Source organism: Ochotona curzoniae, unplaced genomic scaffold, assembly GCF_017591425.1.
Source record: "Ochotona curzoniae isolate NIBS_2020 unplaced genomic scaffold, NIBS_Ocur_1.0 contig_883, whole genome shotgun sequence".
In the NCBI taxonomy this organism is placed as follows: Eukaryota; Metazoa; Chordata; class Mammalia; order Lagomorpha; family Ochotonidae; genus Ochotona; species Ochotona curzoniae.
In genome coordinates this window covers 51,541,881-51,663,776 of record NW_024466599.1, presented here as the reverse complement: position 1 = coordinate 51,663,776, position 121,896 = coordinate 51,541,881, and the positions used below count along the sequence as shown (strand labels likewise).

Below are 121,896 nucleotides of genomic sequence, written 5' to 3'. Positions count from 1 at the left end.
AACAATTTTAAGATGTACAGAACCCAGTTGTATATAAACTAAAATAGAAATGTCAATGAAGTAGTCACAGGATGTGGTTAAGAACTTGCATTTTTTTTTAAACATATTGGTTACTCAATACTATGTCAATTAATTCCATAACATTATAAAATGTTGCTGATGCTATGTTGGGGCTTTTAATTGATCGAGATGATATTCTGGTTTTACCTTCAGACCAGAGAAGGTCTCCTCAAAAAGCCATTGAACTTATCTGGACAATAAGAGGCTGGACTCTATGCTTGGTATATGCTTGCAATGAAAGAATCTCAACTGAACTTGAACTGCTGTTATGTAACATGTTGTGCCGGTTTTTTGAAACCCCCAGATAAACATCAAGTCTGAAGTCGGTGCTAAGGCAAAAAGGTGGTTTATTCAGGTTAGCCTAGGTAACCCAGCGACCTCCCCCAGCCCAACATGGCTGGGCGGGGGAGGGGAGGGGCAGCCGCAGCCGAGGCTGCAAGGATCCACAAGGAGGACAAAAGAAACGCGAGCCAGAAGAGCCAAGGAAGGGCCAAGCCCCCCAGTTCTTATACATTTCAGGCTATTAATTATACAGTCATGACTTAGCAGGCTTCTATTGGTGGGTTTAAAACAAGCAACTTTCAAAAAGTACAAATCGATGAGCTATTGGGCTGTGAATCTTATCAAATACCAGGTACTTCCTTCCTGAGGAGTGGTCTACCTACGTGACCTGCCAGGTGTCCTGCCGGGTGTCACGTAGACTATCAGGCCTGGAGTTCACACAGTCCCCAGCCAAGCCATTAAGGCAGAATCACAAAAGGCAGGAAACGCCTAGGTTCTCCAACAAGGTGGAGGAATCCACCATGGGGAAAGAGTTAGGGAAGGGGTGGGGGGAATCCCAGTACCTATAAAACGGTGTCACATAAAAATGTAATAAATAAAGAAGTGTTGTTCAGTGGTCACAAGCTGGACCGCTTATGACAGGGAGCCAGGGAAGGGTCTAGCTGGATGTTCGTAACCCGAGTCTTTTAACTGAGTCAAGTCTGTGACCCTTGGGAACTGCACGCTTGTTCCGTGAGCGCCTCGCCATACCCTTCATCCACGTTGCAAAGGGCCCAGACTCCACAGGGTTTGAAGTGGAGCTGAAAGAAAATGCAGCAACTTCGTTCGCCCTCCGAGCCACTAGCGCGGAGGAATGAAGTTCCACCTACCATGCAGGAGGCGGAAGAGAAACCAGCTCGAAATTGCCAAACTCAAGTGTCAGGAAGAGCTGAGGCACCTTGGGACACTGGAGACAGGATGCGCCACGCGGCAAGAACGGGGTTCGCCGCGTCCCGCGCCCTCTTTCCGCGACTGCGCAGGCGCCGGCCCCGCCAGGCCCCGCCCCGGCGCTGAGCAGGGCGGGAGAGCAAGATGGACGCGTGCGTTTGAACGCCGCGCACGCCTACCTGCCCCCTGCGGCCGCGTATTCCTCCGGAGGGCGGGGACAACCGGGCATGAGAAACCGTGGCAGCCGAGGAGTCACCGTGCCTGACCCCGCCGCTGCCCTCGGGCCTCCTCGGCCCCTGAGCCCCCGGGCAGCAGCCGGGGCTCGCCGCGCCTGACGCGTCCGGAGTTAACGCAGGTGCGGCCCGCAGCCCGCAGGGTGTGCCCCGGGACCGTGGGAACCGCCCGGCCACAGAGGGCTCCGAGAGCCCGGGGATGCCGAGGGACCGGGGATCCGGAGGGCCGGGGGATGCCGAGGGTCGGGGAATGCAGAGAGCCTGGGGATCCGGAGGGCCGGGGGATGCCGAGGGCCCGGGAGTGCGGAGGGCCCGGGGGTACCGAAGAAGGCTCGGGGATGCCGAGTGCTGGGGACGTCGAGGGCCGGGGATGCGTGTTACCAGGACCTGGATGGTCTCATGCGGATGGCCCGGGGATGGGGAGGGCCTGGCCTGGGTGTCCCGGGTTGCACCACCCGGTGCACAGTTGGTGCGGCCTGCGCCCTTGCTTGGGCCCCCCTGAGTAAATTTTCTGACCTTCATCATTCTTAACCTGTTAATGTCATCGTCCCCTAAAGATGCTGAGGACTTTGGTGTGCAGCATCCAGTAGACATTTGGGTCTCTTTTTTGACAGAATAATGTCTGGGCCCGGTCCTCAATGCTGTTATTTTGATGTATAGCTTTCGCTTTAATGCAGTACTTGGCAGGTATAGCTTTTTATACTGTCCCTGCCAAGGATGCCACATTTATAGAAGTTTGGGGTGCGTTAAAAGTGCAAAATGATGTTGTCTTAAGCGGGAACAGCAATTCGATAGTAATTTTATTGTTTCTTGTTTGAAGTTACAGAGAATAGCATGGGGGATGGCCCTGCTAAAGTAGGATAGAGTGGCAGGTTCTTTTAGGTTGGTTACCTTGTTGATTCAGTGTGGGAACCTTGGCTGGATCTTTCTGTTTCTCTTTTTAAGCTTTGGAAGGCATGTCTTTAGTTCCTAATTTCAAATGTTCTCAGCACTGATTTATGTTTGGCAGGAAGGGAGAACAAACCCATGATATATTTTCTCAGGGGTGGTGCGTAATTCACAATGATATAACTTTGGGGCTTCAGAGGAGATAAGTGGAAATGGCAGAGGTCTTGAGGGTGTTGTGTGCAGCAAGGTGATGCAAGAAAGAGATGAGAAATTAGGATCAAATTTCATGAAAGCCTGTTCACCTTGAATCTTGTTTCACACGCCTTACAGCTTGCCTGTGGCGCTGATGTTCACCATGTGTTTTAATTTCTGTCGTTGGAGGATTGCCTCTGTAAATGGGATGCCATTCATGCAACTCTAGGTGAGAAGAAGGTGTGCTTGTCACAGCTGTCAGGATGTCACCAGCTGTCGATGGACAGAGAAGCGCTTTGCACGTGCCATGTATCCACCACTGCCAATTGACATCTCTGTAGTCCTAAACGCTAGAAGCTGATCCCAGTGTGTTTTGAATTCAAACAGAAATAATGTGGATACTGGGAACCCATGTCGAACTTCTATGAAGAAAAGGCAACGATGATTGCAGCCGGGGATTTGCAGGAATTTGTCCCTTTCGGTCGCGACCACTGCAAGCAGCACCCTAACGCATTGACCCTTCAGCTTCGCCAACTGCAGCCAGCCTCGGAATTATGGTCGTCTGATGGTGCTGCTGGCTTGGTGGGATCCCTTCAGGAGGTCACAATACACGAGAAGCAAAAGGTGCTATTCAGTTTCCCAGCATGTTTTTTGAAATTGAGGGGGATAGGATCACTGTGGTGTAAGGCTCTCCACATGCAACTGAGAGAGCAGTACGGTGCTCTGTCTGGAGTAAAGGTTGAGGTTCGGCAGTTTCCATCAGTGCTAAGATAAAGACCCTGGTAGTGCCATAACCATTCATTTATATATCCTGTATAACTGATGATTTTATAATCAATTGCTTGCCATTATGATTATGCTCATTTCAAATCCTGGGTTACCTATGTGGGGGCCAGATGTGTTGTTGGATGATTAAATGGTAGAGAAATGCTGCAGAAGACTTGGATGTCTCTAAAGGGAAGAAATGCCACATTAAGAAGATAGCATAGGCTACTGCGCAGGGCCCAGCAGTTTTTAAAATAGGGGGATGAGTGGTGTGTATGTTGGAAAAATCAGTCCTTCCTATTTCATTTAATTTTCCTATGCCATTAAGCTACAAATTTTCAGGGATGGAAAGTCTGTGTGCTTAGAAATCGGCACTTCTCTGTTTTCCATTCAATTTACTGGGTGGGGAAAGGAAGGAAAGTGAATGTATATGCAGCTAAGAGGCAGGACATCTACGCTGTATGCGAATATCCCCAGTGACCAGCACGCCTCGTGCTGTAACCCCACACAGGTACAGCAGTGCTTCCAGTCTCTTTTAGTGTGTGCTTTCAGGGTTTGATCTATAGATAAGGTGTACTTTTTGCTTGTTTATGTTTTTGGCAAAGTAATAATAAAGGAGTAGCATAAGACGTGTACTATAGGGAATTCTTATTTAAATTCTTATTCATGAAATCCTGTATGATATATCAAATGTACCTAAAGACTCTGTTAGTGCGCTCAGCCTTCTAGGAATTGGACTTGCCCTGAGTTTACTCCAGGCAAATCTTGTTCCAGAACATTGAAAAAAGAAAAGACAGTGCATGACTCTGGTCTTGGTGTATTGATTTTTAAGGAAAACTGGCAGTTAAGGAAAGGTGTCAGTGACATTGGAGATGAAGTGGACTACGATGAGGAGCTCTACGTGGCTGGAAATATGGTGATCTGGAGCAAAGGCAGTAAGAGCCAGGCTCTGGCAGTTTATAAAGCATTTACAGTTGACAGTCCTGTTCAGCAGGTGAGTTGATTGCAATTTTAGTGTTTGTTTACTATTAAAGAAATTTTGTTATGAGATATGACAGAAATTATAAAAACAGCACAGTGATCCCAGCAGTTGATGCAGTACTTTCTAATGTGTTGTGAAGAAGACAATGTCAGGAAAATAAAAATTCAATTTTATTTTCTGCATCATCACTTGTTTATTCTAGTCCTTTGTTATTGAAAATCTTTAAACACTTTGTTCTCAGGTATTCTGTTTATTGTCGTCAGTATTTTAACATGTGACTATTCTATTTTGTTGCAAAATATTGAATAAATAAAAATTGGGTGCATAGTAATACTCAGGAAGGAATGGGAAATTGGTTACCAGTGTAGTTGGTTCTCACACTTAACACTATTCTGAAAATTGGTAATTAGAACAGTCAAGCCCTTACTGTGGTTCTGTAAGGAAAACAGTTTAACTCCACTAGATGGAAGAAAAGATGTGGAAGATTGCCTGCTAATGTGTGTAGGAGAAGTGGTGGAATTAGAAAGTTACCATTTTGTAACCTCCTGTGTAATTCATTCCGGCCAGAATTGTAAATGAATGCTAGTATTGTAGGGTGAAAGAATAGTACCATGGCACCATAGTACTGTAGGATAAAAGGGTAAGGTGTCATCCTTTGGATTGCTTGCTAAGTATGAAAGGATATATGGGGTTGACTGGAGAATGGGCAGGTTAGTCTGGGACACAAGCTTATGTTAGTTTAAGCCAGAGAGATTGGTGCCTTGGACAAAGTATAGATAGATGCAGGTGTGAAAAAGTACTGAGGAAGAAATGCAAAGGTTAGTGCCCTCTTAGCTATCAGTGGTAAAAGAAGTGTTAATTTATTTAGAGGAAAAGATTTCATTAAAAGGAAGTTGAGACATAGTAGGTGCAGAACAGATTTTAGAGACTTCGGGTGAGAGCACAACTCTGATGGATGTTCCTCTTCCTGAATTTTCATATGCTAAAGTACTGTCAACACTGCGACTCCTCAGAAAAGCAGACAACCAATTAAAAAATGAACAAAAGAATTTAAACATTTTCTAAGGAATATACATAAATGATCAATAAGCACGTGAAAAGGTACTCAACATTACTAGACAAATGCAAATTATAGCCATAATGATATGCCACTATAGGTTGACTTTTATAAAAAAAAAACCCAAGAAATACCAAGCATGTTGAGAAATTGGAACCCTGTGCATTTCTGGTGAGAATGTAAACTTGTGCTGTGGAATGTTTTCTTTAGGATTACCTCATGATCTAGCAATTGCATTTCTAGGTATATACACTAAAGAAATGAAACCAGGTACTCAGGCAGGTATTTGGACACCAATGTTCATAAAAGCCAAAAAGTGGAAACGAGCCAAGCAGCATGTAATACTGCATTTGCAAGAAGTGTGCAGCATAGCACATTCACAGGGAAAGTAAAACACAGGTTCCCAGGGCTGGGTTGGTAGTTACGGTGTATGGGTGCAGAGAATGTTCTGGAAATGGGTAGTGGTGAGGTTGTGCAATATTTTCAATGTAATTAATCTCTTGAAATATACGTTACAAAGTGGTTGAAATAGTAGATTTTTTGTATTTTACCCAAATACATTAAATCCCATTGAATAATTACAGGTGATTGTGATATATTCCAGTGAAAGCTTATTGGCTTTTCCTGGTTTGTATCTTCTAAAATGGACTTCGAAGACGAGAAGATGTGAGTTTTTAGGAATAGGTTTTCTAGAGTCAGTGTGCAGACTGTTAAGATCAGTTGGTGATGCTGGAGCTTCTAAGTAACAAGTGTGAACTGCTGGTCTTTAGCTTGTTATGTAGGATGTGGTGTTAAAACAGGTTGTGCCACAGGCTTTTGTCCAGTTGGTTTTTGACTGTCTTTTCTTCTTCTAAAACTTAATTGCACACATAGTTGCTTACAGTGTTTGTCATCAGTTAGTGTAGATTTCTTTGTATTATTGTTCCCATGATATGCATGTTGAGCTGAGAAGGAAGCACAATTTTTACGTATGTGCCATTAGTTCATAGATTATTATCTAGTTTTTTTTTTTTAGTTAAGTGTTTTGTTTTCTTTTTAGGCATTGTGGTGTGACTTCATCATATCACAGGATAAGTCTGAAAAGACCTACAGTAAGTTTCTTTTTAAAAATTTATTTCTCACGATGATTCTGTTTTCATCTTTAGTGTTTAATGTCTCATCTTTAATTTTTTTTCCCCCAAAATACGTAGTCATTCACAACAGTGGTTTAATTAAGCATTTTTATGTTGTGTGTTCATTGTGCTGTTAGGCTTGAACTCTTTAGGAAAAAAAAATCCACACATACACTTTATCTTTTCAGATCGCTTTGAAATTGAAAAATGCATATGTATATTGCAAAGTTCCTGCATTAACATGCACAGCATAGAAGGAAAGGATTACATAGCTTCCTTACCATTCCAGGTAAACTTGAGTGTTTCAGAATTTTTTTGTTTTTGTTTGTTTTGTTAGAGAACATTCCTGAATTGTTTGGTGTCAGAAGTAGGTCTTACATCTCATGTCTTATGATAATTAAGAATATTTTTGGCCAACTGTGATAACTAAACTTTGGCTGCTTTTGCAGCTAACATTTTTCTGTCGTTTGCATAAAAAATTACATTGTTTAATGAAGAATTATGAAGTTTTCTCAGATCTTTAAGTTTATATATAAAAATTGTGTTAAATGGTGAATGAGTTATGCAGGTATTTCTGTTGTCCATCTTTAAAGTCCAGTGCTGGTGTTTAAATTGTATTATGATGTTATTCTGTTAGTGATACAAGATGCTGACAGGAATTCACACTGGACTTCTCTTTCTTAGATTTGTTTTTCTTTTATAATTGCTTCTAAATATTGTTATTAAAAATTCTTACAGTTAATGATCTTGCTGTTTTATAAAGCTGTTAATAAATTGGGGGGAAATGTAATGCTTTGGAATCTTGCCTAAAAACATTTTATAAGGATAGGTTCTCTTTCTGTCTGCCTTTTTTACGTGATAGGTTGCAAATGTTTGGCCCACTAAGTATGGTTTGTTGTTTGAACGAAGCAGTTCACACGAGACACCTCCTGGCCCACCAAGGTATTGACTTGATTCTGTTAGGAGTATTTTACATATACATATATATGTAAAAGAGATATATATATATATATATAAAGATGTGCTTATTTGAAATTCAGAGTTGAACCAGGGATGGGGGAAAACAGAAAGCTGTTTCTTCCCTCTGTTGGTTGATGGTCACAATCTCCAAGGCTGGGCTGGATCAAAGCTAGAAAAGCCAGGAGCCCAGAATTCCATCCGGGTCTCCATATGGGTAGCAGAGCCCCAGACACTTGGGTTCTCCTCTGATGCTTTCCTAGACACATCAAGCTGGATTGAAAGTGGAGCAGATGTGACTTGAACTGGTGTTTGAGATGCCAGTGTCACGGGTGGTTAGCTTAACTCCCTGTGCCACAGTATCTACCCTAGTTCAGAGTGTTGCTTGGGCCTTTTTGCTGTTGGTTCTGGGATAAAACTATTTGGTGATTATTCCAGTGATGATGGCATAGATAGGTGCTGATTTTTGTTATTATTGTACACTCTTAGCTTATCACTTAATTATCCATAGCTCCCTCATCCATCATGATTTAAAAATTTAAAATGAAACAGGGAAATAGCTTAATGATAACATGAATAATTTCTTTTGTTCAAAAAAGACTTACTTATTTTTACTAAAAGTCAATTTTACAAAGAGAAGGAGAGACAGAAAGATCTTTTATCTTTATCTTTTATCTGTTGGTTAATTCCCCGAATTACCACAGTGGCTGTACATGAGGCAGTTTGAAGCTAGGAACCAGGAATTTCTTCCGGGTCTCCCACGTGGGTGCAGGGTTCCAAGGTTATGGGCCATCCTTAACTGCTTTCCCAGGCCATAAGCAGGGAGCTGGATCGGAAGTGGAGCAGTTGGGACATGAAAGGGTGTCAATATGGGATCCTAGCATTTGCAAGGAGGGGGTTATCCAGTTGACCCATCATGCTGGGCCCAGCAGGAGTCTTTTTTTTTTTTTAAAAGATTTATTTTATTGCAAAGTCAGATATATAGAGAGGAGGAGAGGCAGAGAGGAAGATCTTCTCTCTGATGATTTACTTCCCAAGTGACTGCAACGACCGGAGCTGCACTGATCTGAACCAGCAGCCAGGAACAACTTCTGGGCTCCTGTGCAGGTGCAGGGTCCCAAGGCTTTGGATCATCTTTAACTGCTTTCCCAGGCCATAAGCAGGGAGCCGGACGGGAAATAGGGCTTCTGGGATTAGAACCGCCGCACATATGGGATCCTGGCGCACTCAAGGCGAGGCTTAGCTGCTAGGCTATTGTGCCAGGCCCACGAGTCATATCTTAACTCTGCCATTTTATGATTTGGGCTCTTTAGAGGTTTCTTTTCTGTCACAAGATACATATAATCGTTTATCACTTACCTGTTCAGATTTATGCAGAACTTAAGCTAAGTGTATATAAGCTTTGATATCATGCCTGGTATGTGCTAGGTGCACAGCAAATGGTAGAAGCTTATTAACAGTGTGCTTAGCCTGTGTCGCTATTAATCCTGAACTCATTGGAAGACAGAAATATGTAGCACCTGTCATAATGTGCTAAATTTTTAGGATACTTCCTACATTTTAAAAAATTGGCATGAATTTTTTAAATCTTTCTGTTTTGATAGAAAGCTTTTACCTTTTTTTTAAAAAGTCACTTCTTAAAAATTCAGACTCATTTATTTGAAGTAGTCTTTTCTTTTTGCTGAGTGCACTTCTGTATGAGGATGTGTAAGAAGCTAGATGGCTCAGCTGTTGTAGACACACCGACTGAAGTCTGTAAACACTGCCCAACGCCCATCGCTCTGGCGGTGCTGTCATGTCCCTCCGTGTGAGGACAGAATTGCCTTAAGCAAGAGGAGAGATTTCTAGGAATAAAATACTCAAAACAGTATAGCAAAAGGTTAGAAGGTTGCCTTTCGAGATGAGAGGTTTCTCGTTGAGTGCATAATCTGAGGAAGCTCTTCCTGTGCAAGGAAGGTGTGCAGTTCATGCAAGCACACAGTCTGTGCTGGTGAGCACTTACGCATTTGTTTGTTTATTGCTAGGGAACCTTTACCTACTATGTTCAGCATGCTGCACCCACTGGATGAAATAACCCCACTTGTCTGTAAATCTGGAGGTAAGTGCATTTTTTAAATATATGCTTTAAAAATTTTTTTAATAATAAATTTATTTTTGATGCTGTTTATATAGTTAAAAAGGTTGAATGCCCATGTGGACCACTGATTAGGGTGGGAAGGATCGAGGAATGGTGGAAAGTAGATGAGACAACTGTTTCCAGTCTCCTGTTTTCTTCTCAGATCTGGGAATAGTGGGGAGACAAGGGAAGAAGGCTGCTCCTAGCAGTCCAACCGCATCAGTACCCAGGGATGGAGAAAGGCCACCTGATGTCATCCCAGGGTCCCTGATGTGGAGCATGTTCTGAGCGTAAATACTTAAGTGGTTTTGATAGTTCTGAGATGCTGTTCATTTTGTTACTCTAAACTTGAGGAAACCCTTGCAAAGTCCATTGACTTACATAATCTGTAAACACCCAGTTACTCACTGTCAAAGCTTAGCTATGAGAACTCTCTAGTTTGTTTTGTTCTTTCTGATGCAGTCATCCTCTGCAGGGCTTAGTGAACTGGTTGTCGTGTCCCCCCTGTGTATCTGGGCATGCTGTCCACTGCACAGAATTCAACAACCAAGGAGACCCAGTTCTGACACATACATGCCATGGTCAAACACATATCCTGTGATTTTTCCCTGTGGTTGAGTTCTGAGTTTGGTGGTCCTGTTGAGAGTCCCCAGAGAAACCTCACCCGAGCTGACTCTAGATTTGACTCCTGTGTGTGCCAGCCAGTGTGGGGTCTGGATTCGTCCATTAGACAAATTAGCCTACACACACACTGGTGTTTGCAGTTGCCCTATCTCATAAGCAAACAAATGGATGCTATAGCCCAGCTTGTTCCTGCCCACCACATAGTCAACCCTTGCACACACCAGCTGGAGCTGCAGCCTAGTCAGAGGAACCCCTGGTACCCCCAGTAGGCCCGTCCCCAGTCCTGGTTCCTGAGCATGCCAGTGTATTCAATAGACTGGTCTGGTCTGTTCTGCATCCTGCTCGGTTCTCATATACATAGAGCCTAGTTCAACCTGACCAACTCCATTACCTAGCTAACACTCATGCTGGGGGTGCCACTGCCTGTCCAGCCATGCCCTCCCCGAGCCCTGTATCCCATGCTTATTTGTGGGAGATGCAGCCCATCAGCGATGCCCAAATTTCCCCACTAGACCCACTCCCAGCCCCAGATCTTGCACTTTCCAGGAGGTTCTATGGTCTAGCCTGACAGGACTTGCCCCTATTCTCTGCTCCTAGCCCAGCTTGGAGTACCCTGGCCCTAATGTGAACTGGCTGGTGTTGTGGCTCAACTTGGCCTGTCCTGCGCCCTGTCCTGGTTCTCAGATTTGCCAGTGGGTGTTATGAACACGCTTAGCCTGGCCTGTCCCCACACATATGCTTTCATATACTGTAACCTAGCCTGGTCTGGGCTGTCCCCAGCCTTGATTGTTTTTTTTTTAAAGATTTATTTATTGGAAAGTCAGATATACAGAGAAGAGGAGAGACAGAGAGGAAGATCTTCTGTCCGATGATTCACTCCCCAAGTGAGTGCAATGGCCGATGCTATGCCGATCCAAAGCCAGGAGCCTCTTCCGGGTCTCCCTCACGGGTGCAGGGTCCCAAAGCTTTGGGCTGTCCTCGACTGCTTTCCCAGGCCACAAGCAGGGAGCTGGATGGGAAGTGGAGCTGCCGGGACTAGAACCGGTGCCCATATGGGATCTTGGCGCATTCAAGGTGAGGACTTTAGCCGCTAGGCCATGCCCCTGGGCCTGCCAGCCTTGATTCTTGTGTTCACTTGTAGGGACTGTGTCATGACAGAGAGTTCCCCAAGCTCCTCTATCAGGTTACTTTCCAAGCACAGATCCCATGCACACTGGTTGTTTCTTGGCCCAGCCTGACTTGACCCACCTCTTGTCCTGGCAGGTACAGTGGCCTTGCCTGACCATCCCATGCCCATTTTGGCTCTTAACGTTGAGTGCTACAGCCCAGCCCTGCCTGGTCCACTCTCAGATCTAGTAATTGCGTGGTTCAGCTGGCGCCGAGATCTAGCCCAGCCCATTCTGCGCCTAACTTGGCTCCTGGGAGAACCAGCAGGTGCTAGGGCCTAGTCCCATCTGGTACACCCCAGACCCAGGTCACACCTTAGCCAAGGAATGCTGCAGTCATGTCCATCCCAGTTCACCGCACCCATTTCAGCTCTCCACTCCCACTAGTGTGGGAACTGCAGCCCAGCCAGGACATCTGCTTCGCTCCTCAATCAGACTGCTTGCAGCCATAGATCTTGTGAATGCCAGTGATTGCTTTCACCCAGACTGGCATAAGCTATCACCCTGCTTGGCTTTTGCCATTGGATCCTGCAGCCTGACCTCGCTAGGCCTGCCCCCCGGTCCCAACTTTTTGCTGGTGGGTGCTGCAGCCTAGCCCTGCTTGGCCTACCCCATGACTGGCTTTCATGCAAATGGGTAGGTGTGATAGTCTGGCCTAGCCCAGCTTGGCCTATACCCCATCCTGGCTCCTGTACATGTCATTGTGCTACGGTGTGGCCTAGTTGTGTCTGGTCTGCCCTCCCCAGAGCTAAACTACAGTTTCCAGCAAGTGAAGCAGCAACCCTGCCGAGCTGACTCAAATGTTTACCATCAGGCGCTACAGCTCACCTGCGAGGTCCTCAAGTTCCATGTCTAGGCCCACTCCCAGACTCAGATCTCACATGCCAGTGGGTGTTAGGCCCTTATCTGGAAGTCTGTCCCCAATGTCAGCCTTTGTATGTGCTGGTGGATGTTGTGGCCCAGCCCGTCTCACGCTTATTCTTGGGTATGTGTACTGGTGTTGGCTAGACCAGCCTGGCCTGTTCCCAGCCCCAGTTACCATGAGTATTGGTGAGTTCCATGATCATGCCTGGCTCAGTCTGTCACCATCCCCAGCCCTAAGGAAAACCAGCTGGTATTGCAGACCCACAGGGGTGAGCCCACACATCCCCCACAGAATCTGCTCCCACACCTGGTTCTTTCCCATGCTAGTTAGTGTCATGGCCAAGCCTAATGTCCAACCCGTGCCCCTGCATTCACTGGCAGGTACTGTGGTTCAGCCCTGCCAGACAGGCCCCCCCAGCCATGGCTTTCATGTGTGCCAATAGGTGGTGGTTGATACCAATGAGCCCAGCTGAGGTCTCCCACATGGGTAGGTATATTGGTTTGGTCCCAAAAGGTCCTCCAGTTTCCCTCCTCCAAACCACATGATGTCAGCCCCCTCATTTACCTGCATATGCAGCAGCCTGGTTGGGTGGAAGTCCAGCAGAAGTCACTCCTTGTTTGTCACATTCTGTCTGAGCAGTGCTCCTTTCCACACATCTCTAGACCTACTTTCCTGAGTAGTCCACAGCTTCCCATGCCTGCGAGCATGCAGATCCGGAAGCCCAGTCCTCTGGTGGTGTGCCATGCCATCCTGGGGTCTAAGGATGCTCGGCATGGGTCCCTAGACCCCGTCTGCTGGTGTCTTGGCATCTGTCCCTTACATATTTATGAAGAAAACAAAAACAAAAAAATAAGCAGCTATAAGCATACTGGTATAGTTAACACAAACTTGGCATTAACCAGGGCCAGGATGCCTGCCAGCTATTAGCTATTTTTCTCCTAGCAGTGAAACGCTTAGGTACAGTGCAGCCTAGACTGTTGCCTACAGCTGGGGGCATTTTGATTTAAAGGTGGGAGGGATCATAAAAAAGCCTATGTCAAAACTGACCTATCTTACAAAACAATAATGTAATTTAAGTAATATGAAAGTAATTCATATTAAGGCAAGAACTTCTTATTTACTGTGGTATTAACTTCAGCAGTTACTTTAGTAAAATGAGGCATGCAAATCAATTAGAGATTGCCATTTATTCACCTGATCCTAGTTGATAAGTAAATAAATGATAGTTGTAAGAAGTGATTTTTTTTAGTAAGGTAGGAGTCTATACTGTGAATTTTCATGTCTTACTATCCTTGCTTGAAATAACATAACATACTCTGCTTTATGGGATACGAAGTCCAGACAATTTACTCTGGCCTTTTATGAGAAAGTTTATTCACAATTTTAAATAAAATTGTTAGCGAATACGGTCATTCGAAGTCAGCATGTTAGGGCCAGTGATGAAATGGCATACAGCTGATATTGGTCATATGTTGGAGTAATACACAGTGACCTCAGCAATTGCTCATTCATAATGTCAAATTGGGCACAAAACTGTAAACTGTAAACAGTTCTGTCTTTGTGACAGCCTACAAAGTACGTGTTTGTGACTGCAAAAGACAGAATGATAAAAACAGGGAAACATCAGTCATTGGTATTTTGAGATGGTGGCAGGATGAATATATTATATGTTACTTTATATAATAATAAAGCTTTTGGTAAGGTAGCTGTTTGAAAAGAGTTTTAAGTATTTCAACTGAGAGGGAACCAGCTAGGAAGCTGTGACATCAGGCTGTGGGAGCTACTCCCTGGCTTGTTGGAGTGCAAGCTGCCCCAATAGGATGTCACTGTGCAACTGCTGACAGCAGAGCAGAAACAGCCCTGCACTGTGTGGAACTGTTTGAACAGTTATTAGGGCAGATTTCCTACAGAGGAACAGGATCTGTAAGGAAGTTAAACTTGGCAGGCAGTTGGCTGCAGTTTATAAAGAAGCTGATTGTTGAAGGAGTCTGTGGCCTTCTTAGCTGTGGCTGATGAATTTGGTGATGAGTCAGAAGAAGTCTTCAGAATTTACTTCATGTATTTGAAAGTGAAACTTGTAACGCTCTTATCAGTAATATCTTTTATGGAAGAAATGGAAAGTAAACGTTTTAAAATTCAGAGTTAATTACACAAGGTAATAGTGGCCATTGTTCTTTGGTTTGGTTTCCTTTTCCCTTTTGGAATTTTAAGAACTCGGTTCATAGAGATCAGTCTTGTGAAGTTCGTCATTCTGATGCTCATTGTTTCTGTTTTGTTTTTAAGGTCTTTTTGGTTCATCAAGGGTCCATTATGTTGTAGACCCAGCAATGAAGATTGTTTTCCTCAACATTGAGCCCTCCATTGTAATGACATATGACTCTGTTCAAAATGTGCATTCTGTGTGGACTTTGCGAAGAGTCAGACCAGAGGTAAGGAGAAAGGCAGGTGCACGAGTGGGAAATCCTGAACACCTTCCACGGTCTTGGGAAGAATCATTTGTGAGATTGTGGGACATCTACTGTATATCCTCCAATATGAAAGTTGCCCTTTTGTTCTAATTATTGTCTTGTTTTGTTGTCTCCCTTTTGACTTAAGGAAGAGAATGCTGTTTTAAAGTTTTCTGAGCAAGGGGGAACCCCGCAGAATGCGGCCACTAGCAGCTCCCTCACGGCACATCTCAGAAGCCTCTCCAAAGGCGAGTCGCCCGTGGCCTCCCCGTTCCAGAACTACTCCTCCATTCACAGCCAGAGCCGCTCCACCTCGTCGCCCAGTCTGCACTCTCGCTCTCCTTCTATCTCCAACATGGCAGCTCTCAGGTGCACATGCTCCCCTGCTCTAAAGGAGATAGCCCCAGAGAAGGATACCTTTGCCTCACATGTTGAAGGATTTAAAGTTTCTGTTGACTGTTTCTGGGAAAACAGCTGTTATCTCAGTTGTGTTGCTTTAGCTAAGACTTTCAAATTGGCTGTCTCTTCTGTGTGTATATACACACACATATTTAAAGATTTGTTTATTTTACCTGAAAGTCAGAGTTAAAGAGAGAGATCTTCCAACTGCTGGTTTATTCCTTAATTGATCATAGCAGCCAGAGCTGAAGTGGTCCAAAGCTGGCATCAAGGAGCCTCTTCTGGGTCTCCTGCATGAGCCCAGGAACCCATGTACTTGGGCCATCCTATACTGCTTTTCCAGGCCTGTAGCAGGGAGCTGGATGGGAGGTGGAGTAGCCAGAACTCACACTGTCGCCCGTGTGGAGTGCCAGTGCCACAGGTAGAGGATTAGTTGCTACGCCACCATGTTGGCCCCTACTGAGATGTGTTTAGAAGCTGATTTTGCTTGTCGTAAGATTGATTGCTTCATTTCTGTTGCTCTGTGGTCACAGTTTGATGAATATTAATTCTAGAAATATTTTGGTACCATTTTATTTTTCTTTATGCTTTTCTTTAATTCTTGTTAACTATGTCTTTCTAAGGTGAAATATATGTATTTATGCATTGGAATATTTGTGTGACAAAGACAATTTTGTTGGTGAATGTGTGATATACAGAAATGCAATTTAAACCCTTTTAAATAAACATTTTCTGAGGAAGGAAATGAGCTAACTTTGTTTTAATAGAATAGATTCTTTTGATGAGATATAAGTGTATGGACTACTGTAACATGTGCTGACGTGAACTACTTGAAGTGACTCCTTTAAGTGGTTTCTGAGTGTTGGTTTTGGGAAGCTGTGTCACGGAGCAGGCATTGCTAACTGCCGTGTACTCTCTTTCTTCCACAGTCGTGCTCACTCTCCTGCCTTAGGAGTGCATTCTTTCTCAGGAGTGCAAAGGTTCAACATTTCAAGCCATAATCAGTCTCCAAAGAGACACAGCATTTCCCATTCTCCAAGCAGCAACTCTAATGGTTCCTTCCTGGCCCCGGAAACAGAGCCGATCGTTCCTGAGCTGTGTATTGATCATCTGTGGACAGAACCGATGACTAACATAAGGTTTGGAGTGTGTCTTTTTATATGGCTGGAAGTCTTAGGATCTATTTGAGAGTGTTTTAGCCTAAGGCTTGCTTTTTTTTTAATAAGTATAATACACACAAGAATATATAGAGGTATATATTAATGCCACCTCAGGTTTAGTAGGTAATATTAATGATATTACAGTGATCATAAAAATACTGTTTTGATACTTCTTAATTTAGTAATAATTTTCAGATGTGACGTATTTGATGTTTGAAGAAGAAGCAACTAATTTTTGGTATGTTAGGACCAGATTAGGACATTTGGGATTTTATAATATTTAAAAAATTGGGGCTTGATTTAAAAAAACCAAAAAGAAATAACTGGCAAAAAACCATGAGATGTCAGACGGTTGTAGAGCAAAAAAGATAGCATTCCGGGATGAGGTGCCTGGATTGTCAGAAAAGGACGGATCTGAATGGCAGTGAGTTTATAGGATGGCTGAGTCCATGCTTATGTCTCTATGCAGGAAGAAATTTAAGGACAAACAGAGTTGGAGAGGGAGAGACAAAGCAAGACCATCCATCATCTGATTCATTCCCCCAAGTGACTATAACGGCTTGAGTTGGGACAGGCCAAAGCCAGGAGCATCATCTGTGGCTCCCATGCTGGGGAAAGTTGCCCAAACACGTGGGCCATATTCTCCTGCTATCCCAGGCACATTAGCAGGGAGCTGGAGGGAAGTGGAGCAGCCAGGACTCCCAGTGCCCATACAGGATGTTGACATCTTAGGTTTCAACTTAACTCATTATACTGTAGTGCTGGCCCCAATTATTGTTTCAGTGCCTCATTGGTAGACCGAATATGTTGCACATCTATATCTCACAGATTTGTCATCTTCTGTACCACTTTAATAAAACAAAATTGTTAGAGCTGTGGCTTAGAGAAAAGGAGTTAAGTGGGGACCGAGCAGGGTACAGAAAGAAGGTGCGCTATAATCTGACCCTTTAGGTTCTTAGTGGATAGAAATTCATCTCTGTGTACTTTATAGGTAGTCAGCTTGTAGAGTATGGAATTTGAAAGTCTGCTAGTGAGGATTACATCCCCAAACCCAGCGTGAAGGGCGCAAAGCAAAGTTAAAAGGAAGTTAGGGATCATGAAGATTAATTTTTACGTGTTTCCGTGTCTTGGCTGCCATTGTTTAACGCAGGTAGTTTTGAGATTTCTCACTGAGTGTATCAAAGAGATTAGTTATCATGGAAGAATTTTGCACCAACACTGACAATTGCTTTACTAATATGTGTATTACAGGGAGAAAAACTCACAAGCTTCAAAAGTGTTTATTACGTCTGACCTGTGTGGACAGAAGTTCTTGTGTTTTTTAGTAGAGCCTCTGCTCCAACTTCGGTGCGTACCTGTTCCTGCTGTTTCTGGTAGAAATCATTTAGGTTTTTTGTTGCTGTTGTTTGGTTTTTGTTTGTTTGTTTTTTGCTAAAGAGCTTTGTTAACTAGTAATGTATATTTCCTGACATTGACATGTCCTGGATAAATGATTTTTAGTAAATTATGGAGTTATTCAGCTGTCGAGTCCAGTTTTAAAACATTTCTGTCAGCATGAGAAGATGCTCTTGTGCCCACTGGCCATTTCCAGCCTCAGGCAGGCATTCTAGAAACCATCTGCCTCTGTACGTGAATCTTTGCTGGACACCGATACATAACAGAATTTGACCTACATTTGTCAGTTTCCGTCAATTTTGCATATGCTCATTTGTGTGTCTAGTATTATGGTTTTTTTTTTCCACGTGTGATATTTGTATAAACACACAGGATAAAAACTAACATTTTAAAAGGTCTCCTTGGGCCTGGTGTGATGGCTCAGTGGTTAAATTCACACCTACAAGCACCAGAATTAGAACCAGTGCCCATATGGGATCCTGGAGCATGCAAGGTGAGGACTTTAGCTTCTAGGCTACTGTGCTGGGCCCCAAAATAAATAAATCTTAAGGAAAAATCTGCCCCTTTGCAGACACATGCCATAATCTCCTTGCACCTTCTTCCACCCCTTACTTTAGCAGCATTCATCTGTTCCCTGTAAATTTTCCATTTGAGAATGTATGGAACAAAACAAATAAGTATCTGCCTTTTAAGATTGTCTTTATTAAACATAATCCTCCTAAGGTTCATATGGTTGTTGCATGTAGCAGGGGTTTATTATTATTACTTGTTTTTATTTCACTCTTCAGGTGTGTAAAGTTCCAAGAGAGTAATGATAAAACCCAGCTCATCTTTGGCTCTGTCACCAGCATCCATGCGAAAGACGCAGCACCTGTGGAGGTAGACGCAGGCCGCTCTCTTGAAAAGGAAAAATTTTGTGCTGGTCTTCTCAGGTCAGAAAATAATTTTTTTTCCTTTTTTCAGAAGATAGACACCATGCTGGTCCTGGAAGGCAGTGGAAACTTGGTGCTATATACTGGAGTGGTGCGGGTAAGAAATAAATAGCCCTGCCTTTAGTAGAAGTGCTTCCATTTTTTATTTGAAGATTTTGAAAATGGAACTCTATAGAGAGGAGAGGAAGATCTTCCATTGGCTGATTTACTTCCCAAGTGGCTACAACAGCCAGAGCTGAGCCAGTCCAAAGCCAGGAGCGTCCATCGTGTCTGCCACATGAGTGCAGGGTCCCAGGGGCTTGAGCCATCCTCTGCTGCCTTTCCAGACCATAAGTACAGGGCCAGATTTGAAGCTGGGCAGTCGGAACATAAACAATCCTGAGCCGTATGGGATGCTGGTGCATGCAAGTAGAGGATTAGCCTGTTGAGCCACTGTGCTGATCCTGACATTTCATTACATTAAATGTAGTATTAATTGGCTGCATTTTTGTTTAACATTTGTGAAATTTAGATACAGACTCATTGAAGTATGAAACTTGGTTACAAACACAAGGAATTGAAGAATTAGGAGGTAAATGTTTATACAGCCACTGCTGAGGTTAAGGAGTAGAATGTCAGTGCTAGCATTATGGCATAGAGGGTAAAGCCACAGCCTGAGATGCAAGAATCCCGAGTGAGCACTGGCTCCTGTCCCAGATGCTGCACTCCTGATCCAGCGCCCTGCTCGCCCTAACGGCCTGGGAGAAGTGCTGAAGGTGGCACAGCTAGCTTGATGGGCCTCTGCTGCCCGTGCGTGAGACCCGGGTGTAGTACCTGGCTTTAGCCTGGCCCAGCACTGGCTTACTCTCCTTTTCTCTTAACTTTGAACAGCCTGCCTCTTTTTCCTGCCATTCCCACAGACATTATCCTAACTTTTGCTTGTTTTCATCAGTTTTTGCAGTTGTGTGTCACTAAAGAATGAGTTGTTTTATTTTCTTTGCGTATGAATCTTTAAAAGTTTTACCTAGTGCTGTTTCCCAGCTTACTCACTCAATATTATGCTTGTTTTATTTTTTTGATTCGTCTGTTTATCATTGTTGTTTACTGATTTACTGTCTACAGTGTTGTTTTGTTCCATCAAGCTTTATTTTTATCATCATCAGCTTTATTCATGATTCCTCTGTTAAATAATCCTTGAAACAAAATCTTATATGTGCTTCCTGGTTTTTAGGGAATATGCGTGTGGTACTTAGCATGTGGTACGAGATTGCTTTTCAGAGGGTAGGCTGTGTTGGCTTGGAGCTTCTCCTGCTTTGTGCCTGTAGCAGTGCATGAGGATTTTGAGTGTTTTACATTCTTGCACAACTGTAGTGCTGTTTGTCCCTCACACCATCCTCAAAGTGACGCTCCCTGAGGGTGAGCAGTTAGGTCCCCCCCTTGGCCTTTACTGAGGGGATGCATCCCGGGCTGCAGTTTTTGTCATGGTGTTTGTCTACAGTCAGCTGCTTGCTGTGTTTAAGTGTCATCCTGTTGGGTTATTCTTTTCCTTGTTCTTTGGGAAGCAGGATTTCATGGGTCTTCTTTCTTTTTTTTCCTTTTTGTGTGCTGCCATGATGTCTCTGGGTTGTCAGTTTCCCTAGCACCTAGGTCAGAAAAACCCAGGGCATTCATTATCATGTCACTTTCTGGGTCCTGAGTTCTCCCTTTGCCTTTCTGAATCGTGTGATTTTATATAGAATAGCTAGGACTGTAACTTAGAAAAAGTGTGATATCTGTCTATTCCATCTTGTTTTGGCTGTTGGAATTTTGGTAGGGATTAGGATAAATCTAGATAAATTGAAAGAATAATTTACATCTTTGTAATGTTTACTTTTTTGATCTATAAACAGGATAAATCCACAAGTATTATGTCAGATGTGTCTTTTGTCAAATCTATACCTAAATATTTCATAGTTTTTAATGCTATTTTAAGTGTTACTGTTTTTAAATTTTTATTTTCTAAGTGTTCTTGCGATATATAGGAAATTTAATTGATTTCTTTTGTATTCATTTTTAATCCTCCAATTTGGGTAAACTATCTTTTGAACTCTGGTGGCCTCAGTCACTTTATGGTTCTGTTGTTTGCTACTTACACATTGAAGACTTATAGGATTTCTTTTTTTTTTTTCTTTGAGGATTTGTTTATTTTTGTTGGAAAGGGAAATTTACAGAGAAGGAGATACAGAGAGAAAAATCTTCCATCTACTGATTCACTCCCCGAGTGGCCGCAACAGCTAGAGCTGAGCCCATCTGAAGCCAGGAGCCAGGAGCTTCTTTCAGGTCTCCTATGAGGGTGCGGAGTCCCAAGGCTTTGGTCTGTCCTTGAATGGTTTCCCAGGCCACAAGCAGGGAGCTGGATGGGAAGTGGAACAGCCGAGACTTGACTGGCCCTTGTCTGGGATCCTGGCACTTGTAAGGCGAGGGTTTAGCCACTGAACCATTGTGCTAGGCCTGATTTTTTGACAGTCTGGTTCTGCACGTTCAGCTGAAGTCTCTAGCTTTAGGGCATTGTCTTCTGAAGTCTGCTTAGTGGCCATTCCAGCTTTCTTTTGACTAGTGTTCACATGATGCATCTTTTTTTCTGTCCTTTTACTTTTAGCCTGTGTTTTTATATTTGACATGAATTTCTTATAGTCAACATATAATTGAGTTGTATTTTTAATCCTTTCTGCCAATCTCTCTTTTTTTTTTTTAATTTATTTTTATTATTTTTTTATTGGAAAGGCGGATATACAGAGAGGAGAGACAGAGAGGAAGATCTTCCGTCCCATGATTCACTCCCCAAGTGAGCGCAACGGGCCGATACTATGCCGATCCAAAGCCAGGAGCCTCTTCCGGGTCTCCCACGCGGGTGCAGGTTCCCAAAGCTTTGGGCCGTCCTTGACTGCCTTCCCGGGCCACAGACAGGGAGCTGGAAGGGAAGCGGGGCTGCCGGGATTAGAACCGGCGCCCATATGGGATCCCGGGCGTGCAAGGCGAGGACCTTTAACCACTTGCGCCACCGCGCCGGGCCCTTCTGCCAATCTCTTATTTAATTATTGTACTCAGCCATTTACATTTAATACGGTTAGTGTCGTGCTAGATAAAATCTGCCACTTGCTACCTGTTTTGTTTTCACTAATCTTTCATTTTCTGGTTTCCTTTTCCTATGGAATACTTAAACATTTTGTTGTATGAGAGTTTACAATATGTATGTATGTAACTTGTCAGAATCTACTCTTATCGATATGACACTGTATAGATTGCTTTACTCTGATATACTTATTTATGTTTTAGTGGAATTTTTATTTAATAGGGAAAGAGAGAGATTGTTGTTTCATTTGCTGTTTTGTTCCCCAAATGGCCTCATTGGACGGCTGTGCTACACTCCGTCTGTGTCTCCCCTGTGGGTAGTGGAGGCCCACCCACCTGGAACTTCCCAGGAGGATTAGCAGAGAGCTGGATCAGTACAGAAGCAGCCTGGACTTGAACCCACGCTCACATGGAATGCTAGTGTAGATGCTGCAGGTTTAACCTTCTGAGCCAAACACTGGGTTATCCTATGATTAAGCTGTCTTAAGTAGTATTTGCCGCTTCATAAAAAACCACAGTTGACAATATTACAGTTTTTGTTTTCAAATATAAAACATTAAATATTCTAAAAATATGTGAAAATGATTCTGTGTTCTAGCTTTGCCTTTTCATTTTGAATCATATTGTGTTGTTATTTTATTGCAAATATGCTGACCATAATTTCTTGCAGGTTCCTTTTATCTGAGGATGGTTTTGTTTTACTTTCATTTCCTGAAGGAAAATTTACTGGAATGTAAAATTTTGGATTTTGAGAAATGTGCTATTTCTGGCCTCCATTGGATCTGATGAAAGATATTTTTTTTTTTTTTTGAGCTTGCTATCCTTAGTGATAATACTTTTTTTTTCTCTGCTTTCTTTCAAAAGTCTTTTCTTTGTTCTCAGAAATTTGACTTTCATGTGTCTGGTGTGGCATGGGTGTCTTTGGATTTAATACCGCTAATGGTTTGTACAACAACTTGCAACTATAGGTCTCTCAGTGTGGGAAATTATCTAGACATTTTTTGACAAATATTTTGCAGCTTCGTGCTTTTATCCTCTCCTGGTTTCTCTAATGGTAATAAATATTATTTTGTTCTTGTGCCACACACAGGCCCTCAGGCTCTGTTTATGTATTTTTCCATCTTTGTTCTTCCTTGTGTGCTTCCTTGTTGTTGTAGAGCTAGGTTGAAAGCCGAGGCTCCTCCCTTGTTTCCGGCTGCGGATGAGAAACGGATGGGAAACAGGGGAGCTGCTTCCCCCTGGCAATGAGAGAGCTTTCCAGCTAGGTGGGGCTCTGCCCAAGGTGCCACTGAACGCTGCAACGTGGTGTGCCCCGTCGTGGGGCGTGAGTGTCATGCAGTCTCCAGGTTATAGCTCCTGGGGCAGAGGAAGAGGTGGCTCGGGTTTTGGTTCTTAGTTCTTGCCTGGAGTAGTGCAAGTGTCATGTCCTGCTTGGTCAGTCTTTTCCCAACACTTGGGCTAGAAAAAGCAAGATTTCCTTGAGATCTCTTTTGTCTGTCTGTGGACATATCTGGGTGTGAACCCCCTGAGAATCTAAGGCCAGAAATGTAAGGAAATGAAAAGGCAGAACAAAACCTAGAGAATTCATCATTGGATCCCTCTTGGGGTCTAGGTTCCTAGCCAGTCTATATTCCATGCCTTTTATAATTAATTACATTATAAATTTACGTAGTGTTTTTGTTCCCCTTTGGTAATTTGTGGGAAGAATAGCATCGGATGTGCTTGCTGTTGTCTTTTTATGGACTGGAAGCTTTTATTTTTTTTTAAGGTTAGTTTAAAGACATAGTGAGAGAAAGAAAGAAGGAGAGGCAGAGAATGACAGAGATTGATTGTCCATTTGCTGGTTTATTCCTGAGATGACCACAATGGCCAGGTGTGGGCCAGGTTGAGTCCATGAGCCAGGAACACTATCTGGGTTTTCCACATCAATGGTAACACTTATGCCATCTTCCAGTGTCATCTCAGACTCATTAATAGGACACCTTCGACTTGAACCACAGCACCAGCCTTGAACTGTGCAGGGGGGGGTATGCGTTTCTGATAGGTTTTTAAAAACTTTATACTAGCTTTCACTACCTTTTTTTTTCCCCTCACTGTTTTTAAGAGAGAGAGAGAGGCATTCACTTGTTCATTCTCCAAATGTCTGGAACAGCTGGGACTGGGCTAACCTGAATCCAGGAGCCCAGACCTCAGTCGAGTCTCTCATTTGAGTGGCAAGGACCCACATGCTTGAGCCGTGACCTGCTGCCTTCCAGGTGCACATGGTCAGGAATCCTGGACTCAAATCCAGCACTGTGACGTGGGATGCAGATGTCCCGGCTAGGGTTTCAATGGCTGTGCCAAATGCCTACATTTCTTTCATCCTTTCTTTTATTTTTTTCTTTTGAAAGCTTTCTTTATTTTTATTAGAAAGGCAGATTTACAGAGAGAAGCAGAGTCAGTGATACTCTGCTGGTTCATTCTCCAAATGACCACAACAGCCAGAACTGAGCTTATCTGAAGCCAGAAGTCAGGAGCTTCTGGGTCTCTCACACAGGTGTAGGGTCCCAAGGCTTTGGGCCATCCTTGACTGCTTTCTTGGACCACAAGCAGGAAGCTGGATGGAAAGTGGAGCAGCTAAGATACAAAACTGATGCTAGTATGGGATCCTGGTACACACAAGGCAAGGATTTAGCCACTCTGGATCCTCATTTTTATTTTTTAAGCTTAAGGATTTTATTTGGGCAACTTTCATTAATATATTAATAGAAATGTATACTATTAAATTTTCACTTAGTTTTGTACATCTGTTAGTCTTGCCAAGTTTTCAGACTGAATATGAATTTGTTTTGTCTTTCCTGAGAACCTTATGGATAAGCTAATAAATAATACCAGCTAGCTTGAATTGTTACCTCCTTCTTTTAACGCCAATGAAGAATTTATTCCATTTTGTGTAAAGTTATTTCGAGAAAGACAATTTTAGAGTCCAGGTTGAAGACAGTTTGTGAGGTGGAGAGTTTAAATTAGGTCGAGTTTGACTATTGTGACACAACAGGTTAAGCCACAGCTTGTGATGGTCATCAATCCACATAAGTGCCAGTTCAGGTCCCAGCTCCAGTGCTTCTGATGCAGCTCCTGCATCCTGGCAGATAACAGACAGTGATCTCTGGGACACCTAGGTGGAGCACTGGGTTCCTGGCTTTGGCCTGGCTCAGGCCTCCTCTTGGTGGATATTTGAGAAATAGATGGAAGCGCTCTCTCATTTTGTGTTGCTCTGCCTTTCTGTAGATAAAAATACACATTTTTTTAAAAATTGGGTTTGATTGGACGTATTGTGGTACAGCAAGGTAAACCAGCAGTGCTGACACTGACATCTCGTGTTAATGCTGGTTTGAGAACTGGCCGTGCCACTTGTACCCTGGGAAAGCAGCAGAAGACACTGTTCCCCACATGGGAAACCTGAATGGAGTTCCAGGCACCTGGTTGCAGCCAGGCCCAGCTTTGACTGTGGCCATTTGGGGAGTATACCAGTGAATGGAAGATCTCTCTCTTTCTTTTCTCCCTCTCTTTGTAATCCTGCCTTTCAAATAGATAAATAGGTCTTTCTAAAAAAAATTAGGCTGAATTTGATTTATTCAGATATCACGAAGGCTTATTTTTCAGCTCCTGGGGTGTAGTTAGGGTTGTGTCTCTTTGCCTGGAGAGTTAGTTAACAAGGTTCCTACATATATCCTCTGACAGCATGGAGTCCTGATGTCTTTACCACCAAAAAGGTAGAAAATGTAATATGAAGACTTCAGTATAGTATCTCAAGCATATTAGTACTCCCCACTGAGCAAAGGAAATCCCCAGTAATGAAGACAAAGTTGAGCCAACAAAAACCATAGAAAGGTATTTGCAGTAAGATGCTGGAATTTGATTATTTAGTGAACTTTTAATTGTTTTTAATTGTGTTTGGCGACCATAAACTGTGATGTCCCAAAAGATAATATGTGTTTGTTTGCCTTAGTATTTTACAGAAGGATAAGATACATTAAAACCATTGTCTTTTTCAATATCTTTTTATTACCCAAAGGTGGGAAAGGTTTTTATTCCTGGACTGCCAGCTCCTTCCCTGACAATGTCCAACACAATGCCTCGGCCCAGCACTCCCCTGGATGGTGTCAGTACTCCTAAACCTCTTAGTAAACTGCTTGGATCGATGGATGAGGTAAGAGGTGGAGTAGGTGTTGCCAAAAGTTATTGCTGCTTTAAAAAAGTTAATCAAATATTAGTTCTTCCCTTGCTTCACTTAATTGTGGCAAATACTTAAAGAGTAAATGTTTTTATACATCAATAGTCTAGTTAACATAAATTGACCTTTCATGTAGTAGTGTACTTTATGAAGATGTTAGTGAGAGGAAAATAATACATTCTTCTATTGAGGAACCTCACACTTTATTTGGGTGGAATAAATGCACTATTTTTATAATAACTTATGACCTTATTTCCTATACTTTTGTAAGTGAAGACTTATGAATGGGAACAGGAAGTGCCGTAGTAGACTGTTTGATAGTCAGAAACATCTTGATGAAATGATGGGGCCCAACCAAAGCTTCAGCTCTGAGAGGCAAATCTAGCTCAGTGTCTGTAGGTAGAAAGGGCCCTGGAGGGCAGAGCGAGTTCACATGGGACTGGATGAATGGAGGAGGTAAAGAGTGTTTCTTTTGTCAGTGTTACTTATGACTCCATCTGCAAGCAAACAAGTCCTCAGTACATCTGTGGATTTTCTGTGGGATCTGCAGGGCTGGGGAAGGATGATAATCATGACCCTTGTATGAGCATTTTTTTGTGTTCTAGGCACTGTTGGCTAATGCTTCATTGTGATCAGTTGATTTGATTTAATCCCTGAAATAGTTTTTTTTTTTTTTTGAAGATGGAGGTATCTTGATCTTTGTTTTACAGATGAGCCCAATAGGACACTTGCCTGTTACTTGTCAGCTTCTGAGTTCTACTGTGGTAGAATTGGTTTCATATCATTTGTAAGGTGCTGTTAAAGGGAGGAAGGATGAGAAGATCATTTTATTCCAAATGCAGCTGTCAGGGCATTACTGGTTTTGGGGAACGATGAGTGTCAGAATCTGTTTTTGATCGGTGTATCTCAGACTTAAAGATCAGGAGACCAGTTAGACTCTACAGGAGGTTGTCTGTGTCAATAGAAGAGCTGTGAAGAGAATCTGCTAGAGGAGTATGTGAGGCAAGGAGAGATGTGACAGAAGATCCCAAAGAGGTGGAAATAGCAGTATATCAGCAGTTGGTTTTATGCTGTTGGGTTGGGATGGGGTGCTGAGGAACAAGGCCTGGAGTTTTTTTTAGCAACAGGGACAGGTGGTTCTGCTGCCCGAGTTTGGAAGCCCAGAGAAAATAGGTCATATATCAAGGACATCTGTTTGTAGGAGTTGAACAGCAGTTCAGAATGAAGAGCAGCACTGCCAAGTTGGGATAATATCTAGGTCTTCATTTTATTTTTTATGCACATGTTATGTTGAGATGATTCCCTTCAAGCCAGTACATTAACAGAACTCTTAGAAGGGTAATAGGAAAAGCTCTAGAGCATGATTTAAGATTTTATTTTATAATGAAAAATGTTTTCTAGCCTTTTCAGTATTCTCTAAATCCGGGAACAGTGGTTTCTGCTAGCAGGGAAAGCACCGGGATACCATGGCCCATCATGTTGGTGGATAACTTTTCCACTTTTTTGGCAAGACTGTAAGATTCAGAACCAGACCACTGGAGCTGAATTGTTCTTGGTAACTGTTGAGGTAGAAGCAGGATCATACCAGGTACATCTTAGGCCTCATTGACTCTAGGTATTGATGATAGCTCCTGGAAATCTATACATGGAATTACAGTGGACATGATGGGAGATATGAAATTGGAAGGCTCTGCCTGTATGTAGTAACTAAGATCATTTAAGGTTTTTATTACACATTCGTAGTTATTCTTATATTTTCAAATGTTTGCCTATAAGGGAAATATCACAAAATGTTGGTATTGTCTCTTTGCTCTGCTTTCCTTGGGGTTTTATTCCCTGAATTTTGTCTGTCTTGGCTGCCTCCAGTCACAGTGAAAGATGACCAAGAGGCCTGCTGCCTTCTCCAAATTTAGTGGTAGCTTTCCTGTCAGCCTAGCACATGCATCCCTTCCCACCAGAAATTGCATGACGTCGAGCAGGAGAAGCTGTAGAAGTGTGTCTGCCCACCCCCACAGTTTCCTTCTCTCTTGGGCCTTGTTTCTGTAATCCATGCCGCCTCCACAGCCTGGCTGTGCCAGCAGTCAGCTGCTTTGCTGTGCGTGCACCTTTTCTGGCTGTTTCCGTGAGGATCCTTGTCTGCTGCAGAGAACAGCGTTGTAGCTAGCGCACAATAATTTTGTTCTGTAGCTTTGATTTCTCCAAAAATGCCTCATCTGATTTGTTGGTAACTTTTTACAGGTTGTTCTGTTGTCCCCGGTTCCAGAACTCAGGGATTCTTCCAAACTCCATGATTCTCTCTATACTGAGGACTGCACTTTCCAGCAGCTTGGCACTTACATCCATTCTGTCAGGGATCCTGTCCATAACAGAGTTACTCTAGTAAGTAAACCGTTAAAAGATGAGTGTGCTGTCCAAGAGATGTGAGGGATTTGTTAGAATGCAGCATCTTGTCTGAAAAATGCAAGCAAACATTTCTCATGATTTTAAAAATCTGTGTGATGTGTCATTTTTTTCCACTGTTTTAGCTCTAATTTTTAAATTTTTCTAAAGTTATGTTTAAAACTTATTGACAAAACTTGTTCAATAAATTGAATTGTCTTTCATTAATGATCAGTGAATTTTTTTTTTTTTTTTTTGGTGATGCTGATTCTTGGTGTCCTTATAAAAATCAGACATTTTTTATTAAGAATTTTTAATTAAGATATTCAAAGACTTAGAATGTTTGGATTCTACTTATTTTGTCTTCGGTGTTCTACTCTTTTTACTAGGAACTAAGTAACGGCTCCATGGTCAGGATCACTATTCCTGAGATTGCCACCTCTGAATTAGGTATGATGGGGAGTCAGATCTCACTTCTGTGCATTCTTAGCTTGGTTTATAAGGTGTGGAGTAATCGCTGATATCCTTAGTAATTGGAATTTTAACATTTATTTATTATTTTTGCGGTACTAAGAAGTCATAATGCAGAGTAGTCATATTGAGCTTGAAGTCCTTTTCCCTTTGTATCTACTTATGCTATAAGGCTGGACTATAGTTGAAGGAGAGGCTGGTGCTCCTTGTCTGTGCTCTCGTGTTGAAGACACCACATGGCGAGATTATAATATATAGAGACATGCCTCTTGCAAGAGCTTAAGCAGCTAAAATATCTCGTGGCATATTTAATGACAGTTTTAATCCTAAAATAAGTTCCTCAACTTTCAGTGAAGTATGGTATTAGCATAATTGCCTAATTGAATAGAACTTAGTCTTATAGTCAAAATATGGTCATAATAGAGTCCACCATAGTATTTTAATAAATACTAGAGTCTGCTTGAATTACTACTGAAATGCAATTTGGAAGACTCTAGGGAAGAAGAGTTCTGCACAGTGTTGTGGTTTTTACTTATTTAGGATTCGGTTGTAGTGTACTTGTGTATTCCGCTTTCTCACACTGGTTGCCCTTTGCTTCTCACCTTTGCCGTGTGTGTGAATATACAGCAATGAATGACGCCCCAGTGAAGCATGCTGAAATTAATCTTTGCTTCCAACAGTACAAACATGTCTGGGAGCAATTAAGTTTATCCTGCCGAAAGAGGTGGCGGTCCAGATGCTTGTGAAGTGGTACAACGTGCACAGTGCCCCTGGAGGGCCTGGCTATCACTCAGAGTGGAATTTGTTTGTAACTTGTCTCATGAACATGATGGGTTATAACACAGACCGCTTGACATGGACCCGAAATGTAAGTAACTAGCATTGTTATGTTCAAGAATTATTCTGTTACCAATGTAATGCCTTAACTGGTAATTAGTATAGCATTCAGAGTAGTAATCGGTATACCTTATTCAAGCTAATGCAGTAATACTAAGATTTATTGTATCTGTATGAAGTGTCTTTAAAAATCATAGAAAATACATAGTTTTAAAAATGTGGATTTTAAAATCATTTTGCACCAAACCAAGCGTCTTATTTTTTAAAAAGGCCACTAAATGATTTATTTGGCTTTTTAAAAAAATATATTTATTTATTTATTTTCATTGTATTTGAAAGGTAGAGAGATGCAGAGAGAGATCTTGTGTCTGCTGGGACTGGTCCAGGCTAAAGCTAGAAGCCTAGGTCTTAATTTGGGTCTCCCACATGGATGAGAGAAAACTAAGTGCTTGTATTGGCAGAAAGCCGGAGTTAGAAGCAGAGCTGCCGTAACCCAGGCACTCATATGGGCTACCAGGTATCCCAAGGAACATCTTAACTGCTAAGCCAAATGCTCACCCCAGCTTGACTTACAAAAGAAAAAATTACTGATTTATTTGAAAAGCAGAGTGACAGAGAAAAGGCAATGAGAGAGACACAGAGAGATCTTCCATTCATTCGTTCACTTTCCAAATGGCTTCAGCAGCCAGGTCTGGGTCAAACTAAAGCCAGGAGCCAGGAACTCCATCATATTCTCCCACCTGGGTCTTAGGGGTCCAAGTAGTTGGACCATGTTCTGCTGCCTTTCCAGATGCGTGAGCAGGAAGGCGGAACCAGAGGACAGCCAGGACTCAAACTGCTGCTCCAGTGTGGGCTGGCTGTAAGAAGCAGCCTCCACTGCCCTATGCCATCCCAGAAACATGTGTTTTAATTCTCTTTTTCACAGACTATTTGAAGTATTTTTTAAATGATATATTTATTTTTAGTTGAAAGACAGATTTTTACAGAGAGAGGAGAGTTAGAAAAGGTCTTCCATCCACTAGCTCACTCCCCAGATGGCTGCAGTGGCTGGAGCTGAACCAATCCAAAGTCTCCCTTGTTGCAGTACCCAAGTGGCTGGACCCTCCTCTGCTGCTTTCCTAGGCCATAGCAGAGAGCTGGATCAGAAATGGAGTCACTGGGACAAGAACAGGTGCCCATATAGGATGCTGACACCATAGGGTGGCGGAATATCCTGCTGTGCCACCACATTAGCCCCTGAAATATCCTTGAATTTGTAAATCTGGAATAATTTAAGATTTAGTAGTATTTTAGTCTTTTTAGCTTATTAAGGTTTATTTGACTCTTTTCATCTAATGTTTTGTAAATGACTGAAGTTTTGCTAGGATTATTAAAAGTCTTTTTTAAGAAATTATTTATTTACATATTGTTTTATTTTAAAGGCAGAGTTAAAACAGAGAATGGGAGAGAATGAGAGAGATCTTCCATGTACTAGTTAATTTCCCAAAAGGCTGCAACAGCAGGGACTGTACCAGCCCAAAGCTGGGAGGCCATAGCTTCTTCCTGGTCTTCCATGTGGGTTCAGGGGCCTAAAAACTTGGGCCATCTTCTGCTACTTTTTTAGGTGCATTAGCAGGGAGATGAATTGGAAATGGAGCAGCCAAGTCTTGAGCCAGCACCCTTATAAAATGCCATCAGTGTAGGTGACAGCTTAACCAACTGTGCTACAATGCTGACCTCGCTAATAATCTGGGTTTTATTATACAGAAGTTGAATTACAGAGATTCAGTCCTAATTTGCTCAAAACTGGGAGTAGAATGTATCTTTGGTATCATGGCTTAACTTTTTTTTTAAACATTTCTTTATTTGAAAGGCAGAGTGATAGTTACAGATCTTCTATTTGCTAACATACTGCTTTGAAATGGCCACAGTTGCTGGGCTGTGCCAGACTGAAGCCAGAAGCTTGGAATTCCATCCAGGTCTCCCACTTGTGTGGTAGGGGCCTCATACGTTAAAATTGCACTTGGACCAGCTTCTGCTGCTTTCCCAGGCAATTTAGCAGGAACTTGGATCAGACAAACCAGGACTTGAATCAGTGTTTATATGGGAATGCTGCAGGTGCCAGCTTAACCGCCTGTGCTGTAATGCTGACCCCTAGGCTTCTTAGCTAGGACCAGGCTGTCCTTTTACCCACATATTGTTTGGTATGTTGAGTGTTCCATCCCACATGCCTGCCTTGTTAACTAACGGTACAGCTATAACCCTCTCCATTTTCCTCAGACACTTCCCCACAGATGTTGGTGGGTGATTTATAGTAACATCAGGTTTGTGTTTTGAGTGTTGCTGATTTCTGAATTCATTCAGTTGATAAGTTGACAGTAATACAGTTATGATTTTGTCTGCTTTTGTGGGGTTATTTTTCAGTTTGATTTTGAAGGATCGCTTTCTCCAGTCATTGCGCCCAAAAAAGCAAGGCCTTCAGATACTGGATCTGATGATGTAAGCGTTATTACCATGTCACTCTGAGTTAGTTTATGGTTGTTTGTAACTGTGTCTGTATTTCCAACATCTGCTGCTCTATTTATGTAGATATGAAATAGCAATTAATTGGAAGAGTAGATTTGTTGTGTTTCCTATGATCATTTTTTATTTTTGTTGTTAATCACCTGAAAGTTATTGTGCACATGTGTATTACCTCCTGATTTTAGTTGGGTTTATGGATATTTTATTGTTGAATGACAGCATTTACCTTTCTATGCAGTGTTTCTCTAGTTTGAGTTCTCAGATGTATCAGATTATAAGATAGTTCCTTTTTTTTTTAAAGGGTTTATTTATCTTTATTTGCAAGGCAGAGTTACAAAGAGAAGAAGACATGGAAAGATCCTCCACTGGTTCACTCTCCTAATGGCTGCAAAAGCCACATCTGAGCCAGTCCAAAGCCAGGAGCCTCTTCTAGGTCTCCCACATGAGTACAGGATTCCAAGACTTGAGCCATGCTCCATTGCTTTCTCAGGCTGCAAGCAGAGAGCTGAATGGGAAATGCAGCAGCCAGGATGTGACCTGGGCCCATGTGGGATGCTGTCACAACAGAGTGAAAGATTAACTTGCTGTGCCACCGTGCTGGTCCCCAGATGGTTCAATTCTTAAGGAGCCCCCAACATTCTTTTTTTTCTCCCCTTAAAAAGAAATTTGTTTTATTTGGAAAAGTTACAGAGGGAGAGAGAGAACATTCTTTCATATGCTGGTTCTCCATCTGCTATATAACAAAGCCAGCATCCTAGCATCTCTTTATTTGAGGTATAAATTATTTAACTAAATCCTTCTATTATATATGTGTATATATAAAGTATACGCACACATATAGATACCTATGTATTTAATTTAAAAAAAAAATCTGTTGAGAGACAAGTGGAGAGAGAGTGTGCTTCCATCGACTGGTCCCTAAGCACCTGCAGTGGTCGGGAAGAGCTGGACCAGCGCCTAACCCTGAAAACTCAGGCCAGGTCTCTGTGGGGACCGCAGGGCCCACCTACTTGAACTGTCACCAGATGCCCCTCAGGATCTCATTGACAGGCAGCTGGAATTGGGAGCTGGGACCAGGAATCGAACTGAGACACTGATGTAGGATGCAGGCATCTTTACTGCAATATGTTTTGCACATGAGTTTTCTGCTGCAAGTTTGTGTTGAGAATGTTTTATCTTAGCGTGTGCCTTAATAATGTCTTTGGATAGGCAAAATTTTCAATTTTGAATGTCCAGTTTATCGGGGTTTTTTTTCTGTTTAATTCTTTCTATATCTGGAACAAGAGTTTGAGTTATCTTCACACCATATTAAGCTTTATAAAAACACCAGTAAATTCCAAGTTATGTAAATAGCACAAACCATATTCCGTGAACATAATGCAGTAAATCACAAATGGAAACCAAAGTAGACCAAGTGCTTGAAAAATGAGAAGTCAGTCTAAAAATAAATTTCAGTTGATTGTTAGATTATATTATCTTATAAACATAGAAAAATACACTGAGTACTAGTAGACTTTACTGTTGCCAGAACATAAACCACTAAATCTGCCTGTCTGTACCTCCCACCTGTCATTCTTTGCTCCTGGATTCAAAAGCATAGCTCAAGATAATCTTAGAGTGTCTTTCTTAATTCCTTTGTTATTAGTTTGACTCTTTCCCCAAAGTCCTTTCCTTAAAATGCATGACTAGATTTTTAAATACAGTTCTAATGGTGGCTTGTCTTAAATGCTTTGTTTGGCATCTGGAGATTGCTTGCTTATTTTTTTTTTTTTTTTTTTTTTTTTTTAACGGACTTAATGTGAACATGGAACTTGAATTGTGTGCAGTGAATTTTGTTATGTTTTTAAATGGTGACATAAAAAGGCATTGTTAAAAGAGTTAACTTGTTCCTTTTCACCCTCTCAGGACTGGGAATACCTGGTAAATTCTGAGTATCACCATAATGCTGAGAGTCACCTGCTGAGCCAGTCTCTGTGTTTGGGTCCTCTGAGAGGCTCTCAGACGCAGGATGAGGACTCGTCACAAAGTCTCTGTCTGGATTCTTCTACACTTCTCTTCAGTCATATACCTGCAATTTTTTTTGTTCTTCACCTTGTGTATGAGGAGCTTAAATTGAACACTCTGATGGGAGAAGGAATGTGCTCCCTGGTTGACCTTCTTGTTCAGTTGGCCAGGTAAATATTGTCCTTGGATCAGGAACTGCCAACAAGTCCTTAGGTAACCTTCTTTTTCAAGTCTTCAAATAGAAATCTTGATGAGTGTCTGAAATCTGCCTTCTCAAGAAGCCAGGGTATTTTCTGTAAACCACAGAACAGTTTGCCAATCCTGGTTATGTAAGGGCCGGTAGCTATCTGTAATGTTTGGTTTTTCTCCTAAGATTAGCAAAAAGTCATGAGAAAATGTGGATGGCCTGCTCAGCTTTTCATTTTGAAAAAATAACTGGCTAGACTGTGGTGCAAGCTCCATCATCAATCTTCTATTTCATGATAACCTGTGTATTCAGATGATGCTTTATGGTTAACAGAGTTGTAGTTCATACACAATGTAGGTTTTATGATCCCTGTTTTGGTGTTGAGGGAACGTTGCCCAGATTTCCTGAGTTTATGCTAGATGTGGGCTGTATTTTACTCTGCTTTTCTTGTTGTATTCTGTGGTTGTCTCCATCTTTCAGGCAGTTATCTTTTTGGATAATTCTAGTAACATGTTTCAACAGCATTTTTAGCACCCTGTACTTGGCACCAAATTCTTCTTGTTTTTTTTTTTTTTTTAAGACTTATTTATTTGAAATGCAGAGTTGGAGAGTAGAAGACAGAGAAAAAGAGACCTTTAATGTGTGGGTTCATTCTCCAAATGATCACAGCCTCTAGTCTTGGGCCAAGTCAAAGTCATGAGCTGGGAACAGTCCAGGTTTCCCACAAGGTGGCAGGGCTGCACGTAATCGGGCCATCTTCTCGAGCACATGAACAAGGACGTGTATCCAGCGTGCACAAGCTGGGGCTTGAACTATAACTCTGGTCTGGGATCACTGCAGACAGTGGCTTAACCTGATGTGCCACAACAATGGCCTGTGCCCCTAAATTTTAGTGTCATACATAGATATTATGTCTCCATGACCCTTTGTAGTAACGAAGTTGAATTCTAAATATTAACATCTGGGTCTGGTGCAATGACTCAGTGGCTAAATCCTCATCTTGCATGCACTGGGATTTCATGTGGGTGCTGGTTCATGTTTCAAATGCCCTACTTCCCATCCAGCTCCCTGCTTATGACCAGAGAAAGCAATGGAGGACGGCCCAAATCCTTGGGACCCTGCACACAGGTGGGAGACTGGGAGGAAGCTCCAGGCTCCTGGCTTCAGGTCTGCTCAGTTCTGGCTATTGCAGCCACTTAGGCAGTGAACCAGAGGACAGAAGATCTTTATCTCTGAATCCCCTTCTCTGTGTAAAATTTTCCTTCCCAATAAAAAAATCTTTCTAAAAAGTGTTAACTTCTGGGCCTGATGGCATTGCCTAGCAGCTAAAGTCCTCTCCTAGAACGCACGGGGATCCCATATGGGGGCCGGTTCTAATCCTGGCAGCTCTACTTCCCATCCAGCTCCCTGCTTGTGGCCTGGGAAAGCAGTCAAGGACGGCCCAAGCCTAGAGACCCTGCACCCGTGTGGGAGACCTGGAGGAAGTTCCTGGCTCCTGGCTTTGGATTGGCATAGCACCGGCCATTGCGCTCACTTGGGGGACTGAATCATCTGACGGAAGATCTTCTTCTCTATCTCATCTCTCCTCTCTGTATATCTGAATTTGTAATAAAAATAAATTAATCTTTAAAAAAAAGTGTTAACTTCTGAGTTATGGTTGAATCTCTGTGATCTCCCCTGGGATCCTGAAATGCTTTTGGGAAACCTGGCAGTTTATTTAAAAAAAATTTTTTTTAAAGATTTATTTGCATATTGGAAAGTCAGATATACAGAGAGGAAGAGAGGGGGGGGGGAAGATCTTCCATCCGATGATTCACTAACCAAGTGAGCGCAACAGCCGATGCTATGCTGACCAGAAGCCAGGATCCAGGAACTTCTTCTGGGCATCCCACACGGGTCCAGGATTCCAAAGCTTTGGGCCGTCCTCGACTGCTTTCCCAGGCCACAAGCAGGGAGCTGGATGGGAAGTGGAGCTGCCCGGACCAGAACCGGCGCCCATATGAGATCCCGGAGTGTTCAAGGCGAGGACTTTAGCCACTAGGCCATGCCGCCGGGCCCTTAAAAATTTTTATTAAAGGTTTTTTTCCTTTCTTTTCCAAAGGCGTAGTTGAAAAGAGAGGAGAAGCAGAGAGAGAGAGCGAGAGGGAGGGAGAGAAATCTAACTACTGGTTCATTTCCCAGATGGCCACAAAGCGGCGGGATGGGGGGGGTGTCAGAATGAAGCCAGGAGCTTTTTCCAGGGTTCCCATGTGGGTGCAGGGACCCCAGCACTGAGCCATTGTTTGCTGCTTTCCCCAGCTGGATCTTAAGTGGAGCAGCTAGGACTCCAACCGACATCTACATGGGATGCTAGTAGCATAGGCAGCAGCTTCAGCCAATAGCCCATAGCATGGGCTTCTGTTTATTTAAAAAACAGAGTTGGGGACCAAGAGACGTCCTTCCAATCCCCACACATAAAGATCTTTCTCTTATTGCTTTACTTCCCAAATACCCACAATAGCCCTGGCTGGACAAAGCCTAAGCTAGACGCCAGACCCCGCCTGTGGGTCTCCAATATTGGGTGCAGGCTGTCTGTTGCTGTCCTAGATGCACCAGAAGGAAACTGGATGACATGTAAAGCTTCTAGTACTCTAGCCGACAATGGATTTGGGCTTAACTTACAGTCCTACATCCATAGCCTCTGATCGTGGTTTTAACTGATGGTCATTTCAATTATGACAGGTGGTCACCATCGAAAATTCTACTGTGATTAAATTATTTCCAGATTCTAATCGGTTTTATAAGGTGTTTTTCGCATTTATTATCTTACTTAATCTTCAAGACCAGCTTGAGTTGCCTAGAAGTAAATACTGAAATTCTTAGAGAGGGCTTGCTGAAGGTCCCATAGTTAGCTAATAAGCAGCAGAAGGTGGTACCAAGCTACAGGTTTCATGCTTTAATTTTTTCTACACAAAGTTTATCAAAACAAGATTGAACTGCATTTGTCACCTCAGGCATAGAAGAATGGGACTGTTCATTTGATTATCTTGTCTCTGATTTTGTAAATAAGACTTTTAAAACTGAAAATTCAACTGACAAACTCTTGAATTCTGGCAGGGAGGTGGGAAAATTGTTGTAACTTCTTTTTTATATGCCCTTTTGCTTTAGAGACCTAAAATTGGAACCTTATGTAGATCATTACTACAGAGACTACCCTACGCTCGTCAGAATGACTGGGCCGGTGTTCACCATTGATCCAGGCAAGTGTTTTTGCCATTAAAGATTTTCTGAACAGTGTAGTGACATTTGTTTGCATCTTTTCCAGTGAGTAGCAGAGGATATATTTTCTTACCCTTAGTTTCTAAGTCAAGGCAGTGTATGTTTTCCATCAGACAGATTAGTTTGTTCTGCTTGATTTCTGACTTGCAGTAAACTGCACTCCTCATTGTGTATGAAAAATTTACCTATCTTTAAGGTTGTGACTTGGAGAAGCCTAGAGAGAGCTTCCAGTGCCCACCATGCTTTAATGTGTACTTGCGCTGTCCATTTCACAGCCATTAGTCATCTCTTACTTCAGCTCAAATAAAAATGAAAACTTTAGTTCCTCAGTGTGTTTGCTGCATTTCAGGTGCTCCATAGCCGCCTGCAGTCAGTGCGTGCCACCTGGAGCAGCACTGAGAGGGAAAATTCCCATTGCTGTTGCACTGTCCTTAACTCTGAGCCTGAGGAGCTCAAAGTCGGGACCTGCTTGTTAGAACTCAGCATATCCCCTGTTTTCTCACCGTCAGGGTTAAGCCAGAGATTTTGCTTAGCTTCTGCATTTGCTTTGGGCATAGAATTTGCTAAATTCTATTTGGGATGAACTAAAGTAGAAATCATTTAAATTGTACACATTATATAAAGTATATTAATTAGTTATGTGCTGTGACAGAAAATCTGTAGCATTTTGGGGAATATAGAACCATGTTCTTTCTGTTTCAAAATTACATGTGTTGTTGCTCAACTTTCCTTTAGAATAAAATAGTGTTTTCTTAACATTTCTTTTGTAAACTTTAAAAAAAATTTTATATAAAGTAAACAAATTACTCATATTTCACGATGCAGATTTAGGAGCATACTGTTACTTCCGTCTTCCTGCTTATAGTTTATGTATTCTTAAGTCTTGGTTCACATGAATTTCATTTTCAAGGTCAAGCAGGATTTATGCATCAGCCACCGTTTTTCACCTCCGAGCCACCTAGTATTTATCAGTGGATGAGTTCCTGTCTGAAGGGTGAAGGAATGCTGCCCTATCCTTACCTTCCTGGAATTTGTGAAAGAAGCAAGCTCGTGGTCTTGGTGAGTGTTTGGAGTGTTTGTTTTTTTCTTTTAAAATTTAAAAAAGTATGTAGTAAATGAATCTTTCTTTCCTCTGGGTATAGCTCTGTGAGTTTTCATTAGTAGAAGGGTAGATTCATGTGATCACCAACCTAATTAGGATATGGCACACTTGCATTGTTTTCCCCCAAATTTCCCTCTTACATTGTCTTTATCAACTGTTCATTACATTCTCTTGACAACTAGTAGACCATCTAAGGGATGTATCACGCCAAGTTCATGTATTCACAGTAGTTGAGTTCTAGTTTTTAGCATTGTCTTTCTTGGGACTGTAGTGTTTTCATTTTCTTTTTTTTTTTTTTTTTTTTTTTTTTTTAAAGATTTATTTTTATTATTTTTTATTGGAAAGGCGGATATACAGAGAGGAGAGACAGAGAGGAAGATCTTCCATCCGATGATTCACTCCCCAAGTGAGCCGCAACGGGCCGATACTATGCCGATCCGAAGCCAGGAGCCTCTTCCGGGTCTCCCACGCGGGTGCAGGTTCCCAAAGCTTTGGGCCGTCCTCGACTGCTTTCCCAGGCCACAGGCAGGGAGCTGGAAGGGAAGTGGGGCTGCCGGGATTAGAACCGGCGCCCATATGGGATCCCGGGCGTGCAAGGCGAGGACTTAACCACTTGCGCCACCGCGCCGGGCCCTGTTTTCATTTTCTATAAGAGTGAAATTGATGGGTCATGCAGAAGGATATTTGTATGCCTAGTTATCCTTTTTTAGATTATTTTTATTTGAAAGGCAGAGTTACAGAGAGAAGGAAGGACAGAGAAAAAGAGATCTTCCATCCCCTGGTTTACTCCCCTAATGACTGCAGTGGCTGGAGCTGGGCCAGTCTGAGGCTAGGAGCTTCCTCTGGTTCCCCACATGGGTGCAGAAGGCCAAGAACTAGAACTTTCCTCAAATGCCTTCCCAGGCCACAAACAAGGAGCTGGATCGGAAGTAGAGTAGCTGGGATTTGAACTGGCGCCAGTATGGGATGCTGAAGCTTCAGATGGAGACCTAGCCTACTATACAAAGTCATGGTCTCCTATCCAGTTGTTCAAAAAAGAATGAACTGTTTTCCAAAGTGTTCCATTTTATATTCTCACCAGAAATACTGCTGTGGTATTTTCCTGCGCTCTTGTCAGTATTTGACCCTGTTAAGGTTTTTTTTGTTGTTTTGATTCTGATTGATGTGTTGTTACGTCTGCTGACATATTGAGTTTACATTTCCCTACTGGTGGCTGGTATTAGGGCAGTTCTAGATAGGAGGCTTGGTTAATTAAAAAGGCAGAGTAACAAAGAGACCAAGATTTTGTGTCCACTGGTGCACTCTCCAAAATGACTTGATGACCTTTACTTGTCCGTGCCAGAATCTGCAGCCAGGACTTCATCCTGCTGCGTGGATGGCAGGTGCTCAGGGACTTGGGTCATCGTTTGCTGCTTTCCTGGGCACCTTGGCAGGAAGCTGCTGTGGAAGCCAAGGAGTCAGGGCTCTGATTGGTGCTCGTGTGCGATGCTGGAAAGCAGGCAGTAGCTGCTGTGTTACAGTGCCTTTTTTTTTTAAAATGTGTTTTTTAGCTGATGAGGCCTTTGCCGTAACCTGTACCATATCCTCTTTACGTGGCTTTTTACTGTTGAGTCACTTGTGTAAGTGGAGATGTTATCTATTTACTGTTTGCTGAAATGAAGGAAAGGACAGTTGTGGAGCTAGTGTCTTCAAGGAACTTTGTGTGCACTTTCTCACTGAGTAGAAAGAGACCTGATTTGTCACTGGTTATTGCTATGAGATTTTTGAATAGTGTAATTTACATCTAAATGGCAGGTTGAAAATGGCCTTTTGTGTTTCTATTATGCACTGAATATTTTGAAATGTTTAAAGTTAAATTAACATACTATTGTAAAATTAAAGGCACAAGGAGATATTCCTAGATACCTGTTGGATACTAGGATGCTCTTTTATACACTAGGGAGGATGATTGAAACGATTTGTGAGGAAATGGATCAACTAAAGCTCCTATATAGCTGGTGTAGGAAATTGCAAAAATGGCATAGCATGTTAGAACACTGGCAGTTTCCTTTAAAGATAGTCAGCTACAACAGTCCTTTTCCTGAATATTTACCCAAGAGAAATGAAAGCAACAACTTTGTGTAGTTACTACAAACTGGAAATGACTGTCCATCAGTTTTTGAGATGAGATTTGGTGTAACTGTGATGGAATATTACACAGCTGTAGGTAGCAGCAAACCGCTGATGCATGCAAGGATGAATCTCCAATGTGCTTTTAAAGAATTGGGCCACAGAAATGCATAGTGTGGTTCTGTTTATGTGTCATCATGGAAGTGGATAAACTGTTCAGTGCTGGGTATGGGATTATAGGACTGATTACAAACATTCCCAACTTTCAGTGTTGGGAATGTTCTGTATGGTGAGTATGGTAGTACTTACATGATTGTATAATAGTGTATTGGACTGATAGAGTTGTACTCCAGTATAGATGGGTTTCTACATTATGATTATTTCTTATTTGTTAATTTCTTGTCAATTTTTTTTTATATTCAGAGTATTGCACTCTACATACTTGGTGACGAAAGCTCAGTTTTGAATGACGCCTCACAATATTTATCCAGAATAACTATAGGTAAGTTGATGTAATGTTTGTCCTCTCAGAACAAATGTTTATAAATGTCAGTATCAGAATTGAATTACTAAAATGTTTGTGACTGGTTTAGAGGCCATGAATTTTTTTCTGTAAATGTCTCACTAATTTTACTCAAAAGTCAGAATTAGAGAAATAGGAAGAGACAGAGAGAGAGATATCTTCCATATGCTGGCTCACTCCCCAAATGGCCACTATGGCCCAGAACTAGGCGCCTCTGAAGCTGGGTTCCAGTGGCTGCAAGGGCCCGAGGTCTTAGGCCACCTCCTGCTGCTTTTGCAGTCTGTAAGCAGGGAGCTGGATTGGAAACGGAGCAGTTGGGAGTGCACATGCGCTGCCCGTGTGGGGTGTCGGTGCCACAGGTGGAGGATTAGCCTGCTACGTCCATGCTGGCAGCTGATGTTTGCATACCATAATTGCTTGAAAATCTAAGAAATCTTTTACATTTTCAGTGTGTCTAAAATAATTATTTTAGCTTCAAGAAACTTGTACTTTCCAGCACGGTGCAGTTTTGCTTATTTTGTAAATTTTTTACCAGTGATTTGTTAATGAATCCACATTTCCAGTTGTCTGACACATAACCACCATATGTTGATGACTGTGAATATAACATTTTATTTTGTTGTATTTTAGCCCCCCAGAAACCACAAGCAGAACAAGAGGAAAACAGGTAACTTGATTAGTTTGTACTTTTCAAGCAGAAAATTTAAGGCAATGTTGTAACATTACCTTTTGCCTGATAACTTTGTGTTTTACTTTCTCATAGATTCGATTTCAAGCCTTCCACATCAGTTTCTAGTCTAGCAGAAAAATTAGTTGTCTGGATGACTAATGTAGGTGAGAGCTGCTTTGTTGGTCTCTAACTAGACATGTTTTCTTCCGTGCTGGCTAGAGCTGCGAAGCCCGAGGTGGGCGTGGTCTGCCGTTTGTGTTGAAGTCTGTCAAGATTGAGAGTGTGAGAGTGTGATTGACTAAGCCATGCTTTCTTTATCCTGAGATGCTGTCTTTTTGTCTTTGTGTGCATGGGTTATGTTTGCCTGTCTTGGGACCAGTTGGAGACTGTGGTTACAGAAACCAGTGTCAGGACAGAAAGCTCTGATCACTGCATACTCACCTGTGATGCCATTGGGATGCCTAGCTATCAGAGATGGTATCTTGGGCAACACCTGGCCTGTGAGGCTTAAAGTCAGACATCTTTGCCACTAAGGTGGAGATTCGGCTGGCAGAAAAAAGGGGGAAAAAGATTTTTTTATATTCTCCATTCTTAAAATCTGTACTCTTGCATTTAAGTAAAATGCTAAGGAAACTTTTTTTTGCCAAAAATAACAAACTGAAAAGAAACAAAGCAACTGATACAAATATATAATTAAAAAAAAAAAAAAGAGGTTGTCATATAGAATAATATGTTAGAAAGCTATACTTTGGGGGCCAGTATTGCGGTGTTGCACATAAAGCCACTTCCTGCAATGGCCTCATCCTCATGGGGCCGTTTGATTTGCAACCTAGCTCCCTGCTAATAGCCTAGAAAAGCAGCAAAAGGTGGTCCAAGTGATTTGACCCCTGGTTCCCACACAGGAGAGCCCTGGAAGAAGATCTGATTTGGCCAGGTCCAGTCCTGGCCCTAGTGACCATCTAGGTAGTGAACCAATGGGTGGAAGACCTCACTGTCTTTCCCTCTCTAACTTTCTTCCTTTTTTTTTTTCCTTAAGATTTATCTTATATTTTATTTGAAAGGTAGAGTCGGAGAAGGAGAGAGACATCTTCCATTAACTGGTCTAGTCTGCTAATAGCTGCAGTGGCCTGCACTGGGCCGATCTGAAGCTGGGAACCTAGCACCTTCCACAAAATCTCCCACATGGGCCATCTTCCACTGCTTTCCCAAAGCTATGAGCAGGGAGCTAGATTGGAAGCAACAGCTGGAATATGAACCAGGACCCATATGGGATACTGACAGCTCAGCCAGTGGCTTACTAGCTACACCACAGCCAGTCTTTTGTGGTCCTTGCCAGCAGTCTGATAATAAGATGAATAAATGAATTTCATATGTATAATATTAAAATATATAAGTGTATGTATATTTTAATTTATCTGAAGGACATAGAGAGGTCCTCCATTCACTGGTTTACTCCCTGTATAGCCACAACTGCTCTGGCTGACTCCCCCCAAAAGCCCAGCTGTCCTGGCTGATCCTGCCCCCAAAGGCCAGGAGCTTCTTCCAAGTCTCCTGCCTGGTTGACAGTCTCCTGTACCTGGGCCGTTTCAACGAGCTGGTTTTGAAGGAGAACAGCCAAAAGACAAACCAGCAACTGTGAAGGATGTCAGGGTTGCAGGCAGTACCCACTGTGCCCCGGTGCCCAGCCAAATGAATTCATTTCTTATTTGTTTACTAACTTGAGTTAGGACAATTGGTATAATGGTAAATGTAAACAATTTTCTCCCTTCCTTTCACCATAAGGATTCACTTTAAGAGATTTGGAAACACTTCCATTTGGAGTTGCTCTTCCTATCAGAGATGCAATTTATCACTGTCGCGAGCAGCCCGCTTCAGATTGGCCAGAACCTGTCTGTCTCTTAATTGGACGTCAGGATCTTTCCAAGCAAGCTGTTGAAGGAAACTTACCCAGAGGGAAATCTGTGAGTATCAACAGTGCTTGTCTGTAGTAATTCAGAATAGTAATGTTCTTCATTTGTTTTTTAAGGATTTTTGCAACTGTATGTACCAGTTTGCCTTTTATTGTGTGCCAGATGGGATTTGTAATTGGCATCTTGTTCAACTTGCAGTTGAACCTGGGGTAGTAGATTGTGTGAGCGCTGCCTCTGCCCTGCCTCGGGACGTGCACTGTGTCAGCTTGCAGCTGTGCCTCTCTCCCTACTGGAGCCATGTTAGAAGTTAGCTGCTTTGTAGTTATTGCATGGAGAGGAGAGGGCTTTTCTATCCTGGAATTAGATAGTTCATATGTAGACTTTTCTTTTTGTATCTTTTGATTTGATAAATTTATTGAATTTAATCTTTTCAATATGTATGTTTGTTTTTAAAATTAAAGCCAGGAACAAGATCTTCACATCACAGTTTACAAGATACCAAATTATCCCCTCTGAAGTACTGTCTTTAATTCTGTTTCCTTAATTCTGCAAAACCTGCAAGTAATGAAGGATTTCATTATCTTTCATTATCTTTGTTATTTGTTTTAAAATTACCCTCTCTTAAAACTTTAAGATGAAACATTTTTTTAAGGTCTATTTATTTTTATTACAAAGTCAGATATACAGAGAGGAGGAGAGACAGAGAGACAGAGAGAAATATCCTCCTTCTGATGATTCACTTCCCAAGTGACCACAACAGTCAGTGCTGAGCCGATCCGAAACCAGAAGCCAGGAGCCAGGAACTTCCTCCAGGTCTCCCACTTGGGTGCAGGGTCCCAAGGCTTTGGGCCATTCTTGACTGCTTTCCCAGGCCACCAACAGGGAGCTGGATGGGAAGTGGAGCTGCCAGAATTAGAACCGGCATCCATATGGGACCCCGATGCATCTAAGCCGAGGACTTCAGTGGCTAGGCCACCGCACCGGACCCTAAAGATGAAACTTTTAAAGCTTGTTCTAAACTAGTTAATTTTTAGAAATAAATAGTAGTGTACCTGACTGTGTAGTCAACAGTGACTAAAGTTCTCAGCTTGCACATGCTGGGATCCCAAATAGGTGCCAGTTTGTATCCCGGCTGCTTTACTTCCATCCAGTTCCCTGCTTGTGGCCTGGGGAAGCAGTAAAGGATGGCTCAAATTCTTGGGACTCTGCACCTGCTTGAGAGATCAGGAAGAAGCTGCTAGCTTTGGATTGGCTCAGCTCCAGCTGTTGTGGCCATTTGGGGAGTGAACAGCAGATGAAAGATCTTTTCTTCTGTCCTTTTCTCTGTAAGTCTGACTTTCCAGTAAAATAAACAAATCTTAAAAAAAGAAAGAAATATTAGCATTGAATAAAGCGGGACTAAGGAATGGTTATCCCAGTCTTTCTGACTGTTCTGTTTAGTTCATGTCCCCGAGAAAGTGGGACTTGACTCCCTTAACTGGCCGTTACATCACTAGCTGGTAACTGTTAATATGCGATAGTTTGTCCTAGGCCACCAGAACTTTCTCAGAGTCTGTATTAAAATTTACTTACAACCTCAGAGTTGCCTGTATGGCTGAATAGCAGATCTTGGGTGAATTGAGGTCTGTCTTGTTTTAAACAGAAAGCCAATAGTTTTGCTAATATAGTTATCCTTTCCTTGATCCAGAAAATTCTGTAGCACTTATTTCTTTTGTACTAGTTCAACCATTAACACCAAAAAACTCTTTTTAAAATAATTTTAAATTTAGTTTGTCCAGTCATTTGAGGCTACATTTATTTCTAACACTATAAAAATTTGTCAGTATTTTAATGTGTTTTGTAGCCAATTCAGCCATTGTAATTTCTTTAAAAGTGCTATTCCATAGGAAACAAAGTCAGTTGTTATGAACTAAGAATGAGTATTTCGTCATATCTGCTGCTAGTGTTTTTGTTTGACTAACGTTTCTATATTAAATGTTGCATAACATTTTAAAATTTAATTACATAAAACTTGATCACGGAGCCTTGGGTGACTTGAGAGTAAGGAGAAGATTCCATGTGATTGACATCTGTGTTGCACACAGGTTAAATTGTGTGGCTCAAGAGCCCCGTTATGAAAGCACGTGACAAGTTTGAGAGGGTACGATGACACAGATGTAGTTTCTTACTTGTTCTGCCACAGTTCAATCCCTTTCATTCTAAGACATTTTTGTTTGATATATTTTGTTAGAAGTAAAAATTAAACATAATTCAGTCTATTGAAAGTATTAAAGTCGGTTTTGCCTCAGTTCTTGCAGCCCTTTGTATATCCTTCCTAATGTCTTGTGTCTGTGTTCATCCACAGACAGTATCTAACTTCACTGTATGAACGATGAAACCCATGGCTCTACAGTACCAGAATGAGGTTTATATTCTACTTTGATTGGCTTAGTTATTTTGTAAAGCAGTTAAGAAATGGCAATATTTTAGTTTATTTGCAATGTTTCCATCCGTAGTTTGGTCTCCTGATGCCTCCAATTTAAATTGTCTCCTGTCATTCAATAAATGACAGTGATTGTTTTCAGGGAGGCACCATGCTGGTTTTTTAAAAAGATTTTTAAACATTGTATGCAAATAGAGTATACATTGATGACCCAACTCATAATCTTTTCAATGTGCATATTTGGCTTAATTACATAAAATTATTATAACAAAGTCTGTCACTCAGGTGCTCTCATCAGATGTGTCTTCAGGAACTGAGGCTGAGGAGGAAGACGATGGCATGAATGACTTGAATCACGAGGTCATGTCGCTAATCTGGAGTGAAGATCTGAGGGTGCAGGATGTGCGGAGGCTTCTGCAGAGTGCGCATCCTGTCCGTGTCAACGTAGTGCAGTACCCAGAGCTCAGTGACCACGAGTTCATTGAAGAAAAAGAGAACAGGTACAGGGAAACACTAGTCCTTATTGTAGTTCAACCTGAGGCATGTTTTTCCTTTGAGCTTTTAGCATCTCAAACCTGAGAACAGTTTAAAGGTTACTTTGAAGTTGAAATGTATTCATCCAAGTTCACTAAACCATGTATGTTTCCAAAATTCGGCTTTTGAGGACATAATTAGCATGTTCAGTACAACAGTGTCTTTTCTAAAACCATTTTGCTGTTACAAGAATTTAGAAACAAAGCGAAACACGGAACTGCTTATTGTCGTGATCAGGAAGAGTTTTTGAGTTTTGCTTTTAATTTCCACTTACAACAGTGGTTTTTGTTTGTTTGATGGTCAGGGTAATGCTCTGTCATCCTTTTTCCTGCCAATAACGTGATAGATCATCCTTGTATTAATTCCTAGACTCAGTAGGAACTAGTGTCACATGCATGTGATGTGTTAGAGCTATTGTCTTGGGACACTACAGCTTTTTAAATTCTCTCCTGTTCTCATCAGCCGTGACTTGAGCGTTTGTCCTCTGCTTGCCATTGTTTTCTGAGCTCCTTACTTCTTCCTGTAGTACTGCTTCAAGAGGAAGGGCCACCCATACTTAACCACAGGCCAGAGAAGATATTACTCGTAGTTGGCCTGTCACTGTTCCCTTTCCCAGATACCCAGCAGTAGTCATCTGTAAATGAGGAGATGGAGTGACAGAGAGGTTGATATAGAGCCTGCTCTTATGTATTGGTGTTGGCAGATTGGCTTAACCTCATCTGTCTCCTTGCTTCAAGTTTAAGAATAAGCATGTTTGTAGTATTTGTGCTTAATAGAGTATATTAAGTGTATATATCAAGTGTATATATCAAGTGATATTTCACTCCATTAAGCTAGGAAAGCAGTTCTGTGTGGAACAGTCAGGGAGAGCAAGCCTGTGATAGCTTTGTCTGCAGAGAGAATGTTAATCCGTGAAGGGATAATTCTCTGCTTCCAGATAAAACTTTTATATGCATCTGCAAATAATGCTCCTGTATATAAATACTTACACATGTCTCTACTTTGAACATTTTTGTTAGTTTTTGTCTTTTTAAGGGACTATCTGAAATGTAATTTCACAGAAACAAGTTAGGGAGTGCTGTGTTAATTTTGCATTGTAGCCCAAAGATCCCATTTTAAATTTGCATGCCTGGTACATAGTGAATTTAGTTCTGTGAGTGAATCTAGCCACGATGTAAGCCAAACTGATTCTGTCTCCTGGAAAGGCCATGAAATCCAGATGGCGTTTCTGAGGTTGTATTGGCAAAAGGAACAAGAGTTGGCTTCCACATGTACTGAAGGAAACTAGGCTGGGAGAAAACACAGTGATGAAACATCAAAGTGCCATGTTTTCCTTTGAGAAGGTTAGCATCAGTGAGAGTAAAATTTTACATTTGTTTTTAAACATGCAAGGAGAATTAGCTTGCTGTATGGAACAGCTGGTAGAGAATGAAAAAAGCAAATAGACAACAAAAAGAAATGCATCTTGTGATTGGAATCTCTACTGGGAGCAAGAGTATTAAAACGAGAAAAATTCTGTTTGGGTGGCTCCCCTGTGTTTTGTACAGATTTACTTTGAAGTGACTTTACCTCTATGCCTTTATTTGACAAATTCTAAATCCTGTTGCATTGCGCTTTTTTTTTTCTAACATTTCACATTTTTATTTTAACTATAGGTTGCTCCAGTTGTGTCAGCGAACCATGGCCCTTCCAGTAGGACGTGGGATGTTTACCTTGTTTTCATACCATCCTGTTCCAACGGAACCACTGCCTATTCCTAAATTGAATCTCACCGGTATGTTAAGGTGTGGGCTCTGTGAGGAAGTTCAAATGATCCAATACCAGCAGAAGTGGAATTCTTCTAAATTATTTTGGGTGAACATCTAGGACACACTCCCTCCCTCTCTAGTGATTTAAGATATAAATAGTTGCATGACAGAGGTTATCAAAGCTCATGAAAGCAGATAAGACCAGCTAAGCACTGAAGGAAGTAGATTATAACCCATCACAGCTAATAACGAGATTACTCAGGATATCAAAGTCACTTGGAAAAGTTCAGAAAGATATTACTGATAATGGTGAGATTACTGAATTGTAAAGAGTTCCAAATGTAATACTTAGTCTTAAAATGCCTTCTGTTATTGTACGTAACAAGAGAATAACCCAAAAGAAAAAGATGATCTGTCTATATTAATCAAACTTCCCAGTGTCACCTGGTTGACATTTCAGTATGCAAGCTTCATACTTTTATTTCTAAGTATTTCTAAGTTTATATTTGTCAGATTATCAAAAAGTTTAAATCTATTTTAGAAATTGCCTTTAGAGTTAATACTTTTTTTCCATATCTAGCATACGTATATACACAGTTATGCTTTTAAATATGTGTGTTATACACACTTTTTTTCACCATTTCCTTCATTTTTATTTGCTGTAGGGTATTTCATTCATGGAATATGCCATAGTTATACTTGATATTTGTGGACGTCATAGTTTATGTCATTAGACTAACAGCTTGGAAGCAGAACTCCTAGGAGAGCAGGATGAACGGCTTTTATTTTCTGGAGTAGCATATTGTCAGTTCTCCTTTCTGGTTAGTTACACGAGTTTTTACGTCTGTCAGATGAAATTGTGCCCACTTTCCAATATGCTTACAAGCAGTGTATTTTAAACATGTTCCCTTAATCTTAATCATATTTGAATTCATTATAAGGATGACAGCCACATGCAGTTGAAACTCACTGAAAATTCCTTAAAATATGTGTGGTTTTGTGAAACCTGTATGCAATGAATGCATAAAACTTATGATTAAAACTGAATAATTTAAAAAGAAAACCTGAGTTGCACTCAGATTTGTAAAGAGCCTATGCACTGATCAGCCTACAGGAAACAAAATCCCCTGAGTGAAGAACACATTCCGTCTTCCGTTTCTTGCCTCTTCTGAATCCAGTTCTCATTGGGTGGCGTGTGGATAGGATTGCTTTCAATGTTTACATTGTTCTTTGAGAGAGAAGTGACTATGGCTGAATCTGAACAATAATTCCGTCTTGAAGACAGGCCTGATATTTGAGGATTTGTTTTGGTAGTTGTTACAATTACTGTTAATGTGAAAATGTCCATATAAAAACTGCGTTAGGAGGATGGGTATTTAGCCTGGTGGTTATGATGCCTGCCTGCCACGTGGGAGTACCTAGGTTTGAATCTCATCTCTGAGTCCTAACTCAAGCTTTGACCCTGAGAGGCAAAACTGATGGTTCTAAGTAATTGGGTTACTGTCACCCACATGGGACACCTACTTGATGGTCCTGCTTCCCAGCTTCAGCCTAAACCGAGCTTGAGTCTTTGCAGGTATTTGGGGAGTGAACCAATAGATTAAAGGCAAAAAAACAAAAAAAAAAAAAACAGGGAGTTTAAAAGAGTAGAATCTAGGTTCCAGGACCCATCCGTCTCCATGCTTGGAGCTCTGATTCCAGCATCTGACATAGAATTGGCAAATGTTAAAACATATTAAATCCATCTGACCTAATACCTAAGTAATACATGAGTTGGCATTAAAAAAATAATCACTTGATTTATTTTTAAATGAATTCAGTTGCATTTGCATAATTTAAAATGTGTTCATTACAGTGGTTAATTTTTCAGTCATCTGGTAGGCGTAAGAAAAAAAGTGGGAGAAAGGATCACCTTGTTATAAATGAATGGCACATTAGTTTATGGGAAATATAATTCCTTAAGATAGTTCCTTACCCACCCTGATGTGACTTGTGCTTCTGTGTGTTGTTGACTCTTACCGAGATATTCTGCTTTAGCATTTATTTACCTTTCGTTTTCTCCTGTGTGTGATTATCATGTTATATGGATGATGAAGCGATGTTTCAGAAATGTTACTTGCTTTTTCAATATTGATTTCTGCCTTTTTTGAGAAAATCCAGGTGTAGCTCATGAACTTGTTACTTGTTGTAGTACTAACACTAGCAGTTGAGTTTGCTTTTAGTTTCAAAAAGCAAATGATGAAGATGCTTTGCCTTGTGCTTATGCTTTGTGTTTGTGTTATTGTGCACCTCAGATGAGATGCTTTGTGTCTGTCTGAAATCCATCTTCTTAGAACTTGAAAACTATAGTTTTTGATTCCAGTGAACTGGATAACTCTAAGGAACATTAGAATATATTTTAAATATTTGGCTGTGACTTGAACTGATGTAGAATATTGATAATTTAGTAAGAATTAATTATTTGCCTAATTACAATGTAGATCAAATCCAAAGGAATCAAGAAAAAAACGAATGGAAGGAGCGCATGTAGTGCCATATTTTATGAACGTTGCTCTGAAATCTGTTGATCATGAGGCCAAGTGTTCTCTCTTCTGTAGTTTTTTGGGTAATGAGTCTATAATAAGATGCTTTTTTATAGCTGTCTCTAAATGCAGTTTGGCCTTTTTAACGATAGTGTGTAACTAAATGCCTCTAAACAGAGAGACATGTATAGATAGGAGACGTAGCAGATGTATGAAGGCCCTTGTCTCTTTTTAAAATACCATTTTGTGTTACTGTCCAGAGCAAAAGAAGGGATGTAGTATTTGAAATTAACACTATTATCATCAATCACTTATTGGAATAAGTATTTATATAACTGAACAATAATGTTAATTTTCATTTTGGTTTCTAATTAAGCTTTCAGCTGTTTTAAAAAATTTCAAAGTAGCATCCTAATCAGATGTTTATAAAGTTACATTTGTTTCAGTTGTCTGGTGGCCCTATACATTTTAGCAATAAGACAGTGAACTATTTTAAGAAATTATGATTTTGTTTTCAGCTTGCAATAAGTGTAACTGACATGTTAAAATTTAAATGCTCTTAAAGCTTTAATATCATTTTAGGTATTATGGGTTAAAGGTTTTGAATGTAGAGAAGGTGATAATTGTTCTCCAAGATCTAAATTTGACAGTTTTGATTTTGTCAATTTTTTCTCTCATTGTGACACTTCACTTGGCTGGATAGGGCGTGCCCCTCCTCGGAATACGACAGTGGACCTTAATAGTGGAAACATTGATGTGCCTCCCAACATGACAAGCTGGGCCAGCTTCCATAATGGTGTGGCTGCTGGCCTGAAGATTGCCCCTGCCTCCCAGATCGACTCAGCTTGGATTGTTTACAATAAGCCCAAGCATGCCGAGCTAGCCAATGAATATGCAGGCTTTCTCATGGCCCTGGGTCTGAACGGGCACCTTACCAAGCTGGCTACTCTCAATATCCATGACTACTTGACCAAGGTGAGAACTTGTGTTCCCGGAACCTGGCGCGGGGTCTCATCTGCCTACTGCATTAGTGCCAAATTTCTCTATTTGTTCTTCGTTCTTCACTCTCGTGTGTCTTCAGGCAGAGTCATGTTTCTGGAGTGTCGCTCACATCGGCCTGGGTCCTTCTCCTGCCCCGTGGCAGTGCTCTTGCGTTGCTCTTCCTGGACATCCTTGCCACATAGGGCCTTGGCTCACTCCTCCAGCCTTGCTTTGCACCACTCTTTTCTTGCTCTCCACATTCCAACCATGTTTTGGCTGTTTTAGCTTCCTGACAGAGGTTTTTTTTTTTTCCTGAATCACTTGAGAGCTGTGTTCATGCTGTTCCATCTCCCCTATAAACATTTTTCCTCACCTTCATTTTTCTGCCTTAGAGCCTTACTTACATTGTTTTAAAGCTGTATTTATACCAGGTGTGCCATGGAATTGACTTGTTCAGTAGGTTTTAGTATATTAGCACTTGTGTTCATTTTAAAACATCTCTGCCCCAGAAGGGGCTTGTATTAGAGTGGTTCTCTCTACATTTCCACCCAGGCCTGGGTAGCCACTCATCTACTTTCTGTCTTTCTAGATTTACTTATTCTGTGCCTGTCATGTAGATGAAGCTATACAGTATTTGATCTCTTGTGACTAGGTTTTTTCATGTAGCATGTTTTCATATTTGTACCTTATGTCAGCACTTCTTTTTTATTATTGAGTAAACATTCTGTATGAATATACCATACTTCACTTATCAATGTATCTAATGATGGATGTTTGGGCTTTTTCTATTTGTTGGCTATTATGAACAAAGCTATGAACATTTATAAAGGTGTTTCTGTGTGATTGGTTTTCAGTTTTTCATTTTTTGTTGGGTACATACTAAGGAGTACAATTACTATATCATATGAGAACTCTGGCTCACTTTTTGTGAAACTACCAAACTTTTTTCCAGTATACTTTTTTCAACAGTGTACAAGGGTTTATTGATTTCTTAATATTCTTGCTAACAGTTATTATACTGTTTTTTTTAATTTATTTTATTTTTATTGCAAAGTCAGATATATAGAGAGGAGGAGAGACAGATAGGAAAGATCTTCCATCTGATGATTCACTCCCCAAGTGACCACAACAGTCAGTGCTGAGCTGATCTGAAGCCAGGAGCCAGGAGCCAGGAACTTCCTCCAGGTCTACTGTGCAGGTGCAGGGTCCCAAGGCTTTGGGCCGTCCTCAGCTGCTTTCTCAGGCCACCAGCAGGGAGCTGGATGGGAAGCAGGGCTGCCGGGATTAGAATCAGCACCCATATGGGATCCCTGGCCTGCAAGGCAGGGACTTTAACCACTATGCTATTGTGCTGGACCCTATACTGTGTTTCTAACTGGTTGACATAAAATACTGTCTCACTGTGGTTTTCATTGTGTTTTCTTAGTTACTAATAATGTACAAGAATCTTCTTTTTTATGTGCTTTTGGGTCACTTGTCTATCTTTTTTGGAGAAATGTGTGTTTAAATTCTTTATTTTTCTAATTGTTTGTAACAGTTATTTAAATACTTTGGAAACTAGTCCCTTAACAGATAAGTGATTTGCAAAATTTTCTCTCATTTTCTTGGTTGTCCATTCACTTTCTCATATCCTTCAAAGCCCAGAAGTTTTTAATGTTGATGAAGTCCAAGTGATCTGTTTTTTTTTCCACTGGCTGCTTGCTGTGCTTTTGTTATTCTATCTAACAAGTTGTTTCCTGACCCAGAGTCACTAAGGTTTATGCTGATGTTTCTTTTTGACGTTACGTTTAGGAATATGATCCATTTAGGGTTACTTTTTGTAAGTGATATGGGATAGATTCTACTTGTTCCTTTCGCATGTGGCTCTGGCTGTATCGCATCATTCTGATGAGCTGGTTTTTGGTCTGGGCCCCTCGTGCTCACCTGGCCTGTCACTGTGATGGTTTCTTCTCGGGGGCCACAGGACCGTTCCCATGCTGTGCTGTCACCTCTGCAAACATTCCTCCTCACCTTCTAAACTTAAGTCTTTCCCTGCTGCTACTTTTCCCTTGCTAGCTTATACTCATCCTTCAGGTCCAATTATAAATTTACTTACGGATAATGTTCTCTTTCCTAATAATCCTTCACCTCTCCCTATTTTAAATTAGTTCCTTTAAAATGTTCTCTTAGTGTCTGGTTTAAAGGTAGCTGGGATGCCCCTAATGCAGCATGCGTTTGGCTGACTCCAGTTTCCTGCTAAGGCAGGTTACAGGAGACAGTGATGATGACTTAAGTAGTTGGGCTCCTGCCACCTATGGGAGACACAAGTTGAGTCCCCGGCTCGGCTTTGACTGCCTTACGGCTGTGAGCATTTGGGGAATGAATTAGTGAGTGGTAGCTTGCTTTCTCTCTTCCTTTCTGCCTCTCAAATTTTTGAAATTTAATTTGAGATGAGCATTTGAAGGTTAATAAAATATTCCTTCATAATACTTGTTATGATTTAATTTTTATCATGCTACTTTTTAACGTGTTTACTTAATTTATACATATATTTATTTTTCCTTTTAGGACACTAACTCTGAGCGCCAAGACCATGTCTGTTTAGTTTTGTCACTGTATTCCCATTATGTTTTAGTGTGCCTATCACATAAAAGTACTTACTGAAAGTGGCAGACAATATTTAATTTAAAGCTACATGCTTGTTTTGGTAGTGAATCTTAAGTTTCACTCTGTTTTCTGTCTTAGGGCCATGAGATGACAAGCATTGGACTGCTGCTTGGTGTGTCTGCTGCGAAACTAGGCACCATGGACATGTCCATTACTCGGCTTCTTAGCATTCACATTCCTGCTCTCTTACCCCCAACGTCCACAGAACTTGATGTTCCTCACAATGTCCAGGTGGCTGCAGTAGTTGGCATTGGCCTTGTGTACCAAGGGACGGCTCACAGACATACAGCAGAAGTCTTACTGGCTGAAATAGGTAGGAAATTAACAGTGCTGAATTCTCATAGAGATACTTTTCCCATTTTACATGAACTTAAGTAAAAATGATGGGAAAATCATAAAAATTCCTGAAAAGAAGCTGACTTGAACTGTGCTGCTCTGTTTTCTCTAGGACGGCCCCCTGGCCCCGAGATGGAGTACTGCACTGACAGGGAGTCCTACTCCTTAGCTGCTGGCCTGGCCCTGGGCATGGTGTGCTTGGGGGTAAGGAGAAGCTGTGCCTTCCTGTATTGTAGTTACCACCTGATGTGCTGAGGCCAATGATCTTCACACTTATTTCAGAATACCAATGTCTAAATTGTGACTTAATTTCCAAGCTCTTTCCTCTTTATGGACTTTTTTTGTCAAAATTCCAGATTCGTGCACTGTAGAGGAATTACACTGGAAAAGTTGGGGTTGTAAATTTCTTTCCCTCTAGTATGCCTGAATGAACTAAGGGAATGAAGTTTCTTGGAAAGAGTTTAAGATGCAAGATAAGATAGTGACAGCCCAGTTTGATAGAAGTCAGAAAATCATGGAAAAATGTGTAAGATGGGAAGCAATAAGCGCCTGTAGTTGTTGGTAGAAATAAACTAACTCCAGAATGCTCTTTATAACAACATTTAATATCAAGCCAGCCCGTCTAATTCCCATCAAGAAATTTCCACAGCATTTAATTTAATTTAATTAAGTTAGGGTTACCAATGTAATGCTATGATCAAGCTAAATGATTCAGGCCAAGTTACAGTGTAATGAGTTTTTCTTAGATATATTTTTACAAATTTACCCTGTAGTTGTCCGTATGTTGGGGTTTGGACTACACATTTGACACATGAGCTAAAGAGCCCGTTTGTGCAGCACGGAAGGACACTGTGCTGGGAGTTGGGACATAGATTCTGGCCCTGATCGCAGAGTCAGAATGACTGCATTCTTGTGGATTGGTCAGGCAGCCCCTCTCACCTTGTCATTTACTAGCTATGATTTATCCCTCTCTGTCTCACTTTCCTCATGTAACTATTTGGTATGTATATAAAGCTAGCTTTTCATTATTTTAACTAAAATACCTGAGAGAAACTGACTTATAAGGGACAAAGTTTTGGTTCACAGTTTTTAAGATCTGTGTGATGAAGGCAGTAGATGCAGAACGCGTGTGGAGGAAGAGTCCTGGGGCAAGCCAGAGAGCAGAGAGAAAGCATGTAGGCCCAAGTCAGCCTTGTCGCCATCTTCTCAGGGGCACACTGAGTAACCTGAAGGAGTCCCAGGGCCCATCTCCTGTGGAGGCTGCAATTATGTAACCGACTAGCCATTAGCTGCACTTTGGGGATCAGGCCTCCAATACCTGGGCTTTTGGGAATAGCCAAATTGTTGTCTAGACTATAACAGAGTTGGGTTGTTGAATTAATAAATAATTCATGTTCAACTCACAGAATAACTCCTGGCATAGAGCAAACATTCAGTAAGTTATTATTGTAGTTATTATTGCTGGAAAAGTTAATACAAAACAATCATGAAACTTAAGTGTACATAGTTCAGATTTCACTTATTTTGCTAGTACAGTTTTCTTTACTATTAAGAGTAATTAGTTCTATTTTGAAGTCTTTGTCTTTCCTAAAATGAAGAGTACTTAAACTTGAACATTTGTATTACAGTTTGTTTGAGAATTATGAATACTTTGAGTTATTTCAATAGGAAAATAACAAATCTAAAGCGCAGAGGCCTGTTTTGAAGTCAGTTGTTTGTTTTCGTGTCTCTTCCCTAAGATTCCATCTCGCGTGTGTGTGGTTTTGTTTTGCAGCACGGAAGTAACCTGATAGGCATGTCTGACCTCAATGTGCCTGAGCAGCTTTACCAGTACATGGTCGGAGGGCACAGGCGCTTTCAGACAGGGATGCACAGGGAGAAACATAAATCTCCAAGTTACCAGATCAAAGTAAGTCTGGGTCAAAGCTGCAGATAAAAATCCTGAAGTTGGAGTAGTTTTTTATACCAGCATTGTCAGTACAAGTTCATTAGAAATTTTATGGGAAAAAAATGCAAATGAGGTATGGGGTTCAAAATAATTTTTTTGCAACGAAACAGTTATCATTCAATTCTTTTTTCCATGAACTTCCGTAAGTACTCTTATACATTAGTTTTAAACCCAATCTAGTGCTCAAAAGAGTTTTATAATAATTTAGAATCCTTTTACATGAATATTTTTCTCTTTCCATAGGAAGGAGACACCATAAATGTGGATGTGACTTGCCCAGGCGCTACTCTAGCTTTGGCTATGATCTATTTAAAAACCAACAACAGGTATTTAGATCTCTGCTCTGTTTTCCACATGACATTGTGACTTGTATCTGACCTGAATAGTGAGTTTATATTATGTGTTAAGGTTCCCTGTGATGGGTCAGCTCCTTTTCCTTCTTTCCAAAAATGTAACTTACACAGATTGTGCGTAGAAATAATAGATTTTGCTTTTTAAGTGCTATTTGACAATATATAGTCATCCTGCCATACCTGTGGGGGGATTGGTCCCGGAGCGCCCAGGGATGTCAGGATGTGCAGATGCTCAGGGCCCTTCCATAAAATGTATGTGTGATATGCAAACTGAATATCCGGTGCACTTTACATCTTCACTAGATGGCTTATAGTACCATATGTATGCTGTGTAATCAGCACCTGTACTGGATAGCTCGGGTACTCAGGCCGGGGGGAGCCCACCTGTGTCTGGTACAAGTGCAAGCTTGCTGTCTGAATATCTTCAGTTGGTGCTAGAACACACTGATGGGAAGCCACTGAGGTCTGCTGGTGGCTGTTCATGCCAGTTGTAGTTGTTGGTGCTGACTTCCAAACTGCCCACATTCCTTTTCATTAATTTTATATATCCTTGTGAACACTGGTTAAGCCAGAAAGTGTTGATGTGCTGTTGCTTACCATTAGTAAGTTGTTTCTGTTAATTTCAAAGGTTTTCTGTAACTAAATGTTTCACTGTCCTAGTCCTCCATAGTTATTACTGTAGCTTGAAGATAGACTTTTGGTATTTACTTTAGGTTTGTCTGGATGTTTGAGTTGGGTTGGAGAGCTTATACCATATGATGAGTCTGTTAGTTTGAAAAATATTTTAAGATTCAAGGAACTTTTTTGTGAGCTAATTTTCTTCCCATAGTTAAAAAATATACTTTTTCAACTACTGTTTGAATGAACATGTTTGTCAGTGCTTTCTTGGCCTGGTGACATTCCGTGAACAAGACTAAAAACATCTACCCTCCAGGATCTTATATTACCATAAGACATATATAGTAAATACCGTGTTAGAATGTGAAGTATCCCAGAAAGAAAAAGTGGAGCCGTGTTGGGGTGGGGAGAAATGTTTTGAATTATGTCTCCAGGTTCCTGTACTGCTTGCTTCGCACTCACCCTCCCTCATGTCTTCCACCCACAGGTCCATTGCAGATTGGCTCCGGGCTCCTGATACCATGTATTTGCTGGACTTTGTGAAACCAGAGTTCCTGTTGCTTAGAGTATGGTGTTTTGCCGTTTTCATTTCTGTTAGCACAAGGAATCTGTTTGTGCTTCGGAAAATTATCTTGCAAATGTACCTATCTTTAGAGTAGAGTCTTTTTACTTCTAATCCTTCCTGGGTGTGTGATTGACAGTTTTCTGTTCAAATTTTGTGAAAATAACTTCAGGAGACTCACGAATGATAACATTATTGATATATAATACTTGAGATGGTATTTTAATTACTTACTTCATTATTAAAAATGTTCCTTGGGGCCAGCTTTGTGGCAATAGCCAGTTATACTGTCTTGGGTCTGCATCCCACATGAGTGCTGCTCCACTTCACTTCTGGTCCAGCTCTCTGCTAATGCACCTTGAAAAGCAGCAGCAGATGACCCAGGTGCCTGGGCTCCCACACCAGTGTGCCGTCCTTGAAGAAGCTCCTGGCTCCTGGCTCCTGGCTTTGGCCTGAACAAAGCTGGACATTGCGGCCATTTGGGGAGAGAACTAGCATGTGGAAGATAACTCTCCCCCTCTATCTCTCCTTTCAAATAAAATAAATCTTTTAAAAAAGAAACGTAAAAAGCAACAAATGGCTAGCACTTTGTTGATTGCTTTGTATTATACTTTTTATTACTATTAAGGATGTAGTAAAATTATTAAGGTTGTGTTTAATAACAGTAATAGTTTAACCTAATTGCCTAAGATGTTCTTTTTTGTGTCTAACTTTGTCATATGGAGCCCTTTTATTCTGAGATAGACATAGTTATGTTTCCCTTAGTTATTTTTCCTTTATAGAGGAAATGATCAGAGTCTTCCCAACCCCTCCAAGTGATGGTCAAATTAATTTTAGTGTTTCTTTGTTGCAGTTGAGATCTTCGATTTAATGAGTAGCTTAGATTGATACTGTTTACTTAATTCATTAATTGTCATTCCTTAGAAACTGATTGTTAAATTGTTCTGTTTAATGTTAGTATTGTTACAGAATCTGTTAATTGTGCTCGAGTTAATTTTTTTGTTTTATTTTTTTCAGACACTTGCTCGATGCCTGATTTTGTGGGATGATATTTTACCAAATTCCAAGTGGGTTGACAGCAACGTTCCTCAGGTAAGTACATAGAATCAAAATTACATGTCTAATAGCAAGCAATAAAGATTTCTAGCAGGAGTCCACAAAATCCTATAAATGTTTTCCCCATGAAGGCAATATTTTCATGAAAATATCTCAAAGATAAAGAACTTTGATTTGAAGAGCATGTAGTAGCTAAAGCCCTTCTTTTCATGCCTAGAAATTGAAGTGTCTTGTTTTTACTTTGTAAATGTATTTCTTTATTTATTTGGAAAGTAGTGTTAGAAAGAGAGGAATAGAGATAGATCTCGTCCATTGGCTGATTCCTTCTCCAAATGGCTGCAGAGTCAGGCGGGGTAGATACATGGGAACAAAATCAGAATCTTCAAACTCCATCTGGATCTCCTTTGTGGGTAGCGAGGGCCCAGGCATTTGAGGCATTTTCTACTGTTTTCCGAGGTTCATTAGCAGGGAAGCTGGGCAAGAAGTGGAACATCTAGGAAGCAATCTGAGGCTCATAGGATGTCGTCATCTCAGGCAGCGCTGCTGCCTCCAATGCCAGTCCTCTAGATTGTGGTTTTTGAAAATTAAGTACTGGGCCCGGCACAATGGCTCAATTCCTAAATCCTCACCTTGCAAGCACTAGAATTGTAAGCTGCTCCACTTCGCATCATGCTCCCTGCTTGTGGCTTGAGAAAGCAGCAGAGGACAGCCCAAACCTGGGCTGTCTGCACCTGTGTGGGAGACCTGGAACAGTTCCCTGGCTCCTGGCTTTGGATCAGCTCAGCTCCAGCTGCTGTAGCCATCTGGAGTATCTTTCTCTCTGTCTCTCCGGTCTGTAAATCAGATCTGCCATTCCAATTAAAATAAATAACATCTTAAAAAAAAGGGAGGGCAGGGGGAAATACCAACGTCCCCTAACATTTTATTTTTAACGTAAGTATACTTTTATCTAAACTCAACTTCGTAAAAATTTTAGGTCTTCTGTGCAATAGCCTATTTTAATTACTTATAGCAGATTTATTCAATAAACCAAATACACTGTAAGAACTTGAATTCGGGGCCTAGCGCAGTAACATAGTGGCTAGCTGCCTTGCCTTACTTAGATGCACCAGGATCGCATATGAGTGCTGGTTCATGTCCTGGCAGCTCCACTTCTCATGGAACTCCCTGCTTGTGGCCTGGGAAAGCAGTCAAGGACGGCCCAAAGCCTTGGGACCCTGCACCCACGTGGGAGACCCAGAAGAGGCTCCTGGCTCCTGGCTTCAGACTGGCTCAGCTCTGGCTATTTCGGCCACTTGGGGAGTGAACCAGCAAATGAAAATTCTTTCTGTAAACAGGATTTACCTTTCCAATAAAAATGAATAAATTTTTCAAAAGAAACCTCGAAATCAAATTTGTAACTGTCCACTGCCTTTATTCATCTGTGTGTGTTTCATATTCTTGGTTTCTTTTTATTTGGAAAATCAGTTTATCTTTCAGGTTATTGGATAGCTTATTTTTTCCAATACCATCATTAAAAAGAAATCCCAAAATAAAGCAAAATTAAAAGAACCTTATATGAACACCCATATGGCCAGGAGATTGTGCAGTTAATATTTTGCTATATGAACTTGGCTTAATCACATAGCTATCCTTTTAGCAGTTCTTATATCTGACATTTTTCATGAATTTCAAAAATTGCACAGTGATAGATTGTTTAGATTATGTATCGTTAGTTAGAATGTATTATTTAATTACATTTTTTTGAAATAAAATTTATGTCTCATAAAAAGCATAGCCCTTAAATAAAATTTTCTGTTTGAGATTTTACTAATGCATGCCCTGTGGAAAACAGTCCTGTATCCTTCCTGACCCTTTTTATACTCTGTACTCTCCATCCCCACTGCAACCAAATTGGTTTTTCCCTAAAAATATTTATTTTAGACTTATTGATAGTAATGACATCACATACAGTGTATGTACTCTTTCTATAGAACTTTCTTCACTCAAAGTGATTTTGAGGTATCGTGTGTATTAGTAATTCATCTTTGCTATTTTCAGAGTGCATTTCATTGTGTAAATATACCCTAGTTTTTATTTTCTTTTCTTGGACACCTGGGGAGGTTACTCTTTTAATTATTGAATACTTGTAACAAATATTGATGTCAAATATTCTTGCTTTCTGTCTTGACAGATTATAAGAGAAAATAGCATCTCTCTCAGTGAAATTGAGTTGCCCTGCTCAGAGGACTTGAATTTGGAAACTTTGTCGTAAGTAATGTAATATTTAATACAACTTTTACCAGATAGATACCTTAATGTGAGCTATGTGGAACTCATGTTGTATATTTGAATAATTCTGAGTCCTCCATTAGATGTTTACAAGATTATCTTTTTTTTTAAGCTTTTTGAGGTGTGAAGTTGCTGCCCACAAAAGGCAGTATAAGAGATTTGGCTTATATATGCTCATTTTTTTATCCATTCCATGAAAAGGCTAGGCAGCCTTTGAGCAGTGTGCAGAGACGGGCTTCATCCGGAAGGACGGGGAGGGAAGGGTGCTTCCACCCGAAGCCAGGCACCATGGAGCTCAGCTGCCTGGGTAGAGGCAGTCCGGAGCCTTCCCAGGAGAACATGAGCAAGGGGAGAGAACAGGAATGTTTGCTGTCTTTATCCCCAAGACAATCAAGAGTGAGTTTTAATGGAAAGCAGTGCCAGATGCACTCTCTGTCTCTGTCCCCAGGCAGGCACACGTCTACATCATTGCAGGGGCCTGCCTGGCTCTGGGCTTCCGGTTTGCCGGCTCAGAAAACCTGTCAGCATTTAACTGCTTGGTAAGAACAGTCTCAGTTTGTTCTGTTCTGATTTTTTTTTCTAACAAGGGATTATGATGCTTCATTTAACTTTAAATTTTTATTTTGTTTTTCCAGCATAAATTTGCAAAAGATTTCATGACCTACTTGTCCGCACCCAATGCTTCTGTAGTAAGTCTTTCTACAGTTCTAGTTGTGAATAAAATTAAACTTATGTGTTATTAAGTATCTCAATGTGTACAGTGGGAGATTTGAATTGGTCCGTGTTTGTTTTTTTGTTCTGGGTTAGGTGAGATTGTGATTACTCTTTTCTTGTTACATAGTTTTAATTTATTTGAAAGACTGAGTTAAACAGAAAGAGGGAGAGACGGAGAAGTCTTCCACCTGGTGGTTCACTGCCCAAATGGCTGCAACAGCTGGACCATCTTCTGCAGCTTTCCTAAGCACACTAGCAGAGAGAGCTAGATTACAAGTGAGACTGCTGGGGACTCGACCTGGTGCTGCAGACAGCAGCTCTACTCACTGCGCCGCAGTGCCGGCCCCAAAGCTGACCGCTGGTGATTATGCTCAGGCGCCTAGTTCTCGTGACAACAGGAGATTAAATAAGAAGAATATAATAGGTGTAGATTCTTATATGTTACTCTGTCTCGGTACTGAATATTAGGAATTCCTCTTTAAAAGCAGTTAGTACTTTGATCATCATGTGTCCATGATAATACGGTGGCATTATCAAAAATTGTGTAAGAATTATTTTTTGAACAAAACTATTGCTTATAATACATCACTAGATGTATTAAAGATTTAAAATTGGAAAGATTTTCAATACCGATGCAGCTTGAAAAATAACTAGTTACAAGGCAAGATTTAAAGAAAGCCAAGCTACCAAGTAAATGTTTTTCTTCTTGATACTTTATTTTTTGAAAAATGTGTAAGTTACAGGACGTTTGCAGCCTTGCATTGCTGGCTGATTTAGCTCTGATGATAAAGCAGTGTAACACAGGTGCGGCAGTGCCATCTAGTTTTGCCTTTTCAGACAGGTCCTTACAACCTGGAAACGTGCCTGAGTGTGGTGCTGCTGTCTCTTGCCATGGTGATGGCTGGCTCTGGGAACCTGAAGGTGTTACAGCTCTGTCGCTTTCTGCACATGAAAACAGGCGGTGAGATGAACTATGGCTTTCACCTCGCCCACCACATGGCCCTGGGCCTTCTGTTTTTGGGAGGAGGAAGGTAAATGAGTGTGGTGTTTTTGTTTTGGTTTGGTTTTCATCTCAGTGAAAAGTTCTCATGATCAGAACTGTACAAGTGACTTATTTTGATTTTGAAGGTACATGGCAATGTTAAACTCAGTTGTGACTAGCTGTTTGCTTGGGTAGGTTTATTGTTACACATTAAGGGCTTCCTTGTAGGTTAGCCAGCAGCTGGGGTCCACTCAGAATTACGAGTCTTCCTCTGAATTATCAGCATCGCTGCATTTCTCAGGAGAATTCTAACCAGTACTTCTAGGCAATGCCTCTGTTCCCAGCTAGGTAAAGGCTTCCTGCTTCTGTTGCATTGCTTTCTCAGAAGGGGCATGAGCAGTGTTGGTCACTAAAATACTGTTTAATTCTTCTTAGTTTTCAGCCTTACTGCTTTCTTTTGCAGCATTTGTCATTCTTCACATCTTCATTCTTTTAAAGACTACCCTAGGTTTTAATTATCTGTATTGTATAAGAGTAGTCACATCATAGGAGTACAGGGCAGTGAACTGTTTACTGTAAAAGCCTCTGTTACCCCGCAGGTCTACATTTGGAACAGCACTGGCAGTTCAGAGCACCTAGCTCTGTCTCTACCGATCACTGTCACCTTCTCCCTAAAGATAACCCCTGTGTGGTCTTCTTCCTTAGATTGATGCTGCCCGTTTTGTATTTGTAAAGATTAGTTTATTTGTTTTTAAGGCAGAGTGATAGAGAGGGAGAGGGTGAGGCAGAGAGATCTTCCATCTGTAGGTTTATTCTTCAAATGCTTACAAAGGCTTGGGCTAAGCTAGGCTAGGCTAAGCTGAAGCCAGGAGCCAGGAGCTCCTTCCAATCTGCCACATGCGTGGCAAGGACCAAGTACTTGGACCATCATCTGTTGTCTTTTCAGCTGCATTAGCAAGAAATTGGGTTGGAATGAAAGCAACTGGGGCTTAACGCTGTGCTCTGACCTAGAATGGAATTGTTCCACAAAGCCTGTTCCAACCTGGTCTTGAAATTTAAATGAAATCATACTGTTTATAGTCTTTTGTGCCTAACTCTTGCTCAACATCATGTCTGTGAAATTCATTCATGCTGCCTGTGTCAGAATCTTACTCAAGTTTCAGTATTTTGTGGTGTAACTCTACTGTAGAATATTGATTTACTCTCTGGTGATGGTTATAGTCTTTTTTAATGTTAGCCATCTGGTGAGTATATAGCCATGACCCATTGTGGTTTAATTTTCAGTTCCCTGAATAATATTGGACACCACTTTATATTTTTAGTAGCATATGGGAAATCTCCTTTTGTGATGGCCAAGTCTTTTCCTACCCATTTTTCATATTTGTCTATTTAAAATTCAGTTGTAGTAAAATACAGATACCAAAATATATAATCGTACTGTAAGTATACAGCTCAGTAGTGTTCATTTTTTTTTGGAGTCATACAGCCAGTCTGTTTGATTTTTTTGTCTTGTGAAATAGATACTCTATTCCCCTTACTCAGTTCTCTGTTTTACCATCCCTCCACCCTGCGCATTCACTGTGTACCCTTTGGTTCTATGAATTTGGCTGTTTTCATTATTTGTTTAAATATTGTTTTCATCCATTTGAAAGGCTGAGCAAGAGAGAGAAATTGAGAGCAGCAGATTTCATTTGCTGGTTCACTTCCCAAGCATTCTCCACAGCCAGGTCCCAGCCAGGAGCCTGTAGCTCCATCAAAGGTCTGCCGTGTAGATGACAAGGACCAAAGCCCTTGGAACTGCACCTGCTGCGTTCTGGACGTGTTACCAGGATGCTGGATGAGAAGCACAGTAGTCAGGACTTGAATCAGCACTCAGTCTTGAGTGATGGCTTGACCTGCTGGGCAACAATGCCCACCCCTTAGGACTTCCTGAAGTTAGGGCCTAGCCTGTGGTCAGTTTTGTATGTCATAGCTGTCTTCTACTCTTTGGCTTACCTTTTTCTTCTCTCAGGGTAGTGTTTTGATTTTCTTTTTTAAGACTTACTTATTTGAAAGGCAGATGATAGGGAGGGACAGAGAAAGAATTTTCTACCCCCTGGTTCACTTCTAAATGGTCATGGTGTTTGGGGATGGGCTAGACTGAAACCAGGAGCGAGGAACCCCATGCTAGCCTCCCACAGGAGTGGCAGGGATCCAGGTACTGAGGCTGCCTGCCACTGCCTTCCCAGGTGCTGGAGCAGGGAAATGTGTCAGCAGCAAGACAGCTGGGACTCCAACTGTTAGACTGGATTTCACCAGTGGCAGTCTTAGTCACCACTGCAGTGTCACAGTGGCCACCTGATGCAGTTATTGATAGCTGTCCTTTATCAGTTGTCCCAAGATATTTCTTTTATCTCTAGTAGCTTCTCTGTTTACATTTGGATCTAAAATCTACTTGAGGTTCCAGTGCAGTAGCCTGGTGACTAAATCCTTGCTTTGCATATGCCAGGATCCCATATGGGCACTGGTTCAAATCGTGGTGGCCCCACTTCCCATCCAGCTCCCTGTTTGTGACCTGGGGAAGCAGTGGCAAAACCTTGGAAGCCTGTACCTGCATGGGAGACCCAGCAGGGGCTCCTGACTCCTGATTCGGATTGGCTCCACTCTGACTGTTGTGGCTACTTGGGGAGTGAACCAGTGAAAGGAATATGTTTTACTCTGTAAATCTGCCTTTCTAAGAAAAATAGCTAAAAGTAATATAAAATAATGTAAAAGTCACTAAGCTGCGAATTCTACTGCAGCAGTATCTTTATATAAAAAAACTATTAAACGGGAACCTGGTACGGTAGCCTAGTGGCTGAATTCTTGCCTTCCATGCACTGGGATCCCATATGGGTCCTGGTTCGTACCCTGGCTGATCCACTTCCCATCCAGCTTCCTGTTTGTGTCCAGGAAAGTAATTGAGGATGGCCCAAGTCCTTGAGATCCTGCACCCGCATGGGAAACCGCATGGAGAAAGTTTCTGGCTCCTGGCTTTGGAGTGACTCAGCTCTGGCTGTTGCAGCCACTTTGAGAGTGAACCAGTGGGCAGAAGATCTTCCTCTCATCTCTCCTTCTCTCTATAAAAATCTGACTTCCCAATGAAAAAAATAAATACATTTTTAAAAATAAGAAAAGAAATTACCTGAAACTGTTTTTTTTTCTGTATGTTTTTATTTTTCTGTATGATTTTTTTTCCCACTGCTACTGAAATTTTCCTTTCTCCAATATGAAGCATATGTGTGTGCTTACTTCTGGGCTGCTAGATTCTCTCGGTATGTTTTCTTATAGTTGCATTAGTACCACCTTGTACATATTTTATTTGAGAGGCACAAATGCCAGAGAAAGAGAAATAGATCTTCCACTTCCTGCTTACTTCCCAAGTGACTGCAGTGGCCACCAATGTGCCTGACAGAAACTAGGACCCCAGAACTCTGGATTCCCATGTAGGTGGCAGGGGTCCCTGCATTTGAACCACCTTTTGCTGTTTTGCCAAATGCATTAATTAGCAGGGAGCTGGAGAGGAGTTGGAGCAGCCGGGGCTTGAACTGGTGTTTCAGTATGTGATGTGCTGGCATCTCGGGTTCCATCTTAGCTTGCACCACATCGCCGGCCCCCAATTATTGTTTCTAAAGTCTTGATATCCAGTAAAGTACATTCTTCATCCTGGGTTTTTTTCTTCAAATGTATGTTTTTTTTTTCTTGCTTTTTTGCTGTTTTCATATTAATACCAGAATTTGTCATTTCCCACATTATGTAGGCTGATAAAACACTGATTACAATTGCATAGATTCTATACATTTGTTAGAAGGGAATTTTCCAGGTTGTGCATATATGGTATGTGGCTTCATTTATTTAGCTCTCATGTATCGTCTGACTTTGGCCAGCTGCTAAAATTTCTTGGCCTGAGATCAAGCTTACTGTTGGAACTTTCAAGAACTATGTAAAGTAAAGATCTTTGGAGAAGTGTGTTTATGTGCCTAATGGAATTGTTGAGAATTAGAATAGTTAAAGAAGTATTGCTATAAATATTCTGGATCATTTATGATTTCTTCTTTTATTATTTTTTAATTGCTTCTTTCCTTTCAAAATAAGCCCCTGCATTTATGTTGGGTGCTGCTTCATTTGGCCCTTGCATTGTGACTCCGTCTGCTCTTTCGTGCTAAACAGATGTTTTCTAGCTCAGCTTTTCAAGGGATTTTGGTATTTTAAGCGGTTATAATATGTCTTTTATATCTGCATTTAAGTAAACTTTGCGTAGCTACATCGACACATTGAGTTCCCGAATTTATGTCATTGTTTCTTAATATTTATCTTTGACTTTTCTTTTATCAAAATTTGTAGAAAAAAAAATGGCCTGTTACATGCACATGCCAAAAAATGGTATCTTTTTTAATTTAAATTTTGGTCTGTCTTCTTCCCAGTTACTTAACTGTTTGATATGTATGATTAATGCCAAGTTTTTTGACACTGTAATTATGAACACAGAGACATGGATGGAGATTTGGTTGTATGTGTGTGTTTGTATGTAAAATGGTATATACTTAGAGACTGACACTGTGGTATAGCAGGAAAAGCCTGTGTTGCTGTATTATACACACACACACACACACACACACACAAACACTGATTGGAGTCTGGCTGTTCCACTTCTAGTCCAGCTCCCTGCTGACGTGCCTGAAAAGGCAGCGAAGGATGATCCAGATCATTGAGCCCCATCACCCATGTGAGAGACCAGAAACGAGCTCTGTTGTTTTTCCAAGTCGTAGCAGGGTGCTGAATCAAAAGTGCAATAGTTGGGAAATGAACCGGTGCCCATGTGGGATGCCAGCACCATAGGCAGAAGTCTAGCCTACTTCACCATGGTACTGCAGCGTTATTTTATATGATGTCTTATACTGTTATGTTTTTCAAAATATTTGTTAGAAACACTCTAGAATTTTAATGTAATTTACCTGCTTGCTATATTAAATTGGAGCAACAGTAAAATGTTTAAACTTAGGAAAATTCCAGAAGATCCTTTGCTGAGAAAATTTATCCTTTTTTTTAAAAAAAAGTCATATTACATTAAGAACAAGCAGTTTATATAAAGTCAGATTGCTATTTATATACTCATTGCACTTTTTAAAGATTTATTTATTTATTGGAAAGTCAGATATACAGAGAGGAGGAGAGACAGAAAGGAAGATCTTCTGTCCGATGATTCACTCCCTAAGTAAGTGCAATGGCCAATGCTATGCCGATCCGAAGCCAGGAGCCAGGAACTTCTTCCGGGTATCCCACACGGGTGCGGGGTCCCAAAGCTTTGGGCTATCCTCGAATGCTTTCCCAGGCCACAAGCAGGGAGCTGGATAGAAAGTGGAGCTGCCAGGATTAGAACCTGCAACCATATGGGATCCTGGTGCGTTCAAGGTGAGGACTTTAGCCACTAGGCCACACCGCCAGGCCCTACTCATTGCACTTTTAATGTTAACTTTTTCCCCTTTTTGCTCATCATTGTAAAGGAGTACTCATTTTACAGAAGTAGAAAAATGTTTAATGTGTCTGGTGAAAGAATTCAAAAGTCAAGTTCACAGTTCTGTAAATAGGCATAAATGAAACAAATACAGGTCATAAACTTTATGCATGACTTTTTTTTTTAAAGATTTATTTTTATTATTATTTTTTTTTATTGGAAAGGCGGATATACAGAGAGGAGAGACAGAGAGGAAGATCTTCCGTCCCATGATTCACTCCCCAAGTGAGCGCAACGGGCCGATACTATGCCGATCCCAGGCCAGGAGCCTCTTCCGGGTTTCCCTCGCGGGTGCAGGTTCCCAAAGCCTTGGGCCGTCCTCGACTGCTTTCCCAGGCCACAGGCAGGGAGCTGGAAGGAAAGTGGGGCTGCCGGGATTAGAACCGGCGCCCATATGGGATCCCGGGCGTGCAAGGCGAGGACCTTTAACCACTTGCGCCACCGCGCCAGGCCCTATGCATGACTTTTTAAAAATGTGTATGTATATATTTTTTGAAAGGCAGAGTTACAGAGAGAGATCTTCCATGCACTGCTCACTCCCCAGATGACTGCAGCAGCCAGGGCTGGGCCAGGCTGAAGCCAGGAGCTTCGTATGGGTCTCCCTTGTGGGTGTCAGTCACACGAGCACTTGGGTCATCGTCTGCTGTTTGAAGGGAGTTGGATCAGAAGTGGAACAGCCAGGGCATTAAGCTGACATCCGTGTGGGCTGCCAGTGTTGCAGATGGTGGCTTTACTTGTTATGCCACAATGCCTGCTGTGTGTGACTCTTAATATTTACGATTGAATTCATGGTCCCACCACTAGGGTTTAGCCTTAATTTTGTTTATTATATTCAAGGACTGAATTTACCAATTATGAGATGTTGCTTCTGTTTTCAGTATATTGTGGATGATGAATAGTAACTGAAAACATTCACACCATTGACACAATTTATTGAGTGAGTGGCTCAGCGTCCGGTTGTGCAGAGGGCTGTTGGTGACATGTGCCCTGTCCGCCCACAGGTATTCTCTGAGCACCTCCAACTCCTCCATTGCCGCTCTTCTCTGTGCTCTTTACCCGCACTTCCCGGCTCACAGCACCGACAACCGGTGAGTCCAGAGTCTGCCTTCACTTGGTACCTTCAATCTAAGTTCCCCCAGAGGATAACTTGGTTGTGTTTTGGTCTCTTGAGTCTATTTCCAAATTAGCATTGTTCTGTCCCTGAACTTGTGCTTCTGGTTAAATCCCTTAAAAAGTGTCTTTCACAAAATATTAGGGCAGAAGAGAACTTTGGCCATCTAGTGACTGATTGTTGTTCCCTCATTCTCAAGTCTGTGGAATTGCTGTGAACCCCAAAGTGGCCAAGACCAAGTCATCATCTGGGCAAAAGTCACCGAGCAGAGGATAGTAACCAGAGGGGGTTTCAGGACAGTGTTTGCAACTATTTCCAAGTAAAACATGCCTCTGATTGAGGGACAGTGTTTCTGAGTCCTTTCTTACTTCCCTCTTTTATATTAATGTAGAGTTGATTTGTGTAAATGACACTGAAGGAACCAGGAAAAAAATAGCAAAATACAGCATAAAATTAACACGATTGAGAAGTAGTGAGAGCAGTGAAACCCCAGTACATGTGTAAGTGGTCCAGAAGCTTCATATTTTTTATAAGACTTATTTATTTTTTATTACAAACTCAGATATACAGAGAGGAGGAGAGACAGAGAGGAAGATCTTCTGTCTGATGGCTCACTCCCCAAGTGAGCGCAACGGCTGGTGCTGCACCAATCCGAAGCTGGAAGCCAGGAATCTCCTCAGGGTCTCCCACACAGGTGCAAAGCTTTGTGCCGTTCTCAGCTGCTTTCCCAGGCCACAAGCAGGGAGCTGGATGGAAAGTGGAGCTACTGGAATTAGAACTAGCGCCCATATGGGATCCCAGTGCGCTCAAGGCGAGGACCATAGCCGTTAGGCCACACTGCCAGGCCCAAAGCTTCATATTTTTAAGCACAGAACAAGCGCACTTCAGCTTCCCTAGAAGTTTCTGAGATAGCTGATTCCTCTTGCTTATGAGGAAAGAGAGAAAAACAGCTCCTTGAATCACAGCTGGGGTGACCCCTGTGTTCAGGAGGGTCAGAGCGCTCGCAGAGTACTACCTAAGCCATCTTTGCTGAGCACAGTGTGGTAATTACAGCCAGTGTCAGAAGAAAGAAAGCTGTTTTACAAGTAACCTGATCTGAAATCCAGACTTTGATGATGGGATGGTGGGGTGAGAGTCTTGTTAAGTCAGTGCGTCTCTGCCTCAGGATCTACTCTTGTCATGTAAGAAAGATTTTTGAGTTGTTAAAGCAAATTTTTGGCTCATGTACAGTAATGAGCCACATTTATATGTTCCTGATCGTAATGTAACTTAGTTATTTAGACAAAGCAATTTGATGATAAACATCAAAAATCTTTATATAATTGATAAATAATCAGGGTTTCTCAGACCTTAATCAATTTTTTAGAAATAAATTTGTGGGAGTAGTATATTTCAATGAGATGAGGGAGCCTTTTGTTCATAATTTTTTGAAAATAAAATTTTCATCCTTCTGGAATAATAAATGATAAATAATTTGTGAATTATTACAGTCTAAAATGCAAATCCTAAAGTGCAAAACATTTTTTGAAAAAGTAAAGCATGATTACACAAAATATTGTCATAATCTCAGCTGTAAATTTTTAATGTGCTGTGTATTTCAAGGAGCTGTGTATGTGTGTGTGTGTGTGTGTGTGTGTGTGTGTTATTTCGAGTAAGGTTCACATAGAAGAACTTTGCTATCCATGGGAAGTTGGTATCCTTCTGCTTTCTTACCAACATCCCTGGCTGGCAGGGGTCAGGGGAAGAACTAGAAGAAACCTGAGGTGATAGAGGTGCTTGTATTGAACATAAAGAGAACTTCATGGTGGCCTGAGCAATCAGTTCCTTAGTCGGTATTTTTGTATTCAGCTAAGTTTTACTTTCCTGTAGACCCACTCAACTGTGAAAACTCAGATAAAGAACTCTTGGGTCAAGATAATTTTACAGGAAAAAAAATTCAAAGATTTGTTTATTTATTTCGAATAAATAAATATCAGCAAGAGGAACAGACAGAGAAAGAGGGCTTCCCTCTGTTGGTTCACTCTCCAAATGACTGCAGTGGCTGCAGTGCATAGGCTAGGCCAAAACCAGGAGGCTGGAGCTACCTCAGTTATCCCATATGGGTGCAGAGACCCAGGCACCTGGTCCACCTTCTGCTGCTTTACTAGGTGCATCAGCAGGGAGCTAGATAGGAAGTGGAGCAGCCAAATCCTGAATCTACTATGCCACAGCACCAGCCCTCTAAAAGAGAATTTTGCATTGATTTTTTTTTTAAATTTTCTAATTGAAAATTTGTTTATTTGAAAAACAGAAAGAGGCAGAGTTCCCACTCACTAGTACTCTTCCTAATACCCGCCCACAACAGCTTGAGCTTGGCCAGGCCAGCACTGAAAGTTGGGGACTCAATCTAGGTCTCCCACATGATGGAACCGTGATTTGCTGCCTTCCAGGCTGTATATTAGTAGGAATCTGGAATTGGAGGCTGAGCCAACACTGAAATCCAAGGACCGTGTTGAGGGATACAGGTATATCCCAACTGGCAGAATACTTTCCGGCCCCACCATCACTCCTGCATTGCTTGTCCTTGAATCTTGTCATCTTTTCAGAGTGTTGTGGACTTGAAGCTCTTTCTCTCACTTTGGGGCAGCTGCTGTCGTCAGTTGTTTGTTACCTGCCCTCTGCTTCGCACAGGTACCATCTCCAGGCTCTGCGGCATCTCTATGTGCTGGCTGCGGAACCCAGGCTTCTGGTGCCTGTGGATGTGGACACGAACACGCCCTGCTATGCCCTCATAGAGGTGACCTACAAGGTAGCTCTTCCTCCCTGTCATTGATTTATGATTCTGTTACCATTCATCCATCTTTGCAGGTCAGAATCTTTCAGTAAAAGGTTGGTTTCTCATAAAAATTGGAGCTTCCAGGCTCGTTGGACATCCCATCCAAGCCATTGAGGCCCATTTAGTGTCTGTGGCTATGATTGTTTTAGGGGTAATCAATTACTCTCTTGTCCTTACAGCTTATAGTTTGAACATGTTCCTGTGTGTTCTAAAAAGACCGAGTTCTGTTAGAGTTGTTAGCTAAATACTTGAAATTCCAAAATTGTGTATTTGTTGAGAGACCTTCCGTTTAGATGTATATATAGATTTCAGATCCAATATCCTTCATTCATTTGAGAAATTATTAAGTATATTTTGTGTATCAACACTGTTAGCTGCAGGTATACAAAATGATATTGTTGTGTTCCTTCTCTTCACTGGCCATGGATATGGTGGTAATTGAGAGTATGAATGGAATTCAGAGACATGCCCTTGTCCAACTTTAGAGGGTTGAGATGGCTGTCACAGTGGACAGTGCTTGCGTTGTAAATTACTAGCTGAGAGGAGCTTGCTTCCAGTGAAGAAGATGTGTGCAAAGACCCAGTGTTGCTGGCATGAGATGAGCCAAACTCAAAGCAGTGAGAGGTGACACAAGCTGAGTAAAAGGATTGAGGCTGTAGTCCTTTTCTAAGACATAAGTATCAGAAGTTTATGTCCCTTAAGTCTCTGGACACACTGTGGGTGAGGATTAGGTTTGGAGTAGTGCTTGTTCCTTTCTGTGGTTTTCAATGATTGGCTTGTAAACTGTGACTGTACTGTTACATTTGCAAAGGGCACTCAGTGGTATGAACAAACCAAAGAAGAATTGATGGCTCCTACGCTTCTTCCAGAACTCCACCTTTTGAAACAAGTAAGTTGGGCTTGACTTAGGGATGCTTGTTCAAGGGGTAGATTAAAACAAAACTGTATCATTACATAGCTATGAAACTTTGGTAGAAAACAAGACAACAGCAGCAAAAGGAATAGTTGCTTAGAACAGAAAAGAGCTTATCTTAGAAAGTTCCACTAGTAGATTAGATGGCTCAGATGTTGAAGCTTGTGTAATTTTTGTCTGGAAATGGAGTTTGGTCATCTCCAGCTGCCTCCAGCTAAGTTGCTCTGAGAGTGGGTTTCAATTTGTCAGACTAGGACTCTGAAATTGGGGGTTGATTACGTTTATGTTTGTCTTGGCAGATTAAAGTTAAAGGCCCAAGATACTGGGAGCTGCTTATAGATTTGAGCAAAGGAACGCAACACTTGAAGTAAGTATGTTAGATTTCTCAGATGTACCTTTTAGGAAGAGTCTAGGAAGTATATAGAAGTATGAGGGAGGGTATCGGTTATTACCTTGAGTGTTACTTGTTACTCTTTCATCATACAACATAATACACAGTGTGCCTTGAGTAAAGTGTTCTGTGTATTTGAAAAAGGATTTACATTAGAAAGTGAAAATTAGAAGTCAGATATCAAACATAAATATTTATTCAATGAGAAATTTGAACTAATTTGGAGGCAGTAATGGAATTATCTTTTGATAAATAATTTAATAAAAGTTTAAGGGGACTCTATTATATTTACTGATGTTTATTATACATCTTCTTTTGTGTCTTTATCATTTTTTGGTTAGGGTTAGGGTAATAGATTTCTTTGGGTGGGAATAGCCATATTCAAGTAATTACTTTGGCATGTTAATAATTTTATCAATAATAAATAATTTTAGGTAGTATCTAAATTAAGTCTTTACAAGTTTCCAGAAAGCTTAATAAGAATGTAAGCTGTTAACTCTCGATTTATGTATTCCCAGGCAGTTTGTGTAATAGCTGTTCTTTTGTGTTGTCTTACTTTTAGTTCTAAGCATTCTTTCTTTCTGCTACCAGTCAGTGAATCGGTATTTTAGTACTTCATGCATCTCATGTATGGTGCAAGAGAGTGTAAAAAATACCAAGATATGTCAGATAAATACCATCTTAGAAGCTCATCTTTGAGAAAATAATCAAAATGCCTTCTTACTTAGTAAGTGCCATAATTCTAGATGTCACAGAAAGGCAAAACTTTAATTTGGGTTGTCATGTAGGGATTGATTTAAGTTTAGGCCAAATACATAGTCATTTTTTTAAGGATTTTTTTAATTTATTTGAAAGGTAGTATTGAAGAGCAAGGGAGAGACAGAGATCTTCCTCCTGTTGCTATATTCCCCAAATCGCTGCAACAGCTAGAGTTACCCTGGACTGAAAGCAGACGCCAAAAGTCAGGACCTTATCCGGGTTTCCCGTGTGGGTGGTAGGTGCGTCAATATTTGGACCATCTGCTGCTGCTTTCACAGGAGCATTAGCAGGGAGCAGGTTTGGAAGCAGAGCAGCTGGCTTGGACCGGTACCCATATGGGCTTCTCGTGTTGCATGTATCATCTTAACTGCTCTATCACAGGACCGACCTATAGGTAATCATGTTCTTCAGTGGAAAATGAGAAAGACTTCATCTTGTGAACTTGGTATTGGAAACACCTTTCTAGTCAAGAACTGCCGATGTTACCTCCTATTAAATTCATTCTTTTTCTTTTAGGTCCATCCTTTCTAAGGATGGGGTTTTATATGTTAAGCTCAGAGCAGGTCAGCTCTCCTACAAAGAAGATCCAATGGGGTGGCAAAGTCTGTTGGCCCAGACTGTTGCCAACAGGAACTCTGAAGCTCGGGCTTTCAAGGTAGGGTGCGTTGAGAGGAAGTACTTCCAGATCCCACTTGCTTCCTCTCTCATCCCTCTTGATTGGAAACACTCATTGGCCGCAGACTGTTTGCTGGCTTGGGGAGAAAATACTTTAAGATTTTTATTTAGTGAAAAGGAGAGTCATAATGTGAGTATATCTTAACACTATAAAACTTTAATGATTTTATTATTAATCCTTTCATAATAGAGATGTACTTAAGTCATAAAAAAATTGATTTTTTTTTGCAAGCTAACACTCCAAGTTTTGAACTACCTTTTGTTTCTTAAGAATTGGAAAGGATAAATGGAAGATCTAGTCTTTCGTCAGTGTGCGTGACACTTATTTGCATGATACTTGAGGGCCAGTGAAGCGGTCTTTGAAATGAAGAAATAGACGGATCTATATTCCAAGAGAATATGAAGAATTTCGTATCTACTGGGGCAGAATCAGTACCAAATTTGTTGTACATTTTAGAACTCAAATAGAACTCCCGCACCAGAAATATATTCAATGATCTAGCATTGAAATGCCTGAATTTAACTCCTTTTTTGGAGTCCCAGGAGCAAATATCTGCCTGTTGAAGTCCCCGGGAGCCCAGAGGATGGTTATGTACAGCAAGGTGACAGCTGAGCTGCCAAGTGGCAACTAGAGGATTGGGTCAGCATTGTTTGTTTCTCCAGGGAAGGACACAGCTTGTTTTAATTCAGTTCAAACATTGCATTTTGTTTACTTGTTGTTATGTCTCTTTTTGGTTTTGTTACGAGTGAGCCTTTGTTCTCAGGGGTGATGGCAGGGAATTTTGCTTAGCAGTATTCAGTAGGTCAACTCAGTACTCTAGAGGGTTTGTGGACAAAACTTGACTTACATTAGTATAATTGTTTCTTCTAAAAGTACAGTCTATCTCAAAGACTCCAATCCAGTTGTGGAGAAAGCAGGTCTGAGTTTAGAGTTGAGTTCCAATGGGGAAAGTATGTACTTTCAGCTTCCTTCCTGTTAGTCAAGAAAGATTATGAATTTCAGAGTGGAAAGTAGTTGTAATTCATTTTCCGTCTTCAACTTATGACAGTTTGTTGTTTGGTTTGTTTATTTGTTTTTACCAGCTTTTTATTGTCTTGGTAAAATATATGTAACACAGTTAACCCTGGTAACCCTTTGTAAGAGTGCAAGTTTAGTGCTAGCCAGCACATGCCCATTATTGTATAGCCATCACTCATCTCTGTCTGCCTCCAGGACTCTGGAGAACTTGAAACACTCGCTTCTCATTCCCCCTCCTGCCCCTGGCCATCCCATTCTACTTCCTACCTCTGTGACTTCAGCTAGGCTAGTACCTCATCTGTGTAGAGCTGTGTGGTACTTGTTGACTGTGATGGACTGATTGTGAGTGGTAATCTTTTTCCTTACTGCCTTAGTAACAATTATGTTTCCTGCTAGGCTTTCCAGGGAGGAGGGGGGAGGCTTTTGGGGGCTTGAGTTTTAGAAGAGAGAGGACCAGTTTATTAGTGATCTTTTGGTAACATATCAATGAGACTCAGGCAAGTTTGCAGCATCTTAGGTATGTGGGGACATTAACTGAAAGGAGGGTGGCAGTTTATAGCTGCACACATCACAGTGGGAGCCTAAGGAAAATAATCTTCTACTGTCTCACATGGATTATTGTGTTGTTTTTTTTTCTAGCCAGAAACAATTTCATCATTTACGTCTGATCCAGCTCTTCTGTCATTTGCTGAATATTTCTGCAAACCAACTGTGAATATGGGTCAGGTATGCATCATATTTGGTTTCTTAGCTCAAGCATAGCACTACAGGGTTTATTGTTTTGTTTCTTCTGTGTGTTTTATTTTGTTTTGCTGCATGTAAATCAACAAAACCATCTGTGATATTGGTACCTGTCCTTGAAATTGACAACATGCCTCAGGAGCATTGGGTGCTTTTTGCTTGGTAAAATGTTGATTTTTCTGTAATAACTGCCTACCGTGATAACAGAGCCGGCTTAGATGTCTGTGCATGGGGTAGGTGTTGTAGCTTAGCAAGTGAAACTGCTGCCTGTGGTGCAGGCCCTTCTCTATGGGACTGGTCTGTGTTCTGGCTGCTTCACTCTCTATCCAACTCCCTGTTATTGGCTGGGAAGAAGATCACTCAAATGCTTGGGTCCCTGCCATTCATGCCGGAAAACAAGCAGCTCTGTTGCAGCCATTTGAGGAGTGATCTAATGGATGGAAGATCTCTCTGCTTCTCTCTTTCAACTCTTTCAAATAAATAAGTGAAACTGTTTTTAAAAACAAACAAATAAATAAATAAATAAATGTTCCTGGACCTGGTGTAGTACTGTAGTGGCTAAAGTCCTCACCTTGCATGCGCTGGGATCCCATATCGATGCCAGTTCATATCCTGGCTGCTCCACTTCCCTTCCAGCTCCCTGATTGTGGCCTGGGAAATCAGTTGAGGAACGGCCCAAGGCTTTGGGAGACCAGGAGGAAGCTCCTGGTGCCTCACTTTAGATCGGCTCAGTTCTGGCTGTTGTGGCCACTTGAGGAGTAGAACCAACAGATGGAAACTCTCTTTCTGTGTCTCTGCTTCTCTCTGTAAATCTCACCTTCCAATAAATTAACACACAAAAAAAATGTTCCTTACATGTTAGTTTGGTAGCTTACAGTTTCTGGCATCCGTTCTCGCACTGATTCATATTCTCAGTAGTTTACACCTTTCTCTTCCTATGATTTCATTTTGTTTAGTTTTCTCTGTATGTTACAACCCCTCTTTCTGTTAGTCATATTATCTGTTTTCCTCAGAATCCCAAGAGTGCTTTACTGCTCTTTCATTAAATCCACCATGCAGAGAGAGAGAGATGGAATGTGGGAATTAGATGATCTGGAATTTATACCCTTTGTCTCTAGGTGTGTGTGGCCTTAGGAAATGTGACCTCTTTATTTCCAAAAGTAGGATTACACTGGAACCTATATTACAATGCTGTTTTGATGGTTCAGTGAGGTCACCTTCCCCTCTCTTATTTATTTAAGTCTGAGTGTATGTTAGATCCTCTGCTCTGTACTTTATATATAATTTTCTCATTTAATTCTTACCCTGAGGTTAGGTCCTCTGTCACTGTGGTTTAGAGGCGAACCTGCTTCTCAGAAATGTGTCCTAGCTACTAAGGCTGGGGTGTGCCCCCGAGAGCACAGTTCCCGGATGGGGTCCGCATGCCCCTCCCCAAGCAGCAGTTGAACCTATTGTCCTCCCAGGCTTGTTCTGCTCAATGTTCTCTCGCGTCTTCCTGGAGGCTGTGCCCTGTTTCTGAATGCCTCCCCAGCAGCCCAAGCGGGGACACGTGGTGTGAGCTCATTTTACCCTAGTCCCTCTGCTTTCCACAGTGCTTCAGCTGGCCTTTGGGACTGAATTCCATTTTGTTTTTTAATTGTTTACTGTTGCATGTACCAAGAGTTTTTGAAGAAAATCATTGTTTTTTGTCATTTACTATAGAGCTTAAGAATAAGCCTTAGTAGTTGTAACTGTTTCTTTGAATTGGCTTTGAGCTCTGTGTTCATGTGTTGCAATATCCTGACTTTCCACAGAAACAGGAGATTCTGGATCTCTTTTCTTCAGTGCTCTATGAATGTGTGGCTCAGGAGACTCCAGAGATGTTGCCTGCATACATAGCGATGGATCAGGTATGATCCCCAAACCTGCTCCAGTGTTTAATGACTTTATCTGTGTTTCAAGTATCCTACCAAATAGTAGGACAAGATGCCCTGGATGTCTTCCCTTTTATTTTCTTGTTTGCTTTTAGAAATATTAAAAAGGAAGGCCTAACAAAGTTAAAAACACTCCTAAGAGCTTGGAGTTTACAAGACAGAAATGTCCCTTCTTTGGGGAGCGGTCCTCTTTTCCCTTTAGTCCTTTGACCCCTAATGTGGAGAGAAGGACATTCCCTCTCTCCCTCTCTTGGTGTCCTCCTGTGGTTTCTTCCCTCCTTCCTAGTGAAGCTGCTTACTGGAACACTGAATGAGCAACAGGGGATTGAGTTCAGTTCCATGAGGATGATGCTAAGTGATACTATACTTACATGATTCAACTTGCCAAACACTACAAAATCTAAGTGGTGATTTGGGGAGTTAGGGCTTACTTTTAGATTGATTTCTTTCTTTCTTTCTTTCTTTCTTTCTTTCTTTCTTTCTTTCTTTCTTTCTTTCTTTCTTTCTCTCTCTCTCTCTCTCTCTCTCTCTCTCTCTCTCTCCCTCCCTCCCTCCCTCCCTCCCTTCCTTCCTTCCTTCCTTTTTTTTTTGTTAGTGTTATTTTAAAAGAGCCTAAAAAAGGCAGTAGAAAATAATGCTTACCAGCTCTCCTCATAGGTTAAACCAATTTATCACTTTAGGTTATTGGTAATTCATACTGCTTTAACATTTATTTGAGAGAGAAAGAGGAAGAGCCGATTCTCATTCGTTGATTCATTGCATAAATGGCTGCATGGGCCATGGCAGCCAAGTCCAGGCGGCGGAAACTCGATCTAGGACTCCCAAGTGAGTGGCCGGAACCCCAGTATGTGAGCTGTCACCTAGGGTCACCCAGTGTCCATGTTAGCAGGGAGCTGGGATTAGGAGCCAAGCCAGGACTCAAACCCCGATATGGAATATGGGCATCTCGACTGACATCTTAACAAATATGCCCAGCCCCATACTTTTTAATAGGATATTTCAAAGCCAAATTTGCTTTCAGTCAAGCTAATAATTTCCTGACCTGGCTAGATTTGGGGAATATTAGTACAGATTCTCAGGTCTCATTCCATATGTATTGAATCAGGATTTCTAGAGTGAGATCCAGAATTTATAGTTTTGCAAAGGCCTTTAACTGATTGGTATACTGAGTTCACACAGGAGCAGTTGGGACTCAGTGTCTGAAGCCAAAGGGATAATCTAGTGGAGAAATAATCCTGTAAGCCAAGTGTGGAAATGCCTGAGGAATCGCATTGTACCAAATAACAGTCCTGATTAAATACAGATTCCGGCTTAAGTAGATGGGTCCCCATGCTGCTGCCTCGTAGAGCGGAATGTGTCAGTCTGTGGTGTGTGTGCTGTGCTGCTCTTCGAGTTGCCTCCCTTTAACACCAAGTAGGAAGCTGTGTTTTGTAGTTGCTGGCTGGGGATGTCTTCCCTCTGTCTGAAGGTGGCTCTCAACAGCAGCCAGACCAGGAGTGCTTCTGTCATTGTCTGATCCCTGCCATGCCATTGTACCCTGCCTGAGTTCCTCATAGGGGACTAACTAAAGACCTTTGGGGTCCTAATTATTTAGGGTCTTGAGTCAAGAGCAAACCCTTGGGCCTCAGCGCTGTGGCCTAGTGGCTAAAGTCCTTGCCTTGAACGTGCTGGGATCCCATATGGGCAACAGTTCTAATCCCAGCAGCTCCACTTCCCATCCAGCTCCCTGCTTGTGGCCTGGGAAAGCAGTCAAGGACAGCCCAGGGCCTTGGGACTCTGCACCCTCATGGGAGATCCGGAAGAGGCTCCTGGCTCCTGGCTTCAGATTGGCTCAGCACTGGCCATTGCAGTCACTTGAGGAGTGTACCATCGGACGGCAGATCTTTTCCTCTCTGTTTCTCTTCCTCTCTGTATATCTGCCTTTCCAATAAAAATAAATAAGTCTTTAAAAGAGCAAACTCTTTGCTGGCCCCCAGGGACTGCTCAGGCGGGGTCCTGTTGAAGATGAGGGGAGCCCTGTCACTGTTCTCAGGGAAGGGCCCTGTGGGGGCAGGTTGCACCAAACCACAGAAGGGATCCCCCACTGCACTTATGTTAGGGTCACATTTAAAAATAGAGCACCTCACTCACCAAGTGGATTACTGTTCTCTCCTCCTCAAGGCTGTAAGAAGACTTGGAAAAAGAGAAATAGCTGATACCTCCGAGCTATGGCAGATTAAGTTGGTGTTAGAATTCTTCAGCTCACGCAGCCATCAGGAGCGGCTACAGAACCACCCCAAGCGCGGCCTTTTCATGAACTCCGAGTTCCTGCCCGTGGTGAAGTGCACGATTGACAACAGCCTGGACCAGTGGCTGCAAGGTAATGGTGGCCTTGGACCCTTGGGCTTCTAACCTGCACTGGACTCCCAGCAAGACACAGCCAGATAAGCCAGAGTGGCTGTAGGAGTCATGTTTCTAGCTAGGTGAATTGGATTCTGATTATCTACTTATACTTCTTTATAAAGCATGCACACAGAATGTGTATAGCATTGTAAATATCTCTTGACTCGGAACGTTGGTTTTTTTCCCAAGCATCGGATCAGGTTTTCTTTCTGGTACTTCTGTCTCCTGTTTATTAGGCCTGTGGCCTGTCACCTACCTGAGACCAGCTGTCATTTCTGCCCTTTTTTTTCCTCCACTCTCTGTACTCTTAGGACTTGCTGTATGTGTGGGGGGGGGGAGGGTGATTTTCCCAGCCCCAAGAGCCAGGCAGTGAGCCCTGGGGCAGCGTGGAACAGTGACTTTCTGTCACAAGTGCTGGCTTCTGATTGTGTGAAATGACAAAGTTATTTATAGAAGCGTCAAAAGTTTTTTCTCACGGAAGCAAAAAGGTGAGGCCTTTTGACTTCGGAAATCTGATATAAGTCAACTCCATGATTATTTTTATTCTTTTTAGTTCATTGAAATGCTTCCAATAAATTGCTATTGGCAATTTGGTTTGGATAACTACCAAGCCTAGCAGTATCATTAAAACAGTTCTTGCTTGATTCTTTAAAGCCGTTGATAATCCTAAGAACTAAAAGAGTTTGAATACAATTCAGTTAAAACTATCCATCTGTGAGTCTAGAAAACAAGTTTCTGGAGAAAATTTGAAACAAGATTGTAAGACATATACGTTGAAAAGTAGCAATTCCGGGCCCGGCGCGGTGGCGCAAGTGGTTAAAGGTCCTCGCCTTGCCGCCCGGGATCCCATATGGGCGCCGGTTCTAATCCCGGCAGCCCCGCTTCCCTTCCAGCTCCCTGCCTGTGGCCTGGGAAAGCAGTCGAGGACGGCCCAAAGCTTTGGGACCCTGCACCCGTGTGGGAGACCCGGAAGAGGCTCCTGGCCTGGGATCGGCATAGCATCGGCCCGTTGCGCTCACTTGGGGAGTGAATCATCGGACGGAAGATCTTCCTCTCTGTCTCTCCTCTCTGTATATCCGCCTTTCCAATGAAAAAATAATAAAAATAAATCTTTAAAAAAAAAAAAAAAAGAAAAGTAGCAATTCCAAATTCTTTGTTTTTTAAAAATTAATTTCTTTTTATTTAAAAGTCTGATTTTACAGAGAGGTCTTCCATGCACTGGTTCACTCCCCAGACGGCCAGCACAGATGGAGCTGAGCCAGTTTGAAGCCAGCAGTTTCTTTTGGGTCTCCATGTAGGTGCAGACTCCCAGGGCATTGGGCCGTCCCCTGCTGCTTAGTAGCTCGTGGAGGAGCTGAATCAGAAGTGGAGTATCCAGGACACACACTGGCCACCTGTATGGGATGTTGGCACTGCAAGGAAGGGCGTTGGCCTTTTGAGCCGTCACACTGGCCCTGGCCCCTAAACTCTTTTTTACTTTAATGGCTATATCGTATCTGTCCTTTTCTAGAGGGAAAATATGTTACTTCATTGGTTTTATTATTTTAAGTCACTTTAGCATTTGACCCCTTTTTGATAACCTTTGCTACTGTTAAGAAATATGTCTTTAAATGCTAGCAACTTCTCTGGTCTGCAGGTTTCATACATTGAAATGAACTTCCGTAGTGACCAGGCTCTCTCTCACATAGTGTCCTGGGTCATCTTTCTCCCCACAGTGCGCTGGGTGATTTACAGCAGTGCTCTGAGCCGCCATCAAATTTTGCTTTTTCATTCTCCCTTACTAATAGTGTGTCATTTTTAGTGTAGAACTATAACCTCCTGTCTCATAGGTGTGTGAGCAGCTGGGTTTGCGGGGGAAACAACAGCGGGACTGAGGTGGAGAGCCTGAGTCGGCCTTCACAGTGGTGACTCCGAAGAAATCGCAGATGCATTTATAGACTTTTAGGATCAGTCATTGTAACCCCAGCTACAGTTATGGAATCTGAAAATTGCAGATGCTTCCTGTGCTCTGGTTTTTTATATATAGTTCCTCAAATTCTAATCTTGGAAAAACAGGTTTTAGGTTTTAACTGTCTAATAAGTGTTGTGGAAAACATAAAACATGTGGAAATTAAAGAGCGGTACAATCCGAGGAGATCAGGCACGTTCAGGGCGGCGTGGCCGTGGACGAGTGCACAGTCACTCCTGCCATTCTTCTTTCGGCTGAGCCTCATCGTCACCGCATTCAGGAGATTTTTTTGCTTTCCTAATTTGTGCCATTTTAGTTTTCCACCAGTGAAGTTTTAAATTTTTAATTATATCATTGTTTTTATATTTTATAGTCTTAGTGATTAAGTATAGTATATTATTCTCAATTTGCATTTCCTTAATGACCGGTATACTTTTATTTTGCTCATTGCTTATTCATTTACCTTTTGTTAACTGTGCCTTTCAATTTCACTTTTTTTTTTAAAGATTGATTTATTTTTATTGCAAAATCAGATATACAGTGAGGAAGTGAGACAGAGAGGAAGATCTTCCATCCAATGATTCAGTCCCTAAGTGACTGCAACGGCTGGTACTGCGCTGATCCAAAGCCAGGAGCCCAGATCCTCTTCTGGGTCTCCCACTTGGGTGCAGAGTCCCAAGACCCTGGGCCATCCTCAGCTGCTTTCCTAGCTGGATGGCAAGTGGAGCTGCCAGGATTAGAACCGGTGCCCATATGGGATCCTGGCATGTTCAAGGCAAGGACTTTAGCCACTAGGCCACAGCACTGGGCCCTCAATTTCACATTTTTACAATTGTCTATTGATTATTAAGTCATAGGACTTTTTATATATTCTGGCTACAAGTTCTTTCTTAGGTATGTTTTGCAAGCATTTTATTCACCTGGATACCTTGCATATTCATTTTCTTCAAGTTTTAAGTGTGGATGAAGCCCAGTTTCTTAGTTTGTGGAGTTCTAAGAAATCCTGCCTACTCCTGGCCATAACAACTTTTGTTATGTTTTCTATTAAAAGCCTTACAGTTTTGCCTTTTACGGTCATGTTAATGATTCATCTCAGCTTAACTTTTCCTGTAGTGTGAGGTAGGAGTTGAAATTCACTCTTTAAAAATACGGATACATAGTTATCCCCAGGACCATTTGTAGAGAAGACGTTTCTTTCTCATTGACTTGCTTTAGGGCCTTTGCTAAACATCAGTGGACTGAGGAAGAAGAGTCTGTATCTGGAGTCAGTGGGAGTTGGGAGAGGAAAGAGAAAGAGAAACAGAGACCCTCCATCCGCTGGCACACCTCCTAAGCAGCCAGGGCTGTCCCAGGGTCAGGCTAGAGCCGAGCTCCGTCTGAGGCTTCCACGTGGGTGGCAGGGACCCATACTCTGAGCCGTCACCTGCTGCCTTCCAGGCTGCACATTAGCAGGAAGCTGCAAGTGAAAGTGGAGCTGGTGCTGGAAGCCAGGCCCTCTAGTACGGAACACTATGCCAAGTGGTGTCTCACCGCTGTGCTAGATGCCCATCTCCATTACTGTAGGGTTGGAGTCAGCCTTGGAATCAGTGTAGTGTCTTCCTGCTAAAGCCCTGTTGGGAGGGAAATTTCTAGTGTTAGTTTAAAACATATAAGAAGAAAGGTCTTGGTAACCTATGTTTTTACTTCAAGAAACTAGAAAAAGGAAAGTAAATCCAAAGTTAAACAAATAAGAGCAGAAATCATTGAAACTGAAAACGATAGTGATAAGTCAATGAAAAAAACAAAACAAAACTGACAGGTATGAGAAAGCCATTGAAGGAAAGCGAGGAAATGCCATGCTCACATTTCTTGATAAGCTATTCAAGAATCCCTTCTCTCCTTTAATTTCTGTTCCTCTGCTGCTCTGCCCAAATCCCAGGTGTGTCCACCTCCCAGTAGACTAGCATCCTCATTGTTGTGTTCAGTGAACTGCAGTTCTTGGCTCATTTCGTCATTACCATTTTGAGGCTTCCAACTAATTGCTGTGTCATAGGGACAAGAAGACGTTGACCAGTGCGCGGGAGTGGATCTTACCATGGTTCCTCTACAGTAGCAGATCACAGGGGAACTGGCTTCAGAAATGTGGTGCTTCTGGTCCTGCCCCACCCAGAACTACCTAGTCAGAGATTGTGCCTGTCTGTGTGTTAACAAGCTGTTGAGTATGATCCACACTGGGGTTGGGGAGCTTGTGCTAGGGCTGAGGTCCATCTCCTCGGATGGCATACAGTAGAGGGAAGGATGCGAGAAAGCTGTTTGGGGGAAACCATAGTTGTCCACGCTTTCTTGACACTCAGCACAACTTGTAATTACACCTTGGCTTGTGTCATCTCTCTCCTCTGGAGCACCCCAAACTCTGTAATGATAGGTATGTGGCCTAGTTTACCACAATATAAAAACTTTACCCAGTATAGTACCCAGTTACCATATGGCAAATACTGTAAAAATCTTGATGAAAAGGAAGAGTAGAGTATTCCCTGTGCCTTTTGATTCTATTGTCACTTGTTCATTGCATTTGTGTTTCTTCCACAGCCGGGGGTGACACGTGTGTGCACGCCTACCTCAGCGGGCAGCCCTTTGAGGAATCTCAGCTGACCATGCTGGCCTGCTTCCTTGTCTACCACTCGGTACCTGCTCCGCGCCACCTGTCATCGGTGGCACTAGAAGGTACTTGCATAGCCAAAGTCACCCTTTCATACCACCATTACCCACCTGCTTAGGTTTTTACTAAGCAGGAAAAAATTTCTAGTGGGTTATTTTCTCTAGTTCTTCATTAGTGTTCCATTTTCAGCCTTAGGATTTTTTTCCATTAAGAAAGAACCTATTAACTACACGTGTGTCAACTTTCATTGAAGTTCACACAAGGGTGGGTTCTAAATAGAATTCCAAACACTGATCTGTACCAGTGTCCTAGCTGTTTATTTCATCCTTCTATGTTAGCTCAGCCTTTAAGATTGGTTAATTTGAAAGGAAAGTCACGAGGAGAGAGACAAAGTTCTTCCATCTGCTGGTTCAGTCCCTGGATAGTCGCAAGCTGCAGGGCTGGGCCAAGCCAAAACCAGGTGCCAAGGACTCTGTGGTCTCTCACATGGGTGACAAGGGTCCCAGTATTTCAACCATCTTCTGCTGTTTTCCCAGGCACAATAGCAGGGAACTGGATCACAAATGGAACAACCAAGACTCCAGCTAGTGCTAACAGGGGATGCCAGATTTGTGGCACAGCGGGTTACGTTGTTGTCTGTGTTGTCAGCACAAATTCATTTTTTCATTAAATCTAAATTTTCAGTTGCTTCTTTTTTCTAAGATACTGTCTATGTAAGTTTATTAGTGAGATAGAAACAGACAGGAAGTGTTCCCACCTGTTGGTTTCCTCCCCAAATGTCCTCAATGAAGCCAGGGGCTCGGGACTCGAGCTGGTGTCCCGTGGTAGGAAGCTGATCACGGGGGCCACCCCTGCTGCCCTCCAGGGTCTGTAGGAGTCAGGGCCAGACGTGCAGACTGGACACAGGTGCTGTGGCATGAATAGGAACATCAGAAGGGACATCCTAACTGCTGGACAAATGCTGGTCCTTTAAGAAAAAAGTCAAATGTGAGTTTCTAAAATTTTAAACATTTAAAATAAACAAGTATTTAGTTTGAACATGTTTAAATTTATTCACAAGGGAATGTAAAAACCAATAGTGTTAGCATTTTGACTATATTTTCTTAGAATATAAAAACAGATGCAAAATTTGTTCAGTAAGTTGAATAATCAAATATAATGAATTCTAAGCATCTTTATATCACCTTTCAAATTGATGCCTCTTAATTGAAGGTGAAAAAATGTTTTCACCATGAGGGAAGGTTATTCCATTTAATCATGTAAACTTAAAGTTTAATAGCCATAATGGAATTGCTTGCTTGATTGCCGCAGAAACGGATATAAAGTTCAGACAAAAATCTGTAAGACGAATATTTAAAGGGATTGCAGCAGCAGCAGTACCGACAGTACTGAAGCCAGCTGAGATACGGCGGTTCACGAGAAGGGAATCATAACAGGGACCCTCTCTCTTTGCCCTGGCATTCCCTTCCAGGCCATTTGCCAGTTTAAAGCGCAAATATCACCTCAGCAAAAAGCCATAGTGCCCTTGGGCTAAGGCGCCCAGGTAGGGCTTGTGACTGCCTGCCCAAGAGCCTAGGTCCTGGCAGGAGGTAACGACAGGTCCCATCTTCACCTGCGTCTGCACAGCTGCGACTCGGAGATGCAGCAGAGAGCCACCTGCGTGGCTGAGAGGTGCCACGCAGTCCAGCAGCAGCTTAGTGCCTGGGAAGTGGCTCTGGGAAGCATGCAGTTCAGCTGTTCAGATGAAATAGTGGCCAAGAACCAAGTCCTGTAAGAGAGGGTGGAAGAAAACCTCAAGTGGACAGGGTTGAGAACTGCTCAAGGAAAGCATAGCGAGCAGCTCTGTAATTTTTAACATACAATATTCAATGTTGGGTCAAAGTGCGTATGGGCTCATTAACATGTTAGCAGATAGAAGAAGTTGAACAGTGAGTGAAAATGACACAGTGACTAGTAAAAACAGTTTGAAGCCCTGAGAAAAGTGGATGGAAAATACAAAATGGAGTATGTGACTGGGCCCAGTAGAAAAAACCAAACGTACTTCTTTTTTTTTTTTATTTTTTTTTTTTTTAAAGATTTATTTTTATTATTTTTTATTGGAAAGGCGGATATACAGAGAGGAGAGACAGAGAGGAAGATCTTCCATCCGATGATTCACTCCCCAAGTGAGCCGCAACGGGCCGATACTATGCCGATCCGAAGCCAGGAGCCTCTTCCGGGTCTCCCACGCGGGTGCAGGGTCCCAAAGCTTTGGGCTGTCCTCGACTGCTTTCCCGGGCCACAGGCAGGGAGCTGGAAGGGAAGCGGGGCTGCCGGGATTAGAACCGGCGCCCATATGGGATCCCGGGCGTGCAAGGCGAGGACTTAACCACTTGCGCCACCGCGCCGGGCCCCAAACGTACTTCTTGATCAGAGTGAGGAGCGAGAAAGCAGCTTAACCCATTAGGCCACAACACCAGCCCCTAGTGTCTTCATTTCTGTTGAGGTTGATAAACACATTTAATTCCCAGGTGACTGGCAGAGCCTGATTCAATAAAACGTTTAGAAAGCCTTGCCCCCAGTAGTCTGCAGAGCTAGAACTTTTCCCGTGTTGGAGGATCACTGCTCCATAGCCCGAGGCTCTTCCCTACCCGTGTTCACGGGATTCTCCATGGAACACTTGGCTGCCTGGGACCTGCTGGGGTGCTTGCTGTGGCCTGGAGTCGGAAGGGCTGCATGAGGGGGCTCCAGAAGCTCATAGATAGTGGAGTCAAAAGCCTTGGGTGCAAAAAATTTGAAAATACAGGCATAATTTTCGGTAATGCCTATTTCTGTATACTTTTTGAAGATTGCTCATCTTTGATTTCCAAGGATTTCAACTATTTTCACCAAAATAGATTTTTTGGTTTTGGTTAGATGTTCCGTGATTTTTTTTTTAAGGGGTGCATTCCTGTGTGCATGGGTTGGGGCTGAGGAAGGGGTTGTGGGCAGTGTGCAGTGGGATGAGAGCAGCAAAGGAAGACGGTCCTGATGGAACTGTAGGCTCTGGCACTTTCCCCGTGCTGATGTGCTGGCATTCTTGACCTTGGTTGCCATCAGTCACCTGGCAGCTTTTTTTATGTTTGCATTCTCTTCCTCAGCCCTCCCTTATTTAAATATTTAGCTTATTTATTTGAAAGGCAGAGAAAGGGAGAGACAGAGTAAGAGAGTTTCCATCCATCGTTTTGTTCCCCAAATGACTCAGTGGCCAGAGCCAGGACCCGGGAACTTCATCCGGGTCTCCAGTGTGGTTTCAGGACCCAAGTCTTTGTACCTTCACCTGCTGCTTTCCCCGGGTGCGTTAGCAGGGGGCTGAATTGAAAGTGAAGAAGCTAGAACTCACACTGGCACTCTGGTTGTTTGGTGCCAGCATTGCAAGCAGCAGCTTGGCGCACTGTACCACAGAGCCATCTCCCTGGGCTGCTTTCACACTCAGGGTGCCCCAGCTGCACTCAAGGTAAATCCTGTCATGATCTGGGATACTAAGGCTGAGTTGTCGCACCCTGGAGGGAGAGGCCTTGGAGCAGCTTCTCTGTTGCTCATTTACAGCCCAACCCGTGTTCTTTGTTTTAGTTTAAATATAGAGTGCATGAATTAGGAATTAAAATATTAGAACCAGTCAGAAGTCACTTAAGTAATAATTGAAGATACTGATTTTATTTGAATAACATATATTTAAACAATATTACAAAAAGGTTCACATATAGTTATTCACTTTCTGAGGCACGGAAAGCTATGTTTAGATTTTTATGTGTAATCATATAGAGTGTGTAGGGGAAATTTCCTAATTACCTGGGTGATTGTGCTCAAAGCATGTCTGCTTTAAACGTGTGTTTCTGTGATGTCCTTGGAAAGGGGGGTGTGATTCATTCGGTGACGTGACCTTGTCCTTCATTTCTGCTTCTTCAGGGAGCACAAGCTTTGCTGAACTGCTCTTCAAGTTCCAGCAGTTGAAAATGCCCGTGCGTGCTTTGCTGCGACTCGCTCCTTTGCTCCTTGGAAGTCCCCAGCCGATGGTCATGTGACTGTTCTGACGGCAGAGCCACCCCGAGATGAGGCAGCAGTGCAGCAACGAGACCAACCGCAGAGCTGATGAGACCTTGATTAGTTTTATAACATAACTAGAGGGAGATGAGCTACACAAGCCTCAGTGTATTTTATAAATCTGTGTGCTTTAAATATTCCAAGGAATTTGTTGCTGTCCACATTAATATTATATGACATAAAAGTGAGTTAAAATTACTTTTGTAAATAAATTTTTTTTGGTTTGTTTTCAGAAATCTTGATGATTGCTTTGGTTTTGGACTTGAGAGAGCGGTTGGCGCAGGGTGGGTGCGCGGCGACCGTGCTTGACATGAGCGTTGAATGAAGCTGTGAAGTTTTACTTTCTGCATTGGTGAAGAGCCTTGCACATTTCCTGAGATGCCGTGGTTGTCCTGTTTGAAGTGGTTTACGCTTCCCGTGACCACCTCCAACAGGGGCAAGGAGATTAAGGCCCAGTGTCCCAAATTCCAGCACAATTACAAGAAAACGGGGCTTGCAGGACACAACTAAGGTGAAATGGGAGGGGTGGAGGCCTAACTCATTGAGGTCGGGGGCGAGTGCTGCTGCTCGCTGGGCGTCCCTGCTGAGGTGAGGGCACCGTCTGCGAGTCCAAGGAATGCTCCCCAGGAGCCACAGCAGCTGGCACCACGCTCATGGCCTTCCAGCCTCACTCAGAAAGACACTTCTTTTTTTTTTAAGATTTATTTATTTTTATTGGAAAGGCAGATATACAGAGAGGAGGAGAGACAGAGAAGAGGACCTTCCGTGTGATGGTTCACTCCCCAAGTGAGCGCAACGGCTGGTGCTGCACCAATCCGAAGCCGGAAGCCAGGAGCTTCCTCTGGGTCTCCCACACGGGTGCAGGGTCCCAAAGCCTTGGGCCGTCCTCGACTGCTTTCCCAGGCCACAAGCAGGGAGCTGGATGGGAAGTGGGGCTGTCGGGATTAGAACCAGCTTCCATATGGGATCCTGGCGTGTGCAAGGTGAGGACTTTAACCACTAGGCTATTGCTTGGGGCCCAGAAACACACTTCTGTTTCTCAAGCCCTCCCCGGGATGCAGTATTTTGTATGGTAGCCCAAGGAGCCGAGTAAGTGAAATCTCTCAATAGATAAAACAGTGGCATTTTTAAGTGCAAACTGAAACAAGGGCGAATGTCCCCACCTGCGTCCTGGCAATGGCTGGTGTGGGTTCTCCTCTGCGAGAGGCGGCTTCGTCGCACAGGCGTGTGAGGTGCAGTGGTTCTCTCTACACGTTTCATGTTTTACATTCCCGCCTGGCCCCAGTCTCACTCCCAGCTGGGGCTGGCCAAGAGACTTAAAAACAAATTCAATTCTTTTTGTACTGAAATAGATTTTCTCTTAATTAAAAATAGAAGAAAGAATTAGGTTCATTTTTTCAAATGAAAATTCCATTTGAATCAATATTCATAGAGCTCAGCATCTGGACAGCTGTTGCTGTCTTCACTTGCAGCTGTTTATGATTGACGGGCTGCTGTCCCCTGAAGAAAGAATGGTTTGAAAGGCCGTTATTTACACATCCACAAACTCACATACGGGGGAGAATTGCCTTTCAAATGTTGTCAACAAAAGCGAACCAGGCTATGAAAGACGGTAGACAGACTGTGGACATCTGGAAGTAGCATTTTATTGGGCATTGGGATTAGCTGGCAGGTGGCAAGGAGGAGGTCCTGGGCAGTCTGCTTTTGAGTGAGTATGCTACGGTTGAAGAAACCAACCAGGAGGGTGGAGTCAGGCCACCTGGCACGCCCAGCTCTCAGCAGCTCTGGGAAGAGGAGCTGGAGACCCAGGGCCAACAGGGACATTTTCGGCCCAGAAGCAGCACGTGTCACTTCCAGTTAAAGGTCACAGGCCGGGCCTCGTCATGCTGCTCCGCCTCATGCCCGGTTGGGAGGAAAGGCTGTTGCCGGTGAGGATGAGTAACCTCTGGCAGTCACTAGCAGGCCCCTGTCCATCTTTTCTGCTTTCACAGCCAGAAGGTAATAAACTCTGCAACCATATGCACACATACCCTCAGATTCCATTTCATTGCTGCCGGTCAGTGGCATCTGCTTGCCTCGGGAGCTCCAATAAAGAGCTGGAGTCCAGAGCTTGGAAGCCACTTGAAGGCATACACACTGGGCTTCTGCAGGAGACTCCTGGCTTCAGCCCTGGGAACTTGCCCTCTGTGCTGCCTAATCCTAAATAAAATGCACCTTTTCACTCTTGGTCTAGGAACGGGGGAGCTCCACAGCTTACAGTGAGGGGTCTTTCCCAACTCAAGACACCCCAGAACATTCGAGAACGTGAGGGTTTTCCATCTCCATTTGAAGATCATGATGGAAGCCACTCGGTGGCAGGCCGGCATGTCGGCCAGGCACAGTGAGAGCGGGAGCCAGGATCGGGAGTAGAAGCCAGAGCCCGTGGGAGCTGTGACGGGAACTGCAGATGAAGGGTTGGATGTTGATTCTGAGAGAAGTCCAGGTGTTACCTCCCCCGTGGGGTGGGGTGGAGAGCCCCTCTTCTTGATTCCCCCATCCTCAAACTGGCCACATTTTATGGGAAATGTGTTACTGTGGGGAGGGGACAGGGTCTGGTCTCGCACATGTCTCTAGCGCATGCAGTGTGCGAGCAGCCGAGGGGGCAGCGGGGGCGTGGCTGGAGCAGTGTCTATCCTGACAGGTGCACTAGGCTGGTCCCTACATTTAATGCACCCTGCAGTACCCAATCTGCTTGCAAGGGCTGCCCTGGACCCACCCCACTGTGAAATATACTGGCCACTCATTACTCTCACAAGCTGCAGAAGAGCCCTTTTAAATGAAAAGGCCCCTGAAAAGATCCCTCACTCGCTGGTGGGTAAGGATGGATGGCCCATCTTGAACCCTCTTGCTTTGCTCTGAGCACTCGCTTGGGAGAGACTGGGATGAGTAGTAGAGGCTGCTGCAGGAGGACAGGTACAGGGGAAGGCACGGGTCAGCCCTCAAGGCTCCTTAGAGACAGCATCTGGTCCTGGCCCCTCGTTCTACATGGAGACCCCCAAGGCTCAAGAAAGAGGCTGTCCCTAAGCTGTGCCACCTCCCCCATCACAACCCTCACCAGGCTGGGCTTCCCGAGCACCAGCATTCCGGCCTGCCGTTTTAGGAGGCAGTGACTCCACGCATGCTCAAAGCCGAATTTATGAACACGCTCGAAAGGCTGACAAATGAATTCTTCCTTCTACACACTTCTATCCTTGTCCCCCCTTGGCTGTTTAGCCACCTTAGTTTTTCCAAGGCCAGACGGGCCTGGGAACTGCTTGTGCTTCTTGAAGAGACACAGCATGCTCTCCGCGGGCCCAGCCTGGCACAGCCTTGCTGTATGCAGCAGCAGGTCACGACACGTGGGAGGAGAGTGTAACATTTATTTGCCTTTCTCCTACCAAGAGCCACAGTGGCAGCAGCTCCGTTTTCTGGTAGGGGTGGGCACTGGTGTTGGTCCTGGATGGACACCTGCAGTTTCCAACTCTGATCGGAAGCCTGCAGTCTCGCATCCTGGGAGCATTACTGCACGCACAGCGCTTGATTCCTTGGGAGGACTTGGATCAGCCACACCTTCTTTCCCAGAGTCCTGTCTGTGACACGGAGTGACAGACCGCCTCCTCATGCCTACTCATTTTGTTGTTGTTGTATTTTGAGGGGCACCAAGGAGGGGGCTGGGACCCACACTCACCTGGCCTGCCAGGAGGCGTTCCCAACCCCAGGAACCTAGGGAGTGCACTGGCGCTCCCGGCTCCAGACCCAGTGGTGAGGATTCTGGGCCTGTATCTGCAAAGGAAATGCACAGGGGTTGAGCGCAGATAGGGCAAGGGTCCAGCCTCCCCCAGCGTGTGCCCCCACACCCACCTCCTCACACAGCTCCGGGGTGACCCAGGCGCGGTGGTCCATGGCGTGGAAGAACTCCAGCTTCAGCTTCAGGAACTCCTTGTAGAGATCTGGCCAATGCTCCTTGCCCAGCAGGAACTGGAAGATGCTGTGCTTCGACGTGGGGTTGTCCTCCTCCATGTCCGAGGCGATATAGCTGCCAGCAGGAGCGGGGAGCAAGGAGCAACCTCCGGCAGCACCGGAGGGAGAGGCCTCGTGCCCAGGGCAAGTGTGTGTTCAGGACAACGGGCTTGGAGAGAGCAACGCTACGGGTGACCCCATTTCCCAAGGAAACTTGGTCTCTACATTCAGCATCTCAGGGCCTCTTTCTCCCCACTCCCCCTCTCCTCCATGGCCTTGCAGCTGGGTGGTACTGGGCTTGGCACAAGGGGCGTCGCTGAGCCTCCCCTTCCCCTGGGGTGGGGAGACTGGGGAGTTTGTGCCTATTTTAGGGTTGGTCCACAGGGGGCGCTCACAGGGCCAGGAAGAAGTGGATCCTGTTGTAGAGGTGTCCTGGCAGCCCCACGCGGCCAAAGTACTCCACCACCATGGCCAGCAGGTACTGTGGGGACGGAGTGAGCACCCTGAGGGGCCTGGAGCACCCACCGTGGCCCCTTGCTCCTCTTCCGCAGGCCCAGCCCAACATCGCCCGTCCCAGTTCCCCGCCCGCCAGAGGCACCTGGCCACAGGACCTTGTCAGACACCTTGAGGAAGATGTCTGCTTCCAAGAAGCTCTGGATTACAGGGTCCTCTGCAAGGGAAAGTAGGGTCGTGAGACCGGCGCAGTCCCTAGGTGTGTGTGTGGTGGGGAGTGGGGGAGCCCCTGGTATCGCAGGGGGCAGGGGAGCAGCTGCTTGGACAGCTGTGAACCTGGACTACACTTGCCACAGCTGTGGCCCTGGTCCCCGGCCCCGGTCACAACCTCTCCCACACTAATGACCCCTGGCTGCAGGATGTAAATTTGGTTCCGGAATCGTTCACGCAGGGTCACTGTGGGATGTGATGAATGTGTTCAGACTGCAGAACTTGACTCTGTTCTTTGAAGGACAGCAATTGGCCTCAACGCTAAGAGCCCTCAGGGCCCCTGGCCTCTGCCACGGGGTGTGGCTTCAGCTGCCAGGCTGGCAGTGCTGGGGACCGGGAGCCCCAACTCCCTGGGGTCCTCCCTGCTCCAGGGAAGATGTTAGGATTAGCTGAAATCACTGTGGCATGGGTGACTGAACCACTGCCCATGCTGCCTTGTTCATGCTGAGTTAGCACACTTGTGCCTCTGCCATGCTGTGCTGCAACGAGAAGGTCCCACAGGGCCCCTGGCTGTGCCCTGGGCCTTGCCAGCCACCCGGACTGTTCCTGTTGATGACCCAGTCTGTGTCGTTCAGTTACAGCAGCAGAAAGTGGACTAGGATAACAGCGCTACTCTCCAGCAGGTTGGCCAGAGGGAATCAGGGGCCACGACAGGAACCACCCAGCACACCCACGACAGGACCAGGGCGTGCTCTGGAGCTTGACCGGGTTCAGAGGGAGGTGTCTGAGCCCCAACCCCTCCCTGCAGCTCTCTGTCCAGGAGGGCCGTCCCGGACACTCGGCCCTCCCGCAGAGCACACCTAGCAGTCGGTAGAAAGCCTCCTGGTCCTCCAGGCGGTAACTGGGTTTTCTCCTCTTGTTCATTTTGAGTTTCATTCCCTCGACGTGATTGACAGTCCATATGTTCTTCCTCTGGCCCCTCCTTCTCCAGGACTTCAGGTCGGAGACAGAGGGTGGGGGGCTGTTCCTACTGAGAGCTGCGGGAACCCCAACATGCTGGTGAGTATGAAGGAAGCATGCGTGGGAGGGCCTGGGCCCATCACTTGCAGCTCAGTGAGGACAGGAGGTGGTCGATTGGCAGTAGAGGCGAGGAAGTCGAGGGGTGACCGAGGGCACACACCTGCCTTGGTGTCTGCTAGCTTGCTTGTCTTGGGGTCCCCCTTCTCCCTGCTTGCTTGCTCAGGATCAGCCACTGAAGGTGCAAGACTGGAGGTCACCGGGCTGTTGTCCTGGGACGCTGCAGGGAGAGAGGACTGTGCTTGACACCCAGGGACAGACCCTGGCCACGCTGGACTCTGCGCGGCTCCCTCACCTGGAGGGTTTTAACCTGAGCCATCTTGGGGACGCAAGAGGGGCAGGATGACGGACTCTTGGCTTCTGTCCCCAGCGCCCCCAGTGACTGGGGTTTACCTGTCTGCCTTCGACAGAGGGCGCCCTCTGGTGCCTCCTCCTGCACATTGCCTCCCGGGGAAGACACTGCCGAGAGAAGTCCAGTGTCTTCCATTGCTGCAAAAGTGAATGAGAATCAGGCCTCCTGACTCGCCTGCCCTCCTTTTCCGCAACCCTGCAGAACTTCACTCGGGAGGCCAGAGGGCAGAGGGTGGGCTGGTGCTGGGCCATAATGGGCCGTCATCTTTAATCAGGCAAAGATGAGGGCGAAGGGCCTGGGGCCTGGCACACCTGCCTTCCTGCTCACACACAGCCCCTTGGCCCTGACCCCATTTGTGCTGGGTTCTGCTGGCTTTGAACAATCTCTGAGGCAGCTGCTGAGGGGCTCAGAGGGATCCCCTCTTCTCTGAGTGTTAGCTGTCCTGATGAGCTACTGTCAGTTCACGGGCAGTTCAAGCCTGGCCAGAGTGACTCACTCCCATCTGGAATGGCCCTGGGCGTGCTGGAGGCTGCCGGGCTGGCCTTGCTCATCCTCAGGGCTCCTTCCTGCAGTTCCACATTATTCTGCACCTCTCCAGCACCTCTCTTGTTCTCTCTCCCCCTGCCAAGTTCAAGATGTGTTTCTATTCCTGCTGTGTGACTGGGCTAAGCTTCCCACAGCTTCTGAGATCCCTTGGAGGAGTATGGGTCAGACCCAAGATCCAGTCTACCGCAGAGAAGGGTGGGCACCCACCGGGTTCCCCGAAGCTGGGTTTCTGCTTACCCAGAGCACAGTCCCGCAACAGGGTGAGAAGAGCTCTGACCGTATCCAAGTGTCCAGGGCTCAAGCGGCTGCCAGGATTCCGGAGCCCCCGTCCTGATTCACTGATGACATCACCCCATTCCACGAAGCATGGCTCTTTGGTATCTAAAAAGAATTCAAAGAACAAGGCTGCGAGCCCCCAGGGGAAGGGACTGGAGCATAATGTCACCTTCATTTATTATGAAATGGCCACCATCAAAAGCAGGCGAGGTTCGGGGCGGGGGGAGCGAGAGCAAGAGCTCTTCCATCCACTGTCCCCCAGCTGCCTGCAGCCGGGACTGAGCCACGCCCAATGCAGGAAGCAGGAGCAGAAGCACCATCTGGGTGTCCCACGTGAGTGCCAGGGACTCAAGCACTTGAGCCACCAACTGCTGCCTCCAGGGTCATGTTAGCAGGTCCATCCCAGGACCTTGCATAAGGGGCGCAGGCATCTGAAATAACAGGTTGGGTCTGGCGCAGTAACCTAGCAGCTAATGTCCTCGCTTTGCATATGCCAGGATCCCATATGGGTGCTGGTTCTAATCCCAGGAGCCCCACTTCCCATCCAGCTCCCTGCCTGTGGCCTGGGACGCAGTCGAGGACGGCCCAAAGCCTTGGGACGCTGCAACTGCGTGAAAGAGCCTGAGAAGCTCCTGGATCCTGGTTTCAGATCGGCTCAGCTCCAGCTGTTGTGGCCGCTTGGAGAGGAATCATCAGACAGAAGATCATCCTCCCTGTCTCTTCTCCTCCTCTCTCTATATCTGACTTTCCAATAAAAACAAAAAAACAAATCTTTAAAAAATATTTTTAAAATGAAACAGCTGGTTAACCCATGGCAGCATGATGCCCAATTCCAAAACTACCCTCCCTGTTCTTCAAACCTCATGTTGCATTTAATCAAAAAGATTGAATGATTCTAGATGACATGACACATCCCTGTTTCGGGAAGTTGAGAGGGTGCACAATTAAAAAGATGATTACTCCCTCATTCTCCACAGTAATTATTAACATTTTTATTTTATTCTAGTTTGTGTCCATAATGTTTTATGAGAATTTTAAAATTTGTATATTTTGAAATACAGACTCTCATGCAGAGCTCCTATAAGCCCCATTCACCAAAATTTTCCCAGTGCCAACAGCTTGCACAGTCTTGGTAAACTATCATAACAGGCAACCGAGATTGCGGCTACCGAGAGACAAGTTCCAGTTCCAGGACTCGGCTCTGTCGACACCCTCACGGTCACCGCTGAGTAACGAGACTCCTGGTGCCTTGCACTGACACTGAGCCCATCAGGCCTGAGTGGGGTGTCCGGATGTTAGCTGGCCTTGTCTAATGTCACCAGGCAGTGATGGTTTGGTGGGCACTGGAGAGCGGAGGTGGCAGGATGCCCCTTACAACCAGGGGAAGGTGAACGTCTGGGTTTTCCACCATCCTGGCTAATTTATATAAGACAGATATTTGAAAAATATTTTTGAAAAATATTTGAAAAACATTATTTCTGCCACTCCCCAAATCCAATATTTAGTTGGGATGGGTAGCTATGGTATAGAAGTCACAGACTTCTCCGGATCCTTTGGGTAGACACACAGGGCTTTCCCTGGAGCTCTGTCTGGGACTGGCGGTGCTTCTGGCTTCTCCAGCACTCACTCCCAGACTTGAGAAGGTAAGAAGACAACTGAGAACCCACCGTCCTTGCGCATGGCCTGGGGTCCTTGTACACGGCCTGGGGTCCTTGTACACGGCCTGGGGTCCTTGTACACGGCCTGGGGTCCTTGTACACGGCCTGGGGTCCTTGTACACGGCCTGTGGTCCTTGTACATGGCCTGGGGTCCTTGTACACGGCCTGGGGTCCTTGTACACGGCCTGGGGTCCTTGTACACGGCCTGGGGTCCTTGTACACGGCCTGGGGTCCTTGTACACGGCCTGGGGTCCTTGTACACAGCCTGGGGTCCTTGTACATGGTCTGGGGTCCTTACGCAGTCTCTGCGTTTCCAACCTTCACCCGGTTTCTTCGTATGTTTTCAGGATTCTCCAGAGGTGGAGAGGTTCGTCTTTTCCCCTTTGCCTGTAACGAGACATCCAGGAGAAGAGCTTTTTTTTAAATTAAAATTTGAATTTTTAAATAAAGCCATTGTGGATCACAAACTTCATTCAAGAAAGGAAGTGGTGGGTGTGAAGGCAGCCTGGAGGAGAAAACACGGCCTCTCATTAGGAAGAAGTGGAATCTGAGACCGCGTGTGATGATTGCCTGCACTCACTCCCCTCTCCCCTTTGCTCCGTCCCTGGTTAGACCGCACAGTAGGACGGGAAGACGGCCTCAGTTAGCCTGTCTTCCTGGGCTGGGGCTGAGTAGGAGGCATCTGTGTTTAAGAAAGCAAAGAATTCTGATCACCAATCAAAGGAAAGTGCTTGGGTACGTACATCTCATGCAAGCTGTGCCGAGTAAACAAACGCATCTCACATAGAATCTGTCCGATTCTCTTTATGAGGAAGTCTTTGAAATGCTCGTGAAAAATACGAGGCCTGGGGATTGGCGGTGTGGTGTAGGGAGGTAAGCCACTGCTCGTGATGCTGGCAGCCCACCCAGCTCCCTGCTACGCGCCAGTGCCCCTGGGAAAGCAGCAGCAGAAGGCGCAGAGGCTCGGGTCGCTGTCCCCATGTGGAAGGACAGGAAGAAGCTCCTTGTCTTTAGCTTGTTTCAGACTTGGACACTGTTCCCCCTTCTCTCTCTGTCTCTCCCTCTCCATACGACTCCTTTTTCACACAAACAAATCTGAAAATAAAAATCCATCATGAATGAAGTTCAAAAGTTTTTATATAAAAATAAAGTTTTATCCCATTTTGCGCAAACTTTTGGAAACACCTAATCCCACATATATAGCACCATTGACATGAAACAGAGAGCAGATGTACGGTTCCAGTTTGGGCGCAGGAGGTGGCTATGGTTACAGAAGAGAGAGTGTGAGGCTGCCTGATAGGAAAGTGCTGTGTGTGTGTGTGTGTGATGGTCACGTGAATCACACGCAAGAAAGCCTCACAGTGCTACATGCACAGATACACTTGAGTGTGCTGAAACCTACATGCCAAAAAGCATCACAGCATCACACACCCACACACACACACACACACACACACACACACACACACACATACACGCGCGCGCGGCCACCAGAGTGGGTTTGGAAGTGAGAGTTCACCAACCAGAAACTTCCCTTACCCTGGGGGGTGTTGGTTATGATCCCGTAGGGCTGCAAGCTGTCACTGTGGGGAAAACCGGTGAAGGATCTAAGCGCTCTTTGCGTTAGTTCTTATCATAATAGCCTAGTTGGTAATGATTCCAAAACCAAACCTTAAAAAAAAAAAAACAACCACATTTATTTACTTTTATTTGAAAGGCAGAGTTACAGAGAAGAGAGAGAGACATTTTTCATCTGCTGGTTCACTCCCCAAATGGCTGCAGCAGTTAGATCTGGGCCAGGCAGAAGCTGAGAGCCAGCAGCCGCTTCTGAGTCTCTCCTGTGGGTGCAGGGAGTCAAGCACTTGGGCCATCCTCCACTGCATTCCCAGGCTGTAAACAGGGAGCTACATGGAAAGGGGAGCAGCCAGGACATGAACTCGCACCCATATGGGTTGCTGGTGCTGCAGGCTGAGGCTTTGTTTGCTATGTGGGCCCCCAAATCAAATCTTTTTATAAATGGAAAAAAGAAAGAATTTTGAGGGGGCCTGCATGGTGCCTTGGTGGCTAATCCTTGGACTTGTGGTGCTGGCATCCCATATGGGCACCAGTTCTAATCCCAGCAGCCCCGCTTCCCTCCAGCTCCCTGCTTGTGGCCTGGGAAAAACAGTTGAGGATGGCCCAAAGCCTTGGGACCCTGCAGCCACAGGGGAGACCCGGAAGAAGTTCCTGGGAGTGGACCATTGGATGGAAGATCTTCCTCTCTGTGTCTCCTCCTCTTTATAAATATGCCTTTGCAATAAAAATAAATAAATAAAATCTTTTAAAAATTAAAAGAAGAAAGAAAAAAAGAAAACATAATAAATCTTAAAACAAAAAAGAAATTTGTAGTTTTGCACCCCTGCCTAGCAATCCCCCTTAACAATCTCCCTTTCCCGTGCAAGCTTTCTTACTCTTCCTTGGTGTCAGCGAAAAGGAAATGGCTGGTCTCGTTGGGCTTCTGCCCCAGGGTCTCTGGTGTACACAGTGAATTGTTTTATTTTTGATTGTAAAACGAAAATGACAGGTGTTTTCCTCACCTGTGTCTTTGCTTGAGGTATAATTTAGTTCTCATTCTGGGGTCTTGGCGAGAATCCGGGTTCCTCAGCTCCGGGAGGCGGGGCGGATGATGTGAGGCACCCGGGAGGCCGGCGGGGAGGCCGACGGAGAGGCCAGCAGAGGCCAGCGGGGAGACCTCCTGGGGTCCCCGCCGCTCCGCTTCCCCTGGAGATGGCTGTGACCGTCCACGGCCCACCGGCTGCTGCTGCGGCTCCTGCTAGCAGGGCGCGGGGCCGGCTGAGGGGAGCTGGCCAGGCTGCCTTCGCGCTTCCCCTCATGGGGCGGTCTGGTCGGGGGGCGGCCTGGTCGGGGGGCGGCCTGGACATGGGGCGGCCTGGACACGGGGCGGCCTGGACACGGGGCGGCCTGGTCGGAGGGCGGCCTGGTCGGGGGGCGGCCTGGTCTGGGGGTGGTCTGGTCAGGGGGCGGCCTGGTCGGGGGTGGTCTGGTCAGGGGCGGCCTGGTCCCGGGGTGGCCTGGTCCCGGGGTGGCCTGGTCGGGGGGTGGTCTGGTCGGGGGGGCTGCCTGGTCGGGGGGTGGTCTGGTCGGGGGGGCTGCCTGGTCGGGGGGGCTGCCTGGACACGGGGCGGCCTGGTCGGGGGTGGTCTGGTCGGGGGGCGGCCTGGACATGGGACGGCCTGGTCGGGGGGCGGTCTGGTCGGGGGGCTGCCTGGACACGGGGCGGCCTGGTCGGGGGGTGGTCTGGTCGGGGGGCGGCCTGGTCGGGGGGCGGCCTGGTCAGGGGGTGGTCTGGTCGGGGGGCGGCCTGGTCGGGGGGCTCCCTGGTCGGGGGGCTGCCTGGTCGGGGGGCTGCCTGGTCGGGGGGCTGCCTGGACACGGGGCGGCCTGGTCGGGGGGGCGGCCTGGTCGGGGGGCGGCCTGGTCGGGGGGCGGCCTGGACATGGGGTGGCCTCGTCGGGGGGCGACCTGGTCAGGGGGTGGCCTGGTCTGGGGGTGGTCTGGTCCCGGGGCGGCCTGGTGGGGAGGATGCCTGGTCCCGGGCCTCGGGAGGCGGCAGGGCAACCCAGGCGAGTGCGACCCAGGGCGGCCAGCGCGCGCCTCCAAGCGGCGGTCCCACGCTGTGCTGCCCGGAAACTTCTCCAAGAATCCTTGGTTTCTGCGCCAGTGCAGCCAAAGGCCGAATCCTTGGCCCCTGGACCTGCGGGAGCGCCGGCACCGCGTGGGCAGCACGTGAGCTTCTGCACGAGTGGGCTACGAGGCCTGCGACCCCCGGCTCTGGGCACGTCGGAGCGCCCCCTCGGAAGAGCGGCTTCAGTGAGCACAAAGCAGGTAGGCCGGTGATGGCTGCGTGCAGGCGCTGCCCCCTAACTCGTGATTCCATACAACAGCTCTTTGCATGGCATTTGCTTTTGTTGGCAATCCAGACATGATTTGAAGCAAGTGAGAAGATGTATGTGAATTGTCTAAACCCTTTGCGTTTTATGTAAGCGACTTGAGCACCTGCAGAATGGAGGCTGCCCCTTTCTAGAAAGCTCCGTGCCTTCTGGTTTTCTAGTCTCAGTCACCCACCCAGGGATGGCAGGGCTGCCCTGTGGCATCCTCCTCCGTGTGAGGCCCTGCTGTGTGGGCTGAGGTGCGGGACTCAGGGTGCTGGCCATGGTTTCTGAGTTCTGCAGCTTTAGGAGGTGCTGGTGGCGGCAGCAGCCGCGCCTTACAGGGGAGGGCCCTCTCCCCCACACCCCCTGATTGATGTGTGTGTTTATCCGGTAATAAGCCATTTATGCCTTGCACTAGCATGAGGGAAGTTGGGTGTTCACAAGTGGGAACTATGCCCCACCGGGCTGCTTTGGGCTGTTGGGAAGTGGAACGGTAACTCTGGTCTTTGGGCGCCCCCTGGGGGCCAGAAATGGGACCGACCTGGCCAGGAGTCCAGAGGACGAGGTCTCTGCTTGAGAGCCAGAAGCCGGGGCTGGAATCCCAAGGGTCCGGCCTTTCCTCACGTGCCTGCGACTCTGCTTGCAATTGCTAGTGTCTGTTTGACCGGCTAGGGTTCTGTCACCTCCTACGCCTTTTCGGTTGGTGGGTGGATCCACACACACACCCATGTACGTGTATGTGAGTATGTGTGAGTGTGTGTTCATCAGTGGAATACACGCGCGACAGGAGGTGCACAAGTCACTCGCCGGACCCACACTGCTTGGCGTGTTCAGTGTGTGTACATGGGCGCGGGTGGAGTGGTCAGGCGGAGCCTCAGAAGCCGCCCTGCCAAGCCTGCTTTGTCATGCTTGACCTCCCGAAGGTCCTCGGCCTGGGTCACCCTGAGCGCTGCTGGCCTTCGTCGCCTGGCCGCCCGCTGTGGCCGGGCTCTGATTAAGCTGGCCTTCTCATTCCCTGGCCTCGTGGCACCCAGAAATGGCTGATCATTTCTTGAATGGCAGAAACACAGTGGGCTAAAAAGGGACCAAGGAGGTGCAGCTTCTTGGCCTGCGCTCAAGTGCAGTGCCTGCGGATTCCGCACGTTCTCAGCTGTAACAGGCTTGACCAAGTTGGGGTGACTTAGGGAAATGGTTAAGGGACTTAACCAGTCTGAACTTTGTTTCTTTGTGAGGAACAGGAGTAGGGGGATTGGACAAGATTCTGTCAACTGTCATTTCTTTTTAAAAAACATTTATTTTATTTTTATTGGGAAGTCAGATATACAGAGGGGAGGAGACACAGAGAGGAAGATCTTCCATCCGTTGAATCACTGCTAAAGTGGCTGCAATGGCCAGAACTGAGCCGATCTGAAGCCAGGTGCCTGGAGCTTCCTCTGGGTCTCCCACATGGGTGCAGGATCCCAAGGCTTTGGGCTGTCCTCGACTGCTTTCCCGGGCCACAAGCAGGGAGCTGGATGGGAAGCGGGGCTGCTGGGATTAGAACTGGTGCCCATTTGGGATCCCGGCATGTGCAAGGCAAGGAGTTTAGCTGTTAAGTTACCGTGCTGGGTCCGTCAACTGCCATTTCTAATGCCTGCATTTCCAGAAATTGTCCTGATACGTTTTACTGTTACATAAGAAGGACGACTGCCTGCTGGGGCAGGGGACACGGGCCGCCTTCCTGAGCTTGTGTGTTCCCGCCTCCAGTGCAAACCCACGCTTTCCCCTTCTACCCCTATACCAGCCTCTCCACTTGCTGCCAGATTTCTTTAAAAGTCAAGTTATTGAAAGAGCGTTTTATTAGTCCCATCTTCCAGTTTCCTGTGTGCTTTTTTTTTTTTTCACACGGGGTTAATGCCCAGGGGTGTGTGAGAAGGGAGCGGGGGGTTTCTACCCCGATGCTGCCTGGATATGTGGGCCTTGCTCTCCTTGGGGGAGAGGCAACATCTCCTGCCGCTTCTCCTCCCTGCCCAGCCTTCAGGAGTCTCCTGGGGACCCAGAATGAGAATGGGGCTGTCAGACATCACCAATGGCGACAAAGTGTTGGATGAAGGATCAGCTCTGTGGGTTCTCCATGGCTTTCCCAGCTGCTTGGGCAGGGAGCTGGACTGAAGTGGAGCAGCCAGGACTCGAACTGGTGCCCATATGGAATGCGGTGCTGCAGGCACAGCACTGACACCTTAACTAAGTTTTCAAAGTGCACCCCTCAGGAGTGTGGCTCTGGGGGTGGCCTTGCCTGGACGGGTCCCGCTTGTATGTTTATCGTACCTACTTCACGGTTGCCAACGTTGAAGCCCCATGGTGAGACTCTGGGGTGACATCATCATGATTTAAGATCAGTTACCAAATGTTGGGAGACAGAGGCAGATGGACGATACTGGCACACTCCAACCCACTAGTGTGATCCCTAAAAGCCTAAAATGGACAAGGAGTGGGCCAGGAGCCAGGAATCCCAGCCGGGTCTGTCATGGGTGTGACCGGGGCCAGTCACATGAACTGTCACCTGCTCTATGAGTTGTGACCCAAGAAATAGCCAAATGTGTGTTGAGTCATGCGTGCCCTCTAACGCAGGTGAGGAAGTCCCTGCCTGCTGTTCTGTCTGGAACCTGGAAAATAGTCTACTGTGTTTGCTGAAGGAACCAGGAGTGGTGAAGTTGGGGGACGTGCACTCCTTGTACAGTTGTCACGCAGAATCTTCCAGACTGTTCAGACGGCACTGAGATAGCTCTGTGCGAGTGCGCATGCTCTGACCGGACACAAGGTGGCACTGCATGCCACAGCTCTGCTTTGCACCGCTTTGTCCCTCTGCCCAACGGAGGACATTTAATTCCAGCAGTGGGACCTCTCTGTGCCTCAGTAGCCTCGTCTCTGAAGAGTAGTGGAATCCACGCTATTCAACGGTCAGCTGTCACAATATCTATACTGGATTTATACAGTATTTATGTTGTGATTTTGCTTTTGTCATCTGGTTGCAAATCCTAGTGGGGTGTACTCCACTCTACGGCAGTTCTGAAAGTCATGCAAACGGTGCAACTGAATATGGTCGTATGTCCTGGGGGGCCCTTCTTCTGGGCTGTTTGTGGAGTAGGAGCTCCAAGGAGCGGTTTTGCCCACACAGTTTTCGGCTGTTTAGAACCCTTGCTGGTCTTTGGCCTTTGACATGTGATCCTGCGAGTGACCAACAGGCGGCACCAGCTGCACGCGGCCAGTGGCGGCTTTGTTTTTCCTCTCGCTCGCCTAGCTTCCTCCAAGGGGAAAGATGTATTTCTGATCCAACCAGAGCTTGATGGCAACGCTTAATCACATGGGCAGGAGCAGGCACTGACTGTAAACACGCATGCTAAGCAGCGGCTGCCAGTGAGGGGTTGAGGTTGGAGGGAGCGCTCTGAGAGGTCTCCTGAGGACACGCTATATAAGGAAATCCCTGCGGGTTTGTAAATACAAGAGCCAGCTAACCTTTGTGACTCAGTGAAAGAAACATTTAGAACCCGGAAGGACAATGATAATGCACCCTGTGGGTTGGAGCAGGTCCAAGGTCCACCCTGACCCCTCCCCTCTACCCCCCCCCCCCAAGTCCATTTTCAAAGGAGAGTCAGGGTCACCTTGCATGGGGAGCAGGCTGGACCACCTCGTGAGCCTCCTGCAGGGTCAGCAGCTTGTGTGATGACATTTGCTTATTTTCTTCACCTTTCCTGCTGGAGAGCTGCCTGCTTCTTGGGGCTTACCTGTTCCCTGGAGGAAAGTTTATTTGAACCTCGTTGCACCATTAGTAAAGTTGGCACCAGCTGCATGGGGGGGGGGGGGAGCAAAGCAGAGGAGGGCATGTGCTCCCCCAGTGGAGTATGAGGATTTTAGTGCGGGTGAATGTTGCTTTAGAAAATGTTTTCATGGCAGGAAAATACACGAACCGTGGGGTTTACCACCTCAGCCATTCTGAAGGGTATGCCCAGAGGCATTACACACATCCCCAGTGTACCCACTCTCCAGCTCCATTCACCTTGTACAATGAAAACTCTGGCTGTTAAACAACTCAACAGGTGCCACCCTGCGCCACTCACAAGCACCTGCTCCTTTTTTGTCTCTCTGCATCTGACCACTCGAGGTACCCCCACGAAGGTGGGATCCTTCAGCAATTTGTCTTTATTTTTGTGCCAGGAATATTTCCTTAAGCGTAATGTCCTCAAGGTTCCTCTATGCTGTAGTGCACGTCAGGATCTCTCTGTGAATTATGTCACATTATGTGTGCATTACGTGTGCATTGTCAGCTTTGCCCTAGGGATGCCCAGGCAGCTGGGACAGTGACGTTTATTTCTGGGTGTTTCTGGAAGGGACCAGCATGTCTGTGCAGGCTGAGTAGAGAGGATCTACCTGCACGTACTGTGTTGGGGAGCATCACCCCATTTCCCGGATGGAGCACAGGTAGAAATAGGCAAATTCTCTTATTGAGGGAGGATGTTGACCTGCTTCTGTCCTGGGGCACTAGAGCCCCTGGTTGTCGGGCCCTCAGATGCTGAGCCCCTCCTGCCTCAGGCTGGGAGGTTGTCAGCTGAGTTGGTAGGTGTGCCCCCTCTGAGGCCCAGGCCTTTGGACCCACACCAAAGTCTGATTTTCATGATGTTGCAGCTGGCAGTTGGCAGGGTAGGGCTTTCTGGCCTTCACAGTTGGGTGAGCCAGGTCCTCTCAGGTGTCCTCGCATGTTCTCCTTGCCCAGCACAGCAAGTGTACTCCGCATTCTATTGCTCTATCTGCTTCCCAGTGGGCACTTGGCTTTTTGCCTATGGGCTGTCGCCTATTGCTACCGCAGCCATGAGTGTAAAATATTGCTTTAAGACCCTGCTTTCAGGTTTTCTTTTTCCTTATTCATTTTGAATCTTTATATATATTCTAAAGGCAAAGTAATAGAGAAGAGAGAGAAAGAGATCTTTCTTCTGCTGGTTCAACCTCCCTTCCCTCATCCCGTGAGATGGTTACCACGGCCGCCGCTAGGCCCGGACGAAGCCGGCAGCTCAGAGCTCTCGCTGCGTCTCTCTGCCCCGTTTCTCCAAGTTCATTAGCAGGGCATGGGAAGTGGAGCAGCCAGGACTATAACCTGCTGTTGGATCGGGATGCCAGCATCAAAGGTGGCACCTCAACCACAGTGCCTCTCTGTTTTCAGCTTTTGTGCGTCTGGGTTGGGGGCAGATTGTTACGATTCTCAATCACACGATATTCCTATTAGCTCTGTCTTTCTCAAAAAAATTATTTATTTTTATTAGAAAGGCAGATTTACAGAGAAGAAAAAAAAATCTTGCCTCTGCTGGTTCACTCCCCAAGTGGCTGCAATGACTAGAGCTGAGCCAATCCGAAGCCAGGAGCTAAGAGCTTCTTCTGGGTCTCCCACATGGGTGCAGGGTCCCAAGGCTTTGGGCCCTCCTCCACTGCTTTCCCAGGCCACAAGCAGGGAGCTGGATGGGAAGCAGAGCAGCTGGGATATGAACTGAATCACTGACTATATGGTATTTGCAAGTGAGTGAGAGGTTCTTTACTCACTGGTTCGCTTCCCGAATGCCTGCAGCAGCCGGTGCTGGGTCACACTGTAGCCAGGAGCTGGGAATGCAGTCCAGGATTCCCTCTGTACATGTCAGGGATCAAACTGTTTGATTGGTCACGTGCTTCCTCCCAGGTCTGCATTCGCAGGGGCTGGAGGCAGCTTTTGGGCCAGGGAACTCTGACGGGAGACATGTCTTCACCCCAGTACTAAACAGCCACCCACTCTGTGTGTGTGTGTGTGTGTGTGTGGTATCAGCCGCCCTACTGGGTGTGAAGTGGTGTGTGCATACTACAAGTTTGCTCCTCCCAGGACTTGGTCTTGAGTGGGTTGGGCCCTTTGCTATCTTCTCACGACAGTGGAGCCAAGATAGAGAAGACATCTTTCTCTTTCTCTGTACCCTCCTGGCACAGGCTCTGCCCAGAGACGTCCCCATGTGTGAGGACACTGAGGTCCACGCTCAGCATCCCAGAGAGCCAGGCAAGGGCAGCTTTCCTTGGGACAATCTTAGGTCACTGGGGTTTCCTGGGGTGTCCCTTGGCTACTTCTTTGCAGAGGCTCTGGGGCAAAAGCAAGGCAGATTCTATCTTGCTGTACCACCTGTTGCCCACGGGTGGGTGCTGCTAAGGGCTCCCCTCACAGATGTGTTCCTGGGGCGGAGACTACCAAACTCCCAGGTCTTTCACCACCGCCTTCTGTTGCAGGAGACAGACTGTACCCACGCTGATCCATCGGGTCAGAAACCTGCAGGAGGGTGGGCCCTTCCTCCTTCAGTCACCCCCAAGCACTCTCTTGGGCTGGGCTGACTCCCAAAGCTGTTGTGGGCCTACCTGCTCCTGCTCAGGCCCACTTAGCCCATAAAGCATTCTTAGGCATCTCTGTGGGGAGATGGCCTACAGCCGACAGGAGTTAGTCTCAGGACCTCCTGTCTGCCGAGAGCTGAGGGTCAGGGAAGTCGCATGGGCAGAGGTCAGGTGCTGGCATCTCCAAGGTCAGATGGCATCTCCGAGGTCAGGTGCTGGTATCTCCGAGGTCAGGTGGCATCTCCGAGGTCAGGTGCTGGCATCTCTGAGGCAGCAGCTGGTGTGATAGCTCAGGCACAGCTGCGTCTGAGTGCCAGATTGGTCGCTGGTCGGCTCTGTGTTCTTGCTTGGGTTCCTCCACTGATGTGTTGTCATTTGTTTCTTCGTGTCCCGTGTGAGGGCCATGACAGCTATGGCAGGGTTTTCAGGAGGTTGAGAGGAGCTCATGGTATCTGAGGTGCCCGTTGCTGCCTGCTGCTGTAGGGTGGACAGCTCTGAGGAGGCAGCAGCTGCGTCCCCGCCCGTGCACCTGGCTCCAGCCAACAGCCCCAGCAGCAGGTGGGCCATGGGCTTCCAGCCTTGGGTCGCTTTGCCCTCTCTGGGGTGAAGGATGAGTACCCCAGGAACTACCACTTGCTGGTTCAAGTGGGGGTTCAGTCATAGGATTTACCCACACTGGAATGCCTGGTTTTGGGGTCCTGGTCCTTCTGACTCCGGTTTCCTGGTAATGCTTATCCTGGGAGACAGCCGGTGATGGCTCAGTCAGGTCCTGGCACCCGTGGGGGAGACCACCCCGCACCTACCGTTGAATTCCTGGCTCCTGGCTTTAGTCTGCCCCAGCCCCGTCAATTGCAGGCATTTCAGGGGTAACTCAGTGGTTAGAAGATCTCTACTTGTCTCTGACTCTTGGTCTTTCAAAGAGATACATTAAGATTTAAAAGCCTGGGGCTGTGGACTCTGAAGAGCTCATCTTTGCCATGAGACTCTCGGCTGAGATCTCGTTTGGTTCTCACAGTCGGTTAACAATCTGGCTGTCCAGAAGCAGGTACAGGGCATTCAGGTTTATTAGTATTATTTTTTAAATCACATAATTCATAGAGTATAGTAAGTTTTGAGATGTTTGTGGACTGATAATAAAAGATTGGGTTTATTTGTAGGTAAGGGCTTTCCTCCCCCGCCCCCCTTTGTGAATCAGAAGCTAAAACTTGGGAAAGATTGTTCTGGTAGTGATGTCAGTTAACGCTTTGTAGCTTGTCTCTCACTGGTTTCATAACATTCATTCATTGACAACATGCCCGGGTGGGAGCAGGGTCCCCCCCATTGTCCAGATGGGGAAGTGGAGACTGAGACCAGAGCCGCGGGAAGGCTGTCTGGGCTGTGCTGGACGGGAGCAGAGGAATTGCATGGTCTTCCTGGCCTCCGAGAGACCCTGGGCCTAATCCGGGTCGGTTGGTCAGCAGGAGGATGAGGATGCATGGTGAGTCTGAGCGGAATGCAGGGGAGGCTCTGAGTTGTAAACCCTCCCATCCCCACCAGGAACCACGGCAGAGAGGGCCAACTGGACTACTCGGCAGCCATTGCCACGTGGTTTTTTTATTCCAGGGTTTGAATCTTTTCCCAGATCACAGCTCTGGCTCTGTGAGTGAATGCAGAGCAGCGCAATAGTGTCCACTGGTCCTCATGGAGTAGGTAGAGGGCACAGAGTGGGGGTGGGAAGGAGACGAGATGGGGGTCAGGACATCAGGAAAGCCTGGGAAATGCAAAGGTTGTGCGTTCCCTGCTGAGTCAGGGCACCTGCCCGCTCCTGTGTTCCCTTGTGGGTTCTCAGGAGCTCGGTGGCCAAGGGGGACTTTCTCATGTGACTTTTCAGATTGTGCATGTGGGCTGCGTTGAGCTGTAGCTGAGGGCGGTGGCTGGAGGTGCCCCCACAGCCCTGCCGTGGCTGGCAGCGGCACCCTTTAATTTGAAGGCTGCGGTGGGATTACTGGTGTCATCCAGGGTTTGGACATCTCAGAGTCTCTGCGGTGATGACTCTGTTATTTCACAGAAGCTGGGACCAACGGTCGGCACGGACTGTGGTGGCGCTGGGCCTCGTGGGTCTGCCCTACACCTTCACAGGCGGGCGAGGTGGAGGGAAGGCCGTGTGGTCAGTTTGCTCATCTGCAAACGCCAGCTGTGGGCGTCTCATGCTCTTGCTTAAGAATTTTCCCAGGCTCTCTGTGTATGTACATCTGCAAAAACAACGAAGCTGACCTTTGGCACCTCAATAGGGGGCTCAATAGGGGAAGAAGTCTCACGGTGTGTTTTGCAGTGAGCAAGAAAGAGAATGTTTGGTTCTGAAGACTCTGGCAAATCCTACAGGGACAAAGGCTCGCCAAAGGTTTTTATAACATCATTTTTCAGGCCATACAGAATTGCCAACCTAAAAATGAATCTGCGGGCCTAGCTTGGTAGCCTAGTTTAAAGCATTCACTTAATGGATTTCCATAATCGTGTGTAGTTGTGTCCATGGGGACAATTGGAAGGCCAAATATCTTGTCATCCCCTAGAAAGCTGTCTTGGGCTCCTTCTTTGCGGCCACTCCTTTACCTCTGGTCCCTCCAAAGCAGTGACCTGTTTCCATCACTGTAATCGCCTTTTCTACAATTTCATATAAACACCATCTAACAGTATGTACTCTTATGTCCGACTTCCTCACTGGACATGGTCATCTTGGGATGTGTTTGTGTCATCCTGTGTATCTCTGGTGGCCTTCTTCCTCTTATCGCTGAGAAGTATTGCATCCGACAGATGTAACACAATTTGGTTCTGCCCTCACTAGTGGGAAGACGGTTGAGGTGTTTTCAGTTTTCAGTGATCCTGAATGGGGTTGCTGTAAACATTGCTGTGTGGGTCTCTGTAGACTTAACGTTTCCATTTCTCATGGTTAACGACTCAGGGGTGGGATTACGGGTTGCTAGGATAGAGGTTATGTCTAAACTTCAGAAGATTCTGCGGGACTCTTTTTTAAGGTGGTTGTGCCGTTTCAGGATTAAACAATGAGTACTTTCCATTCAGGACGTATCACCAGTCTTGCTGAAACCCACAGCTGTCCATCCATGTAATGATTTTGGGGATGGCCTGTTGGGTCCCACGTGTAATGAAGTTTCTTGGTTTTTAGGCAAAAGGTGATAATATGTCTGTGGATAAAGTGACCCTTGCTGTGAACTCTGGGGCTTCATACAAAGGTTTGCTTTGTCCTGCTCCCGAGGAAAACACATCCGTCTCAACACAATGCACAGTGAGTCGGGCCTCTCGAGTGTCTGGAGTCCTCACGTGTCAGCCTTCTGTGTGTGTGTGTGTGTGTGTGTGTGTGTGTGTGTGTGTGTGTGTGCCTCGAATGGCAGTTTCAAGTTCATCCTGTGTTGAGATAATGCCTACAGGCCAGAGGAAAAACTAATCTAGGGCTGTCAGACTGGGTGGGAAATGATTAATCATGTAGACATTTGCAGCAGGCTGGACCACTCTGCTTCCTGACCTTTAGCCCACCTGCAGCAGGGGTGAGGCAGGTCAAGTTTAAATCCAAGAGGACAACGTCTGGGGCTGGCAAGGTTTTGGCCAAATGTTTGGTTTGGGGTTCATTGCTCTGCATTGCACACTTGATGAAAACCGACTGCCCCCCTTGTGTGTGTGTGTGTGTTTTCAGTGATAAAGCTGAAGCACTCATTCGCTTGGCCTTGGGTCAGAGAGTCCTGCCATGGCCTTAGCACTGACTCCCCGCTTTGAGTGTGCTTGAGGCATCCTGATTTGGGGTAGCCAGCCTCAACCACCCCACAGCCCTGGGTTCTGTAACCCTCTGGATTGCTTCCCTTGGAATCCCTTCAATTTCCCCCAATTGAGTCGGTTTTCCAGCTTGAATTTGCAAGCACTTAGCAGCAGGTGCATCTCCAAGCCCCTGGACCACACTTTGATCCACTGGTTTACTCCTCAAAAAGCCAGAGTGGCCAGGGTTGTGCCAGGCAGAAATCAGCAGGCTGGAACTCTATCTGGGTCTCCCATGTGTGTGACAGTGATCCAAGCAATTGATTTATTTTATTTGAAAGGCAAAGTTACAGAGAGACAGAAACAGAGAAAGAGAGAGAGAGAGAGAGAAAGACAGAGAGAGATCTTCCATCTGCTGGTTCACTTCCAAAATGACTCTAACAGCCAGAGCTGGGCTTATTGGAAGCCAGGAGCTAGGAGTTCCCTCCTGGTCTCCCACCCGTTGCCAGAGGATTTGATCCATTTTCCATGGTTTTTCCAGGCCATGGCCAGGGAGCTGGATCATAAGTGGAACAGCTGGGACTTGATCCCAGTGCCCATATAGGATCCCAGTGTTGCTAGGTGCTGTGCCATGGTGTCAGTCCCCAAGTCCAAACATTTACATCATCCTTGGCTATCTTTCTGGGTGCATTTGCAGGGAGTTGGAATGCAACTGGAACAATTGGAGCAACTGGGACTCAAACTGGTGGTCTTATGAGATGCTTGTGGCATTTTAACCTGCCACACTGGTTCCAACAGCTTCTGATCTCTGAGCCCAGGTTTAGTTTAGTTGAGGGTCACTGTGTCTAAGCCCACTAAGCGTGATGTAGATTCTTGTCATCGAGAGAAATGGCTAAGCACTGGGAATTGTCTCATTGCAAAGCATGGCTGGGCTTTGGAAAGGCCTGGGGGTTCTGTCCTGGAGTAGAGGACCCTTTGAAGCCCTCCTCTGTGGAGACAGCCCTGGGAAGCCTGATCCAGCACCAGCCAGACCATGCCTCCCTTGGGGCTGGCCTTTCGGTGCTGGTCCCAGGGACAAGGTCGCCCCCTTGCTTCCTAGTGCAGGATCCATTCTGCAGTGCCTCCCTGGCGGCCCAGCTCTCCCCCAGGGCAGCGGGTAACAACATTACCTAATTTGTCTTGAGTCCAGCGGTCCTTGTGCAGCCTCTCTGGGGAGAGGCAGGCGGTCTTCTCTAGACTCCCTGGGTTACTCAATAAAGCACATGTTGGGAAACAGCAGTATTTTTCTGCTTTAAAATAAGTAGGTTTGCAAGGAGCTGGGAAACTGTGGGGTTTAGTTTCCAAATGACTATAATTGTGGGAGAAGGATTCTCTTTCAATGTTGAAGCACGTTGAGCAGCAGATAGAATTTAGAAATAATCTACAGCTAGAAGAAGCCACTTTCAACTGGGAGGGGACACTTGTCGTGGCTGGCAAGGTTGAGAGTGAGGGACACAGAGAGTGTGGGGCTGGGCCCCAGGTGCGCGTCATCTTGTGTTCTTCCAAACACACTGCCACAAGTCCGCACGCACAGGACGGGCCACGCTGGTCTGCTGTGAAAAGCATCAGGAAAGGGCTGGCCTGGAGCAGCTTGTTGGGAGGGCGGAGCTCGGACGGCTGCAGACTGTCTCACAGCTGTTGTAGACTAACAGCCGCCCGGGGCCAGGTGAATTGTACCACGTGGCCCTTGGCCGTTCCTGAGACAGTCATCAGTATTGTCAACACTTGTGCACTGCGTGACCCCATTCTACAAGAGAACTTCAGGAAATTCACGGAAAATCAAGTTAAGAAAAACTATATATGGAACTCAGAATTTTTAAAAAAAAGATTTATTTTTTTCTTGAAAAGTCAGATATACAGAGAGGAGTAGAGACAGGGAGGAAGATCTTCTGTCTGTTGACTCACTCCCTATGTGGCAGCAATGGCTGGAGCTGCGCTGATCCGAACCTAAAAGCCCAGAGCTTCCTCTGGGTCTCCCACAGGGGTGCAGGGTGCCAAGGTGCCAAGCAGTCCTCGACTGCTTTCCCAGACCACAGGCAGGGAGCTGGAATGGAAGCAGGACTGCCCATATGGGATCCCAGTGCATTCAAGGTGAGAACTTTAGCTGCTAGGCTACTGCACCAGGCCCGACTTCAGAATTTTTTTGCACCATAGTAAGGTGATCTTTTCCTAAAAAAGATTTAAAAAGGCAGTGTGATAAGCAGAGAAAGAGATTGAGATAGCGAGAGAGAGGGGTATCTTCTATTTGCTAGTTCACTCCCCCAAATGCCTATAATAGTGAGAGCTAAGCCAGGTTACAACTCCCACATGGGTGGGAGTTTGTATCTCCCACATGGGTGGCAGGGGCCCCATCCTGTGCTGGCTTCCCAGGTCCATTAGCAGGGTGCTGGATCAGAAGCAGAGCAGCTGGGACTCAGTCTGGCACTCTGCTACAGAATGTGGATGTGCCGAATAGTAGCTTAATGTACTGCACCAAAACATGAGCCCCTGCACTTGTCTTGCAGTTGAAGGCTGTCCATGAACTTTTTGAAATGGGTGTAGCGGATATGGTGTCAAACAGGCAGGGAGCCAAGACAGAGAACCGGTCCTCACTGTTCACTAGTGTTCTCTGATCTGGAACACCAGGCAGCAGGTGCCTGGCTCATGACGGGCAGTGGGGGCAGGGTTACTGCAGCACTCATGGGGTGGGCAGAGCCCGGTGACCTTGGGTGGCCTATTAGGCATATTGAGAATGATTCAACAGAATGGAGGGGCCAAGTAGATCCTTGGCTAGCGGGCAGCGGTGGGTACAAGAGAGGTAGGAAGGGTGTGAAAGTTGGAATTGTGCCATTGGAGGGCCCCTTGGGGGAGTGTGGACAGTGGACTGAGGTGGAAGAAGAATGACCAGCTTCAGTGTCCCACGGAGAGTAGCCCAACGTGTGTGGACACGGGGACATGTGATTAGTTCATGGAAGAGCTGACACTGTGGTACAGCTGGTTCAGCTACCATCTGCATCACATATTGGTGTTGGTTTGAGACTCAGCTGCTCCTCTTCTGATCCAGCTCCTTGCTAACACACCTGGGAAAGCAGTGGACAATGGCCCAGCTCCTTGGGCCTCTGCACCCACATGGGGAGACCTGGAGCAGGCTCCTGGCTCCTGGCTCCTGGCTTTGGCCTGGCCTGGCCCTGGCTCTTGTGGCCGCTTGGGGAATGGACTTTATTTCTTTGTCTTTCTGTCCCTGTCTCTCCCTGCAACTCTGCCTTTCACATAAATAAATAAATCATAAAAAAATAATTAATGGAAATTGAAATTACAATATTAATTTTGGTGCAAAAAAGTTTTGGAATTTGTGTTGTAAATGAGCTTCATATAGTTTAGGGAAAATGTGTAGCATGAAAGATTATTCCTGAGCCTGGCACGGTGGCCTAGCGGCTAAAGTCCTTGCCTTGCATGTGCTAGGATCCCATATAGCGCTGGTTCTAATCCCAGCAGCTCCACTTCCCATCCAGCTCCCTGTTTGTGGCCTGGGAAGGTATTGCAGGACGGCCCAAAACCCTGGGACCCTGCACCGGCATGTGGGAGACCCAGAAAAGACTCCTGCTCCTGGCTTAGGATTGGCGCAGCTCCAGCTGTTGTGGCCGCTTGGGGAGTGAATCAAGGGATGAAAGATCTTCCTCTCTGTGTCTCCTTCTCTCTGTATATCTGACTTTTCGATAAAAATGAAACAAATCTTTAAAAAAGAGAAATTATTCCCTAAACTTGTGTACCACAGTGAACTTATGTCCAATTTCATCTTCTGTGAGCTTTTTGGTGTGCCTTTGTATGGAAAGCTTGTCTGAGGCTTTATACAAGGCAGACGGCTGCTGGCTCACCCCAGCCTTTCTCCCGTTTCTCTCTTTCCTCTTCCAGGAGATGGACTGTGGCTGGCAGTGGAGGCCTCTGACTTGCTTCCATCTGCCTGCCATCATCTGAAGCTCTAGAGCATATAGGTTGGTCTGAATTGTGTGTGTGTGTGTGTGTGTGTGTATGCCGGATATCAGTCCCCTCTTTCAGGGCAAGTGTCCAGGCTAGGACCCCCGAGCTCCAGCTCAGCATTGCCAACCCCTTCCTCACAGCGCCCTTTGTGTCTCTCCCAGGCCTCTCCTGCCTGAGAGATGCCCACTGGAGTTCTTCATCCATGCCCCCTCCCTGCCTGTGCCTCTTCCACCAGCTCCTGGCTCTCTTCCACCCCACTGATAGGCATCCACTCCATTCACTCATGCTGAACGTGAGGACTGGGTGGGCATTGTGCTGTCTCTGTGTTCACATCTGGCACCTGCACCACCGGAGGTCTTAGGGCGCTTCCTGCCGCCTTTGGCCCCGCCCCGACGCTGTCACCCACCACCTGGGCAGTGGCGGCAGCTACTGGTGATTGGGCCGCAGACACACAGGAAGCTCTATAGCAACTGCTGGGAGAGGAGCTGGATGCGACTTTGGTCCGGTAAACATGCAGGTGGTTTCTGCCTGGTTGGAACGGTTTTCCGGACATTGCAGCTTCATGGGTCCGTGAACAGGTTAATGTGCGATTATCTGATCCATTTCAGCGTTCCTCCCGCAGCTGGCTCCGCCTCTGTGCTTCTCCACTGCTCTGAGACCGGCTCCATCCGCCCTACTAGTTCCCCCACTAGTGAAAGAAGCAGGTAGGCTTAGAATATGCACAAGAGGGTGACAGGCAAGGTTCCTTTTCCATTAAAAATTTATTTTTTTTTTCTGTTGAGAGAGAGAGGTCAAGAGGCAGAGAGAGAGAGGAGAGCAAGTGAGTGCACTCCCTGTGTTGCACTCCCTGTGGTGGCCGGGGCTGGGCTGGGCACAAAGCTGGGCCCCGCAAATTCAGTGCAGTTCCTGCACACCCCAACGCCCATGCCGTGGGTTCTAGGGATGCCGTTCTTTCAGCTATCACGGCTTCTTCCCAAGGTCTGTGTTAGTAGGGAGCGGGAGGTTGAGGTGGAACCAGGAATGGAACCCAGGCAGGGTTTTCTTTTTTCTTTTCTTTTTTTTTTTTATTTTTGACAATCCTTACAAATTTAATTGGGGTAAAAAAGGTTCAAGGTCTAAAGGGAGATATAGAGGAAGAAGCCCCACCCAGTCTCCCGCCCACCCCAAGTCCCGGGTGTGGGGCGCGCTCCGAGATACTCGATCAAGTGGTTCCAATAGTTCGCCATTCATGGGCCGTTGCTGGTCTCGCCACCCCAATCATGATATGGTCATTGAAGAGTTCATTGATTGACACAGTCCCTTCTAGGTTCTCCATTTGCCCAGTCTCTGCTGCCAACAGATGGCTGAGGTTGTTGCTTGATTTGTCCTGTCTTTCCCTGGTTAGGACTCCGAGTCCGGTGTCTCGAATGGGAAGATCCTTGAAGAAATTTTGAGGTATTCCCAGTCCAGATTCCTGCTGTTTTAGTAGCATAGGGCCCGGCACAGTCCACCGTCCCGGTCAGCTGGCGGCTGCAGTTGCTGGGCCGGTTCTGTCTCCACCCGTGTCCTCTTGCAGTCCCGCCTGGTTCCACCCTGGACGTGCTTGTCCCTCGCACGTACTAGTAGGAGTTGCAGCCCAGTCGGGGCGGCCCACAGTAACCTCAACCAGGCCCACCTCCTACCCTGGCTTGCCAGTATATATGGCATACTAGCCCAGTCTGTCCCAAGTACCCTTCTGTTCATATACTTGCCAACAGGTGTTGCGACCTACTTCCATCCAACCATCTCCTTCTACCGTCCCTAACAGATATTGTTGGGTGTCTGTCTAGCCACCCCAGCCCCTGTCCTAGTTCCCATGCCCTCCCGTGGAAGGTGATGACCCATGAGGGAGGAGCCCACTATTTCCCTCCCAGGTCGCTCCCATTCCAGTTGTGCCCTCTCCATTTGGCCCTGTGGTTCAACTCAACGTGTCTAACCCTTTGTACCAGCTTCCGCCAGCTGGTGCTACAACTAAGCCCCAACAACCCTCACCAACTCTGATTGTAGCTTGCACCAGTGGGAATAGTCAGCCCAGCCTGGTTTTCACCCAATCTGGTCCCTATGAGGTGCACAGGCGCTGTGTCCCTGCCTGGTCTAGTCTACCCCCCACCCAGTTCCCGCTCCTCAGTGTAATTTGCTGTTCAGCTAGGGAACCTCCCCTTATTCTCCTGTCAGCTCTGCCGCCTCCTTTCCTGGTTCTCACGTGTGTTGGTTGGGTGCTGCGGCTGCATCCGGCTCAGGCTACCTCACCTTGGCATTCCAGCTTGTGTGTTGCTTTTGTTACGACCGGACCTGGTTCGACCCACACTCTGTTCTGGCGATCAGATTTACCAGTGGATGACGTGAACAGATTCAGCCTGGTCTGCCCCCGACCCATGCCAAATGCATGCCAGTGGGACACTTTCTATGACCTCTTGGCTGTTGCCTTGCATGTTCCTTGCGCTGACCTGCAGGGTCTGTGTCCTGCCAGAGGAGTTGCCTGAGCTCCTCCATCAGAACCCCTCCATGTGCCAGGTTTTGCGCATATCAGTGGGTCCATGTGCCAGTTCGCCTCTTATCCTAGCAGGAACAGTGGTCTTTCCTAACTGGCCATCATCCAGTTCTGGTTCTTACTGTAGAGTGTTTCAGCCCAGCCACGGTCATCCATGCCAGGCAGGGTTTTCAACCACAGACCCAAATGTCTGATGCAGAGATCCAAGTTTCAAACATCTGGAAAATGATACTTTGACAGAGGATGAAAACTCTCCCAGGGTAGCTGTGTACAGTCAAGCCTACAAAATGACACCGCACAGCACGGAATGTGCGCAGAAGCCATTGTCTGCACTTTGCTTTCCGTCGCTTAGCGTGCACTTCCCACAGAGGACGGTGCAGCAGGCGGGAGGAGGTACCCCTCTGCCACTAGATTTAGAACAGCTCTCTCCCTGCCCGTCCACTTCCCGTTTCCTCTTTCAAGTGAGTCAGCCGTCTTCCGAAGCCTGACGGATGGGATCTGGCAACAAATCCTGGTCGGCGTCAGTCATGTCCTGTGATTCAGGGTCGGGCTGTGCTCTGTGAGACTCACTCTACACCCTGTCTGAGGGGCCCGAGACTAGAGCTTGCGGTTGGTTTGTCGGGTGGGAGAGCTGGATGAGGACCACGAGCGGCAGGTTGTGGTCTTGGCCAAGCTGCCATGGCATGGGAGGAGGCAGAGCCCGGTGTACCTGGTCTCCTATAAGCGCTGTCTTCTTTGGGGTGAGGGGTCTTGGGATCACCCAGGTCCCACCCCAGGCCCAGCTTTATGCTGTGCCCACCCCTCTCCATCCCCATTTTATCGCTGGCTTTGCTTTCCACAGTTTCAGTTTCTTGTGGTCAGCTGCCGGCTGAAAATATGACGTGGAAAATTCTAGAACCTATGCTAGTTTTTCAGTAAATTTCGATACCTTATGTTTTATGAATACTTATTGTGCATCTCTCGCTGTGCCTCATTTATAAATTCAACGTGATCAGAGATGGAGACCAAAGGTGGCATTCACAGAATATACTAGTGCCTGGGCTTCTCCAGCATCCCCTGTGTTACGCTGAGGTCACAAATAACTACAAATCCCCGCGGGGCTTCCTCTTCTGCTTAGGACCAACGTGGGAAACTGCTTCCTTCCCTCCAGTAGCTCCTACAGGTGTGAAGACAGTGGAGAAAGGAACAATGGAAAATGTTACCCCTAAGTTGGCAAAGCCAAGAGGCAACGACTGTCCTCTCAGCATCTTCCTGGGAGGAGCGACTTAGCATGGCATTGTCCTTCTGGGTGGGAAAAACCCACAGGTGCACTTCAGACGTGTGGTCTCCATTGCCAGGACCACCCACCTGCTCTGTAAGACCGCTGGAAGGTGGGAGGGTGGGAAATAGCATCCTAGAAACTGCCTCATCTTGGATTTCCTCGGGTCCAAAGTTGAAACAGCTTTAGATTCTAAAAATGTGTCTTGAAAAATGTGTCTTGTTTGCACAAAACCATTAACTAAACATTAAAAAAAATTAATCCGTGAGAAAAATTAGACGCTGGGGGTTTGGGGGTCAGTGGCTTTCAGTTTTGGTGGCTCTGAGGGAGGCCGCGAGGCCTGAAGCTGCTCTGGAGGCTGCGGTGGGCCCGTGCTCCCGGAGGAGCAGTCTCCTGCTGAGCTCAGGCAGAGCAGGCCCAGCAGGGTCAGTCAGGGGCCTCCTGTGAGCTAAGGCTTTGATGTCACTCTTCCAAAATGATTGGGCGTCACAGAACATGTATGTAGATGTGTGTCGATGGCTTCCTCTCTCTGTTTTGCAACCTGTGAAGCTGTTTGCCCCTGGTTCTTAGACGGTGGGCAGTTAGCCTAACAGCTAAGGTCCTTACTTCGCATGTTGGCAAGGACCACGCCCTGCTGCAGTTTCCTGCTAATGGGAGGCAGCAGTGATGGCTCACGTCTTGGGGTTCCTGCCCTATGGGGAGATCTATGATGAGTCTTGGCTCCTGGCTTTGGCCCCGTTCAGCCCCAGCCATTGTCAGCATCCGGGGAGTGAACTAGCAGGTGGGAACTGTCATACTTAGCAGGCAATACCTATCATTCTATCATTCCTCTCCACCGAGTTGTGTGCTCCACGAACTCCCAGCCTTGTTGACATTCTTGACTCACGCAGAGTGGACAGGATTATCCTGGCAGGGGCTGCCTGTTGTGAGATGATGACATGTGTGCAGCTGAGCAGCTGGAAGACAGCTGCTTGTGTTAACCGCAAGTGGATTATGAAAATTTACACATAGGTGGTGGGACTGGGTTCTCTCCTCTTTCCCACCCCATCCTGGGTTCTTTAGAGCTATATAGGTCTCTCTCTCTCTCTCTCTCTCTCATACACACACACACACACACACACAAATAAATGTTTTT

The 121,896-nt window shown here is 45.0% G+C and overlaps 2 protein-coding genes across 6 annotated transcripts; one reads left to right on the top strand and one right to left on the bottom strand.

The window, feature by feature from the left end:
• Window positions 1-1,416: 1,416 nt before the first annotated feature.
• Window positions 1,417-90,672, top strand: ANAPC1 (anaphase promoting complex subunit 1). 5 transcript variants are annotated; one of them, XM_040993524.1, is made up of 48 exons: window positions 1,417-1,624; window positions 2,970-3,206; window positions 4,180-4,341; window positions 6,426-6,477; window positions 6,687-6,787; window positions 7,361-7,440; window positions 9,480-9,553; window positions 14,510-14,655; window positions 14,822-15,042; window positions 16,002-16,211; window positions 17,484-17,579; window positions 18,416-18,506; window positions 18,594-18,656; window positions 25,704-25,838; window positions 28,101-28,241; window positions 28,631-28,691; window positions 29,393-29,580; window positions 31,953-32,027; window positions 33,957-34,225; window positions 37,390-37,481; window positions 38,411-38,559; window positions 41,135-41,213; window positions 41,865-41,901; window positions 41,998-42,068; window positions 43,687-43,865; window positions 46,510-46,736; window positions 48,426-48,544; window positions 51,744-52,015; window positions 54,746-54,980; window positions 55,116-55,207; window positions 56,778-56,912; window positions 57,195-57,277; window positions 58,410-58,488; window positions 59,502-59,576; window positions 61,714-61,790; window positions 62,260-62,350; window positions 62,447-62,500; window positions 63,363-63,556; window positions 70,042-70,128; window positions 72,822-72,939; window positions 73,778-73,855; window positions 74,179-74,246; window positions 75,546-75,684; window positions 77,362-77,448; window positions 79,257-79,352; window positions 81,537-81,735; window positions 86,275-86,409; window positions 90,272-90,672. In XM_040993524.1, the coding sequence occupies exons 2-48, from the start codon at window positions 2,994-2,996 to the stop codon at window positions 90,385-90,387; spliced, it is 5,841 nt and encodes a 1,946-aa protein (XP_040849458.1). In that variant the 5' UTR covers window positions 1,417-1,624; window positions 2,970-2,993; the 3' UTR covers window positions 90,388-90,672. The 5 variants fall into 5 exon arrangements, with proteins under 5 accessions (XP_040849458.1, XP_040849456.1, XP_040849461.1 ...); XM_040993522.1 differs by having other exon boundaries at window positions 18,591-18,656; XM_040993527.1 differs by having other exon boundaries at window positions 18,591-18,656; window positions 37,390-37,487; window positions 38,417-38,559; window positions 46,522-46,736.
• A 3,475-nt stretch (window positions 90,673-94,147) lies between these two features.
• On the bottom strand, window positions 94,148-99,098 carry LOC121164953 (putative speedy protein E7). Its single transcript, XM_040993354.1, has 7 exons — window positions 98,966-99,098; window positions 97,260-97,403; window positions 95,908-96,084; window positions 94,996-95,054; window positions 94,780-94,865; window positions 94,286-94,460; window positions 94,148-94,207 (listed from the first exon to the last, which is right to left on the bottom strand). The coding sequence occupies exons 1-7, from the start codon at window positions 99,096-99,098 to the stop codon at window positions 94,148-94,150; spliced, it is 834 nt and encodes a 277-aa protein (XP_040849288.1).
• Between the last annotated feature and the right edge of the window lie 22,798 nt (window positions 99,099-121,896).

What these genes read in the sequence shown, in the direction of transcription:
- ANAPC1 (XM_040993522.1), top strand. Translation starts at nt 2,994, where the DNA reads ATGTCGAACTTCTATGAAGAAAAGGCAACGATGATTGCAGCCGGGGAT. An exon ending in TCCATAACAGAGTTACTCTA is followed by an intron (nt 28,242 to 28,630) that starts GTAAGTAAACCG and finishes TCTTTTTACTAG; the next exon opens with GAACTAAGTAACGGCTCCAT. An exon ending in ACTTACCCAGAGGGAAATCT is followed by an intron (nt 43,866 to 46,509) that starts GTGAGTATCAAC and finishes ATTATAACAAAG; the next exon opens with TCTGTCACTCAGGTGCTCTC.
- LOC121164953 (XM_040993354.1), bottom strand. Translation starts at nt 99,098, where the DNA reads ATGTACAAGGACCACAGGCCGTGTACAAGGACCCCAGGCCGTGTACAA. An exon ending in GTTGCGGGACTGTGCTCTGG is followed by an intron (nt 96,085 to 97,259) that starts GTAAGCAGAAAC and finishes GGGTTCCCGCAG; the next exon opens with CTCTCAGTAGGAACAGCCCC. An exon ending in ATCCACTTCTTCCTGGCCCT is followed by an intron (nt 94,461 to 94,779) that starts GTGAGCGCCCCC and finishes TCCTGCTGGCAG; the next exon opens with CTATATCGCCTCGGACATGG.